The sequence below is a fragment of the Ictalurus furcatus genome, chromosome 13 (assembly GCF_023375685.1).
Source record: "Ictalurus furcatus strain D&B chromosome 13, Billie_1.0, whole genome shotgun sequence".
In the NCBI taxonomy this organism is placed as follows: Eukaryota; Metazoa; Chordata; class Actinopteri; order Siluriformes; family Ictaluridae; genus Ictalurus; species Ictalurus furcatus.
In genome coordinates this window covers 15,823,446-15,954,477 of record NC_071267.1, presented here as the reverse complement: position 1 = coordinate 15,954,477, position 131,032 = coordinate 15,823,446, and the positions used below count along the sequence as shown (strand labels likewise).

Sequence of the window (131,032 nt, the reverse complement as noted above, 5' to 3'; positions counted from 1 at the left end):
GTACTCTATCCGGGATGAAATTAGACACAGGCATCCGATTGAACTGCTGACCTCAGGGGAAGCCCCTGGTCAGTGTGGGGTCACGCGAGCACAAAGCAGAGTGCTGAACTGTGAGAGGTCAAGCATGCATGCAACTGAATGGGAGTCTTTGTGGACTCAGGCATGCACAAAATTTCCCATGAGCCACCAAACCTCACAGGCTCCCTCAGGAACTGAAGGAAGGGGGATGAAACCTGCTGCTACCCTCAAGTGTGTGCGAGTATGTGAGCGTGCATCTGCGACCTCAGAAAGGACACACAAATACTGCCTCGGTAATCACATTTAATTACACATCAACCAGGCCTGTGAATGGGGTTTTTAATGCAGGACTTCTCCACACACAAAAAGACTGACATGGCCAACTAAACATTGCCTACCTTTGTTCTCCTGAAATCTATTACAGCATTCTCTCGTAACCATCAGCGGTGCTAAAAGGCTTCAGATAACGCCTATTATGTTGATAATCACGAATAAAGGGAAGACAAGAGTGGTATGCCATTCAACCAAAGGTCACAACTATTTATTACAGAAGCCTGAGAGGATGTTAGAGTCAAATCAAAATCACTATTCAGAGGTTTCTAATCAGCTAAGTCCCATAGTAGAAGCAGTGGCTCAGCAAACATATTATTGGTATATTATAAGCTGTATACTATTACCTATACAATACTATACTATACTATACTATAACCTATACTATAGTATACTATTACCTACTAGTACCTCTGCTATACTATGCTGTTTACTTTGGCCTAATGGTTTTACCTGAAAAGATATAACAGTTGAGAATGTGGTTATTCTCTAGAATTGCTATGGGTTATTATTCTGAATGTTTTGATTTTATGTTTAAGCCTTAGGTCATTTATTTATTTATTTATTGGTTCAGAAACAGAGTGGGTTGGATAAGTTATTCATGAACAGTACTAAGTGATAGAGCTATCATTCTGTAAGGGTCAGACAGTTGATGCGAATTTTGTCTTCTCAAAGTCACACTCAGGCATGGCTCATATTTTTGGAATGTGTGACTAGACAGTAAAACTGTCAGTGTGACATTTACACCATTTGCTACAACTCAACCCCGTGCGTCATTCATGCTGTAAGAAAACGATAGACACACTAAGATAATTTTATATAGAAAAGTGCATTTATTTTTAAGTCCTTGATATTTTTAATGTTGCTTGCCCTTGCATTTAAATGTGGGAAGTAATTAAAAATAAGCTTTGTATTCCTTCTAGATTATATATGGTGGCCATTTATCAATTGTTTATCTGTGAGTGCATGTGTGTGAGAAGCTTGACTTGAAAGTTGCGGAGAAAGCAGAACTGTCTCATTTCATTAAAGGGTTCTCAATGCAGAAATGGCAAGGGTCTTCGGCTGACAGTCAGTTATTTTACAGGCCTCCCTCCTCTCTCCCTCCTTCCTTCCTTCTTTCCTTCTGTGCTTTTCCATACATCTAACCCTCCCCCACATCCTCCAACTATTGGGACTGTGAGGGCATCTCAATTAGGTTTTCATACTGAATTAGGCTTAAGTAACTCCACTCAAACCCCCATGAAGTAGAAAAACTGCCATAAATCTCTAGAGGAAAAAAAAAACTCATAAAAGTGGAGGGGTGACAAGAGCTGTGCTGATGGGTTGATCTATATAGCCTCTGCTCCTCAACTTGCTACAGCAAGACCCTCAAGCCCACCATATATCAGCCACCAGGGATGCAGAGACTTGTCAAAGGCTCAGCCTGTTACCTGCAGACAGCACAGAAAGAGCCTCTGTGTTTGGTTCTACTGAGTCACTCCTATTAAAATACCTCCATACCTCCATGAAGCTTGGCGGTGTGAATGCCAACACCAGACTGATTTTTGATATACAGCCTTGGTAGGGGGCTTTTGCAAAGAAAGAAGGCATCTCATGACTGCATGGTGGTGAGAGAAGACTGGTATGTCTAGGAGGTATTGGATTGCTCAGAAATAAGAGGTCTTTGAGGACTTTAGGGCAGAAATTTTTAAAAAGCTAAATGTTATGATAAAATGCTTTGGATTTCAGCACAGTTTATCCATTAGTGTGTTGTGAAAGAACTCCCCACTGCACATCACTAGAGCTGTTTCTGCAGTTAGTTTACTCCTTTGGGGCCTGACTCCTTTAGGAACTGCCTGTCTGGCCTTTATCTTGCCAGGAGAGAGAGGAAAGTAGTCAAATATCTCTAGTTCACCCTGTGTCTATATTTCAACTGAATTTCCATTGGCTGGTGTGTATAGCTGTGTTAAGTCCCTGCTCTGATACTGACCTGATTTCAGCCCCTAAAACTCTGCCTCCTTCTGTCTAAAAGAAACAGAGCTCAGGAATACCTGTTCTTCTCAAACGCTCAATCCCATTTCCATACCAGTCTTACACATTTTATAGATTAATGACCCCCCATATTATGCTTTCTTTCTCAGAGGATGATTTCTAAGAACAGTGATATCAATTAATAGTTTATGTCTGTTTTTTTTTAAATTAAATAAATATGTAAAAATGGTGATTTTGCTTCCAGTTGCTTCCAATTTGCTTCCAATTTTTTACTTTAAGTGAAATTTTATTAATAAAATTAGGCAAAATATGCATTTCTGACACTGTTATTTATCCTGGGTTTTTTATTTTTTATTTTTTTATAATTCTGTGAAATATTATTAACATTATAGATAAACTGTCATGTGACAGTTTAACTTTGAGATATCACTTTAAAATCCTTTTAATGAAAAATCATATTTTGGAATTTATGTATTTCCTTGTTTACATATAGTAAGAACATTTTAAAACACAAATTTAGTGCAAAACAATTGATGCAAACTTTCAGCAGGTTTAGCTTAAGTGTAAAAAAACCCCAAAAACAAACAAACAACAACAACAACAACAACAACAACAACAACAACAAAAAACCCTTTAGCAGAGTATTCTCCATCTTGTAATCACCATTAGCTATTTTTAGTTGTATATATTTTTGTAGAAAATACACTTGCTAAAATGTGTTAATGTTAAATGTTGAATCTTTACAGGCCAAATATTCTGAAATATGCAAAGGCATAGGAAAGTGACAGTAAACAATTAATCAGTAATTCTTATATAATTTAATATTTAATGAGAATCTATTTGATAAGTCACAATCAAGGAATCATATCACATGTATGTGAAAATGAGCACACCAAACTATGCTGATAAAGAGATTTAAAATGCATTCATTTTATTTACAGTGTGGAGATACCACTGACAAATGTAATTGTTTATTCTGACACTACCTCAAACTCACCTGAGGGGGCTGTTGGGGTAAAATAGTGCTTCATGGTGCAAATCTTGTTAGAGACCCCAGAAGGCTAGAGCTGACCCTGCCTAGTATGGTGGAACCTTGGCTAAATTCAGAGGAACTATAACAATAAAACTATAAATTTCACCACATGAGAAAGTCAGAATGTTTTTGTCTCAACCAATTTTCCATGTAATTTGCAAGCAAATGGGACTTGGGTGCAACCTATTGGCACAGAATGAAAAAAGCTATTATATATATATATATATATATATATATATATATATATATATATATATATATATATATATACATACATACACACACACACACACACACACATATATATATATATATATATATATATATATATATATATATATATATATATATATATATATATACATACATACATACACACTCATACATACATACATACATACATACATAAATAAAATCCAAACAGAATATAAAATATTTTAATATATTGCGTTACTGTAATTGAATTACTCACAAACAAGATATACTGGTATGGCCCATCTCCCTAATTTCTCCATCTGGGAATTAATAAAGTATTATCTTATCTTATCTTAAAACCTTTACTAAAACTAGCCTTGCTGTAATTCAGCACACTTTGTTCTGGTTTTATTTTTTCATCCGTAAACGGAACACTCTCATTCTCTACTTTCTAGATCCATTTTCTCGCTTTTGTAATAGAAACCTTGGTCCACACTCTCTTCCCTTTTCTGCATAGTTTACATATCTCTCACTGTAATCTTTGCCTGCACTCCATTCCCATTCACGTCAGGCCAGCAGTAGAAGTGAGAAGGAATCAAAGACACATCAGGGATTTTATATTGGCCCAAATGGCCACACAGTGGTGACAGGTTAGAATCAACATCCATCCATTTTCTCTCCCAGTGCACACACACACGCCACACACTCCCGCCTGGAATCTCAGACCCCCTCCTTGTGCTCTCTCATTCTCTCACTCTCACTTTTTATTGCGCTGTTTCCTCCTCCTCCCTTGTTCTGTTGGTCCGAAATATGAGCAGAGTGCTATAGGACAGCTGGCGGTTAGAGTTCTGTGCTTAGCTAAAGAAAAACACATTACACTGTTCTAAACAGGAAATGTCTTTTTAAATAGCAATAAGTAAAATTCATACAGGATAATTGATTCTTAGTACCACGCTACTCTTATATTGTGTATACACGCAAATGCAAAGATTGCACAAAATTTTCCTCTTTAGAATTTTTTTGAGCATGGAAAAGTTATGGATGTGTTCGTGTGAGCTCTGAGTTTAGTACAACCAGGTAATCAGAGTGTGTATGTGATTTTCACTTTGTGCTTGTGTCTTGTATTGTACACGAGTGAGTACCCTACACGTATACATCAAGTACACACATGAAAGACTGCTCTGTCCTCTCTATCTCCCCTTTGTTCTTACAGTACACTGTCCTGATCAAGGGCAGGCATTGTGGACTCCTTCAGTCTGGCCTGAACACACTTTCAAGGCCATGTTATGTCTTCTCCTTCACTTTCTTCTCCTCTCTCCAAAATGTACTTCTATAATATTTTTCTTCTCTGTACAGGATAAGTGAAGAGAGCGAGCCACTCTTTGTGATGTGTGCCGTTGTTGTGGAAGATGGCCTTGTAGAGTGAGCTGGGTCAGGGTAAAGAGCTTCGGGAAGGATTGAGGCAGAGGTGGCCAATGTGGTTACAGAATTAAACTGTCGTCTCTTTGTCATTATGTTTTCCTCCCTGCTCTGTTTTTGAAGTGTCCTGAAACAAAGTGGTTGCTCTATATTTCCTGTAATTGTAGTTATTTGCTTTGCTTTGTTCAGCTTGTGCCAAAGCCACATTTTTTTTTCACATGATTCTGAGCTCAAAACCATACAAAGGAGAAAAACGCCCATGGTGTGTGTAAATATTTGCTTGATGGGTTAATTGTGGGTGGCCCTCTCTGTTTGTGATGGGGTGAGAATGCTGCCAGGGGTGCAGGGTTGTGTCCAGTGTCTTCTGAACCACTGGCAATTATCTGCAGCACCTTTATTAGCTCTTAGGGAACAACTGCCTTAAATTCATCCTAAAAGTGAACAAGAAATGCTATAGTTAGGTACCTTGGCTATAGAAAAAAAAAATTGTTAGTTGTTATTCATGTAAAAGTACCCCTTCAGGAGATAAGGTATTCATGTAATTTCATGAAATATAAAATTACTTTCACTGCATGTATGTAACTGTATGTTTTAAGTTACTTTCCAACACTACACACAAGTAAACACACACACACACACACACACACACACACACACATATATATTTGCAGGTAAGATTTGAGAGTGTAAAAATATTTATAAGTACCAGTCCAAATATTTATGTGTAGTCCTTAAAATGAACTGTCCTTGCGCCAATATAAAAGGTAATAGTTTATCTTCAGATTTATATTGAATTATATTCCACTAGTCAGCTGTTGTCAGTCAGTTGTGGGATTTTGTTAAAGGTCTAAAATGCAAATCTGAATGGTGTTGCATGAAAGAACCTGCAGATCTTTAATAAGCCACAGTGTGCGTGGTACATCTCTGCATCTCTCCTACTTCAAGTTGTGGACTCCTTTACTCACTGTACTCACTGCTGTCCACAATCTACCCGCTGTTATCATTTAAAATGAATGTAATTGCATCCATGGAATACAGAAGATTTGTTCCACATTGTTTTATGCATCTGAGATGAAGAACATGAAATCCAGTGAATCTGTGAGGTTATTTATCCTGTTCAGGATAAGATTGGGTGACAGAAGGGTCTCGGGATGTCAGAGGTAGGGTGTAAATACCCACTGGGCAGATGGACATGCAGCCCTTGAACATGTGGGTGTAGTTTTGTGTGACCTGACCAGCATCACCCTAGCAGCTCCACTCTAATCATGGTCTTCATGTCCTCAGGCTACACGGTGTGGTCCGCAGACATTCTGGCTGCAGCCGAGAAACCGCTCTTGGCCACATAAACTTCTTTTGTTTTACTGAACTGGGCTGGTGACCTCCGTCTGGCCTCACGCTCACCCTGACCTCTGAGCTTCCAGCACTGGACCAGAACAACTTAACATTCTACAGGTCTCTCTCTTCCCTAAACAACCAAGAGCAGAGCCAAGCTTTTTTCCTGCGCCACTCATAGAGTTAAGGCAATCATTTCATTTCCAAGCAATAAATCTGAAGTGCTTTCATTCACCCTGCTCCTGACTGGTATGTGTGTGTGTGTGTGTGTGCGCGTGTGTGTATGTGTGTTTGTGTGTGTACATGAGTGTGAGTGTTTGTTGGTTCACCGCGTGCCGCCTGCTGTGTGCGCAAGCCACAGGTTGCGCATTTGGTTTTAATTGTGGCCGTTTCAGCCCCCTGTGCAAATGGAAAGCACATGGGCACTCCTCCACCTGCCTCCACTCAGCTACTGACAGAAAGTCTTACTGACCAAAGGAGGAAAAGTAGAACACCAGAGATTTTGAATAACATGTGTAGGTAGGAGGGCGTACCTCTAGATGTTAGAAATAATAGCAGTTTATATCTAGAATGTAAAATATAATTTCTAAAAGATTAAACGGAATTCTAAAACTAATGCTGTTTGGTGTCAGATGTTGGAAGCTGAGTGTAATGCAGCTCTGTGTCTCACAGGCAGAGGGAGCAGTGATTTCTGGGCCTCCTGTGGCTGCAAGGGCCCCTCGTCTGTGAACAGTTCGGACATGTGTGTGTCTGTACGGCTTGATAAGAAACACATGCAATCTCGTCAAAGGGACTCCTCTTGTATGTTTCCCTTTGCTGAGGCGAGAACATAAACAAGCTGATTCAGATTAAAGAACACTTTGTCAAAATATTTAAACCCACACAAGCCAGGCTGAACCAAAATATCCACGGGAATATGGTGACTGCTGCCCCGTGAGATACCTGCCTAAATGCTCAACAAGAAAGGCACTTTGATGATGAATCTGTTTCCAAGTCTGAGGCAATTATGTGAAGAAGAAATGAGTAAGATTGCAGAAAGCTTTCTATCAGTCAAATCTTTCAGCCCTGGGAAGTCTGAGTCTTGTCATTATCAGAAGATTGTTTAAATATGTGTAATATCATTGCTGGGGAGAGAAAACCTGAAAAATGCATTGGCCCTAATTATCACAAAGTGTTTTCAGTCCTCAGCTATAAAAGTGTCTCTAGAGGTTTTGTAGTTGGCTTGTTAAATAAATAAATAAATAAATAAATAAATAAATAGGGTTGGAATTACAAGAACAACAACTGTATGAAGGCTTAAAGACATAAAACCAAATAAATGTGCGTGAATTAAACAATGTGCGCTAAGAGAATGTGAACACAATTGTTACTGATATAATGTGGGCTATTGGCGTGTCCTCTTTTTTGATCAAATTAGAAAATGTAATAGTAGTTCCTTTGCTAATGTAGTGTTTTATATGACATATTTATAAGAATTTATTTGTTAGTGAACTGGACTGGTCGAGATAGCTTATGTTGCTGTCATCTGGATGAACAAAGAAACAATGCTACATACAAACCTTCAAAACTTCTTGTAAACTCGAATACACACGAGCATGGACATATTTTCAGCCACCAAGGAAGCAAATCTTCATATTTTTAACTTGCCTTCCTCTGTAACTTCTGAACAGATACCTATTGACAAATGGGGACTGGGACATCTTTTCTTTATCGTTAATGAATGTATATAAAGTTATGCCTCCTAATGTACTTTGGGTTAATGACATATGGATAACTTTCACATTTTCCATGGCAGGACCAGCACAATCTTTAATTGGATAGAAACTGTAGCAGCTGTTCAAAATCAGTTCCAAGTACTCATGATTGCCTTTATGAAGTGGTGCTTCCCTTCATACTACACAAACCAGCTGCCATATAAAGATCATCTTCCATTTCATTTGGAGTCACTCAGCTCTGCTCTGAGCATCCCCTCACCTCCCCCTCTCTTATTTATACCCCTCTGTTCCATTTAAGAAACCTCAACCCTTTCGAGGTCACTGCCAGCCAACCAAATGAGTTTTGAATGTTCGTGTTATTTATGATTAGGTATCAATTCACAGTACAAATCCCTTGCAGATGTTTGCATCTTCCCTATATGTAAGCTATGTATGCATGTGTGTCTGTGCATGTGCACCTGGTGTGTGTCTTATGTGAGTGTGTCTTGTATGAATTATACATACAGCAGGTGGTACTGTTTACTGCTAAGCTCTGCCTTTAAGTCATATAGAGACATGCTTCCTTTAGACATGTACATGCAATATGTGAAGAAGAACCTAAAACTTCTTATAGTTTAAAAAAAAACCACGAATACCCTCTGTAAATAACTGTTTAAGATCTATTGGTGCTACAACGATTTTAGAGTCCTTAGCTTTTGCATCTTGATTCAACTACCAGTTTCTAAATGAGCTTTTTATGTATTCTATCTAGCTAGGCTTTCAGGTTTTAGGTTTGTCAGAATGAGATGAAGGTGGTCTATTTTTTGTGCTAATGCCATACACCTACCAAAAGGGAGGAAAGCTGACCATGAGGATGAATATATTTATTGAGTATTATGGACATGAAGCAAAAGCCCCATTATCTATTTCATCTTGCTGTAGTTTATTGACGCTTAAGTATTGACCCCAAAGCCCCCTTAACCCAACACACCACCCCCACTTCCAAAAAAATACAGAATGCCAGTTTTACCCAAATTAATTCAATGTGTGAATGCAGCAGCACACGCATGTGTGTTCCTCCCTTATAGACTCATTTGGTTTCCTTTCCTTCTGACTTGCATGGTGCATGTGGTCTGGTTAGGGTCAATATAGACCTTGTTCATTCACACTATATCTAGCACTTCAAATAGCCTATTCTGTCTCCTGAGAATGGGATCGCCCATTCATTCTATTGGAGTGACTACATTCTCTTTACTGTCTGGTAGATCAAGGGTTTTGGGAGAGCGGAGACACAAATTCAGATTTAGTAACATTATTTCAACTGAAACTAGGGATGACGTTTTATAAACTGCAATGTGTTATCAGACCAGCAGATGGAGTCTTCAAAGCTCTGGTATGTCTAGTCTAACAGTAAAACCTTCACTCGTCCGACTTCCATATGTAAACTTAGTCTGGATTTTTCATTTTATCTGTGTTGTTCCAGTGATATAAGACCCGTATTTATTACAGTTTTCCTAGATAGGAAATAATCCTTTTCATTTTGAAATTCATGGTCTTGTCTGTATGAAAGGTTCAATTACACAGCCGTTTCTTCTAGCCTGATTATGAGCAGCCACTCAGTAAACAGACCACGATCAACTACAACAGCTGAACAGACACCACTCATGGACACATGTCCTCACATGCACATGCAACTCTGGCTGCTGTGTATGTTGAAGTGCAGCACACACGCAGACACACCACCCAGTGTGTACAGGAGGTGGAGAGGGTAGGGAATGAGAATGAGACGAGGCTAAATGCTGAGGGATTCAAAGGACAAGAGAGGCAGCATGCATGACCTTGCTCAGCCCCTCCCCTTCTGCTCCAACATCTGGTTTGTCCATCGTTAGCCCTGGATGTGCTCCCTCTGGCATACACAACCTTCCACATACACTTATTCAACACAGGATACTGAGCACACGCAAACACACATCCATAACTTTCCACCTAATGCCTTTTAAACGTTCTGCAATGCCATCATGTACTCCCTTTCTCTTATGGGTAAAATAAATCAGTGATGTGAAAATTATGCATGAACATTAAGCAGCAGAAACAACAGCTAACCTTACCTGCACCCTTCCCCCTCTTAGTCCCTGTCTCCCTCAAAGAAGGACCCCAGTTCTCTCTCCAAAGCCCTGCCTTCCACTGGGCTGACACACCTGCCCCCTTGATCTTTTATAGCACTTCAGAGGCAGGAGTTTTTTCAACCCTTTATTTGGGATGTGTGTGACAGAGCTTAGAAGAACCTTCCATGGAAATACATTCTGTCTCCTAGTGAGCCCCCACCCTGTGAGCCTGCATCTCATAACACTAAGAAAGAATGAGGGTTTAAGGCTCATTACAATACATTTAACTGTGCTATTGTAGCGGATAGGGGAAAAAGTATTGCTTCACTTATGTAGTGTAAACTTTAGTCACTGAGAGTACAGTGATGATGATTTTCAGTTTTGTGCTGGGATGGTAAGACAGTTATACTATAACTGCGTATGAAGTAAAGTTCACTTGTGTATTAAAACAGAAATATGTGCTGTAAATACTTATAAAGGACAATGAAAGCACTATCAGTCCAGGAAAATTCTATAAAATGATGGTTTGTGTTATCTCATAAACATCACAGTTTAGGGGGGCCGGGGGCGGGGGGGTTGTCATGTAGTTGTCATGTAGTTACAGACTATTTAAATTAAATTAAAGGAAATAAAAAATTATAAAAATACAAAGAATGAACTATATAAATAATAGACAAATGCGTATAATTTATTTATTTATTCATTTATTCATGGAAAATGCTTCAAAGACACCATATACACCTCAAAGCTGTGCTGGAGTATTGTGGAGATTTTAAAAAAAAAACAAAAAAAAAACAACCTGTCAATAAGGGAATTACCTGCCCAAGCATCCAACCTTATCGAGCTGGTCTAAGACGAGTCAGACCGAAAGGTAGAAGAGACAAAGATCTGTGGCATCCAGTGCCACAAACATCTGGGATGTTCAAGAGACAGGACAGATCATCTTGTAAATGCTTGGTAAAACTGACTTCATAATTAAAAAGGTAAATATTCTCACACTTTTGATAGGCGGTGAACCTAAATGGAAATGACACATGTAAAGAACCCAAGAATGTTGTATGATGGCCCATTATCTCCACATTGGCTCCCCTACTACCACAAAACATGTGGTCCACAGGACATCTATGTACACATTTGAGACACAGAATTCTGGTTTAGAAATATTTTCAGTGGCTTTAGGATTAAGAGAGTGGTCATAAAGCCACTTCAGATGCTAATAGCATTTCCACTTTCCCCAAATGCCATATCGCTTAAGTCAAAGTAGGCTGAACTCAAGTTTGCTGTATTCTTGACTTCCTTGTTCTTTATTCGTTGCATGCATATAGAGTCTATACACTATGATACAATCCCAGGAATCATAATTACATTAGTTGGAAAAGATGTTGGGGGTAAGTGTGTGTAAGGGAGGGGGCTCATCCTATTTTGTAGAAATGCTGAAACTCCAGGAGGTCCGACAGCCAATTAAATAAGCACCAATCCAGCTCCTCCCTACCCCCACAGATCCTGCGCTCTCAAACTCTTCGTCCCACCCCTATTCAATACTCATTCCTCACTGAGAGTGTGAAAGAGCAGGAGAGAGGGAGGGAGAGCTTTTCCACTGAAATCTCCTGTGTCTCTGTCTGCTAGTCATAGCCATGGGCCACTGGAGGTAGAGCAACCAGACCAAAGAGCAGAAGAAGGGGGTTGAGACTTCAGATATGCCCGGTAGCCTACATGTCAGTGGGGTATTGTCTGCTGAGAGTCCACAGAGCCCAGTTTAGCCCAGAGCCCCTCAAATCACAGGCCTGGCCATCTACCTCACCAGCTGTTAAGGAGGAGCTGATGATGGAATTTTTTATCAAAATAATTTCAGCACGACAAGATCATCGCAATGACTGACTAAAACATATTAAACAATTTTGTGAGACATTTTACATTTCTGTATGTGGTGGCATGGAAATAATCAATTAAAACAAAAATATTATATTTTTAAAAACTAAATGATTATTAAATGTGGATATTATGTACTGTATGTGTGTATTATAAGTGTAATAAAGTGTAGTTTATGAAAAAAGGCAAGGGCATGTCAGATTCATATATACTCATATTTTATAAAAAATAGTTTTATTACTGTCAAAACATTTGTAGTGGGATTAAATGTAAGGGTCTGAAGTGGGAAACCAGTCCGGCATAAATTAGATATACAGATAGATCCTCCATACGGGGCCTCTGCAGTCTGAATGGCAGAGGAATGTCACAAAAGAGAAAAATAGACGGAGGGCAGCAGCAAAGACAATCACTGCATGAAATATCATTGCCTTGATACATCACTGGTCATCAATCAATACTGCCTTCAAATGAACCCTGAAGCAACACAGGTTGCATGTATACAGATGTTTTATATAAATAAATTATACATATATATATATATATATATATATATATATATATATATATATATATATATATATATATATTAGTCCACCAGTGTAATCTGCAATTTTGTCACTATATTTGTTTTCCTCCAACTTTATTAGTGTATATCTAAGGTGAATTTTGAAACCTTGGCGATTTTGAAAGTATGTATTATGCACTGCAAGGATCGTCAGGAAGGAGACAAAGATAAACCTTTTATATTTAGAACATAAAATACATATATAAAGTGTCTTCCAGGGTGTGTTCCCACCTCGGGCCCAGTGTTCCCGGGATAGGTTCCAGATCCAGTGATCATTACGAGGATACAGCTCTTACTGAGAATGAATGAATGAATGAATGAATGAATGAATGAATGAATATATAATATATTTAAAAGACACGTATATGCTCTTGTTTACATTATACAACATTATAGCCTACATTATACCAAGCTAATATCTCCAATAATATGTTTCAATCCACGTTACAGGAAATATAAGTCTTAATTTTGATACATAGATTTATATAAATCATGTTAAATGGATGCGATTTAACTATATGATCTCACCGACGCTTCTGGTTGCGTCCGAGAAAAATGCTTCTTTCTATGTTCCAAACACACAACGCGCAAAAGATAGATTAACTCGAAAAACCACACACTATCGTACTTAATAAGTATATGTCCAAATAGTATACCACCACTTTTGACATATTATATTAGTCCTGCAGTATGTGGTTTTGAAGGTTGCCGCTTAACTTTTGTCCCGACTGTCAATTATAAAAGATTAGCACTTTCTAGGAGCAAAATGTCACATGAGCACTTCGGCCGTAGGCTAAAGCTTTGAACAGTTAAACGAAGCTGACCACAAAACGTATCCATGTCTCCCCGAAAAGGTAGACCGAGTGTTAAACTGAACTCTGTCGAACTGGAACAGTGTTTTGTTTTTCGGTTCATCTAAATGAGCAACACTTCGGGAAAACGGCGTCCAACGACCACAGTGTTTGTCTTTAGCCTGGAAGGAATTTTACAAATCTTGCGCAAAATGCAGCTTGAGGCTCAGGAATCAAACGGACCTGGGAATGGTCTTTAAAACCTTGAGCTGTAGGCCTATGTTTTTGTTAAATCGTTTCCAAATTTAACGAGATGAAATGGTGAAAACCTCGTAGCTGTGCCATGATAGTTGCGCCCAGAAAGAACCATAAATGTAAAAGTGTTTTAAATTCAAAACGTTTTCAGAGATAGAGTTTTTAGATACAGCGTCATTTCCCCTCATGAACCAACGTGCACTTTCCACACGTCTATACAAGCCACCGTTTAGAGTTTTAACAACGTCCATGTTTTCTGTTTATTTATGGAACTTCTCATTTCACCAGGTTGTATGGGAAGCTTAAATGGTTTCTAAAATACAAAACATTCTGTTTATATAAAAATGGGGTTGTACTTAGGCACAAGAACTATCAGTTTGTAGCCTACTTAGGCTAGAAAAGGGGTGATTAAATAAAGGTTTTGCGCATATGACCGACATTTAGCGCAAATTAATGACGGCCCACATCTATAGGCCTACCTTGTGTCTCCACAGCGTTTCGTGTTTGGGCATGATGGACCTTACAGCAGAACAGGCCTATGTGCCGTGTGCTATATGACTGCCGCAGGGGGGCGAGACACGCCTCACTCTACACTCAGCCCTCCCCGTGGAAACAGCGAAAATCATTGACGTTTAATCTACTGTAATTATAAGAGCTTTTGCCAATTATGACTGTGTTTGGACGGGTTGGACCACGTTGACTGCAGCTCTGTCCTTGGCCATGCAGTAGGCAAATACAGGAAATAGCCTTGAATTTTGTCTTCAGACGCTGCTTTATACTTAAGCAATGACAGCCAAATGATAGATTTCTACATCACTATCTATGAATTATCATTGAGGGGATTAATTGGAGTAGCAATGTGTAGAGTATGTGTCTACAACTTTACCCACAACTGCATGCTCCGTTGTGGCCATGGAAACTTTTAAGGAAAACTGACTCATTAGAAATACTGGCGCATATACATACATACACACACACACACACACACACACACACATATATATATATATATATATATATATATATATATATATATATATATATATACACACACACACACACACATATATATATATATATATATATATATATATATATATATATATACAATATTTTTTTTCTTATTCTTGTTTTTTTATTTAGTATTTAATCTAAAGAGGTTTTCATTTCACTGCAAGTTTTGAAAAGAAACTATATTTATTTTATATATAAATATAAAAAATATGTTTATATATATATATATATATATATATATATATATATATATATATATTCATACACACTTTGTTATAGATTTTTATTTTATGACTTCTACACTATCGAGTCAGTACAAAAAATTTTTAGATTTTCAAACCTTAGTTTTCCAGCACAAAGGTATCCTAAGTGTGTGTGTGTGTGTGTGTGTGTGTGTGTGTGTGTGTGTATATATATATATATATATATATATATATATATATATATATATATATATATATATATAAATACTTTTCCTGCCAGTTTATTTAGCCTAAGGTGTTATTCAGAATAGTTTCTTGTCGTCTAAATTTTTATCTATATTATGGTATATGCCATGTCTAAATAAGAATTAATATTTAAATGTAGGAACAAATGTATAATATTTTGTATATATACATCTCATACATATAATTCAGTGAATAATATAATATTTGTAGAATTTAAAAATGTAAATAAATAATAAATAATAAATAATAAATAATCATTCCCTGTGTTCCCAAATTGCATCCTAACTAAAATCTAGACCTAGACCAAAGTATTGTGAGAGCCTTCAGTATTGTGTGCCTGGAAAACAGGAACAACAGGTTATCTCCAAATGATGTGTAAAAGATGTGAAAAATATCAGTAAACAGAGGGAAAGGGCATGATATAATAAGAAAAAAACACCACAAACGTTTTTTTTTATAAGGAATGTTTAATAATTTTTTAACACAGGTTTCTTCCTCATGCTAGAAGTGGCTTACCTAAATGTTGCAGTTGAATACATATCTAGTGTGTAAGTATATAGTTTATTCCAACCAGGACAGTATTAAGTCCACATTAGGTAATATGTAATCCACATGCGTTCTCGTCCATCACTAATCTATAGTCCAACTCCTCTCAGGCTCCTCTTTTAGCAGCCACGTGTGTAAACTCGCCTTTTGCTCATGATGCACTCCAAGAGTTTGGTTAAGGAAACGTTCAATTGGACAAGCATGAAAGATTCTAGAAGATAAAACAGCTCTGGACTTTTATATTAAACATGACAAGGCCTAATAATATTATTAATGTAACTACTGTTGATTTTCTTTGCGTTTAGTCTTTTCCTTCAGGATTATTGGTTGTGTTGTTATCGGCGTGCTCATGGTCATACTGCAAAGCTCCCCCTCCTGCTCTAGTCATTTTGAATTAAGTTCACACACACGATGCTGCACTGCGGCCCCGACTGTTCTGCTTAACTACACTCACAAAACTCAATATTGTGTGTGTGTGTACGTGTGTGTGTGCGCGCGCGCGCACGCCCAGTTGTTCTTGTTTTTAAAGAATCTGCAGAATGCGAAAAAAATAACAACAATAATTAATACAGTAAAATGCATCTTATAATAATTTTCATTATGACTGCATTATAGAACGTAGACCTAAATCTTTTCACAATTAGAAAATTGTCCATGTTTCTATTTATGCGAGAGTTCTATGTAGAACCCTACAACTCACAACTCTGTTTCCCAATCAGAAAATGGTTATCCATTTAGGAATCCTTAATTATACAGTGACCACATAAAGAAACGATTTTTTTTCTCTCTCTAAGAATGTACTAGCCATTAAAAGCAGTTTACATTACATGTAGCCTAGTTTATCACAAATTTTTATTTCTAATGTTGCCCTAATGGCTTATTCATAATTAGGCCTATGTTACAGAAGTCATTACGAGACTGAAATTAAACAATTACTATTAACAAAACAGAAATCCTATTAAAAATACAGCATTATCATGTTTAGTAAGATAAAAGAGTAATTGTTATTAATTATATATGAAAGTATTTTTAAAGAATTGTTTTAATATTATTGGATCCGTTTGCGCAAGCTGGTTATCTGTGCTGCGAATCTTTTTTTTTCTTCTTTTCTTTTTTTTTTATATAGTTTTTTTTTAGCGTCTCAATTTTTCTTTAAAAAAAGAGAAGAAATAAGAAACAGCTGAATGAAAATGGCTTGGTGTATATTGGCGCTAACGTGTTCTCCACGGCATCTGTAGAGCTGAATTCCTGCTCTCCTAACGACACTAAACACCAACATGACATGTGAACCATCATCAAAATAACCCAAAGAATCACCGAACAAAAATGCACTTCATAAAGATTTTATTTTTATTTAGATTGTAAAATGGAATAAACTAACATAACTGTGTAACAAACATGTCCTGTGTTGTCCTCACTGAATACGGCCACGTGAATGCAATAAACGTACTTCGAATTCATGTTCAGTAGGAACAGAGCATTTTGTGAAAATGATTTGGACAAAATTATTACATTCCACAATTATAGAAAATTAATTGTAAGTTTGCGTTGCGATAATTCTCGAATCTAGTATAAAACGGACATGAGTCTTTAAAAATAGAATTCCTGTTACTTATTGTAAAGCTCTAACATTCTTCTGTCACAGTTAAATGAAAGGAAAATCTAGGAAACATATTATATTTTATCAGTCATGTGTGAAAATGAGATTGTGCATACTACTGAAGCTTTAGTCGCTTACGTGGTTAAATATGTGGTTCATTTAGGGATTCGTCAACTCTCTCTCTCTCTCTCTCTCTCTCTCTCTCTCTCTCACACACACACACCTCCCGGGGCCTTAATTCGCGCTAAATACTTCACCGAATTAAAATATAACACTGCGTGTGACCGCACGGTAAAGTCATCACACAAATAAGGGATCTAGGAATCGACTGTGATAGCATATGTGACTATATTTGTTCTGAAATATGGGATATTGAGCAGGAACATGCTGGTTATACACTTTTACACCAAATAACGATGTGTTCAAATTATATATTTAATTGTTTGATGAATTAACTAGAATTTCATCGAAAAACCAAAGAGTTCCTACTAAATTTATTTTAGGCTATACTAAAACTATATCCTACTAATATTGGGTAATTTTGGATGATAATCATCATTATTATTATTACTACTACTACTACTACTACTATTGTTGTTGTTGTTGTTGTTGCTGCTGTTGTTGTATATCAGTAAGCTTAAACTACTGAATATATTTAAGATTTAAGTATAGATGTATCCCACCTCTTATTAAAGCAACCTCCAACATATTCCCAGAGCAGTAAAAGTCCCAGGTGAAAACACTGATTTTTTTAAGAGAAATGTCCGGGTCTTGTGTGTATCGCTGTCCTCCTTTGAGAAAACGATTATTTGAATGTCGCGCCAAATCTCCCGCGGCTGTAGCTGGCTCCTCCACAGCAGCACGGCGATCGGTGGGAGAAAATAAAAAAAATAAATAAATAAGAGAGAGAGAGAGAGAGAGAGAGAGAGAGAGAGAGAGAGAGAGAGAACGCGCTCTTTAGCCGAAATATGCATTCGGGCTTCTTACAGAGCAAGTCCAAACCGCATGCACCAGCGAGTGATAGACCGACATTCATTCTCGTGTTCTCGATAATAGCCTAATAAGCCTTTTACTTGCCTTTCCGAGTTGGAAAAAAACGAGAGCAGCGCTTTAGAGCCGGTAATCAACCCTCCCCCTTCTTTTGGGGAATTAGTTTCCCCTGCAGCAGAAGCTTCCTCCTGATATATTTCCACCACGACACACTAGAAGTCTCAGAGTCCACTTTGCCTCTCCCTTCTCTCGATGCCAGTCCACACTCGTCCATTTGCTGAGGAGTTTAGTGAGGACCGTAGCGCTCCGCTGAGTCGCCATTCTCCTCCGGTTTTTTGTTAGCGCGAGCTCTGCGCTCTGAGCGGAACCGTGCTGGGGAACCCCCTCCTCCACGCCCCCCCTCCTCCACCCTCGTCCTCCTCCTCCCCTCCGCGCTCCAGACCCCGCCGTGCTGCAGAGGGGGGAGGGGGAAACCCGTCCGAGCGGCAGGAGGGAGCCCCGGGCCGACTGAACAAAAATCGGTACGAGGAATTACAACCGGTAATTGCGCAGATTTAAGGGGGAACCTGCATATTTACAAAACGCAATCTACGTGGCTTTAGTAACTTCATCACCACCAACGCCGGCGTATAATGGACTTATAATAATAATAATAATAATAATAATAATAATTATTATTATTATTATTATTATTATTATTATTATTGTTGTTGTTGTTGTTGTTGTTATTGTTATTGTTATTCTTCTTATTATTGTTCTTGTTAAAATGTTATGTCTGTATTTTCAAGTCTCTATATAACTCGTATAGACTACATTGGGACGAAATGCCGTTTGTTCAGGACTACAGTGCAACACCATGCAGTATCACGCTACAAAGGACAAAAAGGCTCAATTCAGGCTAAGTAGACAGACATCAAAACAACAACAAAAAAGTATTGGGTAAAAACCAGTGCAAAACCGTTGGCTGTAAGCTGCAGTGTAGCAGCAAGTGTCTCATTTTGTGTTATGCGTTATTGTTTTTTTTATGTCACACTATATATATATATATATATATATATATATATATATATATATATATATATATATATATATATATATATATATATAACATGTGGGTAAACAAAAGTAAATAAAACCGCAGAGCTTTTATGGGTTGTGAATTTTTTAATTTTATACTTGTCATATCTCTGTGTCTTTAAACTATATCCCAAGGAGTGAAGTTTCAGAATAAAAATACTCTGGGGGTCTCTGGCAGGTTCAGCTCACACCTATGTAAACGCACCCAGGAGGACAACAGCTTTATTTGCAAGAGAACTAGTTTACCCCTCCTGCTCACCCTCAATTCAATGATGGATGGGCGATCTCCCTTTGTCTCGATGCAAATAGGCTTTAACTCGGAATTGATGGCTAACTCCGCAGAGGGGTGATTACTCGACGCCCGAGTTTAGCTGCTTTTCTTCAAACCCGTCTGTCACCAACTACACGACCACTGATAATGTGAGGCGCATTTGGCGCACCCACACTATGTGTAAATTACTTTCACACTCCAGAGACATAGAGACTAATCACCAGTGGGTCCACTGTAAACTGCTTTCCAGTTTACAACTTTTTATAACCTTTTATAACTTCTAGTTAAATGATATAGGTATACAGTTAAACTTTCTTTCTTTCTTTCTTTCTTTCTTTCTTTCTTTACTTCTTCAAACTTTTGGAATTAAGAAATGCCTAAATTTTATTTATAAGTTTAATCATTTTAAGGTGATCATTTATCACAGGCAAGAGCTTGAATTGTTCATGCATTTATAAAATGGTTTTGTTTGATTGTGTTAATTGTCAGTTGTTAATTGTGTTAATTACTTCTTTAACAAGTGTGGAATATTTACTGGTGATTTCTATATATAATTTTTTTGTTGCATTCACTGTTAACCTATTAAGCATTTATATTTTTAGCATTTATTTATTTATTTATCTATCTATCTATTTATTTATTTATTTACTCCCAAGCAAGCATCAAAAACCCTGCAATAAAATGGCACCTTATAAGAATCACCTTGTAAATAAGGTAGAAAGATGATAAGGGTTTGGACCCGAGCAGGTTATGGGCAAGGAGCTTTTGTGAACCTCTCATTTCAACAATTTTTTTTCTTTTCAGATGTTCTAGCAGTAGGGACTGATATTGGCCCTTGTGTGACCTTTTGACCTGTAGATTTGTAGGATAAATGTTTTGAAGGGGAGCTGAGTGGTAGAATGACGAACCGTTATATGAATTTTTGTTGAGAAATGAGAATGGAGGAAGAGAAAAATGTCTGCGTGTATTTGTTCTTGTGTGTGTGTGTGTGTGTGTGTGTGTGCTCACATGCTTGTGTCCTGATGTCCACAGGCCTCTTGCAATACTCCTACATTATGACCATGGGTACTAAAATTTTATCTCCAGTTCACATTGTCAGGTTATGGAGTAGCTTGGTATGTGTGTGTGTGTGCGTGTGTGTGTGTGTGTGTGTGTGTGTGTGTGTGTGTGACAGCTCTATTAGTTTTTGCCTCACCAGTGTTTGCTCTTGTAACCAGTAAAACTCAATGTCTGGGTACCTTATAAGCTTTGCCTATAAAATATCACTCATGGGCTTCCTGTTCAGCGCTAAAACAGCCATCAGGATTTGGAATTAATCTAAAGGAGAGGCCACCTGTTGCAGGGAGCAGTAAGGCACAATGAAAGCCATAATTCCACCCCCCACCAGGATGTATTTAATGACTTATCATGTAATGTAACCAAAGATGTCACATAAAGAATAAGAGGTCTTTATAAAGAATACTGTCATTGCAAATTGAAAATATTGAAATGCTGATAAAAACTCTAATTTTATGTAAAATAATACTCAATAGTTTGAATATTATCTTATCAGCAATTTTTGAAAGATTAAATGTAATTTAATGTAGTCGTGGCAGAGGTAAATTAAGGAATATGGGGTTACTGCGTCTTGTGGGTTTTTAAATATTTTTTTTTTTTATATGCCCAGAACTTGTTGATGGGCAACATTAAGCAAAAATGTGTGATGCATGGAAAGGCCCAGAAAGAGAGTTCATTGTTGCCTGGCCAGATCCACCACTTGACTGCGATACTCCCTGAGCCTTCGGCTGAGTTCTGATGCCCTGATAAACCTTTCTTTTCTTTTTTTCCCTTCCAAACAACACTCCAGCATTACATGAACTGCCTGCCCTACCATGTGATGGCGCTACAGATGTAAGGAGGGCAGTTTTTTTTTTTTACAGTTGGGGCAAAAAGCTAGTGCGTCAGAATTAGGCGGGTGGTCACAATACAGACCTTGTCTCTTGCTCCCAGCTGCTGTATTTAACAGCTGCAATAAAATGGCTTTATTTGAAAAGTCTGGAAAAAATTGTAGTGAATGCCACTGAGCTTTTAAGAGATGTCTCTGTTTGCTTTCTTCTCTGTATTTAGCATCTAATGCTTCATGCATATGTATGTAAGATATCTTCCTTAGAATGAAGAACAGATGTAATTCAGACATGTTCATTTCCGCTGACCCTTTGCTCCCTTTGATATGTCATAGCTTTTGAATTATCGTGACTGAGGACATTTCCCTCCTTGATCCAAAGACACCTGAAATACAGGGAGAAGCGTTTATTAAGATGATATGCTCCTGTGAATTTACCTCTTTGTTTAAGTCTTGACATACTAAAGTATTTGCAAAAGCAATGAGCATGTTTACATCTGTAGAATATTGCAGCACTACGACAATCTTTTGTACAGCTTTCACGGCACAAGGGTCTTTGTTTGTTTGTGTAAATAAAAATTTTTTTTCTTGCACGAGAAATTGCAGGCCACCGTATTTTATTCTCTTGCTGCACCTGACATGACAGGTTTTTGCATTTCTCAGCACTTTGGAATACAGAGAGGAGTGTAGCTTTCCCAGAGGTACTCTGTATGCATAGGCCTGTCTCAATCCAGAGCTCATTCCTATGACCAGGGCAGGTCTATAGTGTAGGTTTGTGCCTTCTAATGTATAGCTATTGCTTTTCTGGCCAGCAGGTCACCTTTTAGGAGTTTTCAATTTATCTGAGTGCAGATGGCTCTAGATTGAAAGCAGAAATGTTTCAAATCTTATTAATCTAAACATATCACAGTCCAAGCTTTGCTACGATGTTACAACCATGACCTAGATTATACAGTACATGTATCATTTATTATATTGTTTTGAAGACTGGGGGTCTGTTAATTGGTCTGTATGTTAATTGTTTTTAAATGACCATTTATTGTCAAAGATCTGAAAATATACAGTATATTGTTTGACATTCTGTGAAATGTCCAACTCTCAGTTGCATGGACTTATGTTTGTGAATAATTTCAACATGGACTTCAGGACTGCAGGCATCATATACATAAACCTGAAACAGTGTGATTAAAAACCAAACAAATGTTGAATGGATCTGAATAGTCTGAATAGTCTGCCTATTTGAGGAAAAGTGTGTTAATTATACTAGGGCATATGTATTGTAACCCCTCACGTTCACGTACTGTTTGGGAAACAAAAATTTAATCACCCAAAACACACAATCATTAAGAATATTTGCTTCCTTAATTATTGCTGTATCTTATGGCATTACAAGCTCAACAGCAAAGACAGGCACTACACTCCCTATTCACCACTGAAGATTTTAAATGTATTTTGGAGCCAAACTTGAGGAATTCTGAATATTATTATGATTATTATACTTATTTGTTCGTACATCTCATGTTTTGTACCTGCATGAGCATTTAATCTTACTCCCAATTTTTGAATTGTGCATTTTTAGCCAGCCAGCTGTGCTAGCCTTTGTATTTTGTGGACAAAGTCTCAACTAAAGAGAAAAACTAAACACTTCTCTGGCTTATAGGTTAAGCACGTTTAACCTATTACACTTGTAACTTCAATTCCTCATAAAAGTATCTTTTTTTTATTTTATTTTTTTATTTTGTGAACATAAATGCATTTGTCTGTTATTTGACAGACAACCGTAAAACTAAAAGGTCTAAATAACCCAGCAAGCAAAGTTAAACCTTGCACCGAAGGGATCTCATCCTGAGTTGTGGGATTTGAGTGAACAGGAAGGGGTTAAATTGTGACGTCATTACCCGTGAGACTGTGACATTAAAGGAAAGGGTGTGGCTTAAACTCGCTCCCGGGGTTTATGGGAGAAATACGCATCGCTTTCAGGGCAAAAAGCTTATTTTGGATTTTAAAATATACGGTTTATTTTCTAACCTACATATAGAGATGGACATTTATTTTATTTTAGGAGGTCACTTGTAAATGGATGCATTATTATTATTTTGCTCCAAGGTAAATCTGTAACTTGATAAGTAAAATTCAGTCGAAGCGAACGTGTGTTTGTGTTGTTTTTGCAAATGGTCCTAACATCTCTGTCTGTGTGATTTGGTTTTTGAGGATGTTTTAAGTAAGCAAGCAAGCAAACAAACTGGAACACCATTTATTTCTGCCTTTAAAAGCGCGGCAGGTGAAGATCGACCCACTCGCATGCTTTGCGTGTTCGAGGTGAATTTCTGCACGTGATTTTTTGGCGAAAAAAGCCACCATGACCGTGATCCGTTGAGTTAAGGGGGGTGGATCCAGCAATATGGAGGAGCAGAAGTGAATAAATGCGTGCAAGATCTTCCCGAAGAGCTTGTAAGGGGGTCGCTTTCCCTCGTAGTCCCATTGAGATCCTGTTGCAACGTCGCTATCGTACAAGAAAAAAAAAAGAATAACAGTACAAGGTGTGTCAGGAAGTGGTTGCGCCGCATGCATTTAAAGAAAAAGAAAGAAAATGCTATACATGTGGGAAATAGCCTATGTTAAATTGTGTTAATCTCTTCATCAGTTTTCAGTTTCAGTCACTGGGCTGCATTGTGGGAGAGAAGGACGCGTCAGGCAGTTATAAATTTGTGCTTATAGAGGCTTGCAGAGGCAGCAGGCTCTATTCGGGCAGATTTACTCCGTGCACTAAACTGATCTCCATTATAGTGGGAGCTGCAGACAGAACCCAGATCATCTTTTAACTGGCGATTAGAAGAGAGTGACCATGCAAAGGTTTTTTTTTTCCTTGAAGGCTGATTGTAAAGCCAAGAACGTAAACTAATAACTTCTTTCCTAAACAGTTAGGATTTTCGACTCTGAAGGTGATACACGAAAGCGGGGAAACTTCAGAAGTCTTTTCATTAACAAAGGCCTGAATGTACGGAACTGGCTTGTTGTTTTCTTCTTTTTTTCTTTTTGCCCCACTCTGCGTAAATCAATAGCCAGTCCCCGTTCAGAATAGATTTGTTGTCCGGATTGGCGTTTTTATAGGTAGGTGTTTTCTACTCCTCAGATTTTGATTTATCGCCCTCGCCTAGGATTAGCCTGTGAAATAGGTATTTCAGAGAAGAGTGCTATGTGCTTAAGCTTTTATGTTATTAATACGTTTGAGATAAACACCATTTCTTAGCCAATTTCTTGGAAATGAATACATCTAGGCTATTGAACTGCTTCACTAAAACTTATTTAGGTAAACAGATGTAACGCAGCCTATAAATTAGATTTCTATTTTTAGTGTGTGTATTTATCGACATTTTTAAGTCAATGTCTTGGAAAGAATACAATGCGTATGCATTGGATTATGTTGCAGTAGTGTATGACTCATATATATATATATATATTTTCCCACCTTTAAAGGATAGATTTTGGTAGCACATATGAACGCATTTTACGCCGGATACATGGCTTTCCCCACATGCCTTTCTTTAACCTTTAAAGGCTTCTCCCCATGCTTACAAGTGACCACTACATTCAATTTAAGCAGTAATGTGAGTGAGCCCGATGCTGGCCTTATTCTGCAATTGTGGTAAAGTTTGCTTAACTTATGCATATATTTTGCAATGTTAATTAATGAGTCTACGAAGAAATGAACACTTCGTGGTCTGGAGCTCATAGCGAAGCGTGCACATAAACCCTGTTTGCCTAAAAGCTAATTTTGTATTATAGGCTTCCTTCAGCATTTTGGACGTATTCTGGACATTTCGAAGCGAGGTCAGTTTTGGTTGTTGTTTTGGTTCACAAGGTGAGAGCACTATAGCTGTGGCACGAAACACTTGTTCTAAGGTGGTATGAATAATAATAATAATAATAATAATAATAATAATACACAGTGGCCTTTTAGGAGCATAGCACGGTAAACGAATTCTAATACATTTCTAATAAAAACCCGTTGTTAACATTTTCACAATTTCACAACCCAATGCCAACACGTGTTTTCATATTAGGCCTCCAAAGCCTGAAGTAGCTGATTGACAACGGCATGCAAAACGTTGAATGCACACTTTTGAACAGCAGGCTATTTAGCTTGTAGGAATTTCGACTATTAAAATGGATGGATTTCAAGGCTTTACAACGCATAATGCAAAGCGCCATGCTGTATGGCAAAATGTTCATTGCTTTTGGTATTTTATATGAATTTTTGCGCCGCTGAATGTTATTGAACATTTCAAAGGCGGATAAAAAAAAGAAGGCAGAGAAGGCCTTTCATGTGTCAATGGGTTTTACTGCAAATTTTGCGTTCATCTAGCCTACACAAAGTGGTATAGTATTAAATCGTATATAATTCGAATCTATGGTAACACAAAAGAGACCTAATCAAAGAAGGCATTTTCTAAAAAGTCGAAACCGTGAAAAATGCAAAAGGGAGTACGGTTTTTCAATTTAAATATAATCAATCTTCTAGAAACAACGAAGTTTTATAGTAAATCCACCATCCGTTATACGCTGTTTTCTTTGCGTGAATGTTTAAAACTACTGGACCTTTCTTAAATCTTAAACTGAGTAAGCGATAGTAATGAAGGCTTATTTTAAACCATCTGGCTTGGAGCCTAATAAATCGCTTTGCGGAAGAAAAAAAACAGGGACCTTAGGACCGAGTCGTGTCTCGGTTTTAAACCAATTTCCCTCCTTATCAACCAATTTCCATACATTTTCAGCAAGCATTTATCACAAATATTCTGCATTTCTTATAATAGGCCCTACCTTGATATATGAGGCTAGATAAGTTGTCTCATCTGCACTCTTGAAACAACCTATTTGACTTGGTTTGTCTTTCATGCCAGGTTTTCTGGATGATTCCTTCATCACGTGACAGTAATGAAAAGAAGATAATGAAGGTCTTCTTTAATCAAACCAACAGAGACCCATATGTCCAGTGTATTCTGTTACACTTCTTTACCCCCGTTTAGTTTGACTTTTAGCTTTTTCAATAAAACAGGTCGTAATGAGGGAGGTTTGTGTCATTTATGGGAGTGAGCCCATACTTGCCTTAATTGGATACAGATGGGTTTTCCTATTGATAACCTCGCAGTGGTACCGGACTAAACACGGAGGAAACGCGATTCCCTCGAAATTATAGACAGCGATTGGACTGATTGGACTTAGTGCCCTCCCTCGTGGGCACGTATGTTTATTCAATTAAGTCAAGTGGTGTAATATAGCAGCGCTACACAGCATCGATGCCCAGGTTTCCACTTTGAATTTAGAAATTTTAACACTTTCATGTGATACATGTTCTATAGTATGACTTTTTCTTCGTTGACTGCATCATCGACTGCAGACTGCGAAATCCAGACTAGACAATTAGGCTATAAGACGACTTTTTCAAAGTTATGCACAGTTTGTACAATCCTAGTTTAACAACGCCAAAGAAAAGTGCAGCCTATATGTTATATGCATCCGTTTTGGCCTAAGCCACATTTGGGAAAGTAGGTGGCGGCTGAAATAAATGTGTACACCCTGACAGTGCTGTCACTGGTGGGGTGAAAGGTGGCGACGACTGTAAAGGCCCACGGCACAGCTTTGCTTTATTTTATTAAAACGGGGGGCCCCAGAATTCCCAACAACGCCCCTGACGTCCACGCCACAGTTTCTCAGCGCTGAGAAATGTTGTGACAATCACCTAACATGCCAAGTATCTTCTATCCCGACCACACGATCGCGAATGTGGATTTTACATATAGCACTGGTCTGGAGCGCTGTGCACGGATGAATAGCACGGGGTTAAAACAAGTGGTAAGAGCAATGAAAATAACCCGGTAGGTAGATTGCCTGTGCTACGTTAGGGAGAGGTCACAGGGTCATAAAATTGCCTAACTTAGTCTTACTGAAGCACATTTTGCCCGTCATTGTATGTATGATACAGGGTTAAAAATGGCGTGCATGTTGGTTAGAAAGTAAATAATTTTTGTACCATTTTGCTGATGTTTTAAAATATTAACTCGATGTGTATTGTAGCCTACATTAAATTGTAATGAAAATACAATAACAACATCAACAACAACAACAACAACAACAACAATAATAATAATAATAGTAATAGTAATAATAATGTAGGCGACTTGTTTCTTGGAATCCACAGTCATTGGTGTTAGATCAGAATAAATGAACATGTAAAGTAATATAAATGCTCATTATCACTCTTTATTATAATGCTCTTTACTTTGCAAAACAATTCATCAAACATATGGCTCATATCAAACCCTCTAATGGACATGTATGCGCATGCAAGCAGCATCAGATCAGACACGGAATTGGAGCGTCCTGCTTGAAATATTCTCGCCAAAGGCGGAGCGGGGAGAACACAGCCTGCTTCAAACCGGTTTAAAACTGCGGCCTAGAACAATAACGGGGTCTTGCTGCAGCAGTCTTGGCCCGCGCTGGTGACAAACGGCCCGTTCCGGTAGTTTGAATGTGGCCGGGAGATGGAGGGAAAGTGTCAATCAGAGACGCTCCACCGATCGTGGACAATGCTCTTCGTGGGACTGGTCTGTTTCAAGAGCAATCAGTCACTCCGCATTAATTATCCCCGCGTCCCACAGCAGGGTAGCTCGCGCTGGCACTGTGAATTCTCTCTCTCTCTCTCTCTCTCTGTCTCTCTCTGTCTCTCTCTGTGTGTGTTGCATGGTATCGCAGGCCAGCGCTATGCTATAGTACACCACTAAACACGAACCCCACACCCATCTTTCAGGTTGCGAAAAGAAACCAATAAAGTGGAGTAAATGGAGCTTCCGTGTCACTAAATATATTTAATGTAGATGTATGTTTAAAGAGGTGCATCTTCATAAGTTGCAGAACAGATTTTTATTGTTTCATTGCCATTACATTTTTAAAAGACATTTTAATAATCATGGTTTTCCCCCAAACATTTTAGTAACGATCATAAATTGAAGTGATCTTTTCACTGGTATGAACTCTTCCACGTATGCTTGCATACCCTGCAGAAGTTGGCCCGAATTTAGTTACATATCCATTTTGTGTTTCATTTAATCATCGTGGGGAAATTTTGTAACCATTTGTAGCCATCGGTCTAACGTTTAACACTAGACACTTTTAACGTTTAAAATGGTTCTACAAGTTTGCTGGGTCACAGTGAGCGCCAAGGCCTATAGGCTTTGTGGATGTGTTCAGATCCACAGCACAAAAACACACTGCTGTTGTAGCGAACGATGGAAACAGCAAAGAGTTCATATTGATTGATTTGACTGATTGATTGATTGACTGATTGATGTTAATTGTCATTGCATAGCTCTTCATACAACGAAATTTGTATTCGATGTCGATGTTGATATAATCATACGAAAAAATACGATTAAGTATATATATATATATATATATATATATATATATATATATATATATATATATATATATATGCACAGTACTATCCGCCCAATCTATTAAATCAGTGCCTACGACGATGCAGTCACTACTAAGATCATTTTATGCTCAAGTCGTCGTTACTTTAGCTTTTTGGATATTCAATATTTTGCAGGTGACTCGAGTAATTATTTTTTAACATTTTGTTTATTGCGGTAGAAGTTGAAATTAAAATAAAAATCATTAAAAACGCATGGAGTTTTGATAAAAATATTCTGCCTGTTGAGTCTTTAATCGGAGCAAATTCCCAGACAACCAAATTAATTATTGTAAAAAAATAAATAATAATAATTACAATTTATTTACAATTGAACGTAGCCCAAGGTTTGGATGCAGCTTGTAGGATTTGTCATCTAGCCTGTATATTGTACAATATACAACGTATAGCGTAGTAGGCCTGCAAATTGGAACTGGCAATAATAATAATAATAATAATAATAATAAATATTATAATAACTAATAATAAATTAGACGCTTTTTGTTTTTCCGTCCTCTAGTTCATGCTTACACGAAAAACCCCGTCCTGCAAACTGATAGGTGAGACATTAAATTTTACTTAGCCTCCAGCTCTTTCACCAAGTAGACCACTTACAGTGAAGAAATGTCCGGGTTCCCCCCCCCCAAATAGAAAATACGCTACAGTAAGATGTATTAAACAAACAATGATGAAAAAGTCCGCAGAAAACAGCTCCAACTTATTTATTATGATGGCAGCTCTTTCGCCTCCATTGCGTTCGCGAAAGTGTTTTCTCCCCGATATTGTCCTTTTGGTTCAGTAATTTCCATGCAGTCTACTGGTTTTATTATGCTGCTGCTGTATTAAACTATATTAATCCGCGCATCTAGACTCTATATTTAATATAACGTGCAATTTCCTCCTTTTTAACGCATTCCCTTTGATTAAGTCACTCTTGACTCTCCTTTAGCTTTGGGGCCAGCTAGGTTCGCCTAGGGGAGGCCTTGAAACCGCCCCTTCTTATCTCCTTTCATCACGCAGCTTTGGGACGCCTTGAAACCGCAAGGCCAGTAATTGCTTTTTTCAGGCAGCCCAGTGCGGACTGGCCAGCAGCCAATCAGAGCCTTGTTTACACTCTATGATTGACACAGTTCTGGCAACATGCCAGCCAATCAAACACGTTTCAGGTTAAAGCCCGAGAATTTTAACCCTTTTTATGCTTAAAACCAACAGATTTTAATATGTACAAAGAACCTATAGCCAGCTGTCATATTTTCTGCTACGTCATTCCAAGTTTTCTTTTCCATGTAGGTTAGCCTAACTCATGTTTCTGATCAGAACTGTTTTTAAACCAAAGCAACTATATTTTTCTTCAAAGAAAAAAGACAACCGTGGTATAAAAAAGGATGGATATTTGTGGGTGCCCATAATTTCTTTTCAGCAAGTTGATTTTTTTTTCTTATCACTTTATAGGACAAAAATCAATTGCAAAAACAAATCCTTCTCTTTAAATTACTTGAAGAATTAATGTGCAGTTCTTTTTTTAAGCTACTTGTAGACATACATGTGGTTACGACTGTGCTCAACTTAGAAGCACTACTGGAAAGGTTGAATGTAGCGCGCACCGTTTTGTTTCGTTGCCTGATAGCTAACACGCCATTGGCTCAGACTAGCAGCCAATCAGAGCCCATGTTTATCCCGCGGCTCTCTGCACGAGCTTATTGACATGTGGGTATTTAACCAATGGGTGAGGCTGTCCCCCCTGGCTCCTCCCTCCTGTCTCCTTGAGTGGCATGAGCGGATTCAGGAAAGAGCCTGAGCCTGCATGTACGCGAGATCGCTTCAGTACAAGCTCTATAGTGCGGTGTATCTCCGAACTCTAACTGCACACACTGCAGTCACCAGGCTAGGATATAACCATTTCCACATGTCGTTTGATATTCTGCATCTGCTGTCTTTTACCTATTTTTTTTTACACTATGTTTTTAACCATTTATTGTTATGCAAGGAATAACTTACCAGTAAGTAATTCATTTATATTGTATACAGTCTGTGTGTGTAATAATAAACATTTGTTTTCCAGAGCTGCTCTTACCATATTTTTTTCCCTCGCAGAACATCTGGTATTATGCAGAATTACTCTGGCTGTAATACGCGCTGATGGGTGATTGAGAAATGTGTGCAAGCTATTAATTTACTGCTTCAAATGGGTGCCTGTTACTAACATCGATAATAATAATAATAATAATAATAATAATAATAATAATAATAACTGGCATGTGTGGATTCTTATTAACGCATGATGCCTGTCAGTTGTGTTTGCACACTCCAACGATTGAGTTTGATTTACAGTATCAGTGAGAATTCCGCTCTTCAATAATAATAAAGTAATGCAAACCGACTGAATTTTAAACTGAACTGAAAGGCGACAGTTTTCGGTGCTTTTGCAGCATTTCCAGTTGACGTATTTAATTTATATATCCTTATCCTTGTTAATGTAAATAACCTGCTGAAGCTGCCAACTACACGATTAACTTAGCCTATATTTGTGATTTTGTACCTTATGGATTTTGCAGAATCGCAAACTTCAATGCTCTGTTTAATACTTATTTCGCATATACACTAAATACATATAAAAAGCCCAGCAACTCAATGATACCAGCGTGTAGATCACAGGAGCGCTTCGTTTCAGCTCGTTTCAGAGAGTGCTCGCGCCTCACTGTACAACACTGTTTTCAATCAGATTTCAACAGAGGTCCAAAAAGAGAGATAGAAAAAAAAAACCCGTCAAAGTAATGTCCCACAATGCCATACTGGTCCATTGCTGTAGAGTTTACATTAAAGTTTAAAAAAAAAATAGTTTAAATAAAGACATATTAAACCTGCATGAGTCATTGCAGTGACGCCACAAAAATGAATTTGTGTGTGCATTATAATAGTGAAAGGCTGAAGTGCGCTGCTTCACATTGAGCTTCATAGAATTTCACTGGCAGTGCAACCTCAAAATGCTGCCTTCTAGTTAGACTCGCTTTATAATAATCGCTTTTACATCCTTTCATTTGGGAATGTTGCTCGTCTACGTTTCGTCTTTGTCTGTGTATAAAATGGGAAACTGCTGAATTTATCATGTGTATGTGTGTATCTATGATATATTTCCAGTCACTCGATATCGATGTTCAGTTTATAGGAGACGACTGCAAAATTGCCCACGCGATCGGCACATGATAAACTACGAGACGTGTGCATCATTTGCCTTTTCGCCTTCGTTTTGAATATTTGCAGGCATTTTTTTTTCATTTTAATAAAGAATGATGACGAGTCGATATACGATCAATCACATGGTCTTTGTTGCTTTTATTTGAGGTGCTGTTATGAAAGGAAGTTCATCGCTGCATTCATTATAGCTACCCCAGTGTGCTTTGGATTCTTTTTTTTTTTCTAAATATAAAATTTCTTCACATTCTTAAGGACACACACCATGAGAACTGATATAGCTATATGCCTCGCTGGAAATGAAACTCACTCGTATTTCTTTTTCTTGATTGGATTTACGATAATACAGAGCCTATTGTTGGTGTGCTATCGCAATACGTCATTTACATGTTAATACACGAGATTTGAGTGAAGTCGGGGATTTGGGGCCAAAGGTGATGATGGTGAGGCCTAATCTTTTGGCCCACACTTCCAGATTTAGTGGACAGAAGTAGAAGAGTTAAATTCAGAATTTACAGGAACACGGGCAGCAGTTTAATCTAAAATACAATTTACAATAAAAGGGTTTCTCTAATTGCGCGTCATTTAGATTTGTTTGTGTAATAGTGGAACATTGTAGAGTAAACTGGCTTAAATCGTCATCGTTTGATTTTTAGCCATACATACTAAACATCGTACAGGCGTAATAAAAAGTATTATGGTTAGGATGATGATTAATAATAATAATAATAATAATAATAATAATAATAATAATAATAATAATAGTCTTTATAGCCTACAGCTATTTGTAAAATTTGTGCTGATCCGCGCTACCTTTGTGTTATAGCTACAGACTTTAGTGGGTAAATTTGGGGCTGTGCTTCTACTCTTCCTCCTTCAGCTATGTTAAGACAGATATAAAAAAAATTAGACGAGTATATTTAAGCCTCAAGTCCTTGAATCCATTGCTATACTATGTTATACAGTAGTATAATTTCAATACAAGACTGCAGTTGTCTTCCACAGTTCAGGAACTATAACAGGACGTGTGGATTTTATTTACAGTTCGGACTTGAAGAATTGTTTGTTGTTTTTTTTTTTTTTGCAGAAAATATGACTGGGACTTAGGTTACTTTTTGGGCGTCAGATCCAACACGGTGCTGAATGCAAGACCTAAGCGAAACTCCTAACGGGATTATAGCGTCGGTTTGGTTTACCCCCTTTGGATTTCGGATTTATCGGCTGTTTTGGAATGGAAGGACGGGAGTTCGGCCCTCCTCCGCCGCTGCTCACAGAGCGAGGCCCGCTGGCTCACCGCGCCGCCTCTCGGATCACTGCAGCCGGCCACGCAGCCGTGCAGCACCCCGCTGCCTTCCAACCAGGGAAATACTACCCCTCACACATCCCCATACCTCCACAATCAGGTACGTGTTTTCGCTGCCTTTCTTCCCGACCTGTTGAGCTTTTGTACACACTCTTGGTTTTATTGTATATTGAGTGTTTCGGCGTGCAGTCGGCACAGTCTCCGCACCTGTGAGCAGTCGGCTATAGACTGCACATACGTGTTATTTATTGGAAGGGGAAATTACTTAGACAGTATATACTTAGACTACAGTCCTTTTGGAAATTAGCTTACTGTGCACTGCTTCAGAACTTTATGTACCAGTTCTAGACAGTATTGTAACATTTTATTGAACTAATTAGAGTCTGACATTAGCTGTGTGTGTGTGTGTGTGTGTGTGTGTGTGTTTCTGGCAGACCAAGTATCAGAGCTTAAACCTTTCGAAAGTTAAACGTCATTGTAATATTGTACTCTAGTAGGCCTATCTAATTTCAAAAATGCATTATATTTCTGGACGCCAATCACATAAGACACCCCTCTCTGTTCACTATAGACTATGAAAGACTAAGAGTTTTAAGGGAAATTGTACTTTCTTTGTTTCGCGATCACTTCGTAGAGAAATGTTAAAATGGTTCTATCACACCGCACGTCACCGTATAACAGTGTGTGTGTGTGTGTGTGTGTGTGTGTGTGTGTGTGTGTGATATTTTACAGTGCCCAGGATTAGGGTCAGTCCGCGCTTGTATAAGTGTGTGTGATTTGGTAATAGAGGGTTCTGTAATGCTAGAAAATCCAGTTTCTATATTGAGCGCTGATGTGACGGGGTGCGAATGGCTTGACAGTGCATGCATTAGATTTAACAAGTGGCTGTGGCGTATGACTCCGACTACTTTGAGCACACGGCTGCATTGCATCTCGTTTCGCATACTGTTTTGATATAAACGTGTCGTATAAATGATGGCTACGAGTTAAAATCACATTAATTATTAACCATGCGTAATGTATAAACCTATTCTACAGACACATGTAATTTGTGTTTTGTTTTAAATGACCTAGGTCTTTGTGTTTGGGACAGACTACGTTGTAAAATCATGTAACTGCTACTCAAGATTGTATGCAGTAAAGCATTTTCAGATTGGCGTGATGTTGTTGCCGCTCCTCTCTTTAGAGAAAATGCAGCGGACTAAATGTGTGATTAATCTCAGAATCACGTTTATGGTCTTCTTCATTTATTTGATTACGGTTCCTTTTGCATTTATTTTTAGGGATAATGAATGTCCTTGTGCTTGGAGGCAATGCTAAACTCATTTAGGATTTCTTCTTCGTGAATGATTTAAGAACTGTTTGTTCTTCGGAGATGCGTGGTGAATTGCTTTGTCCTACTGTGTTATTTGGTTTAACATATAAAGTAGAGGGAGATATTTTGTTGTTACTAGGTTGCATATTTACCGCATTGTTAACACTTTAACATCGTTTAGTTATGTTTATGAATGTTGTCTAATTTCTAAAATCCCACTTAATATTTGACACCACAAGTGTTTTTATACAGCACAGTTTCCCACCTTTAGTCCTAAGGCTCCAGAGTTCAGTTCTATTATTATTATTATTATTATTATTATTAGTAGTAGTAGTAGTAGTAGTAGTAGTATTAAGACACCTGATTAATTCAAGTCAAATGTGGTGTGTGAGAGCATAAAAAATTCCTGTCTCCCAGGAGTCCAAAGTGGACTACAAAAACGTGCATGTCATAAGGGAAAGTAGTCTAACCGGTGGAAGTCTTTTCTTCTTTCCCTAATGAGAGGCGCACTTCTCCTTCTTGGACTTTGTGTTGATCGGTCGATGGCCTTCTTTGGTTTTTAAATTGCATTCCTTGCGCATGGTTTTCGCCTGTATGTATTGTGCAGAACTAATTGCGTCTTGGTCACTCTAATGTGAATGTAAATACTCGACTATAGTGATTATGCAAACATAGCTATAATTAGTTTAAGATGTTGCGGAAGTGCCCGTTGCAGCTACATTTCGGGTAAACCAAAAGCTATCCCTACAAAACACTGGTAGGCGTAAATATACCTATGCACTATATAGGCTATTCAAGCGTAAGAGAAAAATTGCTGTTTGTAAATTCATGACATGTCTTCCACACCTTTATCCGTCAATATTAACCGAATGCACCTCTTTATAACTTTAGAAGTTGACCACCCAGAGACATGAAACCAGACTTAAACGGACCAAGCCGATTTTGTTCCACGGTTATGTTTTTTAGCCATTGGCACGTCCTTAAGTCAGGAAGTAGGCTATTCAAACAAACCGGTTTTTTCCAATACACATACTATTAATAGCTATGTAAATTGAGCTCACTTAGGTACTGTAACTCTATTTGCGCATTTATTATTATTTTTTTTGCATAGGCTACAGATTTTGAATAGGTTTCTGGAGGCTGGTTTAATTTCATTTCTTTGGAAATGACACTCTTTAGAACATGAACACCTGAAGTTTAATAGACTGGATTTCAAACCAAGTGATCTGAACTGACAAGTCACGACTAACAAAATGCATTCTTACACGCTGAACCGCGGATTTACAGCCGACAAACACAAATCACTAACCGTAGGCTTTATTTTCTTTAACAGGGCTATAAGGCTACATTAAACACTACACACAGCACACTTCTTACATGTAGTCTTACACAACACACTTCTTACATTAAGAACAAACTACACACAACACACGTCTTACATGTAGTCTTACACAACACACTTCTTACATTAAGCACAAACTACACACAACACGTCTTACATGTAGTCTTACACAACACACTTATTACATGTAGTCTTACACAACACACTTATTACATGTAGTCTTACACAACACACTTCTTACATTAAGCACAAACTACACACAACACGTCTTACATGTAAGAAGTGTGTTGTGTGTAGTTTGTGTTTAATGTAGCACTATATCGCGGTATGCCTGTAAATAAGTGTACTATTTAGTACAGTAAGTATGAGGCGGTTTGGGCAGAAACTCTTGTGCACCAGGTTTTCCTAACCTCTTCTCTCAGGCTCCTCACACACGATTTCTGTTTGCCCCGCGCAAATAACTCCGTATAATTAACTCATCCAGAGTCGTAAAATAAAACGAACAGAACAAACTCCACGAAAGTAGGCCATCTCATTTTATAAGCACTCTCGAGCAAATGTTTGTTTTACGTGTGCGTTTTTAAGTAGAGTTTTTTGGGCTCTGGGTTGGTTCGCTGAATGTTTTCATATTCCTGAATTTCTGAATCCATTTTTAACACCAGCGCCACTCACTGACTTTGTTGCACTGCTACAACAGCTTGGATTACGTGCTGATCAAATGTTGCTGGATAATATGTACAGGGGGATCCTTTGCTAATATTTTCTCCTTTTTCTTCCATACCCGTCTTTCCTCTGCCCCACTGCTCCATTTCCTCAGCAGATGTGTGGAAAGTCTGTTCAAAGGCTGACACTAGCTCATGTAGTACAGGTGCACAGTTTCTCTCACTCTCTCTCTCGCTTTTGTGTGTGTGTGTGTGTGTGTGTACGTGCGTGCGCGCGCGTGCTTGTTGACCAAACTACAACACAGATCCATCCCAAATATCAGATCTTACTTTAAAATAAATAAAACAAATACATAAAAAAATTCCACCGTTGACTAGATATTGTAAAATATCTGTTTTTATTGCTTTAAATGTTTCCGATCTTCTGCTTCATCGTTATCTTCTTTTTTTTGTTTTATTGTATTATTGTTTACAACACCTTGACTATTATTCAGTAGATCATATTTTCAGCTCAAGATGTGTATTTTTTCTTCACGTTGAATTCGGTAGGAAAAAAAAGCTCACATTATTTAGAGTAAACTAAATATTCAGTCACAATTCAGCTACTATTGCATATTAAATAGTTATTAAAAAGAAAAGAAAAGAAACATATGTGGCATTATTTAGCTTTATTCCCCTGCTGGTTCAAGAAAACCAAGTCCATGAACTCCTGCTTTGCCAGCCATAGAAATGCACTCACCTACAAGCAAGAATAGAAGATTTATGCCGTGTAATAATTAAGGAAAAATAAGCAGAACATGCTAAAAGTCACGGTCTTGCTTCGCCTTTCACTCTATCATTTGCACTCTTTCTTTGCATTCTTTTCTCTCTTACGCGCATGCACATACACCTCCCTAGAGAGCAGAGACATGGTTGGTGGGAGGAATGCTTAAAAGACCCCGCATATTTCTGGAAATCAATGAGAAGAGCTTTCTGGGATGCTCTTTGAGGGCCAGTGTGTGTGTGTGTGTGTGTGTGTGTGTGTGTGTGTGTGCGCGCATATGCGTGTTTGTGTGTGTGTGTGAACCATAGTTCAGGAGTACTTTGGGCTGCACATAGATGCAACAAACACCACTGAACTTCAAGGTTCACTCTAAATTAAGAAGCACCATCTCTCTCTCTCTCTCTCTCTCCACCTCACACACACTCATATGCACCCACAGCCCCGAATGTTTATTTTATTGAAGGGGGATATACTGTGACTGACATTTATGTTTGCATAGAAGAAGAGTTCTACACCGAGGAGCCCGGCTTGGCTTACTTTCCATTTCTCCACGCTCATCCCGCTGGGCCTGGATCCTATCTGAATGATCCTGCAGGTCGTCTGCTGTGTTCCTGCACTCGTCCTTTTGCACTCGTCCTCCTCCTCTGCTGTCCAGCAGCGCTACTCAGCCGTGCTGTGTGTGATGGAGAGTGGCCTGCAGCCCTCAGGCTTTCACAGGGCTTGTAGTTTAAATTAGTGCTCTGCTCAGGCATGAGTCGGCTTAGAGCACTCTCTCTCTCTCTCTCTCTCTCTCTCTCTGTCTTTTGATCTTTGATTTGTTCTTTATCTGCTGTGCAGTCTGTTGTGTCTCTCCTTTAAGGAGAGAGCTAAGGAGCTAAGGGGGGAGTGTAAAGAAAAGTAGCTACCGTGCAAAAGTGAGACAAAATATTGTTAGTAAAAAGTCACCCCGTGAGTTCCTCAAATCAATATTCATGCTTGCACATTGAAAGGTTCAGTATCACTCAATACAACTTGTGTGCATATAGAGTCTAAATCTTTGGCCATGTTTTGAATGACTAAACTAAAAATGTGTCACAAGTCTTGTATTTGCTCATACTGATTGCCAAAACAACAGTAAGAAAAATGATAGATGGAGGGAAGGAGAAAGAAACAAGTGAGGGGATAGATAGGGAAAAAAGAAGCAGGAAGACTGAATGTTTCCACCTGGTTGGTAATCTGGCCCAATTACCTCTGCCTGGTAGCACAGAGCCTGGTGTGTTACTTCACCACTCACAGTCGCTGCCAGCTGAGCACTGTGTGTGTGTGTGTGTGCGCGCGCGCGTGTGTGTGCACACATGGAGCTGTTACCACTCTTCTTGTAATCGTATATATATATATATATATATATATATATATATATATATATATATATATATATATATATATATATGTATGTATAAGAGAACACTTGTTTCTTTTGCCTCCAAAGACTGTTAATTTTACACAAAATGATTAATATGCACGACTGTCACATGACATCATTCCTCACTTCTGTTGTCCCATAAGTGTTTATAACTATTTATGCCTTAATATGTATTTTTCCTTTCGCTCTAAGCATCAAGTGTAAATTAATCTGTGGAATAATTTAATTAATAACATGGTATTTATTTACTTTTAATTCCTTTGACCCTATAAACAATGTTGACATTTTTCACTTATGATTCATTACTGATGACATTTTCCTATTGGTTACTACATATTACGATGTAATATTACATTTAGTTTATAGCAGTATTGGCTTTATATCAGTTAATATACATGCAAAATACTTGGTCAGATCTATAACACTGACCATATCAATCGCTGTTTCGAAAAGGTAATCATCAATATTACAGTCACTAACATTAGCCGGCTAGCTTGTTACTAACACTACTCACTATTGTCCGATAGCTAGTTAAACTACTTGTTATCGTCCGTGTTCATGTCCAAATTGTTGCATGAATGAGTGAAATTCACTGTAGTAGATCAGTACCAGAAGCCTCTCAGGCCTGTAACTGTAAAAGTGCAGGTAAAATAGCTTTTTATGAACTTTACAAACAAAAAGACACACCTTCATTGAGATAGGCATAATTTTTTCCCCTACTACACTCATAGAATGTGCTGAGGTGGGAAATGATGTTATTACAACTTGTAAAATACCACTTAAAATGTATCATAAATGCAGCATAACTCTTAAACCCAGGTTTCAGTACAACAATGAGGTGGTGTATTTGGGGTGTTCAGAGCTTATTTATACAGCACACACACACACACACACACACACACACACACGCACACACGCGCACACACACACACACACACACACACACACACACACACATTCCATTCTCTCCACTGTTTGCCTATCAGCTCACATTTTCACATTCATCACTGATTCCATCAATTCACCACCTCACCATTTCTCTTTTCCTTTTTTCTTTTCTTTTCTTTTTCCTTTCTTTTTTTCTTTTCTTTTCTTTTTTCTTTTTTTCCTTTCTTTCTTTCTTTTTTTTTTTTACATTTTATCTTCCTGGTCATTTCTGTGAATTCTTTATGGTCCATATGTCTTCTGAGAGACTCACATGACCGTAATACAGTTTATTGAATTTGGTAGAAAAGAAAGGAAAGAAAAAGCTTTTAAAAAATAAATCACCAGTTCAGAACAGTTTTTCTTATGTTCTTTAGGACTGAGTAAAAGGCTGATTAATGTGTGAGTTCCAATCCTTTAATATTCTTGTTCAGACAAGACATCCTCTTTCGTGTGTGTGTGTATGTGTGTGTGTGTGTGTGTGTGTGCAGCAACTCTTCATTTTGACACCTAACTGATGAACTTAGCTACCACAACCCAGTTTAAACATGACCCTCTCTCTCTCTCTCTCTCTCTCTCTCTCTCTCTCTCTCTCTATATATATATATATATATATATATATATATATTATTAATTCCAAACGCTGCTAGGCCTGTGGCCAGCTCTCTAAATCAGAAACAATTTTGGGATTTGGCTAAGAAAATAAAAGCCTTTGGAGCTGGCTTTGATGTCTGATTACAAGAGAGAAATGACATTTTAAACAGTCTGCGAAACAAAACACTAAAAGAGTTTTTGTACTAGTGGGAAGAAAGAGAGCATGGCTGATTAGGAAGCTTGGGATGAGAGAGCTGTAGTAATGGGTTGTGTGCACCTTTCTCTGTGCGAGAGAGTGAGAGAGGATTGGAGCGAGTGATACTGACTTTCTCTTTTATGTCTGCTTAAGAGTTCTCTCTCTCTCTCTCTCTCTCTCTCTCTCTCTCTCTCTCTCACTCTCTGTGTGTGTTCATGTGTGTTTTTGTGTGTGTGTGTGTGTGTGTGTGTGTTAGTGTGTGTGCGTGCAGCCATTCTGCATGCCTCTTGAAGCCTTGTCAGCATCGGCCCGACGTGTGTTTGTGTGTGAGGAAGAGAATAGTTTTATTAAATAGGTGGATCTCAGAAGCATGTGTGTGTGCTTACTGATTAGCCTGTTTAACTGTGCTAATATTATAAGGATAATACTTAGTGTTGTTTCGGTTTTTGCATTGTGATGACATCACACTCAGGTGCAGACATGATGTCAGACAGTGAGGCTTTCTGCCCTGTTATCCAAAACCTAACCTGTCCTACAAGATGCAACATCTACACCTACCATCTCTCTCTCTCCCCTGCTCTCTCTCTCTCCCGCTCACTCTCTCCCGCTCTCTCTCCCTCTCTCTCCCCCCTCTCTCACTCTCCCGCTCTCTCTCCCTCTCTCTCTCCCTCTCTCTATCTCTCTCCCTCTCTCTCTCTCCCTCCCCCTCTCTCTCACTCTCCCGCTCTCTCCCCCCCTCTCACTCTCCCGCTCTCTCTCCCTCTCTCTCTATCTCTCTCCCCCTCTCTCTCTGTCCCCCTCTCTCTCTCCCTCTCTCTCACTCTCCTGCCCTCTCTCCCTCTCTCTCTCCCTCTCTCTCTCACGCTCCCGCTCTCTCTCCCTCTCTCGCTCCCTCTCTCTCTCTTCCTCTCTCCCACCCCTCTCTCTCCCTCTCTCTCTCTTCCTTTCTCCCCCCTCTCTCTCCCTCTCTCTCACTCTCCCGCTCTCTCTCCCTCTCTCTCCCTCTCTTATTTATTTTGTAATCACATCACTGTTCTGTTGATAGAGGAACTGAACAAAATCCAGACCTACGAGACATCATTTACAGTGTGTTCAACTTACAAACTAATGAGTGTAAACTATATAAAGGTAGTCGTACATGTATATCAGGGTATATAAGGAGCAGCACAGCTTCACAAGAAGGCAAGCATGTGGCATGCCGCACAGTGAAACGAAAGCGCTAAACGAATGCAGAACCTTCATTAAATATACATAAGGCATGCTTCTTGAGTGTGTGTCAGTTTTGACACCCCTAAAGAAAAAAGTGCAAAACAAAGATTAGCATCAGGAATTCAGTATTAATCAGTCTCATGGGACAGCCTTTCTGCCTCACTCTCTCTTCCAGCCACTCGCTTTAATTTGAGAGGGACAACTGTTACTCCACTGCTGCACATCTGAATATTCTCATGTTCTCTGATTAAAACAAAACTGTTGTCAATGTTTTTCTCCCTTTGTCTCTCACCTACACTTTGATTGCTCCTTGTGTTTTCCCCCACTTGCTTTCATTTCTCTTATTGTCTTCCTCTGACTTTTTTTTTTTTACCTTTTAATTTTTTAGTCAAGAACATATTTATGTCGCACCGGTAGCGTTCCTTTGATCTGATTGTGTCTCAGTCAGGCTTGGTAGAAGAAACATTCCTGTCACATTGATGACCGTGCTCGATACAGAACCGCTCTTAAGTCTGTCTAATAATAGCATGTAATCTATTTTATAAAAGAAAAAAAAAAAAACATTTTGACTACTAAAAAATTTCTTTCAGTTTAACTGACTGCCAAACAGCTGCCATTAAGCTTCCATTAGAAATGAGTTTGAAGTTAAACGTTTGTAAGTATACTTTTTCAGTGAAATGTCCAATTTTTTTTTTTAAATAACATATTATAAAAGGATATTTGGTTGATAAAAGGTTGGGGTATTATGGAGGGGTGTGGTTTTTTTTTTGTATGGCCACTATTTTGCGATGCAGTCAACCTTGACCCATTCAGTGACATTTAAATCAGTGCTTTGAAGCAGGGACCGTTGACGTGGCCCAGGTGCACTTATGAGGTTCCCATTAATGATTGCAGTCATCACAAGAAAACTACAAACTTGTTCAGTGAGCATCAGCATGGCAACATAATGACTGTGAGTTAGAGTGAACAGGAATGCAGAACCCCAGACATACAACATTTGTGTATGTCTCTCTCTGTGTGTGCGTGTGTGCGCGCGCACACGTGTGTGTGTGTGTCTGTCTGTCTGTCTGTCTGTCTGTGTTGCGTTTGTATGTCAGAAAGTATCACATACTGGATTTCAAAAAGACAGTCCATTTTTAATATGGTTGCTTGTAATGTTTTAGATTATGCCATTTTCCCTCTCACAGTACTCGTAGCAGTTACAACTGTCACAACTGTGACCGTTTACAATTATTAAGAAAATTACTGCAATATTTTGGTATTATATATATATTTTTTCAGACGACAGGCAATAATAGTAAAACTAGACCTATTGTAATGTTCAAGATTGTAAAAAGATGTAAAAAGCCAAGATTTTTATCTTCATTTCCCCTCCTTATTATGACACATACTCACAAGCAGCTCAGTGAATATTGAAAAGAAGTTGTTCACAACACTTCGGTAATCATAGCACAACGGAGATTTTTTAAAAGCCCATTTATATTTTCAAAGGAGAAATATATTTTGCTGGTTAATTATCTCAATGTGTTCTTTTTAAGGAAAGTCAGTTTCATTCACTGTTGTAGACTGTCTTCTGCTTCATCAGAATTATTGTAATTTTATAACTTTAGAATGGTGAAAGACCTAGGGGTGGGGCTGTTTATATCAGGGGTGTGGCCTTCATGTTTGAATTTAGATACTACACATTCAGCTGTATATTTAGTGTAAACACATAATCCATTTTATTGTAGTTTAATGTGTTTAATGTGTAGTACTGTTCAAATGGAAAAATTGTGACAATGCACTAATTGTTATGTAAATACTATCATATGACTTCTCATAACCGATGGTTTTACAGTATTGCGGTTATTGTTTCAATCTTAAACTCAGTATACTAAACTGAAGGACTTCAGTGAGTCAGTGTGTGCAGGTTAGTGGACTGGAGTCTTATTCCCTGCTGTAATCCCTCTCTGGACCATAGGACTCCAGACTGAGAGCAATGCTGGTTTGTGCAGGATTAAACCAGGCCTCAGTGCTCAGCCTACCCAAAACACAGCTCAGAGAGAATGGGGAAGGAGAAAGCAATGTGAAAAAGAGAAAAAAAAAATAGAGGAAGAGAAGAGCTTATAGTCATTTAATGAGACAGGGAGTAGCCAGAAAAGTGACCGAAAGAGGGAAAGAAGATCACTGATCCATTTAGAGCATCTCCATAAGAGTAATACATTAATCACTGTACTACAATCAAATGTGGTTTATTCTTGTGTAGGCATAACCACTCGTTATTGGAGAATGTGTGTGTTGGGGAACCAACAGCTAAGTTGTGCTTTTACTTCTAAAGCCAGGTACCCTGCTCATAAAATCTGCATGAAGAACTGAGGGAGTATAAGGCAAAATCACTGGTTTATAGCATTGCGTACTATGCATCAAACATATAAAGCGTTAAATTATACTTTATGTTTGGTTCATTATGCAAAATGAACCGTGATATATTTAAGAGCAGAATGTTATAGTTGGCAGTGAGGGTGAGGTGGGTGTGCTGTGCATGCAGTATTTAGAAACTGTGTGTGTGTTGTGTGTGTGTATGTGTGTGTGTGTCCCCGCGCGTGCACGTGTGTGCGTTCATTCTCTGGGCCATGGTTTATGCACCGGCGAGAGTGCTGATGTCATGTACACACTGGCGAGATTAAAGTGCTGTACGCGCCGTCTGGGGTGTAAACAGTGACTGCACATTAAATACAGCACAGAGAAAGAGAGAGAGAAGATGGGGTGAGCGCGGAGAGGAGGTGGGGGAGGAAGACAGAGATGAGAAAGAGAGAGATGGAGGAAAGAAAGCAAGCCCTCTGATTAATGAGGAGGAATGCTGAATAGTGACACCAAGCACCCAGCTTCTTAATAGGGCCAAATAAAGCCAATGACATCAGCACTCACTCCCTGCATGTTCATTACTGAACACGCTCTCTTCCACTCGATTGCTTTTCTCTTGCTCATACAGGCCACATGCAGTCTTTATATCATCTCTACGTACAGTGACAAAGCTAATCGTTATGCTAATTATGAACAATATGTGATGTACATGGTCGCGTGTTTGTTATAGGCTTCATATTTCAGCTGCCTGTGTGCGTGTCAGTGTGACTGCTGTGTTGGTCTCTGCTGGTGCGTGTCGTGCAACACTGGCTCCAGTCACCGGTTGTTATCAAAGGCCTCGCTGGTGTTGTTTTGTCCTGCTAGCTTTATTGCCAGGGCTTCAGTGTGGCTGAGTTGGCTCGGCCTGCCCTCTATCACGCCTGCCAGATAGGGCTTCTTCTGTGCTGAGCTTTGTTTGGGGGTCAGTAGCCTGACACACAGCTGTGGTGGACACAACACAGGGCCAGTCAGAGTCTCACAGACCACGCCATCATCTCCCCTTCCCATAAACACTCACATACATGGACACACAGAGTGGCAGGGACATGGAACCTGTCCAGGCTGATGAAAAAAGGCCGAGTGTGAGGCTTGAATGGAAGCTTTAGTCATCTCTCAGCCCTAGTGCCAGGAGCTCTGCTCTACTCTAATGGAGCTTTAATGAAAGATGCAGGCGATGTGTGACAGGGAGAGGGAGTCTCTAGTCTTTTCTCTTTTCTTCTCTTCTCTTCTCTTCTCTTCAATCCTTCTCTTCTCTGAAATTTAGGCAGTTTAAATCTCTTCTATATTATTGTGATTTGGCCATTTTCATCTATCTTCTCTTCTCTTCTATTAAAATTCTGCTAGACATTTCTCTATTGCACGGGTAAACACGCATAGATAGTATTGTAGATAGTATGTTATGTGTGTTTCATTTTAGTCCAGAATCACTTTGTCCTGCCGCTCTCATTCTTGTTTTCTCCCTCTGCTGTGCCTAGTGGAAGATATTTTAGCTTGGCATGGAGCGCTAGCATTCATGTTCATGGCACTATTTCAGTTCCTCTTATGGTGTGATTTGACATTTTGCCCAATACCCTTCTTTTCTAGGTACTTCACAGAAAACCTAGCCATACCCAACATAAATTTCAAGTTGTCATCATGTAGGAAAAGTCCCATCCAGGTTGTCAAAAATAATGGTTACATTTTGCATTTAATGTGTGTGTGCGTGTGTGTGTGTGTGTGCGTGTGCGTGTGTTTGAGTGTGTGCGCATTCAGGGCAAAGGTCATTAGCTCTTAAGAGGGCTTGGAGGGGGTGTCTGCAGGTGGTTGATTCAGTTTCTCCTTCTCCTCTTTCACACACTATCTTGTAAGGGTTCAGTTCCAGCTTATACTTACTTTTAATGAATCTTTCTTAGCCCACAACAATACACATGGGAAGGTGTTTGTTCGACGGGAAGGAGAAATTGGCTCATTATTTAGCCACTCCCCAACTCAGACAGGAACACAACTTGCCTCATTTAGTATAGGTGTGTAAAGTGTTTGCTCAGGGTCAGAATAGCAAACTACCAACCCAAACGTTTCCATTCAACCCAAGTCATTCATAATCCTCTTTTGTCTGAAATTTCACCTTATCAGAAATCTGAACAGCTTAGCCTTTTCACCTGCAATTATTATGAACTGGATCATTGCGTAGGAATTTGATTTGATACCAGGTATCGTGGACCTCTGCCTCTGAGCCTCTGGCTTTGATCATGCTTAAAGTTTTCTTCTTGTTTATTTCATTATATTTGGCAGCATGAGGCAGGAAAATGAAGCACATCTATCTTGGGGTTCTCTTTTCATCTCCTCATGTGGTATCCTCTCCTATCTTATTTATGGAATGCACACATGAACAAATTTCTAAACAGTGTGGTGGTATGGAACGTCAATATTCAGAAGGCCTTGAAATGGATGTCTGGCATTTGCATGCATTGACTGAACATGTGTTTGTCCAATATTTCAACAAGGCTGATGACTTTATTAGGAACATTGATTTGGAAGGCATATGGATGGAGGGGGAGGACTTGAGCCAGGGAATGAAGGAGGAAAGTGAAGGAAACTGAAGGAAAATCAAGTCTTACTGATCTTCATTCAGGACCTGTACACTTTGGAATTTTGGCATCAGCTTATTTAATTTTAATTTGTTGACAATTTTGATGAAAGGCTATCGAATGGCTATCAAATAAGATCAAAGCATAGCTGAGGCTTTGCAAGTATTTGGTCATAGCCAACGTTTTTTTAAATCCTCATTATGGTTTTGTGCTTTGCCTAAAACATGTTGGGTCACTTGCATTACAAGTCACACAGGTCTTTGTATAGTTTTGCTGATTGTTCTTTTTTATATTCATTATAATGAATACTGCTGATATAGCATGTGAAAAGAACACAGGCTGTTGTACTGTTCTTGGAAGGTTACGTGTGTTGTTGTTTATTACCTTGCTAACAGCTACATTTTTGCAAGCTACATTTTTGTTATTAAGTAAATAGTTTGCATGCTCATTAGCCTTTCAGCATGCCTATCACCTTATTATATTTGTGGCATTACTATTTGTCCACTGTTGAGGTATTTATACACTGCAAAAAAATGACATGTTATCAAGTGGAAATACCTTGAATACAGTCTAATGAATCTAGTATTTCTTATTATAAGATCACAATAAATCAAATATAAGATTATTAAACCTATTTCAAGCCATTTGTACTCAATTCAAACTTGAAATGGTCTTGTTCTATTGGCAGATAATTTTGCTCATTTTAAGCATTTAGCATGAAATGATCACAGATGGCTTGAAATAGGTTTAATGATCTTATACGTGGTTTATTGTGACGTTATAATAAGAAATACTAGATCAATTTGACTATATTCAAGATATTTTCACTTGCTACGATGACTTTTTTTTTGCACTGCAGTGGTGTACAGATGAAGCATTTGCTATCAACATACTGTATCTACTGTAGCTATATGTTAATATATTTGAATATGGTTGAAAATGTGGTTGATTTGTGAAACAAAGCTGTCTCAGTGAAAGTCCTAGTCACAATGTTTCACTGTCTGCTATTAAAATTGTGAGGGTGTGAGAGCATGCACATGCTAACACTGCGTTTAACTTGGAAAGGCAGGCTGTGTCAGGACCAGAAGAAATGCTTGCTTGCACCAGGATCCACCATGATAAACTTATGATAGTATGTTGTTTAGAAATACATGATAGTAAATATAGTCACAAGTGGCAATCTGCGGGATCAAAGCACTGTTCACAAATGGCTCTCCAAGTGGCCAGTTCTTGCCACATAACTTCTGAAACTGGTTGATAGTTCATTGTTTAGAAATACTTGTTAGTAGTACGTAGTAAATTGACCTGGATTAGTGAAAAAATTCTTGGACATTCAAAGGCTGAATGCTAAATTAAGGGGATGCATAAATGTGTCATATTACAACCACACACACACACACACACACACACAACCCCTATAAACCCCTGCTATATTTTTATGTCATTTATGAAATTTTCCCACCAGAACCCAGAGACTTCGCTCCATCCCCCAAAAGAGCAATAATAATGGTCCCTTCTGAAATTGCTATACATTGTATGCTTCTTATTTTATACTCTGGGTGTATATGTGTGTCTGAGCGATAGATAGAGAAAGAGAAAGAGAGAGTCCAGCAGATGTGGTTTTGGATCACACATCTGTTTCAAACCCCTGACAAGTCTCTTGTTCTGTCTCTTCTCTCTGTCTACTCTATGAATTTCAGAAGTCTTTTCTTCGCTTCTATTTTGTCAGACTCTGGTTTGGGGTTTTCTTCAGGCTTTATGCTCTCTTACACAGGCCAAATTTAGAGGCTTGGGCAAGACATTAAGTCAATCCAGACCCCTCTGTATCTGCACCATGGTTATTTTCCCTCCACAGGAAACCGGTTGTGTGGCTATAGCTAGGAGTGTGCGTGTGTGTGTGTGTGTGTGTGTGTGTGTGTGTGTGTGTGAGAGAGAGAGTGAGTGCGTTCTCAAGCCCTCACCACGCTCCGTGTCCCACCCATGTCTGGTAGAGTTGCGGGCTGGTAGCTAAGTGAGGGCAATCAGAGGACAGGAAGCTACTTTAAGCTCTCAGCTACTCCTCCACTCCACTATTTCTAGAAATTTCTATTTCTCCCTCTGTCCCTTATCCCCCACGCCACTTCCTGCTCTTTTCCTTACACTTCCTTCTTTCATGCATTGCACTGTATCCAAATCAACAGGTTGTAGTTAAATTTTCTTTCAGGATTTTCTTGGAAAGATAGAGATAAGTTTGATTAGATAGAGATATGCTAAGAAACATGAGTTACAAAACTGTGTGAATGAATAATAGTGATCTATCACAGACTGTTGTAATAAAAATAAAAATAAAATACAATAACAAGCAAAAAACAAGCAAACAAAAAAAACCCCTGAAGATTTCAAAACATAATTCTTAATGGCTTTCTATTGGCTTGGCATCATTTCTTACTTATCAGATACACAGATACACATGCACATAAAGACACACTGATAAGGGTTTAGACTGAAACAGAAGAAAGAGTAAGTAAATCATTTGCAGGTCTTTACATGCTTGTTTGTAAAAGCATCTCTCCTTTTGTGTATGTGTGTGTGTGTGTGTGTGTGTTGGGAGGATTGAAATTTGGGCAGCGACAAAGTCATTTGTCTCAGTGATTACTCATTAATGATTAGGTCCCATCCCTTCTCTCCTTGTTTTGTTTAGTGTGTGTGTGTGTGTGTGTGTGTGTGTGTGTGTGTGTGTGTGTGAAGGAGTGTATTTGCTTCCCCCTTGTTCATGTGGTTAATTGCCCTCTCCTCCTCCCCCTTCTCTTGGCTTAATGAGGTGCCTGACCCCTGCACTCTCCTCCCCCGGCTCAGTCGCCAAGTTATCACACACACACACACACACACACTGAGCATGGTACTTTCAGACAGTAGGGCTACCTGGCTTTCCCATGCCCTCAGGGATGGCTCGCTATCTTCCAACCTTCCATGCACTGCCTATGTGTCCCCTCTTACACCAGTCTGTTCTGAGTTTTGTGGTCACACAGTGCAATGTGACCTGCTGATCATTACTGCTCTGCTACAGCCTTATTAAAACTGTTTAAAGCTGACTCACACAGTACATGCTCAGACTGGCTGCTGTGAACGAGCAGCAGGGAAGTGCCAGGCTGGCTGTGTGTGTGTGTGTGTGTGTGTGTGTGTGTGTGTGTGCGCGCGCACGCATGTGTGTGTGTGTGTGTGTGTGTGTGTGTGTGTGTGTAGTGAGACTTACCTGTATATACTCCATTACCTGTTAACTAATTAATGAGATAAAAAAGAGAAAATCTAAGACATTTATGACTACCAGTAAGATAGAAAAGCTAGTACACAAAGCTGTTCACACTGCCACAGTGCTGTTTAGAGAATAAACAAGAGTTTAATTACACTGAGCCCTAAGGGATTGGTTGTAGTGCAATACCTTTCACATGAGAGTTATTGTACGTGTTTTAAATGATGATTTATTAGACCACAATGGGTCTTTTTTTACCGCATGAAGTATTAGAAATCTTATCACCAGAAAAGTCCAGTACCAAAGATTTCACCTGTATGATATTTGGTCATAATAGAACTAACAGGATTGATATAGCAGAACTATTGATTGCTTAATATGCGATACCACATATACACATTCATGAATAAAATTTGGTTAATTGATGTGGTTTATTTGTCAACCATTGCAAGCTTGATTTCTCAGCGCAAACATTTAATTTTACTGCACAAAGCTGATCATATTGGATGCAACTTCACAGAGCATTTTAGTGCATTGATACCATTACAGTGCTATTTAAATTTTTTTTTTATCATTGTCATTATTGGTTGTGTTGGTTACTGTTGTCAATTTTAAAGTCTTCATCCACATCTCAGGAGTAATTTAGTTAAAACCCATACAAGTTTGTTAACCATCACTGTGACTGTTATAGTCAGGTTGGTAGGGTATGAACTAGTACCATTTGTTATTCTGTTGGCCAGCTCTAGTTTTTTAATGTATATTGTAAAACCACTCAGTCCTGTGCTCTGAGATTAAAAAAAAATTTACTCCCCAAACTGAGAGCACCACTTCAGAAAACTGGCCTAAAAGTAATTTTAAAATAATGTTCAGTAAAATTACTCTGTGACTTCTGATGACAAATGATTGACATGTTGTTTGTATGTGTGTTTGTGTATGTGTGCATGTGTGTTGTCCTGATGGTGGATTTGTGATTACCGTGGTGCGTTAACTTCCATTTTGCCGAATCTAATCAAACCTGTGCTTGGCCCCCTGCTGCTGCCTCTGATTGGCTCCTCTCTGCTGCTTTGCCATCACAGGAAGTACAAAAACCTTTGACTTGTCAGCCAGTGAGCAGTGTCCTGTCTATGGATACTAGTAAAAACATTTGTGTCAGTGGACATAAATATAATTTTTCCACATCTGTGGTCCCACATTTTCTTGTTTTTACATTGCTACAGTTGCAATCGACATTATTCAACCCACATTGCAAATCAGGTTTATTGTCAAAATTTAGTCTTTCAGCTGTTTGCAGTGAACAAATCAAACAAAAGCAATTGAAATATTTCAACACAACGAATGCTTCAAGTGGTTTCCCCAAATTCAACTGAAAATGCAACTTATAATGATTCCTCGAGTTTCAGAATTATTCAACCCCTTCATGGCAAGCATCTTTAGTACTTAGTAGAGCACCCTTTTGCTGTTTTGACCTGCTGCAAATGAGATGCTTAGCTTCTGGCAGCGCTCCTGAGGAATCTTAACCCATTCCTCATGAGCAATGGCCTCCAGTTCAGTAATATTCTTGGGTTTGCATGCTGCAACCGCCTTCTTCAAATCCTGACAGAGTTTTTTGATGGGGTTCAAGTCAGGTGACTGATGGCCCTGTAGAATCTTCCAGGACTTCTTCTGCAAAGAAGGATTGGTGGAATTTGAGGTATGCTTGGGATCATTGTCCTATTGGAAGGTCCAATGATGCCCAAGCTTCAGCTTCCTCACAGACGGCACGACATTTTCCTAGGATTTCCTGATACTTCAATGAATCCATCTTGCCTTCCACACGCTGCAGGTTTCAAGTGCCAGAGGATGCGAAGCAGTCCCAGAGCATCACCGAGCCACCACCATGCTTGACTGTGGACAGTGTGTTCTTTCTTCATTCTGATCCATCGTGCCGAAAAGGTCATCACTCCACAGAACAGAATCCCAGAACTTCTGTGGCTTATTTATATGATTTTGAGCCAACTTTTCTTGTGCTTTTGGGTCAGTAGTGGTGTACATCTTGGAGTTCTGGCATGGAAACCTTCTGTGTTTAGTATACGCCTTACATTGCTCACCAAAACCTCAGTGCCTGTTGCCACCAAGTCTTGTTGCAGGTCTTTTGCAGTCACAAGGGTGACACGAGGGATTTTCACAACCTGCCTTCTCAGAAATCTGGTTGTAGCCAATGATAGATTCCTTTTTCTACCGTGTCCAGGTATTTAATATATTTTCTGCCCCTAGCTAGTTCAGGTATTTCATATGTTCCAGCTCAAGCACACCTGGTGTAACTAATGAAGCCCTTGACTAGTTACATCAGGTGTGCTTGACATAACACCTGTTTTGCATATTTGTGATGTTGTGAGGGATTCTATTCAGAGGGTTCAATAATTTTGAAATTATTATAAGTTGCATTTTCAGTTGAATTTGGGGAAACCACTTGAAGCATTAGTTGTGTTGAACTATTTCAATTACTTTTGTTTGATTTGTTCATTTGCAAACAGCTGTAAATTTTGACAGTTAACCTGATTTGCAATGGGGGTCGAATAATTTTGATTGCAACCGTAAGTGACCTGTACTATAACTATGTACCCATGCTGAATTTGGTGACCAAGAGCGGCAAACATTTTGGAGGGGCTAGTAATGCGTAGGTCAGACCAATAATTAGTCAAACCTTGTACTTTCTCAAACTCTTAATCTATGTTTCTTCACAATACATTAAATGTCAAATAAATGGTTGATCACACTGTGAGACGTTGGCAGTGTTTACAGTTAAAACAAGTGTTGCGTGAGAAATGATCTTACCAACTCTTACTATTTTAACAGATTCCATTATGGGAATGTGATGGAAAATGGACATAGGAACTCAACAAGGGTACAGACTATTGAGTTGTACTGTACTGTCCAGTGGAAAAGTGTTATTAATTATTATAAAAATCACTCTTATGAAAAATCTGATCCTTTACAGCCTGTATAAGATTTCTGTACATTTTTGCACACTATCTTGACACACACCGCCACTTGCATCCTCTCTCTGTCTCTCTCTCTCGCGCTCTCTCTCTCTCTCTCTCTCTCTCTCTCTGTCTCTCTCTCTCTCTCTCTCTCTCTCTCTCTCTCTCTCTCTTTTCCCTTGGGGGAGCAGTGAGCTCCAGAGGCTGTTCTGGCTCAGCTGTCTCTCTAACCTGTCTCTGACAGACAGGAAGATTAATGAATGAAGAACTGCATGAGTTCTGTTTGACTAAGAGAGAAGGGGTGTGCACCTAGTGCAAAATCTATTTGAACCTCCAATCTGGTGCGAGAGCCCCCTGATTGATAGCCTGTGCACCCCTCCTTCTTGCCTGTGATGGAATCATGGACTAGTTGTGAATGCACCAGCCTCTCACTTATTGCTCAATAAATATTTTATTTATTATATTTTCTTTTTCGTGTGTGTGTCTGCAGAATGAGGTTATCCAATTGAAGAGCTGTAAACCAGATTTAGACTGTATATTGCCTCCTTTGTGAAGGTTCAGCAGTCATGGCTAGGTAGAGCTGTCTGCATGAGCTAAGACCATGAAGAGAGATGAATTGATTGTTAGTGAATGAGTCTCTGCGGAGAATCAGATCTTTGAATCATGAATCTCCTGAGGAGTCGGTGATGTCGTTGCTCTTTCTGCAATGACTATGGCATTTTTCTCTCTCAGGCCAGCTGTGCTGTGTGACTATGACATGTTTGTCTTTGCATGAGCGCGCGCGTGTGTGTGTGCGTGTGTTTTATTTGAGCACAGGAGCATGAGACTTGTTTATGGAGGCCCCCAGTATGACAGCTGTCTGCTTTGAAGCTCCACACGGCTCGCAGGAGTGATTGATTTTATGAGCCTCCATCCCTGTGCCCGGTCAGTGGCGGCCCACCGGGATGTCCCACCTCGTGTGTGTGTGTGTGTGTGTGTGTGTGTGTGTGTGTGTGTATTTCTGAACCTGAAACAAAGTCTAGCTTTTAAAGAACCCCCATTTTTCATAGTAAATTGCCCATGTCTGCTGATTTATGCTACCGAGGAGGAAATTTCTAATTTGTGACTTTTTATCTGTCTCTTTCCTTTTAGATTTAGTCTATTTTTTTCCATCCAACTATTCTTTCTGTTCTCCCTCACTGCTGTTTTTCTTTAATGTAATTCAGTGTGTGCGACTCTCCTGGGGAATGTACTCCCTCCTGCCTGTTCTCTGGCTCTTGCTCTCTTTCTTCTTCTCTTTTTCATTCAGTCTGTTTTTCATCTCTCTTTTTCTCCTGCCCATTCTTACACTCTCCCATCTCTCTTTCTTCCCTGCTTGCTTTTTCCGCCATGCTCATTCTCTTTAGGACACAGTCTGTGAGTGAAAGATAAAAAAAAAAAAAAGAGTGGGAAAAGGCAATGAGAAAACTACAAGAAGCCATTTAAATGTTGCTAGACCAAAAAAAAAATCCTCTCTTTAGAGGCTTGTGTTTCTCTAAATACTCTCATGTCCACATGAGCTACTATACTTCTTAATAAACTTGTGCTTTCATTCATATTTCTCTTCCATTTGTCTTGCTGTATTGCACAGTTTTAGTTTAGCTTAAATGCTGTGCTGGAGAGTTAAGAGTTAAGACTTTAACCTTTAATCTCCAAAGAGAGTGTAATCTCCAAAGAGAGTGTAAACAAAGGTTTGGTGTATTGGGGGGGGGGGGGGGGGGTGCTGTATATTTAAACATACAGTATGTTCAGCCACCCCTACACATACCATTTTCATACCTTAACATAACACTGCTTCAAGCTTGACTATCTAGTTACATTTTCACCTGACCAAAGGCAAAATCAGCTTTACAGGACCATATTATCAACTAAATGAACATGACATAAATACTGAAGACTTGCAATCATTGTTTTGTCTGTTGGTGACTGTTATGTGTTAGGTCTAGTTGTTCTTCCTGATTACGTTCAACTTAAATGTACTCTGTTTAATGCGCTGCATTTTCATGGACAATCTAACAACTAATACTAATTTCTATTTGTGTTTCACTTTCTTCTAAGTCTTCCAAAAGCTATCAACTAATTAGCTGGAAAAATGTTTCCTTTCCTTTTCTTGCAGTACATGTCAAAACCCATAGACATCAGTAGGGGGCGACACCCTGTGTGTCCCTTCAGTAGGCGGTCGGATGGCAGGAGTGTGTGAAAGGGTTCAGACATGTGGTCAAAGTGTTTATTGTAAACAGATTGTAGAGCAAATACTGGCAAACATGCTCACTGGCAGCCGCACAGTGTCCGCTGTTGACATAACTGCACTCTTATCAGAGAAAACTAATAGAGTGCAGCTCACGGTCAGCACTGAGTAAACACTGAACACACAGGAAGCCTCTGTCTGTGTGTATATGTGTGCCAGCATGTGTGTATATGTGTGTGTGAGAGAGGGAGACAGAGACAGTTACTGTGACACACACTAATGAGGAAAATCAGACCTTTTTCTCAGATAGCAAGGCTGCTTTTATAGCTTCTTTCATCATTAGCGATGTTGTATAACTGTATGTAAGCGTGTGTGTGTGTGTTTGTGTGTGCATGCATGTGTGTGTTGGCATTAAGGGTGGCCGTGCTTAGTCAACCACAGCGTCCAAACAGGCAGATGTAGTATCAGAGATCACAACGAGCACCAGTGTGCAGGCCGTGGGCCAGAATCAGTTCAGTGCAGAACATACAGGATCTGTGCCGGTATGATAGTCCTCCTCCTCTTCCTCAGCATCACAGTCCTCCATCTCTCTCTCAAACACATACATATTTTTTTCCAGGCTCGACCAGTAAGCCAGCACTCACCATGCTTATGGTTTTGTATGTATGAGTATTTTTTAAATCCACACACACACAATCAACTTTGGGCAAAAAAAAAAAAAAAGAATTCCCATTGACCCCTGTGCTATAGTTCTTTAAATCTCACTTCCTATATTGTCAAAAAGCAAGCAAACAAACAAACAAACAAACAAACAAACTTTGTATGTTTAGTCATCAAGGTAGGGACAATATACAATATACAACATACCACATACTGATCTTTTTTTTATTTTTTTTTATTTACTTTGTTCACTATCCATGTTCATATTCTTCACATTATATCAGTATCAATCACTAAAAAGTCACATTTATTTATTAGTTTTCCTATGATCTTTCATCAAAATGCCAGGACATTTGGCTGCCTGTAATCATCTTTTGTTTCATTGTTTTGCCATCATGCATGTCTGTGCTTAGAAAATAAATGATATTAACCAACAATATGTCATGTCTGTCTGCGAACAAACATGCCAATACTTAATCTTATTGCAAATAGAGCTCTGTTTCAATACAAAGTTTGCCAGATGATAAATGTGTCTCACTGGGTGTGTAGTGCACTATGTACATCCTACAAGGACATTGTTATACCCTATACAGTGAGCATATATAGTGAAGAGGAAGCCAGTCAGCATTTATCACAACCTGAAGATGGGGTTTTATATGGATCACTGGTAATAGGAAATGTAAATTGAGCTAAATATCAGTGCAAAGAAATCTAATATGGGTGAATTTATAAAAACAAATTTGAACAGTTAAATTAGATGATAAAATTGTAACACTGTAATAAGCTTTTTTTTGACAGACACCTGAAGATTGTTGTGCTGTAAGATAAGATGATACTTTATTAATCCCCAGATGGAGAAATTAGGGTTACTGTACTGTCCGTTAGAGAAGCAGCTTTTAGTTTGCTAGTGTTTTCTTCCAAAAATAATAGTTGTCTGGGTCGACATAATGCTGTGTTTTGACTGATCAGTGGTCTGAACTATTTCTCACTTCATCCATATATACCTGTTTGGTACTCTTAGTAACCTGTCAAGAACAGTAAAACGTGTCAGATTCAGCACAGGTACATGGACAGGTTTCTTGGACAGTCGAAATAAGAATATGTGAAAGTATGGATTAGTTTCTGTACTGGACAACACCGTCTGATGGAAAAGCCTCATACTATGATGTTCTTTTAACTGCAGCTGTCCACTTTGGTGACATGTTTCAAACCTTTAGTACCTTCCTTTTCTGAGCATAGTGTATTAAAATGCTAACGTTGCATATTATATATGGGATTGGTCAACAACAAAAAAACAGGTGGTGAATGAAAACTGAGAGAAATAAGAACAAAGAAAGCGAGACTCACACCTTGTTTAAGTGCCCTTGTCACTTGTGTTGTTACTTAATGTCAAAACATCTCAAAGAATGACTGCTCTCGGACTTTTTCACACACACACACACACACACACACACACACACACACACACACACACACACACACACACTTTCCCTGTGGTCTGTGGTGCAGCATGATGCCAGGTCTCTGGGTGTTTGCAGGTTGTGTATTTGGAGGCTGTTGAAAGGTAGAGCTAGAGTAGAGAAAGGTGATGATCTGAGCACTGAGGCCTTCAGCTCTCCTGTCAGCCTCACATCCTCACACATAGATGCATACAAATGGCCCAGGGACCTGCTAAAGATACAACACACCAAGTTTTATTGTGGTCCTCAAAGACATTTCATATGACTTCTTTACTTTTGTATTTGCTGAAATATAACACTGTGTCTGTGTGTGTGTGTGTGTGTGTGTGTGTGTGTGTGTCTGTGTGTGTGTGTGTGTGTGTGTGTGTGAAAGAGAGAAGTGGTGTAAGAAAAGAAGAGCATTTGTAGTGTCACTATAAATTGGTGTATGTGCCGATAGAACACTGGAAGATATTGATTCCAGAGCAGCTCAGGATTGAGAGTGCACAGTACCGCTCCTCTTCATAACTAAACACTTACGAGTTGCCTTGGAGGTGTGTGTGTGTGTGTGTATATATATATGTGTGTGTGTGTGTGTGTGTGTGTGTGTGTGTGTGTGCGTGGCTGTATGTATTTGCGTGTGCGGGTGTGTGTCTATGCGTGTACCACATCTATTGCAATCTAGTCAAAATGAAATGCAATCTATTCAAGCAGCTGTGGAGCTTCTCGCGACAGAACCTGTACAGTGTTGTGAATTTTACACTATTTGCTTTATATAGATACCGTCTCCATTTTTTCTAATTAACGGTTCTCTCCCATCTCTTCACTACTCTCCTGCTTGAACTCTGACCTCATCAAACACTAACTTTAGAGCCAGGCAGTTGAGTGCAGCTTGGTTTACATCTCACAGCCGTTGACGTCATGAGATCAGATGACGTGTGTGTCTGTGTGCTCCCCTGTGAAGATGACCTTGCTTGGCCGGTACAGATTGCAGGAAGTGCACCTTAATTTTCCCTCCCCTCCCTGCCCTAGCTGTGAAGGCTAGTCGGTACTATTTCACCAGATGTGCAGCAGATATCGGAACTGCATGCCATGGATGAGTGCAGTTGTGAGATAGGAGACATAACTCAAGGTTAGAGCAGACTTTGTCAGATATGCCTCAGTTAATGCTTTACCAGCAGTCACCCCCTTCCCACGTCCACCTGGTAGAGTCCAGCGAGGCATAACGAAAAAGGTCTACTTTGAGGTGAAATGGGGAGAAAAAAAAGATGATGAGACAAGGATTCGGTTGCAGACTGATTTCTGTTATTCAGATCAAGAATGAACCTTTTAGGCTGCATGATTATAATTGCACCACATAAACCTTCATACACTGTACATACCAGTAATCCCTTCTGAACCTTGTCAGCTTTGTTTAATCATCCTACCTCTAGGTTAACTTTATTACCATTCTTTCAGCTCTTTCATACCCCCAACCAAGGCCTTTTTCCTTACCTCCCCCATAGTAAATTCCAGAAGTAGTGCAGGGCAGAGAGACCTGGCTAGGCCACATCTCAGTCTTATCTCCAAAGCTCTGCATTCAATCTGGGTGTTTTCTCTCTTGGGGAGATTCCACCCAAGGTTTAAGCACTGAGCTGAAACAGGCCTGAGCTGGACCAAGGCTGACTCTGAGCTCTGATCTGTTTTGTGTCTCTTCACACACAGTCAGGAGAATGAGTGTCTGAATGCTTGGGAGTGTTGTGTTGCCTTGATAAACCACAAGACAAATACAAGTTTGTTTGATTGAAGATGTTTTAAATGTCCTTTGATGATGGACATTTTGTGTTCCTACTAGACTTTTCTGCCACTGCTATAAGCAAAACTCGTCACAAAGATAAATTTAAAGTGACACTTGATAATTTTTGGAGTTGTTTAGCATTAAAATGAGACAGTGAAAAGAATTGGTGATGTTTCACCACGTCACCTAAAAAGGGCCAACATATTATAAAGCACATATGAGCCTGAGCCTGGTGTTATATAGGAGTCTAGGTACTTCTGGACTTTTTCACCTTATGCTGACCTTGCTATGGACCAAGCCACGTCTACTCTGAGCACATCTGAGTCAGGAGTAGGAGGACGTTCTGAATAAGCTAACATTGCTGCGTGGGTTCTTTGGTACCTTTGGGGCTGTAGACTGGCCACTGGGGTGATGACATGGCTCAGGGTCAAGCTGGGGAGGCCTGGGAAACACATCTGCTTAAAGGCCTTATGGGATATGCCTCATGGATCAGAGCTTTGAAATGTTGTGTATCCATTCTACAAATCACTCTGTAAACCATCATATTTTTGTCTTCGGTTTCTTGTGGTTTTATTTGCCCCCCCCCCCCCCCCCTTCCAAAACAACCCAGCACAGTTTGTGACTCAATTCAAGATGGTTGCAAAAGGTTTTATGCAAATGTAATAGATTTCATTTAAACATTTTGTGGCAATTGCCTTTGTTAAAACCTGGAAGTTGGCTTTGCAGCGGCTAAAGTGACGTTATTGTTGAGCAAAAGGAAAGGGTAGCAATAGAGCTTGAAAGGAGGAACAGAAAGAGCAGTCAGTAAAGCCAAGGATGAACATATTTCTCAACATGCCAATATGTCCAAAATTTATCTCTGTGCACTTTACCATTTGCACTCATCTTTTTTCTCTCTCTCTTCGTCTATCTTTCCCAGTCTTCCTCTGTGCCCAGACAGTCCATGTCCTTGGTCTTGAAACATGGTGTTCTTTTGGGAGAATTTGGTCTTGTGTGCCAGATGTGTTTGTGAGACAGGGAGAGGGAGTGTGAAAGACAGCAAGACCAGGTTGACCTCTTTCTGTGTGAATCTGTGCAGCTGCTGCTTCTATGTGTGTCTGTGTGTGAGTTTATAACTGTCTGTAGGCCTCCAGGGATACACACAGCTATACATTAACAGACACATGGACACACACACACACACACATCTTTCTGAGAGAATTCTGTGGCAACAGCCTTAGTTCAAAACTGGCTTTCCGTTAGCAACACCAACTGTTCTCATTAGCAACTTCTGTTAGGAGAGAAAGTCTCCAACTACAATATTCACATGCCTAATTTTTACTAAGGCACACATTTTATGTTTGTATGGGAGGATAAGATGGAAGAACATAGAAAATTGAGTAAGTAAACCGCACATAGCAAACACTCACATACAAAGTCGTATGAGTAGGACCAGTGGTCTACTCATCTATTACAGGAATGGGTCTCTCACTGCTTGTGTTTTCCACTCACACTGGACACTGTGAATTTCCGCCCATGAAATAGTGCTGTTTTCTTTACCAGGGCCTGGCCTTTCTCAGTGGGGCGGCTCTAAACCACGGTATGTGCTCCCCTTTACAATGGGTAAAATTCTCCAGCACTGCTTATTCACTCAGGATGATATAAAACATAATCTGTCAAAGAGAAGCAACATGAGTCTAACAGTGCATTATGAGCACAGTGAATGGGGAACGGTGGTAGACTGGGCCTTACTGAAAGCATACAGCGTGTGTCATTCAGGTGTGTGTTAGCGCTATTGTACATGCTAAATGGGTTTCTCACCGTTTGCTATGCGTGGAACGGACAGACAGGCCAAATCTCCCACGCGGAGCGCTCTCTCAAGGCCTCGGGTAAATCCTCCCCACCGAGAGTGAAAGAGTTGGAGAGAGGGAGCGTAAAAAAGGAGTGGTGGTGGGGAAATGAGAGGGGAGGGAAAAAATAGAAAACAAAAATAACGTTTATGGTTCAGGCTGCCTCTGAAATAATTTTCCATATCAGTGCAACTGCATGAGCCCAGTGGGAGCAGGAATATGATTTTCTCTGTCCAGTGCCAGCGGAAAATGGAATGGGAATCAAAACAAGAAGCTTGGAGCGGAGTTGCAGGATGTTGGAACAAGAGGCTGAGAGAGAGACAGCAAGAAGCTTGTTTGGGGTTTTCCATCAGCATTCCTGCACTGGGACGATCTTAACAATGTTTGCAGATCTTTTCTGTTCAAGTCACACAAACCCCATTCGGTCACACTGTCCGATGTATATTTGGTGCAAACAGGGTCCATTGAGACTTGTTATGCCTTGGCCTTTTTTCTCTGGCTTCAGCCCTAAGGGAAGAGAGACAGCAAGAGTGAGGAAACAGACAGGAAGATAAGATTCCATGCTCCTTCCTGATGCCTGGTTTTGGATGGGGTCCCAATTAAGGTTATTACTATGAGCACAGCAGAATCTCATCATTCAGGTACTCATAACCAATAAAGGTTTCTCTACTCTTTATATTGCTGACATGCAGTAAAGTACAGCAGAGGGAGAAAAAAAAAAAACAGGTGCAAAAGCATGTAAAGATTTAGACTCTTGTGACAATGAGCCAATTAACATGAAAACAAATGCTTGTGGCAGACAATTGAATCATTCCCTGTTTGGAACAAATGACAGCTTTGCTTGTTGCATGTAATTAGCCTAGCCGCACTGGGCTGACAGCATCCATATGTCTGTGAGTATGTGCGAGAGTGGTTGTGAGTTTAGCAAGAGCACTGGAGTGTACTAGTCACTACCACAGCATTTTCAACAGGAGAGAAGGTGTAGGAGGTGAAAGGGGGCATGGGAAATTTAATAGGGTGAAGCATCAAAAAGAAAGAAACAACATTTTGGCTGTTGGGTGAACATGCAGAGCTGCGCTGGAAAGATGCTGAGTGTCACCAGTTCCCTCCACACTGGAATTTTTCTTGGACTGGTTTTCCAGGATGTTAGATGGAAGATGCTAAATGCAAAATCGTAAGACATGCCAACCACAAAGCTGATTCATGACCAAGGATGAAATGATGGTGGTAATGCACAGGTGTGTGAGGGAGTTAAGATTAGTTTATGCACTTTTTAGTGCAAGGTCATGGAGTTCACCTGTCTGTTCAGAACAGTGATCATTTCCTTGCTTTTACCATTGTTACAAGACACACTTGCTTCCTGAGCTTGTGTGTATGTGATCACTGTCCTGTCCATGACCCCAGCCTGTAATGGCCCAGACAACAGATTTTGTGATCCCTTAAAGCAGTGTGTATTGTGTCTGGTTCGGTCTTTGTCTACCCCACTTGCACTGACTGTTTGCACTCAGGATGAAATGATTTGTGGCTGAATAGACTTTTTCACTGTGGTGGGGGGTTGATTCACACATTTAAGAAAGGAAACTTAAAGTAGGTGATGTAAGTGGGAGAGCTGTGTGTGTGTGTGTGTGTGTGTGTGTGTGTGTATGTGTGTATACGTGCATGCCAGACATCCCAACTCTCCCGGACGTTCCGGGAGTTTTCTGAATTTTAATAGTGGCTCCCTGACGCCTGCGAATTATATTCAATATCTCCGAAAGCTTTTTTTTTTGAGAGAGAGAGCGAGTGGTCATTTCTAATGATAGACGGGCTCTGGAGAAACCGAGAGAGCGAGTGACAGACATGGTGAGAGAGTGACACAGCGCGTGTCCTGATTGGTCTCTCTTTGTACTAACTAACCTATCAGTTTTCTCAGTAGGTGGGCTTTACAGTCACCCTCTCTCTCTCTCTCCAGTTCATCCATCAGTTCGGTTCAGTTTAGTGTGTGCAGCAACATGGCAGACTCTAAAGAGAAGTACAAAATGCACTTCACCCCAGACTACACTAAAATGTACCCATGCATAATAGGGGTAAAAGACAACGACAGTGTAGCTCGCTGAACTGTTTGCAGCAGTGACTTCTCAATTGCCCATTGTGGGTTAAATGTCTGTAAAGACATGTTGAGGTGAGTTTAACCCTCCTATTATGTTGGGGGGAAAAAAGTTACATCCATTGTCAAAATGACTTCCACAGTTTAAATGAACACAAAAACAGCAAAGAACAGCTTAAAACAGCAAACCTTTATTATGGCTTGTCCGAGACAAACAATAAGAAATATTTGCATACAAGTTCATGACCTTAAATGAGGAAAGTCAAAAATTTTCATAGAGAAAAAGAGAGATTAACCAGCATTTCAGACATCTCAAATGTGGAAATGGGTCAAATTGACACACAACATAATAGGAGGGTTAATCGGTGTCATTCGTCCATTCGAATAGCTAACGTTATTTTAACTAGCTGCTATAAGGAGCTACTGTATTGATGTCTAGGTGATGAGGCCAAACTCCCTGTAGACATGTGTAAAGTAGTTATTAAGTAAAAATAAATAAAAGAACTCCATGAGTTGAACAGTACAGTAATATAATATAGTATAATATAATACGAAACAGTGTAAGTACATATTTTAATGTCACATCCTCTACATATACCAGAAAAGCTATTTCCATTAGCATGTGTAAATAGTGTGTCTAAATAGTTGCAATATGTTGTTCAATAAATAGTTGTGTTGTGTCATAATAAAATGTAATGTCCTTGTTCATATCTGTTGGGTGGCTGTGTGTATGTTTGAAGTCAACTCCCTGAAATGAGTTTTTGCAGGTTGGGATGTCTGGCATGTATGCATGTGTGCGTGTGCGTGCGTGTGTGTTTTTATCATTGCTCTTAGTATGTTGCAGTCTCACTTTTCACTTTGGTAGCTCTCTCTAAATGTGGGAAAATATCTTATCAATGGCTACGTTTACATTCACGTCAATATTCTGATTAGTATTGATTCATTTAAACGTCGCAATCCGATTGATTCCGATTAAGACAATATTCTGATTCCCTAAAATTCCAATACCCACCCCTGGAATATGCCTGTTTTAATTGGAAATTTGTTGCATGTAAACACCTTATTCAGAAAATGCAATGAAAGGAGATATGTGTGCATGCTCAGTTCACAAGGAATTGTGGGTACTAACAGATGCTTAGCTGTAGGCTAGGTATTTAGGAATGGCAACTCAGGCATACTTACGTCAGTCATGTATACAGTAATATTCTGATGTACAGGCAATAAACATTGTATTCAGAATATGACTGCAACGTGAATATAGACCTTAAACGGAATTTGATGTGCATGTAAACGTAATCAATGATGGAAATTTATGACTTTCTCTGTTGTAAGCTTTTTCTCACATTCTGTTTGGTTCTCCATAGTATGTTCTCTCAAGTACAGTTCTGTTGGTAATATTTACCAGTTTAATAAGTTACTTTCCCCATAACTAAACAGTGTTACATACAATAAATAAACATAAATATCTTTGTATCATAGGTTTACTTGATTGGAGAAAAACATGTTCACTCATATGCTAGTTGTCAACCTTCTACCATAGCCTGTAGTTTATTATCTGATCTCTGTTTGCTTGGTAATCACTAATACATACTGGAAGCCAATTCAAATTAAATTCAATATGTTTATTTTCTAATTATGTTCAGTGGTATTTATAGAGTGTGCAGCACTACAAGTTGCTATTTCAAAGTTAATTTCTTCTCCCTGCAATTTTCTGTGTTGACAGAGTAAAATGATTAATGACTATTGCCACTTTTGCTTTGGATTACCCTAAATAGCCTTCCATGTTGGTTTAGTGTCATATGCGAAGGTAATCTAGCAAGAAAAAAAACAAGAAGGAAAAAAGTACAGCTGCAAAAATATCCTTTATGCTGTCTTTTTCACCAGGACATGGAGTGGAGACACTAAACAAACAGCAAGTGAGAGAAGTCAATGTTGTGTTTCCTTAAACCAATCTCCTTTTCCCCCAACAAATGCTGTTTATTATGGCTGTGGTGAAGAAAAAATTAGCTTTTTCTGTTTCTGCTTTTGGATTTGTACATGTTTTCCCTACATAATCTGTGTACTGTACACCTCACACACAGCCAAGAGTTTCCCTTGAATTATGAATATTGTACCCTTCTTCTACATCTGCCTTAATACATGATGAACCACAGCAGTCTGCTTCCTGTGTGTATGCATGTTTAAGACTGACATACTCAAGGTACCTTCTATCTTTCTTTTAAACTGCTTATGCACCCTTAGTTTTACACAGTGTCCTTACCCTAAACTGTGGCTTAGTCTAGTAGCAATTGCATTGTCTCTTAATGCTCAGTCTAGCAGAAATAAACATCCTCTGAGAGAGAACAGGAGAAAGATGGAGAGCGAGAGCTGTTTTAATGTACACACATGGAGTCATTTCAGCCCAGAGCTGATCCACATGCTGATGGATGGCACTTAATTTCGGCCTCGGTTAGGCTGGCCTTAAACCCAATGCAGTGGACACAAAACAGAGCACACTGCAAAGCCGACTGACAGCCGCCCTCTCTCTCTCTCTCTCTCTCTCTCTCTCTCTCTCCTTCTCTCTCTTTCTCTCCCTCTCTCTTCATTCCTCACTATAAGCAGGTTTCCTTCCACTGGAACATAGGATTGTCTGAACATCAAGCCATTGTGTGTGTGTGTGTGTGTGTGTGTGTGCGCGTGTGCGCGTGTGCACACGTGTGTGTGGCATAAGTGCTTGGGGGTTCCCCACTCCCAGAATCCTTCTTTTAATTCCTTAATTGGATTAATGTCAATTTGAGAGAGGGGACGGCAGTGATTAGTATGCACATGACCTGATTTCCTTAAGCAGTGGACATGTGAGATTGTCTCCTCTCTGTTGCACTTGGTGCATAAGTAAACACTCTCCAGAGAGCCGACACAACCTCGGTCTTGCCTAGTGTGAGCAGGCTGTGGCATGTGTTAAACTCTGCACGCTAAACCTGTGGCATAATAGCTCCTCTCCTGTTCTGCTGTGAAGCTGAAGGAGCTCTTCCCACGTCCGACTCTATCCACTCTATCTCCACTATATCCCCCATGTGGTTGTGCTCATTTGGCTTTGCTGCTTGCTTGTGTTGGCAGCTTCCTCTCCATTTCTGGAGAGAGCCTCTAGACCTCCTGCTATCTCTCTGTCCCACCCTCCTTTTTCCAGCCCTGTCCTGCTGTTCCAGTATCAACAGTGTTTAATTTTTTTGAAAGTTGGTTTATTAAAGGTGGAGGAGGAGGGTGTGGAGAGACACAGGGGGAAGGGCCTAGGTAATAATTTCAAGGAACTGCAGATGATGCTCACTGCTGGCACACCGGAGATGGAAAAATATGAGCGAAAAAGTCAATAAAGCAAAGCAAACAAGAGGAAACGTTTCATTAAAGGGGACTTGGCGGAAGGCATAGAGAGACAGGCGTATGTGCTACTGGAGAGCTGTGCTGGGGAGCACAGAAGTTTGGCGGCTGTGGAGTTGTTCAATGGCTGCCAGATGACAGAAAAAGACAGATAGACAGAGGTTCAATGCAAACCTAGAACCCTGACTTCTGTCTTGCTCTGTTTGGGTTTTTAGTACTATAATTAGACATTGAGGTATTTACGGTGCTTCTCTCATATCTCAGTCTTCCCATGTACAGCCTATGATACAGGTTTCTTTAAAGTTTCTGAAAGTACTGGCTCCTTGTAACTGTTTGCATGCCAGGCTCAACAGTTTTAAGCCAAACTGGTAACAGACACCTCTCATCTTTCAGGACAGCGATGCCGTCTGGTCTGCCCTGAAGGGAGGACTTGTTCTGACAGCAACACTCCACCCATGTTGTAGTGTTGAGACAGTTGTATTGCTAAGGCGTGCAGTAGTCTTAAAGGATGCAGGCCTCTCATTTTGGCCAGCTGTGGGCTGTAGTGGAGCCTGTGGTGGAGCTGCTAGGCTTCTGAGGCGTGGAGTTAAGAGTAGTGGCCCCTTTAGGGACATGGTTCCATTTTTTTTTTTTTTTCATGATGCCCACTTGTGTGGTTTTCCTTGTATTCACTTAAGTTTGGTTTTGATCACAGGCTGATTCTAGATCAGTGCTATGAAACATTTTCTGGCCGCACTGTGGTGGCTTGCCACTGGCAGGGTGAGGAGGGAGTGGGTGTAAGGAGACGAAAGAGTCTGCTTTAGCCCTGGCTCGAACATCCAGCCTCTCCTCAAGCCTGCAATTATGGTGTTTTTCTTTTCTCTTCCTCTGTGTTTTTTTCTCTCCTCCAGCTGCCATGTTTCCAGCTGGAGGCTTTGGCGGTGGCCATGCACGCTGTTTATTTTGTGAGAGCACTCATTTGGTAATTTCACACCTCTAAACATCTCCTTTAACCTCCTCCTTCTCACCCTGCTTTAATGAACTTTTATCAGTTTAGGAAATGAAAACTCCCTCAGTCTCACCTCAGCTCAATAACAAAGTCAGTTCTCGATGGCAGAAGGAACACAACACTTCAGACAGAGTGCTAAAACTTCCAGGCTTGAATTTATTTCCCTGAAGAATACACAAAATACTCAAAATCCTGTAAATTTAATTTATACATTCAAAGGCTGATTAAATTATTCTGCACTACACCAAGTGTAAATAATTTATAACACCTTATTGCTAAATTAGATTAGATTTGGAGCTTAATAAAGCACAAATATTGGCACAGCATCTGGAGCATTTGCATAAATGTTAATTTGACTTATTTAAACATTAACATTTGTGTTATATTTCCATGTTACTTTGAAAGGAAAAAAAACATTATAAATTTAGTCATTTTTGTATGTTTGTTCACACCCCATTTCTCTTCCAGCTTATTATGCTTGTCTTTCATTCTTCCCCCATTCTTCCATTTCCCCTAGAGAGTATCCATTTGATCAGACTGTCTTTTTTGTTTGCGCAGCATATGAATGTGTTCAGAATATGAATTTGTGTGTGAATGTGTGGAATATGAATGTATATGTGAGCGTTATGTGTGTGTACATGCAGTGTACAGTATGTGAACTTTGTGTGAACCTTTCAAATGTGTCTTTTCCTGATTGAAGGCTGTTTCACTGGTGATAAATGACTATAATTGTATGTGTATATTCATGTGCTTTGCCACTGTTTATATGCTAAATGCGGGCTGATGGGATGAGTGTATTATGTGCTGCACTCAGGATGTGAGTGTATTTTACATGAGTGTGCATTATGTTATTTTGAAATGTGTGTGTGTGTGTGTGTATGTGTGTGTGTTTAAGCAGTGTGTACCATACATACGCGGGAGCAAGCACTAAGCAGTGTTAATAATTGATGTGAATTGGACTGGGTGATAACACCATTGCATTTGGCCATTGGCCTCCTAATCTGCCCCCTCTCCAAGGGGCTGCCACCCCCTGGGACCCTAATGCTTAAAGGAGGCGAGCACTTCAGCCCTTCGTTTTCATTCCTTCATTATCATTCTCTTTCTACCACCTTTTTCCTCACTGTCTGCTGTTCTTACAGTTTATTCTTCTCTCTTCCTTTGTTTTTTTGTCTCTCCCCCCTTCCATCCTCTTTATCTTTGCATGTAGAACTCATCTGCTCTTTATGTTTGATCTTAACCCTGGTTATCAGAATCCTGCGCCAAAGACTGCCATAATTTAATTGATGCCATAGAATTCAGTGCCATGTTCTGTATATGACAGTTTGATTAGTTTATTTTATTATTTAAGTGCAGGTAGCATGACTGAGTGTGTATGTAAGAGCAGGGGGATGTCCTCAGTCATTGCTGAGCTGTTACAGCAGAACGATCACAGCAGCTTAATCATGGGAACCATGATTTAGAGCAGATTGTGAATTGAGACTCTTGTATACTAGTGCTCTAATTCTCCATTCTTGCCTTGTTTCCGTCTTTCTTCTCTTTCTCCTTGCCTCACCCACTCTCTTCCCTGCGTCTGCTTCTCACTTCCTTTTGCTTGTTTCTTGCTCTTTTTTTTTTTTTAATCTTCCTGGCATGTGCTCTTCTCTTTTATTCCTTGATCTTTCATCTCCCACTCCCCCCTTCCTCATTCTATTTCTCAAGATTTTCCCCCTTGACATTGTGAGACTGATGATCAGGTGAAAAAAAATTCTTTATTTTTTTTTAAATTGTGTGAAAATTTATCTTTAATTGATCTTAAATTGTGTGTGAAAATGTATCTTTAATTTATCTCAAATTCAGGATTGTAATATAAAAAAATGTCTATTTTCTTACCGAATTTTTGATTTATAATACTAAGTACAAATAAACCACAATGTGTTTATATACATTACTGTATTATTCTAGTATTTTATTTCAGTTCTATTTTATGTTTTAAATGCACCACCATTTTCCTCCAACCTGATTAAATATTCTTAAATGACATTCTGATTATATAAATTTGGTATTTGGGCCAATTTTGCTGACCTTGCCGTGTTAAATTCAGAATTTTCCATTCAAAACAAATGCTCAGTACTTCTCTGATTCTAAGAGCGTTATGAATTCAGCTTGCGGTCTCACTCAATCAAAAGCTTAAATTTTTGTTTGATATCACATTCTTAAATGATGTTATAAACTTTGTATCAAATCCCACAAGTTAAGCTCTTCTAAGTGATGCATAAAATACTTTTGATATTTTACAGTTTTGTATATTTCACAGTTTTGGCTACTGAAATAAGTCAGTGAGAAATGAAAAGGTATATAGAGACTGATACTCTAATCCCACTTGTGTCTGTGACAAATACTACTGTGCTGACAACTGACTAGCTTTTTGAATGGGGAGGGAGACATGGTGGTGTAGAGATGTCTATGTGTGGAGACATAGGCCAATTGTAGGAGTTTCCTAATAATTAAAAACATACTAAACAATTTATTATTCTATATAGATTGCAGTTTCAATAGTTACTTATAACTAATAACTATTGTCAAAGACTATTGCTGTTCTGTCTTTTTCCATCTTGATTACTCAAACCTTACATTTGACACACCCCATGAATAGCAATGAATTCTGGTATGCTGCATGAATCAGAAGATATAAAATCTGTCCTGGCCAGTTTCAGCAACCTGTGTCAGCACAGCCATTTCACTGTCTCATCCTGTCTGTCTCTGCTTGTCTCTGTCCTGCAGGCACTGGGCTGATGGCAAACTCCTCTGCTTCATTCATGGGCACTTTCCTGGCCAGCAGTCTGGGCTCACCCCCATCCCACCATTCCGGACCCCCTTCCTCTCCATCTTCTCCCCCTTTTCGCAGTGGACCCCACTCCAGCGGCCACTCCCAGATCTGGTTCCCACACCCACATGAAGGTAAGTTTCCTTTGTCTACTTCTCTCTGACTCATCTTTTCCTTGTTCAGATGTAGCCAGAGGCTTGTTTTGCTGTTTGGTTTGTGTGCTATGGTGTGTTAACGTCACAGCTGTGAGAATGTAATGTTTACACACTCATCCTTAAACACATGCCTTTCCTTGTAACTTTTATCAGAGTCTTGTGTAAACGTACAGTATCTCATCCAAAACCAGTGTGCCAGCATTTCACATGATCTCTGGTTAAGTCAGTATAACAACTGTTTTTTTGGACGATTCAAATCCAGAATGCACATTAAAGAAATCCTTACTGCTCCTCTGTGATCATATAGACTGTTAACATTAGGAGTGTGTTGGGAGTGTTTTCTGTATGTCAAGTGCTGCAATATGTAGTTATGGTGCTATTATCCATTAGTCTTGCTTGTTTTTGCTGGTGCTGTTCTGTAAGTCCATTTCCGTTTTCCCCTAAAGCAGGGCTTCCAGGAGCCTGTTTACATGTTAAAGATGTTAAATGATGGCAGCACATATTTATTTAAGAAATATAATTAAGATTTTGTGAACATTACGCAAATATGTGGCAAATATAAAGCTTTTTATTCCTGAACTCTTCACCCACACAACCAAACTACTTACATTGTGCTAAACTGTAGATTCAAAACAGTTTCTATTACACTAACAGCACTTAACTTACATTTATATAATAAAAATTGTAATTAGTTGTACAGGTTCTAAGCGGTTCCAACATTTAGGCTAAGAAACCAGCAAGCAAATCAGATCAATGAAGCTTATAGTGCTTATTCAGATTTTTTTGGTTATAACAACTTTAGAAAAAAAGTACTTAAGGATCTCCATCACTGTTACGTCATTAAAACATGAATAAATGCTACACATTATGGAACCTGCTTTGCTGTTTGGTTTGTGTGCTACGGTATAGAACGCTTAGCAAACAGCAGTTATGAATATAGACATGGATTATTATGAAGCGTCTTTATGTGCGTATAGCCTGCTAATGCTGTGCAATGTCATATCTTTATGTGAATATTTACAGCAGCTGTGTGTGTGTGTGTGTGTGTGTGTGTGTGTGTGTGTGTGTATGCTGGTTTTTGTTGTCTGATCACAATCTAGCACCCATGAACTTTTTCTATACATAGAACACTGCAACAAGGATGTGTACACAAATGTGCATGTGTGTGTGTGTGTGTGTGTGTGTGTGTGTGTGTGCGTGTGTGTGTGTGTGTGTGTGGTATGGTGCAGGTTAAGTGCTCTGTATCTCTGGAGCTCTTGGCAGCTGGCAGAGTGGAACAGTAATTGTTGTTGGCAGGCTGCACAGTGGGGCTTTTCTGCTGGCACCCAGAGCTACAGAGCTACTGTAACTCATTGACTGAACAAATCTTTGTGTGTGTGTGTGTGTGTGTGTGTGAGAGAGAGAGAGAGAGAGAGAGAGAGAGAGCGCACAGGTATAGGTGTACACTGTTATAGTTGGATGTAAGCAAGAGAAAAGAAATCACGTAGTGAGATAGCGAGAGATAATGCAGCCTCTTTGTGTGCTGGTTCTGCACAGTGCTCTCCTGGAGCTACAAACTAATCAATAATAACACCACAATAACAATAATAACAACAATAATGATAATTGTAATAATAACGATAATAGAATGTGTGTCTGTAATGATATAGATGCCCCTATTATGTTGATAGAGGTCATTATTGGAATCAGGCTTTAATTGCATTTAGACCCTTGGAGCAGTTGATTGGATGGCTCCATTTCCCCCGGTAACACTCCACGTCTCGTCTCTCTTGGTCTGCTGCATATTTAGCCCCCACCCCCACCCCCCACCAATTTGCATAAAGAGCATGTCATCAAAATGAACCACACAATTACCCAGCTCTGCTCCCCCTCAGAGACAACTGCATTTCTACTGACAATGCAAAGACCTACCTGACCTGCAAGGACATGCTGTGTGTGTGTGTGTGTGTGTGTGTGTGTGTGTGGAGGTGGGGGAAGACGGAGCAGACAGGAGAAAGACAGGTTAAGAGAGGGAAAGCAAATGGAGAGAGACTGATTTTAATTCTGATTTGAATTTTATTTGATGCACATGAACCCCTGTGGAGACCAGGACAGATGCTTCAGAGGGTTATTGTTTAAATATATGTGTGTGTGTGTGTGTGTGTGTGTGTGTGTGTGTGTGTGTGTGTGTGTGTCTACGCAGTGTACATGGCTCTGATGGTTTTGTGTTGTTTGGGTACTTCTGTATGGCCATGAACCCCTGGCATGGCATTGTTCATATGTGATTACACATATAGTACATATAATACTGAAATTTGCTTCAAAACATAATATCTCTTTCTGAGATATCTCGGGTTTCCGTGGTATAACACTTGTTTCCATTGTTACTCGCACTAATACGTAACAGATTGGACATTTATTTTTGTACATGTTTCATTATTGTAGATAATAGAAACAGTTTGCTGGCACTCTGTTAGCAAGCTGAAATACAGTATATTTACAGTAATTTAATATATTTACAAATACAGTATATTTATATAAACTTATAAGGTTATATATATATATATATATATATATATATATATATATATATATATATATATATATATATATCTCCTTGATGATCTCAGCATCACCGTACAAGTTCAGAATAATCTGAATGCTAACAGGTCTTGGTGGGTTTTAAGGGATTTCCCCAGTCTAGGCCTAGGGTGTCATGACCCTTACTGTTAAACCCACCTCCAACGGCCTACTTCCTACCTAGACAACCAGCAGTGACACACTTGGGTATGTGTGTGTATTTGTTTCTGTGTGTCTGTCTGTGCTTGCGGTTTTAAAGGAAAAACGTCGGGTGAGCAGCTGGCTTCCGGCGCTGTGTGTGTGTGTGTGCGTGTGCGCTTATGTGCGTGTGCATTTGTGTGTGTGTGTGTGTATGTTTGTGGGTACATGTGTGTGCATGTGTATGCTCATGGGCGGTTTCCCCTCTCTTCTGGCCCCTCAGCTCTGCTTTTGGCTGGGAACCGTTTGTGGTGGGGCAGGTGGTCCCTCCGATCACTTTATCTCTGCTGGTCAGGTGTGTGTGAGCACGCTGTGTGTCTGCATCATTTCATAAAACAGACCAACTGTGAGCGTCTGAATATTAGCTTCACCAAACTGATACCACTGATTCTAGTGACCATGTGACTGACATAATATTGTGGAGGTGAGGGTTTGTACAAAACTACCATATCCGCTTTTACTGTAAGTAATAATGAGACGGTCAGTGTTATAAAAGTACTGACGATACTGACATACTACTCTGAAAATAGCTTATTGTGATATTGCACAGCCCAGTGTATGAATTTTTACAGTTCTGCTGTAGTTTTAATGATGTCTGTGTATCGGAGAGGAAAAGCATATGTATATTGTTTGTATTATTCCTCTTTACCTCATTCTCTTGTTTATGTTGCTCCTGTTCAATCTTAATTATTCTTAATGTATTTATTGGTCTTTTTCATGAAATTGTTTGTAGTGGGAGCTAGTCTGTGTGTCTCTGAGTTAAGAGTGAACAGGACACCTGTTTTCCCATCTGGTAAAATCTCTGATGAGAGGGCATTCTCTTTTTCCACACATGCGCATACACACACACACACGCACACACACACACACACACGCACACACCACAATGTCAAAACTGTATTATTGTCCATGTGAGCACATTTTTGGTTCCCACACAGAGCTAAATACATGTCAGTTCATTATTAATTTTACATTATTAATATTAAATTTTAGTAAAATGAAAGCGCTGGTAGCTGTGTGTGTCTGAATTACAGAGGGGCTGACTTGAAACTTCAGAACATGATGTTTGTGAGTGAGATGCTAATAGAGTGAGTGTAAGAGAGCTGAGAAAGAATGTGGAGAGAGAGAGAGAGAGAGAGAGAGAGAGAGAGAGAGAGAGAGAGAGCACTGGCTCAGCGCTGCAGAGGGGGGATCAACTTTGATGTCCCAGCTGGTGGAGGAAGCAACACTTGGCACAGTGCACAGTGTGTGTGTGTGTGTGTGTGTGTGTTTGGAGAGAGAGTGAGTGAGAGAGGGGAAAGAAAAAAAGAAGGAGAGTTTGTGTATTCCATAATAGATGTGAATATAATAGTGAGCTAATCGCTCACCCCAGCGCATGCAGGCTCACTCAAACGCATGTTCACCTATTTGTACAAACACACACACACACTGTCCAAATGATTGCTTTTAGGGATTGAAGCCTGGAAACCCCAATTGGCATGATGCCAGCTGGCCTATATCCAGTGTCTGGCTTGCAGCCAACAATGGTCTGGTACCCTGCTCTCTCTCTCTCTCTCTCTCTCTCTCTCTCTCACACTCTCTCTCCTTTACAAGCTATTTCTCATTCTCTCACTGTATTTTATCCCTACTTTTCTCACTTGGGGACTTTTCTCACCTTTCCTTACTCTCCCCTTTCTCTCTCTCTCTCTCTCTCTCTCTCTCTCTCTCTCTCTCTCATTCCATCTCTGTTTTCATATTTCCCATTCGCCCATTGCTCCTCCTTTATCCTCTTTCTATCATTTTCTCCTTGTTTGCACTACATAATTCCCTTATTTTACTGCTGTTCATTTCTGCAGCACTGTGTTCTTTCCCGTATTTCCTGAGTTGCCTCTGCTTGCCAGCTGTACTCTTATCCCACCCTATTAGTCAAGCTGCTTCTTCATCCTCATTATATCTCCTTTCTGCTATACTCTTATGTCTGCCTGCCTCAGTCCATCACTTCTCCTCAGTTAGGAGATGAGATGGGCAGGTTGTGGTGTGTCTGCTACTCCTCCTCCCATCCTGCCTCATTCTTACCTTTTCTCTATGAGAGTGTTACATCCTACTGCGTAACATGCCCTTGTTTTACATTGTTGTAGTATACAGTATATTGCAGCATATTGTGCTTGGTGTGTAAAGTTATATTATAAATATAACTGAAATAATGATATGGTGTAATGCAGGCATGTGTAACACCAGTCCAGCACAGTTTGGTTATTTCTTTGAGATTGAAGGCTAACACATGATTCCTTCAGGACACATGAACCAGCCAGCCAAATCATTTTAAACTGCAGCTCATGCTGACTAATGAGGAAAGTGCTAACTACCCTCTTCTACATACATGAACTCAGAGACAACCATAATTGATTCATGTTGCTCTGATTGACAGGAGAGTGTAATGTCATCCCTCATCCCCAGAGAGCATGGCCTGTTTGGCTCTCTTGGGCTCCTGGCCATGGATCACATCTGTTAATTTCCACTTACACAGTGTAAATGTATTGTCATATATTGCAAGTGACCTAGAAATATATGTCAATATACAATATAGTTATATATGCCTTTATGTGACAATATATAGAAGGGTTACAGCAGACACATTCCTGAAAATTTCAACATAAAATGTCTCAGTAAGTCAGCATGAGCTGTAATAGTATGTTATAGTATGTAATATAAATTGGTCTTTTTTCTGTTTCCAATATAACCACAGCTGATGAAACTACCATAAAGTGGAATGAAAAACCTGACAGAAACATTGGACTATAAGTTATTGTTATATATTTGTATTGTGTACCAGGTTTATTAGGTGTGTCTAGTTTGGGAAATCACTCAAATGTGCTGGACTCCAGCCATTCAGGAGTATAAATACTTGGAACCTCTGGTTTAAGGAACTTATGTTCTGTTCTGTTCTGTTCTGTTCTAGCACGAACTTATTATCCATTCATATAATCTGATACGTTTTCTGCCATGCACTATTCACCAGTGCTCAAGGGATAGATTATGTGTGAATGTGTGTGTGAATTCACATGTGTGTGTCACATGTGTATGACCAGTAGAGCAGCATGTAATACTGAAAAGCTCAGCACTCCCTTGAGAGTGCTGTGAGGACGAGTAGAAGCAAGTTAAACAGACAATATGATGCACCAAGTGGGTGGAGAGAGGAAAAGTACTACCTTTTTTTTCACAGTAAAGATGAAATGTCCACTATAAAACATGTAGATGGGTTTATATGTCTCCTGGCGGTGATGTGGATAGTTTCTGTCTCTGGTGTCTTTGTCTTCTTTACTCATCACACCCTGCAGTCAGTCCTACTGAAACCTATGCTTCATTCTGCACTTAAGTCAGTGTAATGATGTAGGGTCAGCTTAGTTTAGATATTTCACTATCATTTAAATAACTGTATGCATTGTATATACAGACTGTTGGGAGTTTTTCCTACTACTAACCCTTTCTGTGGCTCGCTTTTTCTTCCTCTGTCATTTGTGTGTGTGTGTGTGTGTGTGTGTGTGTGTGTGTGTGTGTGTGTGTGTGAGAGAGAGAGAGAGAGAGACAGAGAGAGACATAACGTGTGTGTGTGTGTGTGGTCTCTGAGGGCTTCGTATGGAGTGGGCTCTTACTCCTCTCTGCTCTGTAATAGACTGTAGCGGTCTGGTGGAGGCTCACTGGGTTTTATTGCACGTCATTAGAGGCTGATTGCTTTTGGACTGCCACGGAGCTCACATCTAATTGTTAGCATTTAAATTAATTGGTGGAAAGGAGAAATGATGAGGGTTTCCGCTCCTCCTTTTAAAATGTCTTAAACGGAAGGCACTACAGTATACTGGAATGTATGTACTCTTTGAACTTGATGCTTCATCTCCTTTGTAGACACAAACACACTCTTCCTCTTTAAACACACACAAATACACCTATGCAGGCACGCACCTGTTTACAAATGACTGTGCTGTTGTCATCCTACTCTGGATGGTGGAAATTGAAATTCAGTGGCAGTAGGAAACAGGTGCAGCCAGAAGGCCTCATATTAACCATCTGGACTCCCCTGTGATGTCACTGTCAGCAAAACGCTCCTCGGCTGTCAATTAGTAGGAGCGGCAGAGAGGCAGAGGGGAATCTCTCTCACTCTCGATTTTACACACACACACACAGACACACACACAGACTTTTACCTCTCAGGCACTATCTCACTCCAGCTCCCTCTCCTACATGATCGGCCTCTTGTTCTACACCATGTTTTACACCCTCTCGGTTTCTCTTCATGTTTTCTCGTCATGCTTTTTCTTGAGTTATGAAGATGAGCTCAGTTCAGAGTTGCTTATATGTAAGACCATGTGTGCATGTGGACTGAAAATTGACTGATGGTGTTTGGGGAGAATGAGTGTGTGGAATGTCGAGGATGAGCTTTATGGACTGCTGTTTACTTGGCTGAGAACAACTAAAATTTGAACTGCTCTCTGTTTAAAAAGTGAACAGAAATGTTTAGAGAATTTCTAAAATGTATCTGCAGTCATTAATATTAATATTAAAGAGTTCCATTATACATGTGGAAACTATAAACTATGAATAATATCTCATATCAATAAGAAACATAAATAGATGAGTTAGAATGTCAGAGAGGCATCTAGTCATATTCCAGTTTAGTGCCGCTGTATGTTTGGGCCAGTACTTGTGTGGCTCTGTGTTGCTTGGCGTTGATCTGTGCTCAGGGTCTGCAAGTCAGCTGTCTGCTTAGTTTCAACATGAACATTCCCTCTGCCTTCTGCTGTGGCCTCCACTATCTCAGGATACAGATCCCTGACCTTGGAGGTGCAGAGTAAAGCAAAATGCTGTTTATTTTTCTCTGAAACCATGGGATATGCACAGAACAGCTGCTTGAACAAGGTTTTTTTTTTTTCTTTGACTATTTGCGCATAGGAGTGTGTGGCTTTTATAACAGGACATAAACCACAACAAGCCAAAAAATGTGAGAAAGCAAACAACTGACATTTTAACAGTTAAAGGGTTGCAAAAGTTCTGTTTACAAAACATAGTAGATCAGCATACAGATTTGCATTTTGAATGTTCTCACACCCAAAGCATGATCATCTGTTGAGATAAAATAACAGCAACACTCACTATATCATTAATAATTGTTATTTTCTTAACACAACCTGTCAAACTGCTTAGCTGTTGTCCTTGATCGCTTCACACAGCAGCTGCAGCTAAAAGAGGAAATAGAAGCTGAAATCAAAACAATGTGCATATAAAATTTCAAAAGAAATGTTTCATTTACAATAAGAGATGATCAGCAGCTCATGTACACTTTATGGCTTACTTATGAATGCAAAGTGAAGCCCAGAATCTGCATGTCCCCGTCAGGGCTGTTGGAAAGGTTCTGTCCTGCTCTAGGGCTTCATGGACCTTCATTCTGCTTCAGCAACAGCACAGCAAAAGGCCAAGTGTGTCACTCTTAGGTTTAGTTTGTCTCTCCTGACAATACTCTCTCTCTCACTTTCTCTCTATTTCTCGGTTTCTCTCTTGGTAGCCCCAGGGTATTCCCGCTTTTCTGGAAGTCTGGCCCCCACCTTTCTACCCATGAGCCCCTTAGATCACCATGGAAACAGTAGCGTTCTCTACGGACAGCACCGATTCTATAACACTTCAAAAGGTGTGTGAAGCTCATTCCATCTGTTTTACCACAATTAACACTTATGCAAACATATGGTCAGTTCAGAAATTATAATCTTAAAAGCATAATCTTAAGATTTTTATGGTGTTTCTCATACGTTCCTTGTCTCATTGTTTTTTTATTCCTCAGATTTCTATATCAGAAGCCTCTCATCACAGCCCCACCTTCTCTCCACCAATCACAACTTACCATCACTGAGTCGGACTGCCCCTAGCCATCCCCTAGGACCTTGTAGCCGGGAGCGGGACCCTGGGGGAGGTGGGCCCACCCAGAAAAGCTCTAAAGAGTCAGATATAGGAGAGCAGGTTATATCAATTGTAGGAAAAGACAAGGAGAAAAGCAAACAGGAGGTGAAAGGCCGTCAGCACCATGACCCACCTTCGCCAGCCCCCCACCATCACCAACACCTCCATCCTCACCATCATCCTCAGCTCCACCCTTTAGGGCCAGAGGAAAACCCCAGACATAAAGACGATCCAAATCACCTGAGCACCTGCCTCCTTTCTACAAAGACCCATAATGGCCCTCATACAGGGACAGCAGTCAGGGGCTCCTCCCTCCCCAGTTGTGTAGGGCCAGGGGCCTTGAGTTTAGGAAACGATCCAAAACGGGGTGGAGGAAATATCTGTTGCAAAGAGGTGAGCGGTGAGATGAGAATCAGTGAGTCTCCATCAGACTGCCTGCGCCATAGTGCAATGCTAGGCCATACCCATCCAGTACCATATGCTATGCCTCCTCCCCTTAGCCTGGGCTCAGCGGTTGGAGGATCCTGGCCACACCCTATTCACCCCCACCATCACCACCCCCATCATCCACATCCAGACCTATACTGTCCCCCTGCCCCACTAACCATGTCCTCTGCTCAGGACAAAAGTCTAGCTCCTGGAGCAGGCAGGGATCGCAAAGTCATAGGGCCCACGTTTGTGCCCTCTGTGGGACCGCTGGGTGATAAGAGCAGTGGGCCATTTCAGCTGGGTAACCCTCACTGTCAGGGTCTAAGAGGGATAGTTGACGAAGTTGGAGGAGAGGGAATAGGGAAGGCTAAAGCTTCAGAAAAAAGTAGTAATGGAGGCAGAATAGCTCCTCCTTCTGCACCACCCCTACTAACTCCTAGTACCTGTCATAAAAAGTCTTCACATCAACAGCAGCAGGATGTCTACAGTAAAGCAGACAAGGGTCCAGACTGGTCTCTAGGCCCCCATTCACATTTAACACAGCAGGCACAGCATGGTCATGATCACCAGCCACATTCCAATCTCCCTAACCACTCCTATAGCTCAGAGGCTGCTGAGAATTCCTCAGAGACAGATGCTTATCAACCCTCCCTGCCCCAGGGAGCCAAAGATGGCTGCCAGGTTAAAGGCAGCTCTTATGCCAGCACTCCACCTTTCCGGGACTGTTCAATTTTAGGTTCACCTCATAGAATTCCATCTGAAAGCAAGCCCAATAATGAAAGTGGGTGTGCACTCCAGCGGGACAGCCAGAGGATTGCTAGGGTACACCATCACCAGCAAAACAGCAAGACTGGAATTCAAGGTCAGGATCCAGATCTGGGTCCAAGCAGCAGTTTTCAAGACAGAAGAAAACAAGATGTAGATATTGCAGCACAAGTGGACACTGGGAATCAGGCAGGTTCTTCTTGGGAAGTGCGAGGGCAACAGTCTCAACATGACAATGAGCGACGCAAAGCATATGACTCTTTTGGTACAGGAGACCAGGGGCCTCATCCTTTCCCTGCCCACCAGCAACCCTCAATAGGCCCTCATGGGCCAGAGAACAGTGCCATGAAAAACCTGATGAAGTACAGCAACCAGCAGCCACACCTGCTTTCCCAGAAGAGCCCGTTTGGGGGCCTGGGTAGCCTGAAGCAGGGAGCAGCGAATGGAGACAAGAACGACAGAAGTGAGAGGAATCAAGGGAGTGCAAGCTGTGCCCATCAGGAGGGCAAGCAAACGCTGCCTTCAAGGAGGGCCTCTTCCTCTGGGGAGAATGAGCGCTTAGAGCGGGCAGGCCGTGATTCCGGTGAGGGGGAGGGGGAAGTGCGGCAGCCCCCTGTGGGTATTGCTGTGGCAGTCGCCAGGCAGAGAGAGCCTATGTGCCGCCCACCAGACAGGCCTGCCACCCACAGCCGCCATGGCAGAGTGCTACCCAGCATGAAGGGTAAGCCACCAGCAGGAGGCTCAGAGTGTGTGCGTATGTGAGTCTGTGTGCTATGTGTATGTGTGTCCATTTGAGATAACAAGACAAGCATCATTTTCCAGTTTAGCAGTGATAGTTGTGAATGTTTGGAAACCACACATGTGAAAAGCTGAATGTGTGATTACAGGAACGGTCTCCAATTAGTCATTTTTGGTTGCTAAATCACGTAATCAGCTATGTGCAAATTGGTCCTGACCTTTCAGAAGTTTAACATGCCAGATTGGGTGTTTTAGTCATTTTAGTGCCAGTTTGAGTTTTTTGACAAATTGTTCACTGTGCTCAGGTCAACCACACTTCATGTAAGTGTTGTCTTTCAGTCATACTTACTTAAATACAATTTTTGATAAATGAATATTCACATTATTGTGTTGCAATTTGCAAGATTTGTGTTTTACATAAGGAAAGCAGAGCACTGGGCTTAACGACTTGGTGTTTTACATTAGGTTTAACAGAATACCTACTCTGTTTGTGTTGACAGTGCTGGGTTGCCAGTTTGTTTTGCTGAATCATCCTTCTGTGGCAGGTATTGGGCGCTCTGTATACCCAGTAGAAAGGGAGGTGGAGGAGGAAAGGAAGAGTATATCTGAGGAGCAGCTGTCTCTGCCTCCGCTGGACAGAGAAAGAGATCTTCTGCTCAGGTATGCTTATTCTGTTTATGTTTTTCTTAACTAATAATGACCACAATTTTTGCGCATATCTTAAAAAAAGACCATACATTAAGACACAAGCCATCTGTTATGCCTTTTGTTTTTATACTTGCTCTATTCAGGGAAAACAAGGATCTAGTTGAATTTGCCAGGATCCACCCTTCTAGCAGTTGCCATGGAGACCTGACCTCTCACCTCATCATGCCAGGTGGGAGCCAATTAGGTGCTGATCCATCAGTACATACTCACCCAGCTCATCACTGGATGCCTCGGACAGGAAGTCCTTCCCTTTGGATTGGACACTCATATGGTATGTAAAATGGTAGATTCTCAGTTTATTCTAATTTGCAGGCTTTGTGCTATTAGTTTACATTATTTAATTGCATATAGTTATATTACTATTAAATTTAAGGTGATTCAAATGATCTTACTTTGTGTATAAAATGGTACCCTGCACCCTATTCCCTTCAAATAGGTTTTGCAGTCAGGGTCCCCTTTGGTAGAGATTTATTTTATGAACATAATCCAACTATTCAAATATTCCACACATTATTTAAAGGTGTAAATATTTTGTCCATTTATTGGAGCTGTATAGCTTTTTATACAACTATTGAGATTTGGATTAAACTAATTCATTTCAAGTGACTAGTCAAATAGGATAATAAATATAACTGTGATTATGGTATGTTGTTATTTTTTACCAGTTTAACAAAATTTACAAAATGTTCACCTCATAGCTATGCTTCATGGACCCCTGGGGTTTACAAAACCATGTTCTGAGAACCATGGCTCTAAAGTACCATTTGGACACTGACCTTAAGCAGTGCATTAGGGGATTTCTCCACCAATATTTCACACATGACTAAAAATCCACAAATATAGTATTCTATTAGTGAACAGGGTGCATTATTTTTACATTATTTTTAAAATATATGGTATTTTGACTGGTTCTTGTTTGACATCAGGTCTGAGTCATGCTGCTCTGCACCAGAACCTGCCCCCAGGCTTCTCTGCGGCCATGCCCAGCCCCCTGCAGCCTGTCCTGCCACTTCCGCAGGACCCCTCTCCTGCCCTGGTAGTTCTACCAACTGAGCCGGCTGCCCACCCTGCCGCCCATCACCTAGGTACACTGGCAAGAACCAGAATATTTTCATCTAATGCAGCAGTGTGGATGTTCGCACGTGTTTTAATGAAAACATGAATTTGATTTTACTGATGCACAACCGTCTTTCTAATGCTTTCATTATTTCATTTCCTGTAGTCTTTAACTCAATAACTATCCATACTTTTTGAGTTCATTTGCCTTGTCAGGTTGAGAAGCTTTTTCTGCTCCCAGTTTTCAATTCTAATTCTGTTATCACTGTAAAAATGCATTACTAAGCCATGCAACTTATTATTAGGTTAATGTTGATGTCTCCATGTGCAGTTCTAAAACTTTATTTGCATGCTCAAAATGAAATTATGAAAACTGTTCAAACAGATTCAAAAATTGTTCTAAGCAGGAAGCTGGTTTGTTCCACCAATTGCTTATTAAAGGTAGAGTGTTAATGCATAGAGGAGGTGTGTCATGAACATCTAGTGGAAATAGATGTATAATTCACGTAACAGGTGAGGCGGTGTGTAAATATTTGCATGTCAGAATTCTGATTCATATACATAGTGAGCCATGAGCCTGTTGTTCTTCCACTGAATGAACATGTGGGAGTCGAGGAGAGTAAGAGAATGTTTTTATGGTAAGCTTGTCTAGGCCTGAGTTGTTTGCTGTACACTTTTGAGAGCTATGGAGTTGTTAACCCCAGTGCTCTGTTTTCCTTATGTTGTTCTTTACCGTAATGTGATTTTTTTTTCTTTACACTGTCTAGCAGTACACATTGCTGTGTAAAGCAAGCTCATGGACCGCTTCATTTGACGTCGGCCCACACCTGCTCACAGAGCTGTTTGCAGCACTTTGATTTGACCATGGCCATTATGTGCTGTGTGCCTGTGCGCTGTTCTGTAGTTATCTGCTCAGTGCTGTGTGTGCTCCCACCTCCCATCTCAGTCTGTGAAATTTAATTAGCTCTCTGCTCTTCGGTGCAGCACTTTCCTTCAGCGCTCGGCAGGAGCTGCTTCAGAGAGTGGAAATGCACCCACTGGACCCTTCCCCAGGGAAACATTACCCCGTCCCAGTAATCTTGCCCAACAAAGAGCCCCACCATACTTTGGGGAAAGGGGGAATGGGTAGAGAGGGTAGACGAGGAGGCCAGAATGAGTAGCACGTGAAAAGCAGTTAAAGAATCATATTGTGTTGAAATATTTGATGGCTAATTCTCAAGCTTGAGACAAAGTACACAGCTGTTGTGCATCCCTCCGTGTGCTTTTTTCTTTTTCTTTTTCTCCCTCCCACCCTTAAAGGCTTGTCCTATAATATACACAATAATTTGATAAAGTCCTGTCCTCTGATAACCCCTCCTTTCAAGCCAACTGCAGATGCCTGCAATCGGAAAAGCATGAATTCAATTCCATGTATTTAAAAGAACTGCAAGCCTAGGTAGCCAGAGTTTCAACAGTTTGTGTGACATCTTAAAATGTTCTTCATTTCACCCGAAAGACATGTTGAGACCATATAAGCTCACATGAACGAGTGTGCCATTTGGAACTTGGTTGTCATCTTCCTCTCTAGCAGCCTGTCAGGAAGGACTCACGCAAAGAGCTACATTCATGTGACAGTTTGAGTTTGTTTTGACCTGGATTACTGTGGTAGTAGGGAATAGGCAAGTGTGGAAAGCTCACCGATGGCCATCGTATTGAGTTAATCTGAAGAGGTAAACCACAATTAACAGCAAGGATAAGTGAGTGGCAACATGAAGTGTTTGATCTGCCTTAGTTTCAAATGTGCAGCCTCATAAGGTAATAAAGAGGAAAATGAAAAGAAAATGAGCCAGTAAGATATTAAAGAAAGTGAGTAAATTGAGGGGACCTGTTCTTTCTACCAATAAGATAGGGGTAAGGAGTGCAAAAAGGTTCTCTCACACTCACTTATCCCTCTGTCTGTTTGTCTCTGCCACTCTCTGTAGATGTAATGGAGCAACAGGGATTATGGCCCCCAGTGTATGGGGCTCGAGGTCCTGCTTCTCACATACAGCATTCCTCAGTCTACTCCCGCCAGTTTCTACGGCAACAAGAGCTCTATATGCTGCAGCAGCATCAGCACCAGCAACACCACAGAGCAGCCCAGGCAATGGAGCTGGCACATAGGCAGACACATTCTCAGGTAATATATATATATATATATATATATATATATATATATATATATATATATATATATATATATATATATGTATTACCTGAGAATTTTATGATCATTTTGTTTTTCACACCCACAGAGGAAACCTGAGGATCCACCTATTGATCTGGATGAAGGTCCTCCTGAGCCTCGCACCCTAAAATCAGCAAAACCCTTCTCATACCCCTCCTCCAGTAAAAGTCGCTCCTCCTCCTCTCCAGGGGGATGCGCTTCTCGTCTCTCACCCTGCTGTCACTCACCAGCCCCACGGCCCCCTCCTAAGAGCACTCCATGCACCCCCTGCCCCGAGCCGAGCCCAGCTGTAGCAGCACCTCGCTCTCCTGCACTCAGCCCCCATGCCACCCCCCACCTACCCAAAGAAGCTGAGTCTCAGGACAAGAGAGGAGAGGGCCAGCCGCCGCAGGACTACCCTCACTCTCTGGAGCCTGGTGAGTGAAGTAACCATGATTAGAGGCCCTAGTGTACTTGCATTTCAGGTCTTATTCTGATCTTTACTGGCCTTATGGTGGTTCTGAAAAATTCATTGCTTGTATTTGCATACAATATCTAGCTACTTGTTGTAGTAGAGCAGTCAGTGTTATACAGGTTCAAAGGGTAAAGTATTTTTCTTCCAACAGTCATACTTCTAAAGGAAAATAACAGCATGCAGATGAGAGAAAAGGGAACACTGCATTGCCATTCTCAAGGTTAAGGTCTTACCATCATGCCTGGCTCCATGGCTCCAGGCCGAAAAATAGAGCGTAAGAGAGATATGGAGGGGAGACTTTGGTCTGCCTCTCAAGGACAGTCAGTCTGGGGAGAAACATACAAAGCTTAAGATAAAAAAGATGGAGTCTTTGAAGAACCACATAGCTCTTTGATTACTGATGACTGACAATCAGTTTGTATTACAAAAAAGTAGTGTATCCTTTCACCATTTTTCATCCCTGTTTGAATGTCATCTATTTGTTTATATATGCACATGTTTAACATATATAGGTGTATGAGAAAAGCATAAACTTGAGGTTGTTGTAAGAGACAGTGCAAAGGAAGGGAGGCCAGGATGACTGTAGACGGGGGCTCGCTTATCCTTCAGGGGTCCTTGAGGCCTGGCTGGCGGAAGGATACAAATTCATCTGTCTGCTTTGTCAGGAAGGGCGGATGGATACCATCAATAACCGAGTGCTGGGGTGACAGGGCTAGCTTTGCAATCACATCCAGACACCATGCTGTCATCAATATAACCTGCTATGCTGCAGCTCCCTCTCACTCTCTCTCTCTCTCTCTCGCTCACATTCACACACACATACACACACACACACACACACACACACCTACAAACACAAAAGTGTGCACTGCATAAGCACACATACACACACTGCTACTCACACAATCATTTTCACTCTCACCCCAAATGAGATGAATACACATGCACACTCAGAGACTAAATTATATGCAAACACTCCTGTGTGCAATCTGTCACACACAAACAGTGCACACACTGCATCCATAACACCCTTGAACATAATTTAGTGTTCCTGGAAATTTTGATCATGCCTGCCCATAGTCTTTATGGTGCAGGCACTATTATGTGTGTGAGTGGTAATAGATAAATGCAATGCAGTCTCTGAATAGTACACACAGTCAATGGAGATGGAATATACATCATATCCATCACCTATACACCATAGTTTAGGAGCTGAGCCATGTATTGTAACTCGTAAGGTCACACTGTAACAAATGAATGGTAAAGCTGTGGCAGGAGTTGCTGTTCATGGTCCTGGGAGTTACTGTATAATGGAAATGCCTTATACACACAAACTGGCACTAGCCAGGGGATATTTTGACTAACTAATTTTGACCAACTAATGAGTTTTTCCCCTGTACTAAACCCCCCCCCCCCCCCCTCCCACCCCAGATCTTCCACCAGGCTATACTTATCCTGCCATTGCAATTGGTTACAAGGCTGGACCATCTCCACAAGAAGTCCGGTTAGCTGAACATGCTGACTTGGAGGCAGAGCAAGCAGAACCTGCTGAATCAGAACCGCAGCCCCTCCCGCTTTCCACAATGGAGGAGGAGTCTGTGTGCCAGGAAGCAAAATCCCCTACTTCAACTGCCAAGGTGGGACCTCAAGTGGAGGATGTCCAGGAGGAGAATAGGGTGATGGCAGAAAAGGAAGAATTGTATGAAGATCAGAAGGATATGACCTGCCCTCCTACCTCTCTCTCTCCACCTATATGCCAACACCCCTCCAGATCCCTCTGCCCAAATACTTCACCTATAGGGGAGAACTCACAAATAGAGGCATCTAATACCCTCTCCCCTGATCATCCCAGTTTTTTGGAAGTCCAGGACCCAGCCGAGGAGGTCAAAACTCAGGAAGAAGATATTGTAAATCCTGTCCAGGATTCACCTGCTGCTTCCCAGGAGCTCCATTCTGTGGAGCTGACTGAGGATGTCCAAGGGAAAAACTGTACTTCACCCAGTACATCTGCAGATCTGGAGGTCACTCAGGCTACATCACCATCCTCTCCCTTGTCTGAGCTTTCTGCTCTTGGTAACCAGTATCCTGGATCCTGCATCTGGAGTCTGGAGCTTCTGATTGCAGCGGCTCTCTGTGCCACAAGAGATGCCCAGATGGCTGCCCCCGTGGCAATGCCTGCTTGTATAACACCTACTCAAAATGGCATGGCACTTCTGAGTGAGCTTGCTGAGCTGGAGAGACGACAACAAGAGAAGAACGGCAGCAACATGAAGAGTGCAGGTACTCAAACTAACATGCATATTTCCAATACAGTCACATGCACATCAGATGAGTGTTAATCCAGACTAAAATTGATTTTGGAAGCCAGGTAGTGCAGCGACAGAGTGGCTGTGGTATTTTATCTTCTTTTATCAGAACAGCAAAAGCTGCCTAACACACATGCTCACCTCACTTGTACACACAATTTAATTTCTCATCAGTGCTTTGCATGTGCAGTCTTGTAGCCGTGTGATATAGGCAGCAGAGGAGGACCAAGGCTGTGTCTTTCATTTTGTTTTGCTTCTCCTCACAAGACAAGGTGTATAAAAGAGCTTTTCAGCCCAGCCAGCTTTCTGTCCTTTCTGCGAAGGATAGATAACACAACCCCCTAAATACCTCAAAATGCTCACATGCACAAATGTATACACAATGACCATTCCCAACTGACCATCTAGCTTTCTTCCTGATACGCATACAATACTCTCACCCTTTCACACATGTTTAAGTTCATACACATACATTACATACACATTCACAACTCTTCAAACCCTTTCTTGCCTTTGTTGACCAAATATCAAGTCCTCCGTAGCCTTCTCTCCCTATGGGAAAGACATAGTGAAGACTTGGAGGAGGCTGTTCTTAAAAGAGATTGAGCCCATCTTAAAAGGCAGCTATAATGATATGAACCCCCTGGGTCCTGTGGATCGGACCATGTTCACTGAGTCATCCTGAGGGAGAGAGTGCTCCCCTGCCTCTGCCCTTTAACCTGTTTGATCATGTTTATAAAGCTCATTTAAGATGGAAAAAAGTCCCAGCTTTTCCACAGCTGCCTGTGTCTTCCCCCTGTGAAGAGTTGATGAAATGGTAAAAGCAGCTGATCTTTTCCCTCTTAGGATTGCACTGCTTTTGTTGCCTAATTAGCCTCCATTGTTGTGAGAGCTGCTTTAAAGCCTTGTTGCTTTTCCATGGAGCATTTTGCTTCCCTGCCAAAGGATGTTTTTATTTACACTAACATTCTCTAGAAGCTAAGAAATCCCAAATGGCTCCACTACATCATAAAAAACACTTTCTGCATTCATTGCATTTATTACTTAGCTTTGTGTGTGTGTGTGTGTGTGTGTGTGTGTGTGTGTGTGTGTGTGTATTTGGACCAACTATTAAAAGTAACATAAATAGCTTTGTACTTTTTTGTCTCAGCAAACTACTATACAGAGACTAAATGATAATATCTGTAAAGCATGATGCACGGTGGCTTAGTGGTTAGCACGTTCACCTCACACCTCCAGGATTGGGGGTTTATTTCCTGCCGCTGCCCTGTGTGCAGAGTTTGCATGTTCTCCCTGTGCTGCGGGGGTTTCCTCCGGGTACTCCAGTTTCCTCCCCCAGTCCAAAGACATGCATGGTAGGCTGATTGGCATGTTCAAAGTAACCACAGTGTATGAATGGGTGTGTGAATGTGTATGTGATTGTGCCCTGTAATGGATTGGAACCCTGTCCAGGGTATACCCCGCCTTGTGCCTGATCCTCCCTGGGATAGCCTGGAAAATGGATGGATGGATGAATCTGTAAAGCATGGTGTCACTGAGTTATTATAAAACTGTGACTGTAAATTAAAATTATTCTAAACTGTAACTGTAAAATAGAATTGTTCTCAGCTTGTGTAGGACGCCTGCCTCTGAATATTCATGACTCTGACTGTGACAATTAAATTTCTCTTACACAAATCCTACATTACAAAACAGAAGGAAACATATCTCAACATTTCTGTTTGATCAGTTGTTTTACTATAACCCAGTTATTTGTGCAATGTTATAATAACCTCATTTTAGCTAGGTTTCCAAAACAATTTTAATACAGTGTAGAATTTATTTAATTTTTTTTAACTTAAGGGAAATTGCAAATGGTCATCAACATCTCCCTTGCATTCCCACATTATGTTAAAAAGAATAACGGTTGAGTGTAGTGAGTGTACCAGTCAAACTAGGATGTTGCAGTGAGGGTGTTGATCTAGCAGGACTGTATTCTCTGGGATCTTGGTCTTTTCCTTTTCCTCCTCTCCATTCCTCCAGCCCAGAGAGATTGCATGAGCTGTAGCTGGCATGGTGGATTCAGCTTGTCTCATTAGAGCTGACTGTAGATTGATTTCAGCTTGAACACCACTGTGCTATAACTGCCATGGTGATGTCAATCAGATGGGATACTAAATTCCCCTGGGAAACCAAAGACCTCCACTGGATAGAGCAGTTCTGCTCCCTTTCCTTTTTTTGTTTGTCTTTTCTATTCAGTTTCCTTTTCTTACTTTTCCTTTTCTCTTTGTAACTTCAATCTTTTTTTATTTCCTTTCCCTCCTTTTTCTTTTCTTACCCTTTATTATTATTATTATTATTTGTATTTCTTTCCATCGTTTTCACTTCTCCTCTTTACATTTCTTTCCTTTTAATTTTTTTCTTTCTTTCTGACTCACTTCCTCTCACGTCAAAGCTGTAAGGGCTTGTAATCACTCTTAAACCTTCTACCAGCTTTGCCAGTTTTACCTGATTCCTTTTCACCTTCTCCTCATCTTCTCTTCTTCCATCCCATAATTCTCCCATACTTGTCTCCTGCACCCGCACACTCCACCTTGCCAGTGCACTGTGTGTATTTCCCCAGGTTTTCCCCTCTGTAGAGGAAATTGGATTCTTTCCATGTCAGTAATGAGGGCATGTTTGAGAATAAATAGATGGCTCAATAAACACTTTACCTCTTATTGCCTGCCTCCCACCACCCTCTGGGCTTGCCTTCCTCTTCTCTCCCCCTTCCTGTTCCTCCCTTGCCTTTTTCACTCACACTCTTTTCCTTCATTGCCCGTTCTCCTGCTCTCATTCCTCCTCTCTCTCACTCTCCTCACTGAGTGAGTTGACTACGATTCTGTTTTATATGTGTTGGTGTGGTATCTGTCTCTCTCTCTTGCTTTCACTCACACATGTACACACACACACACACACACACACACACACACACACACACAATATACACACAGTCTCCTCAGTGTCCCTAGGCCAGCTCGGGCTGTCATGAATATTCAAGACCCATTTGCTGTGAGCGTGTGGCCTGCCCTAATGACTGAGATAAATGTAGAGAAATCCCCCCTTCATCTCTCTCTCTCTCTCTCTCTCTCTCTCTCTCTCTCTCTCTCTCTCTCCTGTCTTTGTGTAACATGGCTCCTGGCATCTAGGCCTTGTGTACAGAGATAAGCTCTCTAGTTAATAGCTATCATCATCACTCATTCAGAGACTGAAAGACATAAGGTGCTGGCAGGATACAACTTCGTACTTAGAGGCTGTTTGCTCTTTATTTTGCCCTCTGCTTTACGCACACTATGTCTCGCCCTCTCTTCTTGCACTTGTAATCACTTTTGTCTGTTTAACTCTGTTTGTTTGCGTGAGAGATAGTACCACCTCATCAGATCACTTGTCTAAGGGTATGTTTATGAGAATGACAGAAGAAGGTTGACAAAGCTTTGTTTTGCATTACTGGAGACAGGTTTACCTCTGGTGGGCAGCATGTGATGAGTGCAGACATTTCCATGTAGCTGGAGCCAGTGTCTTCCTGCACAGCTTCTACTGCTAAATCTGTGGAAATAAACTTATCACACACCGATTCTCAGTCTTTCACTCATCATGTGAATGCAGAAATGTGCAGCAGTTCATTTAAAATATGCTAATTGGTTATCCCTGCAGGAGAAGAGAGACTGCTCATTGACCTAGAGAGTCTAGCGACCCTTGCAGCTGCACGGGCACTGGAAGTGACTCCGCCCGTCACTACTGAGTCTTTCCCTCCTCTACGTCGTAGATTTAACCTGCGCAGGAAGTGGAAATGGACACCGCAACATGAACCGGTATCACTATTCCCTCTGATCCTGAGCCATAATAAATTTGTCTTTATAAATGTGTTCTTTTCATGCAATAACATTGTGTTTTGACTGTGACTGCTTTTGATGAGTCTATATGGTTCATTTTATAATAAATGCATAAAAAAATAACAGTTAATCAATTATCACTTGCTAGCACATCACAATATCTGCTTACAAAATCATATTTTACAAAAACATCATGTTTAATCACATGAGTGCCAGTTCAAGTATAAAATGATTTGATTTAGGAAGCTAAAGTAATTTAAAATCATCGCTCAAATTTTCAACTAATATGTTTGTTCTTTAAAGTACCCCTGAATGTGATGAACCGATCAAATAGTTTGGCTTTTGGGTCAAACGTGTGTTGGACTATTTACATCAAGTTCTGTATGAACACACAGGTGCAGTCTGATTTGATATCGGCAGTCCAGTGCATTAGCTGATGTTATGTGGGTTGTGTGGGCGGGGTTTGCAGGCATGTCCGGTGAAGAGTATATTGGAAACATTGGACAGGGAGGAGCTTGCGATGAGGATGCAGCTGGCTGAGCTGCAGCGGCGCTACAAAGAGAAACAGAAAGAGCTGACCAAGCTACAGAGAAAACATGACCACCAGTGAGTGATGGGCCACCCTCACACAGACGCACACACGTACACACACACTCACACGGAGTTACACACATAAGACCAAACATGCACACCTAGTCTGCACTTTACACCCATTCTTATAAGCACTTTCCAAGTCATTCTTCCCTCTCCACAAATTTAACAGCTAAGGCCACCCAGCTTGCGCAGTGTCTTCCATACTTAATCCAATGACCAGTAGGTTAAGTTCCCTGTGCTTGCTTAAGCCCCTTTCCCTGGCCACAGCAACAATTAGGGTGGCTTAGTGCTGCCCACTATACACCATTAGTGTGAATTAGAATGATTGACAAACTGTTTGTGTGTTCACAGAAAAGAGGATACCTCAAGAAGCCCAGCTCGTCGAGGCCCTGGCAGGCCACGGAAACGCAAGCCCACCCCAGGACCAACTGCCCCCACAGATACAGTCAAGAGGGTCAAGTGAGTTTCTTTTATTTGTGTCCCGAACTGTGCATATGAAAGGCAGCTAGAAAGTGAGTGCGTGAGTGAGTGAGAGTGTGTAAAATAACATTTAAGTTCCTCAAAAAGCTTTAAAAAAAACTCTTAATTTTCCCCACTCATGTTATAACACATACAGAATTAAACCCAGCATTGGTTCATATCTTATGTGTGTATTACTGTACACAGTTGACACAGTAAACACAGCCTCCTGGCACAGTCCCTACCATCCCTAATTGTGTGTAAGTAAATGGGGCTGGTATCGGTTTAAACGAGGCAGACTAAGTACTTAATCAGTGCAAAGAGCCCTACATTAATCATATTTACAACTTCCATTGATTATCTACAAGTGTTGCGACTCCTTCTAACCCCTGACGCACCAACAATATTAATTTGATAAAACAAGGTGTCCAAATGCTGGCACAAAGTCAGAGCAAGAAGTTATCACTGTGATGAATATGCATTCCCTCCTGAGATGCACTTCTGTTTATGCCAAGCAGACATTTTGAAAAACTCATTCAAACCTGTTTACTCTACCTGATTAAGAAAACTCCTCTTTTATTGTGGACCAGGCTGATTAGTGGAGCACTAATGAGAACAAGAGCTGGAGCTTAATTACACATGCTTTACCTACTCCACATTTACATGGCATTAATAATGTTGTCCACCAAATAAAACAAATGATAACTTCCTGTCACTGGAATTTATCAGAGTTCTATTGCTCTTTTTGATGAGCCTGTATGGGAGAGGGAAACCTCAGTGCACTGACCTTCTGTGTATGGTTTATGTGTGTTTATGTAATGTTCATGTCATAAACACATGAACGACACGTTTATATATTATTCATGTGCTTACGTATCATTCATGTGGTAAATGGTAACACTACACTGAAAAAAGGTTCATTGAATTTACTTAACTCAAATGCAGACATCGGTTCCACGTTAATGAATTCAGTTACATTGTGTACAATTTGTTTCAATATGATTTGATCATGTATTTTCAAAGCTCTGAATTAAATGAAGCCTTCCACTTTCACCCAAGTCCAGGATCAAACCCAGGTGTCAGTGGCATTGTGAGGCAGCGGCATTTCCTGCTGCTGCACTATCATGTCATGCACGTGTTAATCAGGTTAATTTAATACTGTAGTTATTTCCTCCCATCAGTGCCAACATCCTCACAAGAGTTTATAACGTAATTGGATTATGTTAAAACTATATGAATTGATCGCACTGATGCTACATAATTCAAACTAGTCATTAGAAACTTGTTTAAATGAAATTTAGTATATGCAATGAAAATCACAGTTTGATGAGAAACTTAATATTTTTATATAAACTTCATATTATATGTTCTCTTAAATCTGACCAACACATATTCTCCTTTTTTCAGTGTAGATTATGCAGTGAAGGTCAATTTTATTTGCCGTACTGGGACACAGTATTTTAGTCTACCCTGCTATTTTTTTTCCTTCTTGCTTTATCTCTGTCCCTCTTGCTCTGGAGTGGAGTGTTGTGTTGCCTGGTGTCAGACAGAGGCTTATGAGGTCAAAGTTCATTATGAGACATTAGTAGCAAACAGGTCATTATGGCATTGGCACAAAAGAGTTCAGAGAATCAGGGCTGTTATTTGACTTCAGTATGAGCATGTATTCCCTTGCGCTACTCTACACATGTGCCCAGGTTCCAAGAGCTCAATAGGTATCTCCTGGTATTGTTTCATGCCTTTAATTTCTATAATCCTTTAAGTCAGACCTATTGAACAGGCAGTCTGCAGGCCAAATGTGGCCCTTTATGATGTTTCAAATGATTCACCAGACTTCCAAATTATAATAGATTATTGTAATGCATTATAATAGATAAAAATTACTAATAGAAAATATAAATTCAACATATGACATCAATGGTGTATTTGTCGAACAGGATGTTTAATTTGCTGAGTTATTCATATTACAAATAGTAGAAGACAGTGTTATTTCTCTCCTAGAGAAATATGTTCTCTGCAAGAGAACACACTCTCAAGCTGTATTATGCCATGTTACCTTAGGATGTTTTCTAAGCAGAAAGAGGTTTATTTTTTAATTGGGTGGTTGATTTTTTTTGGTAAATGTTCTGCACTCCTGTAGCGCTTTTATTCAAAGCGCTTTACACTTTGTCTCATTCACCCATTCACACACACACTCACACAGTAATGGTAGCAGAACTGCCATGCAAGGCGCTAACTTACCATCGGGAGCAACTTGGGGTTCAGTGTCTTTCCCAAGGACACTTCGGTGTGTGGAGTCATGTGGGCCAGGAAGGGAACCGCCAACCCTACGATTAGTGGACAACCCGCTCTACCACCTGAGCCTTCTGCCCCATTAATGACAAAATCTTTTGTCTAATATGAATATATTTAATTTGAAGCCTTATTTTTGCTGTTTTTACATAGTTAAGTGAGTAGAGCAATATCACCTGGAAATGATCATGAGTAAATAAAGAGTTAAAAAAAGAGAAAACATAGTTTGTGTTTATGCATGAAGCATATCCTATATATACTGTACACTATTTGCTACTTCATGCACTTAATTAAAAGTAGGGTTAAAGGGACTGGCCCTTTGCCCTTTTTTTGGCTTTAGGTTCACAAAACATTTCGGGACCATGTTGTGTCTCCACAGTAAACAAATGGAAACTTTTGTTTTCCGATGTTTGAGCTGCAGGCTGAATGACATTATACACCACCTGTATGGTTTTCAGAGATTGTGAGCTATACAATCCATTTGCATGTTGTGAGAAACAGTTTGTATATGTGTGAAACTCAGCTTCCTCAATCCTACTGAGTTTCATCTATAATGTTATGCTGGAAATCAGAAGCGTAGCAAGATGAAACTTCAGAAAATTGATTATTTCACCCTAATGACGAGTGAAACAAGCAAAAAAGATACAGCCCACAGCTTCTACCACACTATTATCCTCTCATTCTCTCCCTCTCGGTTTCTCATTCACTCACTTACTGCTGTTCGCTCTGGCCGCGATGTCTCTCTCCATTTCTTGCTTACTCGCTCTCCTCCTTGCTCTCTAATCAATCCCCTCCTCTGAATCTCATTACTATGTAATCCTGACCTCTCTTAGGAGAAGGGCCTTTGTAATTAGGGGGCTGTGAATTCTCTGGCAGTGTGTCTCAGACACCCACCCCCTCTCTCTATACACGCACACACAAATACACACACGCTCTGCTCTCCTACCCGCTTGGCTGCTAACAGGAGGAATGTGACACAGGGTTGACACAAGAGCTGGGAGGGTCGTTGTGGGTCAGGAGGTTAGAAGGTCGCCATCGGGTAGCGACAGGCTGAGAAAGGGGGAGGGTCATTTCTGTCAGCTCTGCTCGCACACTGGGCTTTAATAGGCAGCTCCTCCATGGCACTCAATGAGCCCAAACAATCAGTCTCCAAAGCTCGCTCCGGAGCTGGTGTCAGGTTACGCTTGAGTTTCCACACTGACCCGCTCCCTTGTGGCATCGGGGGAGGTTTTGATGCTTGGCGCTATATTCAAATGCAGCAGACACAGAATACAGATGCACTTTGTGTCGGGCAGAATGCTTCTACGACTTTTTTCCTGTAGCTAAGAAAAGGTCTTTCTGTAGTTCCTAATGGCCACTGTGAAAGTGACTATAGAATCGGCAGTTGTTTCAGATTTTAGAGTATTACTGCCTTGAAAACATTCGCATACTTTGTAACATGAGAACTGACAATACAATCGTAACATTGTCATGCCTGTAAGATGCCCTGAAATTGAAAACTAAAACTGAGCCTGTCTTCTATCCTGAGACAGATATGACTGTCTTGTAAAAGGAACAGCAACAAAGTTAGAGGGCGACAAAGGGAAATTTTCAGGGAGGAAGATGAGAGATGTTTTATCTTACGGCTCTGTTCTTGTTTCCTCTGCTATTTTGGTGCATACAGGCCAAAGATAATGTGGCATTGCTGTATGGGATTCCAGGTCTATGAGTTTGAGGGGTGCTGGGGTACCGGGGTTGGGTATCAGGACTAGACGGTTGCATCTATACTGGTGGCTGGTCGATACAGGTTAGTGTCTATCGATCCGGAGCTGCAATTCAGATTGGCCAACAGACTCCCTTAAGACTGTCCTCCCATCCCCACCCCTGCTCTCTTTCTCTCTACTTTCCTCTCTGTCTCATTATCTCTTCCCACCATCTCTCTCTATTTCAGTTACTCTTCTCTTGTTTCCATTCTACTTGTATGCTAGAATCTTTTTCTCTCACAGATTGCGTCTCCACTTTTGCTTTTTGTACCCTTTTCTATGCTCTTTTCAATCCAGCATTGTCTGGGAGAAAGGCTGTGTGTGTATGCATTTATGAATGTGTCTGGGTGTTTTTACATTATTATAAATAATGTATAATGTAATAAAGGAATTTTTTTTTGTGGTCATTTTAACAAGAGAATTGTCCTTAAATTTATGTTTTCCCCCCAGAAAAATGATTCATGTTTTACATGTTTTACAGAAAGTAAAAAAGTTTCTTGCATGCAATAGATGGCTTCCCTGCTGAGTTTTTGGCTTGTGTTCCATGCTCTACCTCCCCTCATCCCCCCCATCTGTCCTGGCCCTGTATCTCCTGGTGCACTCTGCAGGCAGCCCTCCCTACCCCCTCCACCTTTATGGACCCTCCTGGCAGAGGTTCTTTGTAGCAGGGCTTGGGCTTGGGGGCTGTGGGTACAAAGGACACTGATGCCATCTGACAGCACTGGCCAGAGTAAAGGGCAGGCAGCCAGTGTTAACAGCTGAGCGGAAGGGAGAAGCACAGTACAACTGACAGTGCTTTTTCAGGCCTTGCGTATGTTAGTGAATGTGATGCGCTTGGCATGTTTTAAATGAGGGTGTCTATATGTTTTTATATGTATATACATGTGCTTTCTTTTTGAATGCATGCTCCCCTGAGATCTTAGAGCCAGTTTGTGATGCACTTCAAGTGCCTTTTTTTTTGGTCACACAATGGCTACCAAATCCAGGAGAGCAAACTTAGCAAACTGATGCACCACGTAACATCATAGTTGTCAAGGACTAGATGCCTTTTCTGAATACATGGGCTAACAGACACTTGTGACTGGCTGGGATTGCAGTGACTGACATGAGAGAGAGGAATGTCATCCTTCCCATCAAGAGAGCTGGTCCAATTATGCTTTCTTGGACAGATGGCTATGGCCAGGATTTGAAGCTCACAATTGCTCAGACAGTTGTGCTTCTCAGGAGCACTACAAAATGTCTCTTTATGCCCTTACACATAGTCCACAATCTTCCACTAATAGGGTGCTGAGTGAATATCATAGTACATTCCTGGTGAAGTGTGTGGGGTGTAGCAAACTGGCACAGTTTGTCTGTTTTGTCACCTACCAGCAGCAACTAAGACATGGGAGCATGGCATCCACCAACCACATGCCACTGCAGCCTCTGACACTTACCTGCCAATCATTCCAGTGTGAGTGACAGGCTGCCTGACAGCGGCCCCAACCCTCAGAGCAGTGACTAAGACAGGCCTGCGGTGGCTTTGAAGTGGCTGTCTGCTACTAAAGGGGGAAAAACAGTCTCACACACAGCAAAACGAGAGCCCAGCCATGGACCGCACGGCGTGTGTGCAAGCTCAACCCAATTTCAGTTTAATAGGTCTGTTAGATGGCTGCCAGCCATACGCACACTCACTCACTAGCCCTCCCGAAGGCCACTGAATTGTGCTCCTTTGTATGGGAAGAGATGCATTGATATGGTAATAAGAGGGGGGGGGGTTGTATTAATGTAACACTGGAATCCATAGCCTTAAAACCATTGGTGCTAAAGGCAAAATAGTGAGAAAATAGGCAGAGAGAGAAACAAGAAGAAAAAGAGCAAACAAAATTATGAGTGGGAGTTTCCTTAACTAGTGCTTTGCTGAGATATTTCTCGGTCTGCTGTCAGATCCCAGTTTTTCAAGCATGCAGCAGGGAAAGAGGCCCCTGCCTCTCCATTCATCAAAGGCTGAAAAGAGGGTTATTAGAAAGCCACGAAGAGGGAAGGCAAGCCCTGTGCTCTCCTCTGATCTCTCCTTTTCATCCCTTGCTCCCCACTCCTCTTATGAATTCTCTCTGTTGTGATGGACAGGTTGGTGGGAGCAGGGTCAGGCCTGCTGGCTGCAGAGGAAGAGCTGGCTGGGGGCGGGGACAAGCACACAAAGAGGAAGAAGACGTCCAATAACACCTACGACCACGTCGGGGGCACACAGGTGAGTGGCCCACCAGAGTGAATAGATGTGCCAGTCACACTCCTCCTGTCGATGGGAGCAAATGTGAACTGGGGAAGAAAAGGCTATAAAATGTATATTTACATTAATTTTATATAATGGTTTCAAAGGCAGATTTAACTAAATTTAAAGTTTTGACCTTCTCTTGTTCTCTTCTTTTCTCTGGTCTTGATTCTTTCTACAAATTAAGGTTCCCTGTAGGCAGAGAGGCAGACCAAGACTGCTGAGCTCCAAGATGGCCCAGCTTAAGCAGAAAGCTAATACCAAGTGTGGATCTAAACTAGAGAGCATATTTTTTTACAGAGAGAAGCCTGCTTCTGCAGAGCAGACACATAGAAACATGACTGGACATCAGAGTGAAACAGGTATGCTCACAGCTGTCTGCCAATGGCACTTCCCAACAATCCAATATCACTCATGTTTATGCAATTGTGAAGTGTTGCATGGGTTTATAATGATTTATTATTCGTTATTTTATTGCCATGAGCTTATTTATTTATTTAAGTGAAATAATTCTTCCACCACTCTATTTTCTTATTCAATTAAAGGCTCACTGATTGGTTAGTCCTGGTTTTTGAAGAGTTTTTTTTTTTTTTTGCTCCTATCCAACAGGGAGCACTGACACAACAGTTCATCAGAATCTAGATGGCCAGAGGATAATGATGCGGAGAGGACGCAGGGCAAAGCTCAGCCATGACCATGCCTCCTCTCCCCTGCAGACTCGAACTCAGCAGATGATGCCCAACAAAGCCTTAACCAACAGCAAGCGGGAAGTGACAGGGAAGGACAGCTCTTCCTTGGACAGCGAGTTGTCCGAGCCAGGTGAGTTATGATCTTTCCGCAGAGGGAATGTGATGTGTCCTGCCATGTTGAACATCACTCCTTCGACATCCCTGCTCATCTGTCACACTGTAAAAATATATTAACAACTTCTAGTCTATCCAAAACCTGAGCTACAATGCTAGCTGGCCTTGCATTGCTTTTAGAATGTCACACCCAGAGGAAAAAGGGCGGCAGTCGAAAAAAGCCCATACAGTTCTCTAATCCATCTGCACTTATAAGAGATAGTGGTCTATAAATGAACAAACTCCAAATGAAGCCAAATCAATAATGAATATTAATGTGAGCTAAGCCCATGATTCAACTGAGCCTTCTTGGTAGCGCTCTGTTAATTACCATGAAAGTTATCCTTTTCACATTTCACAGGCATGTGAGAGTGTTGACGAGTGCCCTGTAAGTGACAAGTGTGTCGCCACTGTGTTGACACTCGACACTGTTACCACTGTGCCATCTCTGCTCCATGTGAGACACGTTGTCCCCAGTGGGCAACTGCCAATAGATATCTGTGACTCTGGAGCGTGTGTATATGAGCTTGCACGCACACGCACACACACACACGCACACACACGCACACACATACACACACACACACATACACACACACACACACTTCAGAGAGGACTCAGCTAGTTGCTGGTGGTCAGTAAATGCCTAGCAGCAAACCTATCAGTGACTTGGCCTTACTGACTGCACTTCTTGCAAACATTGACAACTACAGCCACATTTGGCTCCCATGATTTGAACTTTGCTAAGTATCAAACATCATACAGAGAGAACTGTCATTACAGTGCTTTTATACTAATTGCCTCCAATATCCTCTGAGCATTGAAGCCCAGTCAGGATGTCAGTCCATTAAATTGATCCTTTATCCCACAGAAGAGGAAGATGATGGCATCTATGACATCGAAGATGTGCCAGAGGACATCAAAAATCTATCTTCTAAATCTCAGCTGTCGGGAGCTTGTGCGCCCTCCTCCTCCACAGTCAAGCTAGCTATTGGTCAGAATGCCAAAAGCAACAAGCAGAGACAAGGATTTGGTAAGTTTTACATTCTTCCAGGTGAAGTCTGCAATAAATACAAAGACCTGTTCATAACTTTTCTCACTTTCTATCCACTGCACTTTAGGGTCTTTTACTGCCTTGCTTGCTAAGGGGGAAATGAAGCACAGGAAAAGGGCCCCCTGTGGGCCATCATTGCTCAGTGAAGACAGGAATTGCCTACTGGTGGAGAAGAGACAAAATGCGCTCAGGTGGCGAGGACTTTCACAAGAGAACAGCTTACATCGTAATAAGGTTCTCAAATGCATCCCCAATTCATTGGAAAGGACAGCTAGGAAGGATTCTGTAGTCCTTGGAAAGGTATGTAGAGTGTATTTCTAAAATTTTTATGTAAAATGAAGAAGTTTTTATGTAACCAGTGATTCAATAGAGCATTTTTGACATACTTGTGTCCTGGACTTAGACATGACATAAGTTACAACTACTATGACTCATCTTGGACATGAGCATATGAGACTCAGACTTGAAGATGTGTACAGAATATGCATGCACTAGAAAATGTGTATATTCTATAAAAAATAAGTTTCCCATTGTTACTCAAACTACATTACCTCAAGATAAGAGAATGTTGCGAAAATGTTTTTCATTTTACCAAAGCTTTTGATTATTTTTGCTCCGCTAACAGAAATCGATCCCAAAGAAGCCACACTTTATAGCCCATCACCTAGTTGGCTAGCTATCTCACACTGATTTGTACAGTCCTGTTAAAGGTGCCTCTGGTGAAATTGGCTTCCTTTCTTCCTTTTCATCTTCATCTGACGAGCTTTCATATTTTAAATAAATAGTTATATTCATTTAAAATGTATTATTTGGCATGTTCACCGATGATGTCGTTAACTCTACTGTAGTAACCATTTCGAAATATCGCTAGAAGTGGAATTTTATGTGGAATTTATATGGCAAACACTGATGAGTGGATTGATACAGTGAAATGTCCCAGTGCAGTTATACTAAATATAATGCAGCTCTTGGAATGCAGCTCGTCCAATCAAATTAGTTGTCTGGAATTAACTGTTGTATAAAATATCTTTATACTCAACCATTGTTGATGCGCTTCTCTTTTTGTGATTGTTTCAGAAGAGAAGTTGCTTGCTAGAAACTGTGCCATCACAGATTGAAGACATTCACTGGAACAAAAAGTTGAAAATCAAACAGGTGACACGCTCACTATCACTTGTTTCAGTAGTTTCAATTTCAGAGTTCCGAAGCAACATCATCTAAGCACTACAGAACATTTGTTGTCATCCTGTTACCATGGCAGCCTAGATCTAACTGACTTAGCCTCATGGTACACATAAAAAAAACTCATCGCGCTGAGAGGGATTATGTAACCTTGTATCATTTGAACTATCAGAAGCTCTCATAAATCTCCTCACAATAAAGATAACATGGGTTCTTCCTGCTATTTCACAGACTGTATCATGCATTGTTTAAATAAAACAGGCACTAGTTTTCAAATGGCTGTCAACCTCAATGCCTATGAAGACAATGTCAAGGTGTTGCAAAAGAATTTTGACTACCCAATCAGAGTGGGTGTGGAGGGGAATTCCTGCCTCAAGGAAGTGAATAAAGAACAAAAACATGAGCCTACAAATGATTTCTGATCAGTGCTTTGCCCTGAAGTCACAGCAATAAAATATTTTGCAATAGTGAAACTGCTGTCACTATAATATATGGTGGGCTTTTGAGCAATGTTATGAGACACAAACTGTGCACAAGAATAAACCTGTTAGGAGTGCCTATAATGATGCATTCATTTCTGTATGAGTAAGTCTGTATTTGTGCATGAATACATCTGTCTGTATTAAGAGTCCCGATTCATATAGCACTTTTCGACTGGACAGTGATCTGATTCCAGAACTAGCTGCACCCATGGTTTCTCACCACATTATGGTACCCATTAATGTCCTCTGAGCCTCACACTCTGGTTTGTGACTCTTAGGATGCCAAAAGGCGAGGCATGAGGCAGCTGCTGGAGAGCTTCGCTGCAGAAGAGGGATTCCGCATGGATGATGACAGCAGCTTCTCTGAAGGGGAGGAGGAGCTGGAAGAAGAGGAGCAACACAAGAATACAGTGCAAGGTGAGTAATCTCACAAGCCCACTTGAACACACTCAAATGTGTGGTCTTTACTGAGACTTGGGAACCTGATACTGCTCTCATGCATCAATGGCCCATACCTCAAAAGACATGCAAACACTTTGTTTAAAAGAAAATATGTAGGATATATTTTCAAACTCAATTCAGATCACTATTTCACAACTGCAGAATGTGTTTTTGCAAGTCTTTCCAACGACAATCTTTAATGCCTCTAGCACTTGTCATATCTTTTAAAGGCAGTTTTTGGAGTTGTCGTGGACAACATAACATTCAGTACGTTTACATGGACAATAATAATCCAATATTAACCCGATTAAGACAATACTCTGATTAAGAAACTACCATGTAAACAGCAATTTTTAATTACCTTAATCTGCTTAAGGTCATACTCGAAGTAAACACAAATCGAATTACGACATGTGGACTATTCCTGTTTTAGTTGCATTATCGACGTGTATTACATACATGTAAACACCTTAATCACATTATTAACGTCGTGTGAGAGTTTTCACCGCATTTTGCAACAGGACATGATCACACACGGAAGTGCTCAACCGTTTTACAGCAAACAAGAGAGCATGACTGTGTCCGAAACTGCGTATTTACCTACTATAGGCCTATAGTAGGCGAAATACATGTATCTCGGCTAATATATAGAAGGTAAGTACGGCTTCAAGCAGTCGTCTATTTGCACGTATAGCATGACAAATAATTAACCGCACTTGAAGCGTTCGTAAAAATTTTAAATAAAAACACCCAAAACTGTATAGGGTACCATAACGAAGACCAACTGTACGTTGATACGTGCAATTCTGGAGGGAACGTCGGACGTCATGGCGTGGGGACGTACTGACGTGTGCTGTTAATCGATCTATATTCTATAACAGGTTAAACAGGAACACGAGAGGAGTATTCTAAAGGCGACTCATGTAAACACCTTAATCACAATTGTCTTACTCAGAATAAGGTCAATATTTAGATTACTGCTGTCCATGTAAACGTAGTCATAGTTCTCCTAAACATAGAATTGTTCTCATAAAAAATCATGTTGTTCTCAAGCCAATAATGCTACTGGTTCTTGGTTCTAGGCCAAAAGCATTTTAAAAACTGACTCCATTACACTGGAAATGTGCAAAATTGTTCAGAATTATGCACTGGCTGCAGAACTTTGTTGGTGGAATAGTGCTCACTGTAAAACTTTTAATGCCAGATTTAGTCATTGCATTTATTCAGACCCTAAGAGACACTTAATTTATACTCATCCATCTGGCCACCAAACACTTAAACACAGTAAATGGTGTGACTCTCATATGCTTCTTCTTCTGTGCTGTGTCCAGCTCTGCCTAACTGTGTGCTTACCAAAGAAGCTCTGCGAGATGGACTGAAAGTGCTGATTTCCAAGGAGGATGAGCTGCTATATGCTGCCTATGTGCACACGCTGGACTTACCTGACATGTAAGGCTCCTATTTGTCTAGGGTCATGTAGACGTGTTGAATCAGCATTGTAAAATCAGTGGATGAAATGTGGACAAATATAAATGTTAAAGAGTAAACAGTGTAATCCTCCATGAAATATGATCATGCTATGAAACACATATTTCACTTAGCCTTACTCTGTCTTTTTTCCTTAATCCTCTGTATCACAGTTACAGCATTGTCATAGAAGGAGAGAGAGGAAACAGGCCAAGGATCTACTCCCTGGAACAGTTGCTTCAGGAAGCGGTAAGTTTTAAAGTGTACTTTTCATGCAAAAACTTGACGCATGTACCAGACCTGATATGATACACACCCTCATTACAGACCAACATACCTGCCCACATGTCTGCTAAAGTAGTTTGAAGCTGAACATCTGTTTGTACATGTGTGCACGAGTGTGTAAATTGTTATAATTGGTATATATGATTGGTTCAAATCTGACTTCAGGCATTTTGCATATGTGCATTTTATTGCAAATTTTTTATCTCATTGCACACTAATTCCTCAACAGAGAAAAATTCAAACATCTGGTTGGAATAGAGCTGGAGATACAGTATGTTGGGAGGTGTGTGTGTGTGTGTGTGTGTGTGTGTGTGTGTGTGTGTGTGTGTGTGTTCTTACATACAGGATCCAGTTTTTTTTTTTCAGGACGAGCCCAGTTCATGGCTTTGCACTGCACTCAGTGTGTTGCTCCAGGTTACAGACGTAATTCAGACCAGCAGTTCAGTATGTCACTCCATATAGTGTTACAGGTGCATAATGTAGATGACTGTTCCTGGTTAGTTCTGCTCTACCTCCCCCCTCAGGGTCACTTAAATGTGGACTTGTTTTACTGTTTTTATTGTTTATTTATCTATTTATATGTATGAACATATTTAGGGCTGAATGGTGGGTTATACTTACATGCATAGTTGATCTGTGCCAGTGGGAAGAGGGGAGCTGATTATGCACTAAAAACCAACAGTGCTTTCTTGGCACACATTCATTTGAATACATTAGATGCATGGTTCCTTTCATTCATCCTGCTCTGTCTCTGTTTCGCAATGGGGAAAAAAAAAGTCTGACTTACTGCCTGAGCAAGCTTTTGACATGAGGGACAGCCTATTGTGAACCTAGCCCCCAGTCTCTCTCTGTGACACAGACAGAATCAGATTGTGGATTGCAATTCTCAAATGTAAAATATCAAATGCACAAAATATCTCAAGATATCTTCATGACACAGTCCACAAACCACTACACTACATTATTATTATTTTATTTATTTATTAAAAAAAAAAAAAAGCAGAAACAAAGAACAACTGCCTAGGTGAAAATTGAAAGCAGAAACAAAGAACAACTGCCTAGGTGAAAATTGTCGTTTTTCTATCCGTATATTGTGTGTCTGTGATTTTTCTGGAGCCACAGAGCTCACATGCTGAATGCTGTATTTTCATGGTGAATGCTTTGATGAAATTTTTGAGAGTGCTCTTCCCCTGCAGCTTGCCCTACCTGCGAGCTTGCCATTGTTCTCATCAGCAACCTGATCAGTCTGGTTTGTGTCTGTGTGTGTGTGTTCATGTGTGTGTGTGTTCATGTGTGTGTGTGTTCATGTGTGTGTGTGTGTTTATGTGTGTGTGTGCGCGTACGTGTGTGTGTGTACACGTGTACGTGCGTGTGTATCTGTGGTAGTGTGTCAACATTATTGCCAGTAGAAAGAAGAATGACTGCTGCTAGATTCACACATACACACACACACACACACACACACACACACACACACACACAAATTTGTCTCCTTGCTGACCTTCTACTGTATTATATAGAGCCAAACCAACACCTTATAATACACAGCGCTATGTAGTTAATGCTATTATTATACACAGACATGTATACAACTATATTAATATGGCCATTAGCTATGTATACTGTAGCTAGCTACCAAGCTTATAGTTGTTACAACAATTGCACATTGTTCAGCGTATTCAGTATCCTTTTATATTCACATGCTGGTTTTCAGCTTATCATCCATTTGCAGGCTTTGGGAGTAACAGAATACACGTTACGTAATCAGGATACAAAAACTGGTAACTGTAATCCGTTACAGTTATGTCCAAAAACAAAGTAATCAGATTACAGGTACATTTTGTAATAAATAAATAAATAAACAAACAAACAAACAAATAAATAAATAAATTTTGGACTTCTACCAGGATTACAATTGCTTTCATTTAAAAGCAAAGAAATTAATCTTTTGACATAACACAATATAGACAGCTGCTTGATTATAGTTCTGGTTCTCTCTTGCCAGTCGTAACTCACATGAGCAACCTCCTGGTGTCTGCACAAAATTTTTTGCACAAAGTTAATTTGGTAGAAATTAACAAAAGTTGTTCTCTGAAATGCTTTTGTTAGGGTGACCATATGTCCTCTTTTTCCTGGACATGTCCTCTTTTTCAAACTTTAAAAAAGCATCCTGCTGGGATTTCTAAATTTGAGAAAATGTCCGGGATTCAGCTTTAGTTTCATTACGATGTGCTTAAGGTCTAATACTGCATCGTGTGTGCACATATTTGCATTGGCTTGCAGCAACTATGGGCCAAATTCCTGCCTCTTAACCATTAGCCTACTCTCAGCGAACGCATGAAGGCAAAGTGCTGTTGTGTACGGCTTCAAACAGTTGACAATAGCAGCAAATGACAGCTGTCCTGAGTCGAAACAATGCCCATGGCCATATAAGGTCATTTTTAATTGCATGTTATGACATTCCTTTGTATTACATGGCCATTCAAATGTGTAAATGATGGTAGACGATACACTCATAGCATCTGATATTGTATTTTATTCCATGGACATTCAAAAGAATGTAGGGGGGGGGAGTAAAACGTGGGCAGAGTGAAACCAATTTTATTTATAGATATTTATGTGATGCTAATAGGTGTGATGTTACCCACATCAGGGACAGTGCTCTTTTATTTAAAACAAATCCAAACATTGAACATGTTTTTAAGCTCTAAAATAAGCTCTAAATAAAATTATTTTAGATCATATTTCTTTTGACTTTATTTACATATGTGACCTTGAAGTAGTCCAAAAATAATCAGATTACATTACTTTCATATTGTGATATTTGGATTATGTTACGAATGACATTTTTTTAAAAGTAATTTATAACTGTAACAGAATATATTTTTAAAGTAACCCTCCCAACCCTATCCATTTGCTCTTCCAACACCACTACCTGCAAATCTGGCCCAGAACTAAATCCTCTGCCTGCCTGCTCTATCAGTGGCCCCTCACCACAGCAACCACATTTGTGCCAAGCCTGAGAGAGCTCCTAGTGCCAGGACAGGCTGTGTAGTAGGAGGGAAGCTGGCAATTTCACAGTAAAGTCATCGATTTGGGTTCCTTTATTTAATTGTTCTCAAGCAGGCGCCTATTCACTGATGCTGATTTTCTGTCTTTTTTATATCAAATTTGGACTGAAGAAAGTGTCCTATGGAGCAAAACCACAAAGCAAGGGCGGGTTCAGAGGGCTGTGTTGCAGCGTGTGTGCGTGAATCTTTTTTGGTTTTGTTTTTTTGTGCAACGGCTTAAACTAAAATGTGTTTTTTAGCTGCATCCATACCCCAATTTTACTGAAAGCAACTATTGTTTCTATTCCCGACAGCTTCTATATCAGTTATATCAGTTATATATTATTTTTATTATTATTAGTGTTGTCTGAAATACACATTTTATTTATGTTTGTCAGGTTTTGGATGTGCAACTGGAGACAGCGGATGCACTTACTGATGGAACAAGAGTGTGTGCATACTGGAGTGAGCGCTCAAGGTGCCTGTATCCTGGATATGTCCGCAGAGGTCAGACAAGAACTCTATCCATACTTCTTAACAAACATTTCAGTTTACTTTTGTGAGAGTTGATTCTCTTCACTTACTGAAAGTTTAAAATGAATAATGTCATGCACAGGTGGTCCTGGAGACGAACAGAAAGAAGGCTCTCTCATGGTGGAGTTTGATGATGGAGATCGTGGCTGGATTTCCCTCCCCAACATTCGACTTCTTCCACTTGGCTACCAAATATATTGTAAGTGTGCAGTATGTCCTGAGTTTAAGGACAGATTAATAGGAAAATCATTGTGCAAATGAAAAGACACACATCTGGATGAAAATATCTAACTGTAACTAATGTTATATGATCTGTGGTCTTCAGGTGCAGAGCCTTCCCCAGCTCTCCTGGCTTCTCCAACCCGCCGCAGACGGAAAAGCTCCACTCAGAAGAAGAGCTCTCAGCAGATTGATGTTTCTTCTGAATGGCATGGCAACACAGAACCAGGGAAAACTATCAAGGCCAAGCCAGGTAACTGACCACAACTGTAGTGTACATTACTGAAAACAGTGAAGTTCTATATACAAGTGGATCTAAAAAAATTTGAATATCATTGAAAAGTTAATTTTGAATTAAATGTAATTTAATTTAAAAAAAATTGGAATTTTCATATTCTAGATTCATTACACATAAAGTGAAATATTTCAATAGTTTTTGTTTGTTTGTTTTTATTTTGATGGTTATGGCTTATAGCTCATGGAAATCAAAAATCCAGTATCTCAAAATATTTCAGAATGAAGAATTTATAATACAGAAATGTCGACCTGAGAAGAGCTCTAATCAGCTAATTAACTCAAAACACCTGCAAAGGTTTCCTGAGTCTTTAATCTCTCAGTCTGGTTCAGTACACAACCACAATCATGGGGAAGATGAAAGTAAATTCTGCATTTCATTTGGAAATCAAGGTCCCAGAGTCTGGAGAAAGAGTGGAGAGGCACAGAATCCAAGTTGCTTGAAGTCCAGTGTGAAGTTTCCACAGTCAGTGATGATTTGGGGGGCCATGTCGTCTGCTGGTGTTGGTCCACTGTGTTTTCTCAAGTTGAAAGTAAATGCAGCGTCTACCAGGAGATTTTAGAGCATGTCATGCTTTCATCTGCTGACAAGCTTTATGAAGATGCTGATTTACTTTTCCAGCAGGACTCGGCATCTGCCCACAGTGCCAAAACTGCTAGTAACTGGTTTGCTGAGCATGGTATTAGTGGGCTTGATTGACCAGCCATCTTGCCTGACCTGAACCCAATAGAGAATCTATGAGAGACACCAGACCCAACAATACAGACGAGCTAAAGGCCACTATCAAAGCAACCTGGGCTTCCATAACACCTCAGCAGTGCCACAGGCTGATTGCCTCCATGCCACGCCGCATTGATTCAGTAATTCGTGCAAAAGGATAAAAGCCCCGACCAAGTATTGAGTGCATAAATTATCATACTTTTCAGAAGGTCGACATTTCTGTATTATAAATTCTTTATTCTAATATTTTGAGATACTGGATTTTTGAGCTGTAAGCTGAGCTGTAAGCGACAATCATCAAAATTAAAACAAAAAAAGGCTTGAAATATTTCACTTTATATGTAATGAATCTAGAATATCTGAAAGTTCCACTTTTTTAATTAAATTACACAGAAAATTTACTTTTCCACCATATTTTAATTTTTGGAGATGCAACTATATGCCTGAGGTTGATGCAGTTCTGTGCAGTATTTTTAGTACAAATTGCTTCCCCAGTGCAATGTAGAAAAAGGAAAATTTACTATTTTATAATTTATCTCCAAAAAAATTGTAGTCAAAAATAGTGTAAAAAATTTGGGTGGGTGTGTTTTGCAACAAGACACCTGTATAAGAGAATTTGTTCACAGGCCTCTCAGTCTACAGACCAGGATATGACATTTGGAATTTGGTGTTTTAACAGAAATGCCAGAAAAGGGGGAAAGATTAATCAAGCAATCTAGCAGCAGTATAATATCCATCAGGAACATTTCAGGAGTACATCAGTGGTTTATGGTTGTTGATGTTTAGTAGATAATCAATGCACACTATTGACTATTGGCCTGAGCATTTTTTGTTTCACTTCATATGGATGGTCCAGTTTATAGCTATTGATGTTACATAGATAAAATAATGACTATTAATCTGTCCCTTTTTATTTCACTTTATTTGGATAGCTATAAATAAAACATCACTATACCACAGTGTGGATGAATGCTTGAATTTGATTGGTCAGAAGGCTAATAATAAACTGAATTTTTTTTTTTTTAAATGTGTTGTTTATCAAAGTAATATATGTAAATGTAGATGTGGTGGTGTTTGCTGTTAGGAGACCTGAATTTAACATTTATAGAAGGAGTAACATTTTGTAACAGTCAAAGTGCTTTGCAAAGTTTCCCAGCAAAGGAAAATGCTCACGCTTTCAAAGTTTATGCTTTCTGGTTATTTTGTAAAATTACAAGCTGGATTTTTTGAGAAAGAGAGAACCATTAAAATGCATGACATCCAATACATTAATACAACCCAATTCTGAAAAAGTTGGGACAATATGGAAAATGCTAATAAAAACAAAGAGGAGTGATTTGTAAATGTACTTTGACTTGTATTAAAACAAAGAACATATAAAGACAAAGTATTTGATGTTTTATCTAATCAACTGCATAGTTTATTGAAGGTAAACGTTTATTTTGAAATTGATGCATGCAACACGTTCCAAAAAAGTTGGGACAGGGGCAGTTTAGGACTAATAGCGATGTGACAAGTTGAAATAAGAAGGTGATGTGAAACAGGTGAGGCAATCGTCTAATCATAGTATATAAGGAGCCTCCAAAAAAGGCCTAGTCCTTCAAGAGTAAGGATAGGTCGAGGCTCACCAATCTGCCAACAGATGCGTCAGCGAATAATCAAACACTTTGAGAACAGCATTCCCCAAATACAAATCTGTAGGATTTTGGGCATTTCACCTTCTACAGTGCACAATATAATTCAAAGATTCAAGGAATCTTGTCAAATCTCTGTGCATAAAGGGCAAGGCGGAAAACCACTTCTGAATGCGCGTGATCTCTGATCCCTCAGACTTCACTGTCTTAAAAACTGTCATGAGTCTTTAATAGATAACCTGACATGGGCTCGGGAATACTTTGGTAAAGTTTTGTCAGTCAACACCATTCGCTATTTACTATGCAAAGCAGAAGCCATATGTCAACACTGTTCAGAAACGCCGCCGACTTCTCTGGGCTCGGTCTCATCCAAGATGGACAGTAGCACAGTGGAATCGTGTTTTGTGGTCTGACGAGTCAACATTTCAAAGAGTTTTTGGACAAAACAGCCGTTGTGTTCTCCGGGCCAAAGAGGAAAAGGACCATCCAAGCTGTTATCAGCGTCAGGTCCAAAAGCCAGCGTCTGTCTTGGCATGGGAATGTGTCAGTGCCCATGTCATGTGTAACTTACACATCTGTGAGGGCACCATTAATGCAGAATGATATGTATACATTTTGGAGCGACATATGCTGCCATCCAGAGCAGGACAATGCCAAACCACATTCTGATTACAAGCGCATGGTTGCGTAAGCAGAGAGTGCGGGTGCTAGCATGGCCTGCCTGCAGTCTTGACCTGGCTCCGATTGAGAATGTGTGGCGCATTATGAAGTGCAAAATAATGCAACGAAGGCCCCGTACAGTTGCGCAGCTGAAGAAATGCATAATGGATAAATTGGGGAAAATTCCACTTGCTAAACTTAACCAACTGGTCTCTTCAGCGACCAAACACTTAATAAGTGTTATTAAAAGAAAGGGTGATATTACACAGTGGTGAACAGTAGACTGGCCCAACCTTTTTGGAGTGTGTTGCAGTCATCAGATTTGAAATGAGTGTGTATTTTCAAAAATAAAACTTAAACTTAAAACTTAAACCTTACTTAAACTTCATTGTCTTTTTTATTTTGTTTTAAACTTTTGTATTTGACTAACTAAATGTTGTAATTTTATTGCTTAGTAGTATTCCATTTGATTATCATTCTGTATGCATAGAGATATCTTTTTTTACATTTATTTTCTGTCATGATTTACAAAAACTTAATCACTAGATGTTTAGTTAACAAAAGAAATGGGCTTATACTAACAGAACAAGTAGCTCTGTGTGAAATGGATGGAGGAGCCTGAGGGCTTGGTTATGGCAGAAAGTTTAAAGAAATGCCTTAGGACTAACTGAAGGCTGAAATCTCTCTCCCCAACGATCTGTACTCAGCAGATCTTATCTGCACACGCATGACAATAGAACAGATCAGGTTTACTTCCATTTTAAGTTCTCAGACATATTAATTTCACACTGTTGTGTTGAAAAAAACCCCATCTGTTTGTCAAAAGAATTTAACAAATGCAAATAGGTCAAAGCATGCTTAATTGATTTAAGTTTTTAATGTCTTTGTTATTGTTTTTTAATTTTCTTTTATCTTTACAGGGAGACCCAAATCAGTCAGTTTATCAACAAGAAGTGGTGTGTCTGAGAATGTAACTGGGAGTGCTCCCTCTCTTCTTACCTGGCCGTCTGTCACCATGTCTAGAAAGAGACCATCTCTGGATTTGTTCCAGTTCAATGGCCTGTCTAGGAAAACTCCAAAAGAGAAGGAGACAGACACCTTCCCCTTGCTTGGCTCCACTATGGGTACACCAGCTAAGGGTATCTTTAGCACCTCCTTCGAGGTAGATTCTTTTAGCAGCATTGCTAATGGTTTTACAACCTTTGGTAATCAACAACTACCATCTGGGTTACAACTTGGTCAGAAGAGCACCTCAAATGTTCGGGGGAGAAAGACAGGAGACAGGAAAGAGTACCTCATCAAATTGGACCACGAAGGAGTAACCTCTCCAAAGACAAAAAATGGAAAAGCACTCATGCTTCTTGGAAATGGGGAGTTTGAATCTAGAGGAGGGAGAATGGTGAAGGGCTCTGGGACCAAAAACATAGGTGATCAGACCTCTCATGTAAACTGCTCCCAGTCAATGTTACTGATGAAGGATGCCAAGAGAAGTAGTAGTCACCTCCTCAAGGGTTCATCTGACATGCAAAAACATTCTCAGGGTCTAGGGCTTGGTGAATATCCAGATTATGTGTTGAACTGCCACAGCGATTGTCTCAGCTCCTACTCAGAAATGGATGAAGATGAAGAAGATGAAGAAGATGCTAGAAGGGCGGTGATGCGTAACCCTAGGCGCTTTCTGTCTCATCTGTCCATCTCCTCCTCTTCCTCAGGTTCCTCAAGCTCATCAAGTTCAGGCTCACTGTCCAGTTCTAGTGCCTGCTCCTCTGACAATGACTCCTCCTACAGCTCAGATGAAGAGGAAGCATCTCAACTTCTCCTGCAGGGCTGCCTGTCCTCCCATCATGCAGTGCTTCAACAACAGCAGCAGCAACATCCTGAGCCAACAACTGCCCCACCACAACACTCCTTTATTGCCAAAGCCATGGGTGTGACCAGCCCAAAGGCTCTGGTTAGCAATGGTACAGGCAAGCATCAAAGGAGAAAGGAGATTCCCAGTAACTCCCTGTCTACAGCACAAACCAAATCTTCCAAGGACTGTCCCAAAAAGCAAAAGACAGACAGGCCACCCAACTCGTCTGCATTTGTGCCAGCACGTCAGCTGTGGCGGTGGTCTGGAAACCCCACTCAGGTAAGTCTCATATAAAAATTTCTCCAGTGTAATGGAGTGTGGACAATTTTCAGACTTCAAATATTTCCTCATGCATCTAATATAAAGTTGTCTGTTGTCTTCAGAGGCGAGGTCTAAAAGGAAAGGCACGGAAACTCTTCTACAAGGCCGTGGTCCGAGGTAAAGACATAATCAGAGTGGGCGATTGTGCAGTATTTCTATCTTCTGGCCGTCCTCACCTTCCTTATATCGGCCGCATCGAGAGCCTGTGGGAATCTTGGGCCAGCAATATGGTCGTGAAGGTGAAATGGTTTTACCATCCTGAAGAGACTAAACTGGGCAAAAGGCACCGGGATGGCAAGGTACTCTCTAAAACCCTTACATGAGAGTTAATAACCAAGTATATTTAATTCTCTCACAATTGTACTAGTCAATAGATAACAGTTTAACTGTACTTTCTCTGCTTTCTCAGCATGCCCTTTATCAGTCTTGCCATGAGGATGAAAATGATGTACAGACCATCTCCCATAAGTGTCAAGTGGTTAGCCGAGCTGAATATGAGCACCTCAGCCGCCTAAGGAAGCCCAACAGCAACAGCCAGGACCTCTACTACCTGGCTGGAACATATGACCCCACTAGTGGCCAGTTGGTCACAGCTGAAGGAGTATCAATAATCTGCTAGCGTTTTGTCATATGGATGTACTACTGAAGAAATTTTTCCTTCTTGATGGAGGATACCTAAAGGGCTTACAATCGACTGACAAAGGCTGAAAATGATTTTTACTGTGTTCAGAATGGTCTCAGATCAAAGCCCCATAATTGGACACTAAACTAGCACTCCATGGAATAAAGAAGAGGAAGATGAGCTCTTTACTGGTCTACTTTGTAGCTGCGCCTCACCCGTCGTTAGTGGGTGAAAACTGGGGCTGACACATTCACAAACTTAACAGCCAAGGAAAGATGTTTTCGTTCTCAGTGAAAATGATGAGGCACTGGACATATTCTAAGCAAGATTCTATTAATTTATGGTAACCGTGTTGAGGTAAATATTTCAGTTTTACTTTTCTGGAAGCCCTGAACAGAGCTGGGTTCACTTTAGACTGATCATCCTTATCAGATCAACTTCATCAGAACTTTTTAAAATTGTTTTTATCTCAGTTGGACCAAAACTATTGCATGGTGTGTGTGTGTGTGTGTGTGTGTGTGTGTGTGTGTGTGTGTGTGTGTGTGTGTGTATACAGAGTATGGCCACAAACACACAAACAGAAGGAACTGGGTTTCACGCTGTAGACTAAAAACTCTTGGCATGGCATTACAAGTGCCACTGTCTAAGGTGTACAACACATTCTAATGACGCCTTCTGGGCATCCAGGGATTTTCCAGGAATCATTTTAATGCCCATTCAACTGAAAATAATTTTAAGTTAAATCTATGAATTAATTTTTCTTTTAAACAAAAAAGGTTTTTTTGTGTGTTTTTTTTTTTTTTTTTCAATCAAGCCATACACTTCAGTACCTCTTACTTACTGTACCTTTTATTCAGGTGTATAGTTGTACAATTGTTTTATTTTATGTGTGTAAATATATAAATATATATAAAAGGTATTACTGTAAATATAATATAAAGGAAGAGAGAACTATATTCCTCTTTATTGCGCTTGATTGTGTTATTTTTTTAATGAGATAACTGTTCGGTTTGATTGGGATTTTTTTTTTCTTTGCTTTGGAGGGATGTGTGATCCACAAGTCACCACCTCAGCACTGTACATGACTTCTCTGAAATAGGTCATGATAAGTTAGTATATACAGTATACTGCATAAGTGTGGCAGAACAGTCCACAAGGTGACTAATGCAGACTGGGCCATTTGTGTCCACATAATTGTTATCTTTTCCACATTTGTTTTTTTCTTTTTCATTTAGAGCCTCTTCACAGAATTCATTTGTGTATTGCATTGCCCTCTGAGTGGGTTATGAGTAGAACAAATGCAACAAAAGCCTTTGTGGCACTTTTGCACTTCAGACATGCAAGGTAATGTGTTGCCAATGCATCCATTTTTTGCCAGATCCAAACAGTGTGTCGGTAAAAAGTTATTGTACTAGTAGATAGATAGCTAATGTAACAAATCTGGCCTCCCAAGCAGAAACCAAAGCACCTCTAAGGGTTATTTTACAGATTGCAATAAATGAATGAAGTCTGTGTAAATAGATTATAAGGTATGGGAGCCCTGCAATTTCATTGGCTGGTGAACTTTAGATAAATTGACAATGTTCATACTCTATGGTGCAGTTACTGTTTTGTTTGCTTTAATATGACAGAAACAGCTTTTTGTTCTGCATTGTTTTAGTAATGTTGCTGGCAAGATTTTAGTGTTGGTAACAACATTGCTGTGGGGTGGATGATGCAGCACACCAGTGGGCACTTCAGGCACTCGAAGGCTTCTGAAGGCCATGTATCACATGTTCATGAAGGACAATCAGAACCCGTTTGAGGGGGTGGTTTAAAATTGATCAAATCTCAATGTTGCCTCTCGTCACTTTTTATTCCTGCTTTGCCAAAAATTGCATTTTCATTTCTTTTCTCCATTGTCTATGTCATATATTTTTGCCTGATATGCAAGCCTGTAAAGACTGTTCATTGTAGATTTGAGGAAAGGACAGAAATGCCTTCCAGTCCTTAAGACTAATTTTTAACAACTTTGTTGCTGTTACACTGCAGAAGCAAAAGCTTTAAAAATCATATGTGAAAATCCATGTAATGTCACTTTTTGGGTCTATAAAAAGAAAACAAGTTATTTTCATAACTAAACACTGGATTCATTGCAGAATACCATGACACTGGCATCAGCAGTGTGGCAGAAAGTTGTTCAAGCCTCAGAAAAAAGGGGAATCATTGTACAACCTGACAATGAGACCCACTGAGAATTATTATTATTATTATTGTTATTATTATTATTATTATTATTTTATTTTATTTTATTTTATTTTATTGGGGGGGGTTGATGTACTTTTTGACATTGTGGGGAATATAACATTGTGGGGATATTTGCATTCTTTAGGCAAGTTATTTATCTTAATTTTAATGCATTTGTGTTGCCTTTAATTAAAAAAAGATGTCAAAATTAATACATTGGTATATTTTGTTTTAATTTGTTGTACTGAGTTGTTCATCCTCCATTGTTCCTATGCATCCCTAAAAAAGGAAGTGAAAGCATGTATTCAAAAGGCACTGTTAAGCAGTAATACATGTAGATCATGCTTCTTAAATGTCACAGAGTATTGTTAAAACTTGTGCTGTTATATATGAGCTCAGCAGTTTCTATAGGGCTGTAAGCAGCTGGTTAGTTAAGGTCATAATGACAGTCAGGTCATTTTCAGCTCCCATTCTCCTGTCTGCTTGTGTAAGTGCGTGAATCCATGCATATGTCTGTTTGAGAGACAGAAAGGACATGGATGCAACAATAAAATAAGAAACAGAATGTGCTGCAGCTAGAAAAAGCAGCACATAAGAGTTTGCCTGCAGGCACTGCAGGTGGCATAAATGTTTGCATTTTTGAACGGAATAGACCCATTAAGGAAGTAATGTAATCATATCATGTTCTTCCACCCACTGCAGGAGCACATGGGAATGGGGACTATATGTGTGGAGGAAAGTTGATATACTCCCCACTGAGATGGCGGTGCACCAACAATGTGAAAGGATTCAAACATTTAGTTAAATACATCCCGTGTGAGATTTACAACCATTATTATTTCCCTTTTGGAAAATGGGAATTGAAAAAAAAAATCACAATAGCCATATTTTTGCATCTTTTTTCTTTTTTTCTTCTAATTTTATATCACTGAATTTTATATATTATGGCAGTTAAAAGAACACTTTAAAACTTTAGTACTGCACAAACACAAACATAAAACCGACATAAAACACACCGAATAAATGGTTTTTTATGAATGCTAAGGAAATAAGTAAATGCATCCTGCAATCCAAGTGAAGATGAAGAGGTGATAGCTAAGCATTTCCCACAACCCACATGTCTGACTATAGGGTGGATAAATATAAAATGAAGGTCCACCCCAACTCCTTATCTCCTTATCTGCATGTCACAATTTGCATATCTAGAGTGACAGAAATAATCTCTCTCCCATAGTGAGTCAGATAACCCAGATGAAAAGTGTGGACCAGTGATACTATACTGTGCCATAGACAGATCCAGCATTTCCACAAGCAGTGGAACAGAAAACCGTACTGAAAACCCCAAGATAATGGTAAGTGGTCTGACTTATATGGCACTTTTTTTAACCTTAGTGGTTCTACAAAGCAGTTTACACTGCTTCTCATTCACCCATTCACACACACACTCACACACCAACTGCCATGCAAGGCACTAGCTTGCCATCAGGAGCAACTTGGGGTTCAGTGTCCTGCCCAAGGACACTTTGAATGTTATATTGCGCATGTGGAGCCAAGTGTGCCGGGAATCGAACCTCCAACCCTACAATTAGTGGACAACCTGCTCTACCACCTGAGCCACAGCCTAATCAGCTCACATCAATTCTATAAGGGTCTGGAAGACTGAAGGTGTGAATGTATACATGGGAGGGAGACAGATTCTCAACTGTGTGTGAGCATGTATACTCGCCTCAAAGAAAACTGAATTTTAAGGGCAGGTTTACTACATCAGGGTAAAGAATATTTACAGACATTCAGTGAGCCCTCATGCCCTGTAGATGGGAGTGGGATCATCGTAGATGAGCCCACTGTCATCAGGATAGAAATGATTCATTATAGGATAAAGATGATCAGTCAGAAGACCTTTATATTGATTTGCAATGACCCTTCCCACTAAGGGGACAAGTGAACTCAAACCAAACCAGCAAAATGTCCTCTACAGTGCAAAAGAGTCACAGAGATTTCCTTTAATTTGTCACCTCTCAGTAAGTCACTGTTTACCATGAAACCTTTTCAACCTAATAACCTTAATCTTAATCTGTGTCTTCAAAATATATCCCAAATATATATAGAACCCTAAATATATATAGAATATAGGTGGCATACCTACATGTGGCAGTTATGATGCAGTCATTCATTACTGCATAATATTTTATAAAGAAATTTTGAAGGATTAGTGAAAGTTGTACATCAAAACATAGCAATTTTATGTAGCATGGGAGAGCAAAGAGGGCTCAGTTATTATTATAAGGGTAGACAAAATTGTTCTATGTGTACGTTTTTTTTCCTTCAGAGATTATTAGTTTGCCTTGTTATTAAAAGCATATTCAAGCTTTTAGATGTCTTTTATAAAATGCAAAGCTACCATCTTAGCTTTTCGGATGTGTAATTACCATATCTGCTTTATATAGCTGATGTTTTTCAACTGTAATGTAATACATAGTAACAACATGACATAATTATTAAGCACATACGAATGTCGGGCAGGTGAATTGGAAGTGATAATCAATACCTCCTAAACCTCCATGTCGCTCATTCCAGAAGCTCATTTATCAGCTAAACTGAACGGCTTAATAGATATATAAAAGCTTCATGATGATGATTTTTACAACACCAATCTTGAAAATCTACTCATAGTGACAATTAATTTTCTCTCTTCTCTTCCTTAGTCATGCTACATAAAAAAAAAAGACATTTCACAAGTTTTGACATAAGCCTTTCATAAATCTTCCATTATTGCTTTATAAATTATATAAATGTGTTTAAACACCCAATATAGGTACACTTCATATATAGTGTTAAATAATTTCTCAAATAATTTTCAGGATAATGGACTTGCCATTGCTAATTGTTGTTTATTTTTCCTTTGATAGTATCAAAATCAATATGAAAATACTTTTCAATAGTATTATTAAATGTATATAAACACAAAAGTGATATATCCAGTTAATAGTGAGTACCTTTCAGTAATGCTGTGGATGTTTTATTGCTTGAAACATATACCTCACTGACTTATAAACAAGTATAAATAATGCCTTGACCCTAATAGGGAAATTTTCTGTTAATACAGTATGATACAAAATCGAGAATAAATTATAATATAGTGTGACTGGATTTCATTCTGTGGGAGGAATGTTCAGGAATTAAAAGCTTCTAAAAGCTCCAGTAAATGAATATGATGGTACAAATTTGTTTAATGTGCTGAGTTGAATTGTAATTCATATAACATACATTGCTCTTATGTTTACATCTTTCTCACAATTTAAATCCTTTTGGAACAGCCTTTGATACATTATATAGCTTTAGATATTTGATATGAAATACTGAATATTGCATGTACTAATGATATAGGTGTATGTTTATGAGCATGGGTGTATGTATGTGTGAGATACCATGTAACCCTATTGCTCTCTCTCTCTCTCCCTCTGTCCATGTATTGTACTTGAGAACCAGGCATGTCACTTGCACAGTGTGCTGTTGTGAGCAAAGGCGAATAACATAAGCTCATAAATGACGTGCCCTCTGCATGACCCTGTCTGGCCTGCATGGTGAGCGGCTGTCTCAGGGCCAAGGGAGTGGCTGAGGGAGATGCGCAAGTAGGGGGGTGGGGTGCTGAATGAGGGGCTGCTGTTGCGTTAAGAAAGGCGTGCATACTGCTCTGATGGTATTGGTTTAAAGGGCTGAGAGCCCATCCATCATATGCTTATAAGCAGCCGACAGATCCCCAGCTTGCCTGTGTGCTGTGTGTGAGTGAGTGTGTGAGTGAATGTGTCTGTAAGGCCAGGGGACCCAGGAGAAGCAAGTGTGGGAGGGGCAAAAGAGGACATTTGAATCTTAAGTAGTACAATAAGCTATATATATATATATATATATATATATATATATATATATATATATATATATATATATATATATGAGTGCCTGTATTTATGTAGGCCATTGCATTTTGACACAAAGACAAAACATAAAGATCGCTTTGGACCTCATTTCATATGAACAGTTATGCTGTGATGGCTAGGAATACAATTCCTATGATAGCTTTAGGACTGCAATTGCCACAAACAATTTTGCACTCAAGTCTCCGTCAGTGAACAATGGATAAGTTCAACAATGAATTTTCATTGTTACACAATTGCACTATTTGACAATATAGTAGGGATAAATTCATACATTTAAAATCTATATCCTGAATTTATATATATCTGTAAAGCTGCTTTGGGACAATGTCTGTTGTTAAAAGTGCTATACAAATAAAACTGAATTAAATTGAACATGTAACAAGTTAGACAGAGTGTTGAGAAAATGGAGGGATATAGTGAGTACACAGGGGGACAAAGACTGCTTTCTTTTTCTTGTGTATCAGTATAGACCTGCATTTCATCCCAGGGTCCTCAGCAACCCTTTCAGAGGAAAAGGCCCTCAGGTGGGCCGTAATGGCCTATTCCACGTCTGCACATTTCAAACAGCATTGCTTAATTTCAGCACTGCTCAAGTGTAACCATTCGAACAATGGCACAAATATGTTATTAATGTTCCACAGCCCTGCCCCTGTCCCCCTTCCTTTATTCCCCTCTCTTCCTTCCTCTCTCCCACTCTCTCCACATGGCTCTGGCCTTAATGATAACCAGAAGAAATTCTTCATTATCTGAAGAAATACAGATAATGATAAAACAGGAAAAAGATTCCATGCTGAGAAAATAAATTAGATTTATAGCTGCAATTATGCTCCAAGCTCCCTATAATCAGAACATTTGAAAATTGAAAATGTTCAAGGATTATGAAATTGAACACAATCATATGTAATGCACACAGACATATAAACATTTGAATAGCTCCAATGAATCTTTGATTTGAAACAAGATTTAAAAAAAAAAAAAGAAGTGTTTTACTTTCCAATACAATCTCAAGGAGGATTTTCCATCTGTCATTGAAAGGGTTATTTGGGATGAAAACGGTTATTTCTCTTAAATAAATATAAGGTATTACATTTTGATCTATACAGGTTTTTATATATGTTTCTGTTTTCTTTTGTTTTGCATGTGACCTTTATAAATGATCACATCTCAGACTTTTGTGTTTAATCTTACTGATTGTGTGATGTAAAATGAGCTGGTCTCTCTTCCTAACCAAGGGGAAGCAGCGGTTTCGTTCCTGTGGAAATACACAGGCCTGCAGATTTCCTCAACAGTTCCTGCTGGCCAGACTTGAATATTAACAAAACAACGATAAACAGGGATTTAGGCATAAATTAAAAAATAATCAACTCCAGCAATACATTTCTTTGGGTAAAGGAAAGGAGACTGTCTGCTTTGGAGATTTAATTAGTCAGTTATTGATATAATCAGCTTTTTTTTTTTTTTAGCTGAAGTTAGTAATGTAAACATGTGCAACATGTACAACAACTCCTTTCATTTTTTTTCATCCAATGCCATACTCTAAAACACCTGCATGCATCCTGCTGAAGAGCTGCCTTGTGTCCTGATTGTCTGGATGTCAGTGGTGCCCATCATTTGTTTTTTCTCATGTTTAGAGAGCCCTGGGACCCCACAGACACTGGAGTTCCTTCTCTTAACAGATATTTTGTTGACGCTTGCGTATTTTATGCAAGGTAAAATTCATCAAATATTACAAAATCACATTTTAAAAATCACACAAATTTGTTCACTTGATTTGTATTCTATATATGTTTACATTTTTTAAAATATTGAAAAATTGCAAAAATTTGTATGTTAACAAACCTTGTGTAATCATGATTATTGTGTACTAAATAAAACACTGTTTAGGTTTTCCAATGCATGTCAAACTGGACCATTTTTTCAGGGTGAATGGATTTATAGCCAAATGGCCATAAGAAGTAGAGTAGCTGAATCATATGCTACATTTGTTAAGTGTGTCAATGGCAGTAAAAGGGAGTGTGTGCTCTAAATACAGTGGTAATGCAATGTGTTTTAGTGGATAACCAGAGGTTACAGTTTTATTGTTGTTGCGTTAAATTGTTGTTTTTTGGACACTTTTGTCATTTATGTATTTGTTCAATATTATCACCTTTAATGTGACAAGACAGATACCACTGTACACATATTGAGAAATTCTCCAATTGTAATCTATTTTATGGTCGTAACAAAGTCTTAATGTAAATACAATATGGTGTTAATCCAATTATGTGACATATACACATAAACCAAAAGTTCTAATGCTATCTAACAAAAAACGTTGTTGTACTCTTCGGACATGCAATCTTCTACCCAAGGGGACTGACATGTTACGTTTCCTTTCCTTGTATTTCCCTCACTCCTTCTCTTATAAGAGAGAAAGAAAAAGTGAGATTCCCTCTTCTATGAGGCACATGTGTGAATGTATTGCTGTCAGTTGCTCATACGTGCCGGACACAGTGATCCAGACCAACTCCAAGGCTGAGGCGAGGGAAGGGGTCAAGGGCATGGAAGCATTCCAGCTCACCCCATACATCCATCCTCAACCCAATCTCCTCAGGCCTGCTGCGTATGCTGCATATCCATCCTCAGCACATTCACACCAGTATGCAGAACAGAATGACCTACATGCTACTGTAGTATTATATTGCACACTGCAGCATTAATGTCCTCTTCTGTAGTATGCTATGTGCTGGGATTTTTTCTTCAACTTATATTTAACATCGTTTCTTAGAATTTCTTTCTTTGGGATTGTTTCTTGTTTCTGTCAAGGTTTTTCTGATCACTTAAAGAACAAGAAAAACTATTGTGAGGCTGAACACTAATCTCTGTCTCTGCAACTGCAAATGAAGCACATTGCAGCTTTGACAGGCTTGAGAGAAGAACAAATGAATGCTTAAATAAGGTAAAAGTACAGCAGCATATTGTCAGAAATTATCATGTTGAGATGCAAAAGTGAACATCATCTGTGAACAGTGGACAGAGAACAGTTTGGTGGGGTTATTTTTGATCTACACCTTGTAAATCCTGTTGCTGTGTAATGTGCTGGTATTAAGTAGGGAAAGGGGAAATTACAGTTTGGTGTTTGTGTGTATGTAAGAGAGAGAGAGAGAGAGAGAGAGAGAGAGAGAGAGAGAGAGAGAGAGAGCAAGGGAGAGATAAATATAAATATCTTCTCACCTACTGTCACCAGGGTAGAGTGGGACATCTGGAAGGACCACCACTCTAAGCTTTTTTTGGCTAACTTGTTAACATTTTCCTGCTGGTTTTAATCATGCAAATTATAAATCTTTTCCATCCATCCATCCATTTTCTATACCGCTTATCATACTGGGTCACGGGGAACCTGGAGCCTTTCTCAAAGAGCATGAGGCACAAGGCAGGAAATATCCTGGATGAGGTGCCAATCCATCACAGGGCACAGTCACATACATATTCACACACCCATTTATACACTACGGACACACCAATCAGCCTACCATGATTGTCTTTGGACTGGGGGAGAAAACTGGAGTACCTGGAGGAAACCCCACAGCACGGGGAGAACATGCAAACTCCACACACACGGGGCCACTGCAGGAATTGAACCACCAATCCTGGAGGTGTGAGGTAAACGTGCTAACCACTACGCCACTGTGCCCCCCTATATATCTTTTCACCAACCTTACTTTGTAATGTAATGCTTGTGCCTCTAAACAATGATCATGTAAAATGTATAATGATAATGTCAAAAGTTTCAAATATCCTGTGGAATACAGCGAATCTTAATAGTATACCTGAAGAACCCATTCATTCATTACTGGCTGTCTTTCATCATTAACCATAAATAACTTTATAAATTGTAATTGTAATGCCAAGTTGTTGTTTTTTTTTTTACCATTTAATTGATTCTTTCCAGACATGGAGTTATTTCCATTTATAGTCCACCACTGCTGGAAGGACATACATGTGATTTTCTGTTAGTATGTATTTTCGCTCTCTGCCCATGCTGGGTTCGCATCTGCATCCATCAGGAACCTGAAACTTGGTTCTCCTCTAAACCAGATACCTCTTAGATCACCCTTCTCTCACTAATATTACTTCCCTCTCTCCAGGACTGCCAGCAGTATACATGTAAAAATATACTGTATAACATGCAGATACTCAGTGCATCTTTAAAGTGTATGGGAATGATGGTCCATGCTGCTGGGACCCTCATGGTGGGTTGTAAATTAACCATGTAGCAGTGGAAGAACTGGCATGGAACTCCCACTCCCACACAACCAGCCAAACATCACACTGTATGGCCTGTCAGACAAGCCAGCTATGCAAATTTACTCATGTTCCTAGGCAGGGGGTCATGGGCCCAGGAAGCCTGCACAGGGATCAGAGCTCACAGGGCTGAGAGTAGAGGGAGAGCACCGGGGAGTCTCTCTGGCAATGACACAAAGAGGCCATGAAGAAATATGTTATTAAGTTTCGGATATGCATTATTTACCTATACATATGTTGAGTAATTGATCAATAACCTAGACAATATATAACATTATTTAATGATGTTATTTGAAAAATGTGTCAGTCTCACACTGGAGTATTTGCCTTTCTTGTTGGCTCTGTTCCTGATTGATCATCTCCTTCACCATTTCTTCCATGGCATATCTTTTGCATTATCACCTACACTTGTACAGCTTCCTCACATCCAAGGTGTATTCCCACCTTGTGCCCAGCATTACCAGGATAGACTCCAAATCCACCACAATCATGACCTGGATAAAGCACTTACTGCAGCTGAATAAATGAGTCGCACTTGGTTATACTGTATGTATCCCTCTTTTTGTGAATAAAAATGTTGTCTCAAATTCTATATTTATTTGCTCATAGTTCTTTGTGTATACATGACTGTTTAGTGTGTTAACACCAAACAATTGTGTACAGTTGATGACACAGATGATGGCTGATATTTGCCAAACAAAGGATCTATGGAGTAATAGTCTCTATTTACACTAACCTGCCCCATTATTTACCACAGAATAGAAAGGACAACAGATAATGAACAGTTGTGATGCCATGCCTATCATCATCTCAAAACTGACTATTCATTTAAATAAAGAAGATATGTTCTACACTGTTGTTTTATGTCAAATAAATTATTTAATTAATTAATTTCCTCTCATAACAAAATACAAAATATGTTTAAAAAAAAACAACCCCAAAAACAAACGCAGTGCAGTGCTGTGAAAAAGTATTTGCCCCATCCTGATTTCTTCCATTTTATGTGTATATCTCATAATAAATTGTTCAGAAATTAAAACAAAATCTAAGATAAAACAAAGGCAACTGGAGTAAACACAAAATATAAAATAATGTTATTTATTGACGCAAAAACGTTATCCAATACCAACTGGGCCTGTGTGAAAATGTATTTTCCCCCGTAGTTACTAATTCCCCAAATCTATAAAACTGTACATAAAACGTTTTAAGCCACACCTTAGTTCTTGGGTTTCCTGATGTTTTTATATTTGGTTTCTGCTTTCTGGGCATTAATTCTTGAATTCCACTAATAAAGAATGTGTTGCACTTACATCCTACACCCTTAAAAACTAAAACTCCAAAACTAAAATTGGTTTTTATATTTTGTGCAGTGAGAGAGGGTTCCAGGTAGAACCCCTTTAAGAAGTTAAGAACTCTTGAGGAATTACCACTTAGTCCTGTAAAGTTACAATCTCTCTTTAATAACTAATACATATAGAATAGTTAAAGGAACAGCATGTAATGTTTAAAAAGATGTAATGTTTAAAAAGACATATAATAATCATATCATTACGAACATGCTACCTGATATGTACGTGGCTTCTTCATTTCAGATTTGTCTACATTTTTTTCTGACCCTAAACAGGATCTCAATAGTAAAAACTGCTCAACTTGGGTTATCTCCAAAACAGCAGTTCTTGAGGTGTAGTTTGACAGAGAGGTGCAATCAGTTGGAGGAAAGAGGAAGGCTTGTCATTGTTTCCATTGCGAAAGCAGTTCTTCTTTCATACAGAAGAGGGCTCTAAAAATTACAAACCACTTCTTTAACTCCTCCTCCCCAAACCTTGTTTTCATGTTGAACTCAAAGAAGTTGCTTAGCCAGACCTGTGTCACTCATCTCTATCTCCCTCCATCTCACCAGCTCTGATCTTATGTGTGCTGCTGGGAAACTCCATTAGATGAGACACAGGGGGAAGGTGTGTGTATTATGTCTGTCTGATAATGCAAGAATAACCGCAAGACCTACCTGAACTCATCCATCTCACTATTTATATTTGGGAGAAATGTAAACTAAATAATGAAAGGAAATGGAGCACTCTCCTCCCTTGGTGTGGGTCTGTGTATGTTTTCAGGGAATAGGGGTGAAAGTGGCTATGAACCAGAATTCAATGCTTTGGAACGATGTTGTCCACGTGCATGGAGTTCTTGGATCCTTCCTTGTTACATGTGTGTGGCCTGCAGTGAGATAATGTCCTGTGAGTATAAGAGGTGTGTGACGTAGAGAGTGTGTGAGGGGAAAGACGTCTTTTTACTTCATCCATCATAGTCCCTGTCTGAAGGCTGCAGCCTCTGCAATGGCCTCCCCTGTTTGCACACAGGTGATTCATCACAGGACTAAAACACAGTTTCTCTTGGCCCAGCACAATCCTGTGCTTCCACCTTTGGCCTGTCACAGCCCCCCTGCACCCACTGCGCTAAGCGTCTTCTCCCTTTACCATACAGCTGCAGTCAGAGAAAGAGAAAGGAAGAGGATACAAACATTCAGTTACGTTATTCTGTTTCTTCCCATGTGAGGCAACTGCAGTCAAGGGGGTGGTGGTAAAAAAAATAAAAATGATACTCTAGTAAGCCACTCAGTGGGGAGCTGAAACATATCCTGACATCACAAGTGCGGCTACTCTCCCTGCTGTCTTCTGTGTCTCGCCTTCTGCTCCCCTGACTGTCACTCTTCTTCTCACCTTCACCCTTTTCTCACTCTCCTTCTTCAGCGGGGTTAAATTGGGATTTAGGAGGTGGGGGAGCTTTAATTCTTTAATAGATGCCATGAATGAATGTACAAACAGTACCAGTGAATTAGTTTTATTATATAGTTCTCAATGTGGTTGTCATGGAATTGTGAGCAGAAAAAGCATGATTAACAAATTTTGCTTTAAGGATCAAATTTGTTTACATATCAGTTAACAATAGTTTATAATTCTGAGATGAAAAGATATATCTATAAACTCATAAAGCACTGCAAAACTATATTAACTCATCATTAGAATTTTCACCATTATGCCATTCAATGATTTATATTACTATCAAATAAAAATTTTGGAGGTCAGCTCTGCTTGCAATTCACATAAACTAAAGGTGGAAAAGCTCAGCTCTATATTCCCTCCAGTTGCACTAAAAATATTTTAAAATTTCATATAAAAATGTTTCCCAACATTTTCTCTCCAATTTGGTAAACTGCCAATTCCCTCCCAACAGTCAACCCTCCCTTATTACAAGTCAACTATCAACCAGAGAAGGTGATGGTTCACATATGCTTTATCTGAGGCCGTGTTTACACTAGTGCGTTTTTGTTTGAAAACGCATAACTTTTGCTACGGTTCCGCCTGACGTCTAAACTACTCCGGCGTTTGTAACCCTCGAAAACGGAGACTTTTGGAAATGCTGAAGACCCCGTTTTAGTTTGAAAACTCTGGGGTTGTGTTTCAGTGTAAACAGACCAAAATGCAGACTTTTGAAAACGAACTTGTGGCTTTGCCCACATTCGCTCCCTGTTTGGGTCTTCTGGATCATTCCCTGATTCGTCAAGCCCCTATCATATGACCATTACACTACCTTCAGAACCAAATAAACAACAACATGGAGACTGAACAGCAAGATTTGCTGGCTTTGTGTCATTTTTAGCAGCCATTGTGCAGTTAAATTGTGTATTTTATAATACTGCAGCTGCCTGCATACGCAAGAGGCAAGCTATGATTAGAGCAATGAGCAACAAATCGCGTTTCAAGCAGCGTAAGCCCTACATGGAACGCCGGTTTTGGGTTAGACCAAGAAGAACTAGTGCCTGGTGGGACATGTTTGTAAGTTCTCCCTAAATCTGTCGAGTATGTCATTGTATTTGTTTTGCCATGACTCCCAATCGACATTTTCAACCGCCATGGGTGCCTTGTAGTCATTAGTTACTTTGAGTAACAATTCCACCTCATCATCTGTCCACACGAAGACGTCCTTGATTTTCCTCACCAACATGCACATTGTTGTACCTGCCGGTGACTAGCAACCAACTACCTGTTTACACTTGTACACGCATGCCCAGTGTGCATATGACATGTGTTTTCTTTTGTGTAGTGTGGATGGAGATCGTATCTGAAACTCAGTGGAAACACCAGTATGGACGAGGATCGTTTTCATTTTAAAACGAAAAAGCACTAGTGTAAACAGGGCTGATAATCATGAAGCTAACCAACCACATCTTTTCGAAGATGACAAGTCATATGCATCGAACATGAGCACGGCTAAAAGGTCTCATTTACCAACAAACATCACTGTGAAAGACCATGCAAAACAATTTCGTGCAATAGCAATTTCGCCAATTCAAGTGATTTTCTACAAAAAAACTCCACAAATTGCATTGCACACTTTGAAAAAAGCTGCAGCAAAATCAAGCATTTTTGGCCGCAACAATCACCAAAAAAAAAACTCTGCAAAATCCTGCACGGACTGGTTAATATCTGATATTGGTCTGATATTGACATCTTAGCAGTAATCAAGTTGACTCTCTGTGAATTCCTGTTACCAGGTTATGTAAAACATAAGAGACAAGATGGCAACATGATTTAAGACAGGTTATAAGTCAATATCACAAATTTACAGTATTTAGTCAAATCTGATACAACAATCCAGTGCTTCAGGTTAGTAGCCTACCAATAGGCTGCTTAGTATCAGACTGGTGCTAATTTGCATTCTTATACATTCAGAATGTCCCTGTTTCTGTACAAACAATATGAGTACATGCATGCTAAGAGATGGCTTCCTCCCTTCAGCTTTATATGAGAGAGTCCAGACGGAAGATGGTTTCAGTGATAGGAGTCTGCAACCCCAGTGGATTTATCACACACGAATACTAGATCTCTCTCACACACGGTGCTCATGCAATACTAACTGCCCACTATTGCCCAGGGGATGGTCAGGTTTGCAGCTCAGTTAACACATCTCAGCCACATAGCCTGCCTCGTCTTGCCCAACAACTAAAAATATATTTACTGTAAACTAAGAATGGAAGATGACTCCCACAAAGAAGCCACAGACAATACATGCAACATCAGAGCACTGGCACCTTTCTGGCATTTTTTTTGTATTTATCAAAAAAAAAAAAATAATGCAACAAAAATCTGCAGTTTCATAATGTATTACCTGCTATGTACTAGCTTTATTTGTGTAAATGGATGTGAAGTGGAAAAAGCTCTTTAGTCTAATTATAATACTGCATTTGAATTAATCTGCACAGAATCCATGTGCATGTTTGTATTAGTGTTTCAACATGCACTCTGGGTCTCTTCCTTTATGCCATTAACATCCTTTCAAGTGAGTAGAGAAAAACACAAATTGCAAGTAGGAAAGATAGAAGGAAGGAACGAGATTTATGGAAGGAACACAGAGAAGTGTGTCTGCGCTCAGCATGTGTGTGTATGTGTGTGCCTCTGGCATTAGAGCCGCCCGTGCTGAGCTCGTCTGGTGGTGGTTGATCTTTGTAACCACTCGCACATGTTGGCACAGGATGGCACAGCAGTTCCCGCCTGCCCAGCCCGCCACCCAGCCCACCAGTGCCAGGCTGACGCTCTGGGAGGCCGAGGGCTCCACTTTCCTCAGCGTGTCTCGCGACCACAGACAAATTGGCCCACAGCAGCTTTCCCAGGAATCTGCCCCATCAAAGACAAAAGTCCACACGCCTGCCTACTCTTGACTGCCAGTGCAAAAACCTTCCACATAACTGACTCAGACATACAGTATACAACACAAATTGAGTAGGACGCTTGTAGCTACAAGGCTTTGAAGTGTCTTGTTTTTAATCCCATACTTATTATTTTATGGTGAAGTCTGTTATTCATGAGTGACTACAGCAATGTATAATAAAAGAGTAATGAGAGAGTGGTCAGAACGGTAATATATCAGATTATCATAAAAAAAATTGCAATCTCAAGAAAGGCTAGATCAAAGGTTTTGGGCATCTGTGTGTGCTGTTGCTGCTTCTGGCTGTAAGCATTAATCTCAGGCTGATGAGTGATTGTTCTTTCGCAATAGAGCACAGTAGTTTCCAGTCAGCAATACGTTGATTTACTCACCGCCTCAACACATCAGTGCTACTCACAGGTCTACCACATTCGGGATGTGTTTTTGTATGCTCTCTGTTTACATGGCTACTAA

The 131,032-nt window shown here is 40.0% G+C and overlaps 1 protein-coding gene across 2 annotated transcripts; it reads left to right on the top strand.

Annotated features, from left to right (window-relative positions):
* The first annotated feature begins 24,015 nt into the window (after positions 1-24,015).
* On the top strand, positions 24,016-117,999 carry bahcc1b (BAH domain and coiled-coil containing 1b). 2 transcript variants are annotated; one of them, XM_053640457.1, is made up of 29 exons: positions 24,016-24,517; positions 33,160-33,475; positions 70,020-70,196; positions 78,511-78,633; positions 78,784-80,814; positions 81,377-81,491; positions 81,623-81,810; positions 82,466-82,624; positions 84,557-84,753; positions 84,869-85,217; positions 86,687-87,535; positions 91,234-91,391; positions 91,882-92,018; positions 92,358-92,465; positions 98,609-98,729; positions 98,938-99,112; positions 99,360-99,569; positions 100,464-100,625; positions 100,714-100,946; positions 101,724-101,801; positions 102,589-102,727; positions 104,083-104,200; positions 104,392-104,467; positions 107,952-108,060; positions 108,170-108,286; positions 108,413-108,559; positions 112,536-113,746; positions 113,851-114,087; positions 114,198-117,999. In XM_053640457.1, the coding sequence occupies exons 2-29, from the start codon at positions 33,304-33,306 to the stop codon at positions 114,405-114,407; spliced, it is 8,106 nt and encodes a 2,701-aa protein (XP_053496432.1). In that variant the 5' UTR covers positions 24,016-24,517; positions 33,160-33,303; the 3' UTR covers positions 114,408-117,999. The 2 variants fall into 2 exon arrangements, with proteins under 2 accessions (XP_053496432.1, XP_053496431.1); XM_053640456.1 differs by lacking the exon at positions 24,016-24,517 and adding an exon at positions 29,473-30,880.
* Positions 118,000-131,032: the final 13,033 nt, after the last annotated feature.

Coding starts and splice junctions, on each gene's coding strand:
- bahcc1b (XM_053640457.1), top strand. CDS start 33,304: ATGGAAGGACGGGAGTTCGGCCCTCCTCCGCCGCTGCTCACAGAGCGA. Junction 98,730..98,937: donor ACCACGTCGGGGGCACACAG/GTGAGTGGCCCA, acceptor CTACAAATTAAG/GTTCCCTGTAGGCAGAGAGG. Junction 108,061..108,169: donor TCCTGGATATGTCCGCAGAG/GTCAGACAAGAA, acceptor TGTCATGCACAG/GTGGTCCTGGAGACGAACAG.